The sequence below is a fragment of the Elaeis guineensis genome, chromosome 8 (genome assembly GCF_000442705.2).
Source record: "Elaeis guineensis isolate ETL-2024a chromosome 8, EG11, whole genome shotgun sequence".
NCBI classification, from domain to species: domain Eukaryota; kingdom Viridiplantae; phylum Streptophyta; class Magnoliopsida; order Arecales; family Arecaceae; genus Elaeis; species Elaeis guineensis.
Genome location: NC_026000.2, coordinates 12,324,250 through 12,444,318, shown reverse-complemented (window position 1 = coordinate 12,444,318; position 120,069 = coordinate 12,324,250). Strand labels below are relative to the sequence as shown.

Below are 120,069 nucleotides of genomic sequence, written 5' to 3'. Positions count from 1 at the left end.
ATCCAACTGTCTGGCCTCTGCGGATCGTCCACACGAAGCTCCCGTCTGATCAGCTCCTCACGAATGCTAGTTCGTGATTTCACTCTTTTGATGGCAGATGTTGATCGAACTCCTTCGATCGATGTGTGCCGACTTCTCGGATGCTCCGGATCATCTGCACAGTTACTTGAGAGGCTGATGGATCTCTCTCTGAAATTTGGTGGACTCACGACACTCGTGGCACACCAATCTCACTTCCCGAACCCTAGGTAGAAACCCTAGGGTACACACCAAAAACCCTGCGCCCAATTTTCTCTCTTTTCTTTCTTTTTCTCTCAGAAGGTTTTGGACCTTCACCTTACGCAGAAACCTTCCTCACGCCCCAAAGTTTCTCTCCTAATTTTTTTACACACGTCCCACCTTTCTCCTCTTTTTAAAACAACGTCAAACGTGTCTTATCCGCGTGAGAGGATAAAGACAAGAGGTTACACATTTGAATTCAAATCAAATTTGAATTCAAACGAAAACCAACTTATCCCTATCCTTTTGGGCATGAGAAGAGAAGGGGCGTGGCTCTTTGTGCGTGAAAAAGTTTCACGAGAAACCTTTTCTCGTGTAAGTAATGTGGCGCACAAAATGGATAAGGATGAAAGGGCAAGTGATAAGTTATCCATTCAAATTCAAACATGCTTTGAATTTGAATGGCTAACTAATTAATTTATCCATCCATATGATGCACAAATGAGGACGTGGGGAAGGGTTTTACGTGAGAAAAATTTCACGAGAAGTTTCTTCTCGTGAATTCAAATGGGTGCAAGGAAGTTGGGTGACGCAGGGAATTTAAAACAAGATGGTTTTATTCAAATTGAGCCAACCTAGTTTAAAATAGGTTGAGCACAATTAGACCAAATTAAACCCAACATAATTAGGCTTAATTAGGCTTAATAAAATCCTAATCAAATCAAGAATTAACTAAACCTAACCCCTGATCAAATCAGGGACTAAACCACCTTAGCGATTAGGTCAACATTTAACCTAATCGGGTCAATCCAAACTGAATCCAATTCAATTGGACTTGATCCAAAAATAATTACTCAATCAAATTGAATTAATTAGTGATTAAATTACTAATTAAACCTCTCATAAATGTTGAGTCCAAATCCGATGGGCAATCAGGCATCAGAGACCATCGATATGAAACCCTGATCAAAGAGTTCAAATTTCAAATTCAAAATTCGACCCCGGTACCCAAAATGTGTGGAACTCATGATTAGAGAATCCTAATTCTCAATCATAGAGTTCCAGATAGATAAGACTCATAATCAGCCATCAGATCAGAAATGAACCTCTAATGTGTGTGACCCCGCAGGTTCGAACCTAAGCCGGTAGCACAGGAACCAATTTCTGTACTAATCGAAGTGACCATCTAGCAATGGTACCCGACGACCGGATAGGTCGAATAATCGCAATCGCAACATTCAGAACCTATGTGAATATGGTTACCGTATAATTCATCCCTTTTGACCCCTGTGTTTAGGATGACTCAGGGTTAAACTGTCAACCCTGATGATATCATCCGAATCGTACTCAACTCAATTAGTCCTGTGACTCCTCACTAGGACTACCCTGGCCAAGATTTTGCTAAATTGAAACACGACTGTACACAGCTCTTAAACTGGAGTGGTCAATCCCATCTTGACACACGCACCGACAAGTCAAATACTTGACTACACCCAGCAACCTTCCGTCACTGAATTAGAAATTCAGGTAGTCCAGTGCCTAAGTGCAGTGAGTTGCTTGCAAGTCACCGTGGCGGTCTCAGGTCGGAGGAACATTTATACCCATATCCCATCGGAGCAAATCTTGACAGCAGAAATAGCTCCGGAGTTGGTCACGTTCAGTGCAGATGTACCATTATATCTCACCTGTATGTCATACCAGTGTCTCCACACTCTTTGATTATGAGGACAACCAACCCATATGGCACACAACGACCTATGCTCGATAAATATTGTCGTCCTTGGTAACAACGTATCATTTGGTCGCGAACATGTTTAAGGACTAAACGACAAATCCTCCTTTGTCGAGTCTAAATAGTCCTAAGGACTTCACCACAACACAGGAGTTCATTAGAAGATGAAACATTTGTGATGAAAAAATACCAAAATAATTTTTATTTATTTATAATTCATGTACTAATACAAAAAGAGCACAATCGTCAACAGGCTGACGATTGGCTTTGGGACACTATTCCCAACAAGAGCTTCATCAGTTGGTATTGTATTGCCCTCCTCATTTACTGGTGGTCTTAAATATTTTATGCAAAATTATCAAGATGCTATGGTAATTTATCGATAGACAGATTATCTTAATTTGTTTATCACATTTACTTGCAATCCTAAATGGTCTGAGATTAGTTATTTTTTAAAAAATATACCAGGCCAACAGCCTTCTAAACGTCTTGACATCATTTCACGGATCTTCAAAATAAAATTAGATGGACTTTTTCATGATCTAAAGCATGAAAAAATATTTGAAATTTTTTATTTTCCATCAATTTTTTATTATATATTTATATTATTATATTATTAATTTTCTAATTTTATAAGTATAATTTTATTTATGTTCTTTTATGTAGTTGTATATTCCATTGAGTTTCAAAAGAGGAGGCTTCTACATGCTCATATTCTTCTGTTCCTTCATGCTAATGATAAATGTCCTTCTGCTATGGATATAGATCATATCATCAATGCAAAAATTTTTGATAATAAGAATGATCCAATTACTTTTGAAGCTATCCAGCAGTTTATGATTCATGGCCCTTATAGGGTTGTCAATCTTTTTTCTTCTTGCATGATGAATAACAAATACACAAAATACTTCTCAAAAAAAATTAATAAAACAACTATGGTTGATAGTGATGATTTTCTAGTATATCAATGAAGGAATGATAATAGAGTAATCAAAAAAATAAAATATTACTTGATAATCGTTATGTCGTTCCTTATAATGTCAAGTTATTGATAAAGTATCAAGCTTGTATTAATGTTGAATGGTGTAATCGTTCTCGATCAATTAAATATCTATTCAAGTATATCAATAAAAGCTCAAATCGAGCAACTATAATCTTAGAAAAAATTGAGGATGATTCTAATATGAACAATGAGGATCATAGATCAGTTGTGGATGAGATTAAGCACTTTTTAGATTGTCGCTACATTTCAGCTTCAAAAGTATGTTGGAGAATATTTGATTTTGATATTAATTATCATGAGTCCGATATTGAAAGACTTAGTTTTTATCATTTTGATCAATAATCTATTATTTTTCATGACTCTGCTAATTTATTTAACATAATAAATCAGCTTCAAATTGAAGATACCATGTTCACAGAGTAGATGAAGATGAATCAAAAATATGAGGATGCACAAACATTAACTTATACCGAATTTTTAATACATTGGGTATAGCATAGTAATGTGAAGGAATGAAAATAAAGATTATCTGGAAGATGTATTAAAAGAATATATTATACATATCCTGTAAGTGGTGAGAGATTTTACCTACCAATGCTATTGAACATTAAGTAAAAGGGTCTACATGTTATGAGGATATTCATACCATAAATAGTATCACATATCCAAATTTTAAAGATGCATGTCATGCTCTTGGTTTGATAGATTCGGATAAGGAATGGAATAAATATTTGACGGAAGCTGGTTGTTGGGCAACAGGTCCACAAATGAAAGTTTTATTTGTTACAATACTTTTATATTATCAGGTATTGGATCCACTACAACTTTGAAAGAATAATTGAAAATTAGTTTCTGAGGATATTGTATATAAGCAGAGACAAATTTTTCAATTTGATCTATTGCAATTGTTAGAATCATTAATAAAAAATTATGCTTTTTATAAACTTGAACAGCTATTAATTAAAGGTGGTAGGCCTTTAAAAGACTTTCCCCAATTATCTTGGCCAGATATAAGTCTTCTTGATCAGAGACAAAATCACTTAATTCAAGAAGAATTATCTTATAATATTGAAGAAGTTATAGAAGAATATAAAAAATTATTTATTGATCTTAATACTGAATAGTTGGTTGTCTACAAAACTGTTATAGGAGCAATCTTGGCTAATAGTGGTGGTTTGTTTTTTATTTATAGATATGATGGCATCAGAAAAATTTATGTTTATAAAACTATTCTAGCTGCAGTTAGAACTGAAGAAAAAATTGCATTAGCTATTGCATCTTCGGGCATTACTGCTTTATTTCTACCTGATGGGAGAACTGCACATTTAAAATTTCGTATTCTGATAGTTATCAATGAAAATTCAGTTTGTGAGATTAAATCTGGTAGTCATATCGTAGAATTAATCATAAGTGCAAGAATTATTATCTGGGATGAAGCTTCAATGGCTCACAGATATTGTTTCGAAGCTGTGGATAGAAGTTTAAGAGATATTTTACGACACGTAGATCCTGAGAATATATATATATCTTTTAAAAGAAAGATAGTACTTCTTGATAGAGATTTTAGATAAATTTTATCTGTTGTTCTCAAAGGTCGAAGAGAAGATATTGTTCAAGCTTTCATTAATAGATCATATTCATGAAACCATTGTCATGTATTTAAATTACAAACTAATATGAGATTGATGAACGATGAAAATTTTATCACAAATGCTCAAGATATTTTTCAGTTCAATAATTAGATACTGAAAATTGACAATGATGATATTGATGATGGACATAAAGACTACATGATTGAATTTTCATCGGATTTTATCATCATACTACAGAATGATGCACATAATGATATAATACAGAGTATTTATTCTGATTAGATTCAAAATTATTTGATAGAAAGTATTTAAATGAGAGAGCTATTCTTACACTTATAAATGAAATTGTTGATGTACTAAATGAGAGAATACTTTCTTTAATATCTGCAGAAGAAGTTGTTGACTTAAGTACTAATTCAATATTTAAGACATCATCTAACAGTACAGAAGAAGATCTCTTTTTTCCTATCAAGATTCTTAATTCTCTAAATTTTTTTGGATTTTCAAATCATGAGTTAAAGTTAAAGATAGGGATACCAGTGATATTACTAAGAAATTTGAATCAAAATACTGATCTTTATAATGGTACTAGATTGGTAATTACAAGATTATTTTTTAAGATTATAGAAGCTGAATTTATCAACGGAAGCAACATTGGTGATCGTGTATTTATTTCGAGAGTGATCTTATCTCCAACTGAATCTAAATGGTCTTTCATATTGAAGCGAAGATAATTTTCTCTTTCTATGTGTTTTGCCATGACTATTAATAAAAGTCAAGGGCAATCACTAAAATAAATTGGAATATATTTACCAAAGCCTGTATTTACTCAAAGACAGCTATACATTGCACTATTTAGAGTAACTAACAAAGATGGTTTAAAGATATTGATAAATAACAATGAGCATTCCAATGATTATTGTTCAACAAAGAATATTATTTATAAAGAGATTTTTTCAAATTTATTTGCTCCTTTTAATATACAAGGTTTGTAATTACATGTTAATATTTCTATCTCGATTTTATAATTATTTTTATTATTCTATGGATATTAATATATATTTATTACAGATTTTTGATTAACTACAAGATGTAGTATAATTTATTAAGTGATTTAACAAGTGAGAGAGACAACTCGAAGATAAAAGTTAGAATTGACAGAATATGAGATTCAATTAACATAAAGAACAATGATCTTATAAGTTTGGATATGCTCATTATTGACGAAGAGATACCTTTCTTCTTATTTTTAAATATTTTTTATTCTTATATTTATTAATATTTTTCTTACAATGATTATTAATACTTTATTTTTTAAATTTGTTAGTTTGTTAGGTAACCATATGCATGCTATAATCAAGAAAAATATTGTACAAAAATTTCGTATGCTTATTGAAGAAAGTCATATATATTTGATTACTAATCTCAAAGTTATACACACTGATGGAATGTATCGTCCAATATAGAATGATAAAAAGATCTTTTTTTCTGCTGACCACGAAATTGAAAAAATATTGAAAGATGATAAATGTCTACTTCTGCACAAATTCTATTTCATAAATTATGATGAAATGATGAATCAAGTTGATAATCATATCTATCTTAGTGGTAAAAATAAAAATTACATATGTATCTTACTTAATCTTTTGATTATTTTATTAAACTAATGGATACTTTTTATGTCTATATTTTGCAGATGTTATTGAAAAATTGATTATTGTTAGATCTTTGGAGAATGTTCATGCTCAGAATTCTAATATTAAAAGAAAAAAATTAGAGCTATTGATGATTGAATATGGATGTTGCTTAATATGTACTATATAATTTATATAGAAATATATTATTTATCTTTTTAATTCAATCTGATGTTATTGTAATGGACTGAGGATAAAGATAATTTTTTGGAGTAATACTACTGACTACATAGATAAAGCTAAAATTTTATAGAATTCCACTCATCCAGTTCTAATTGTAACATCAATAATAGTTAAAATATTTCAAGATATTCGAAAAATATTTTTAATTTTTTTTAATATTAAAATTTTATTCTTAATGGGATATGTATATTATAGGTAAGCATTATCTTTCCTCTACCAGTACAACAAAAATTTATATCAACTTGAATATACCTAAAGTGGAAAGCTTTAATTATAAGTATTGTTTACTTATTCATTATCTTATTGTTAAATTATTTTATATATGATAAATTACTAACTAAATTTGATAATTTTTTCAATAAAAATTTATAATGTATAAATGATGTTCAAGAGATTATATTTCAAAACGAATCACAAACTTCTTCTACTGATCTATTGTCTATTAAAATGATGATAATTCAAGAGATAAAATTTATCGAGTGAGATTGTCATGGACAGGTGATTAAAATTATGTAATACTAAAATTTCATTCATATATCATATAAATTTTTTAAATTTTATATTTATATTTGAAGATATATAATTATAATTAAATATTAAACTATTTGATTCATAGGAGACTATCTTTAATTGTGAGGCTCTAATTAACGATATCGAAACAAGATATAGATGGTGCTATACGGCATGTCAAGTTTGTTAGAAAAAAGTAAGATGCATTGATATTGGATTCTGATGTGATCGATGTAATATGTAGCCTAAATATCCAATACCAAAGTTTGTTTCGTATTTAGTATTTAGAATTTACTGATAAAAGATAAATATGTACTTTAGATCATAAAAAAATTAAAAATTTATATATTAGATATTTTAATATCACATCTCTTTCTCATGTCCATTATAATTTTTTATTTATTAGTTATAATAAATTTTAATTTGATTCTATTCTTTTCTGTTCTTTAGATATCGATTACAATTTCATGTGGAGGATTATATTAGATTTGCATTATTTATCCTTTTTGATAAAATTGCTCAATAGTTAATAAGCAAATTAGCTAAAAAATTATGCATGGATAAGATATATGCAGTATATATTTTATATTTTATTTATCCAATAAATTACTTGACGATATCGAGTCATATATTTCTCTTCGTGCAGAAAGATGATGATTCTGTTGTTCCCTTAGAAATCAAAAAAATTATAGAAAAAAGTTACATCTTCCAAATTAAAGTTGATGAATACAATCTCAAATAAGGAAGAATAAGCTACACTGTTCTTAAAATAGTTTTGAATGATGCATGTAACGAATTAAAAGGTAAGAGAAATCGAGAAAAATTTATTGTGAGTGATGTATTTTTATTCTTTTACATATGGATGATTATATTTATATATTTTATTCTAATAATTGATAACTAAATCTCTTTTTGTAGATTGAAATAGATGAGGATGAAATTTTTATTATTAATATGACTATGAAGAAAAGAGATGTACGTGGAATGCAAATAGGTGATCATGCTTTGCTTGATGATAAAGATTTCAGAACAATTGATGCTAAAAATATTGATTCAAGAAATGATTTCTCAGTCAGCAAAAGATAAAAATGATTATATTATTTTTTATTATTATATTATTTAAATATTTTGAGTTTATATTTTTATTTAAAATATTTGATATCATCTATGATGTCTTTTATATTATATTAAAATTTTAATTTATAAAAATATTATTTAAAGAAATAAATATATATCGTGCATCGCACGGAGTTCTAAGCTAGTAATAGTAAAGAGGAAAGGATGAAGTGAGAAATAAAAATTTTAACTAAAAGGAAGAAAAAGTTCATTAAAATTCCACATCATCTATTTCATAAAACATCAGTTTTCAATATATGTCACATGATAACATACGTGATTATTTCTATCACAGCCGTTAGATGGAAGTAACAATCAGAAAAAAATTATAATATTTTAAAAATTTGATAATTTGATCAAAATAAATAAAAGTTCAAGGTAAACAAAAAAAATTCTTAAAAAATTTCAAAATTTTAAAATAATTAAGCCAAAAAAAATATCTCCGACTTAAAGAAACAAAGAGAAAAAAAATTATTTTAAGTATTTATTTTCGGATAGTCTATTTTTTTTTAAGCATAGGTGAGCGGTCACATCAATTTAGTATGAGAGCAGTCCAAAAAATTCATACATAAAATCTCACAAGATTTGCGGGCAGTCACCATCTGATCTTTACAGTTAGTTGTTGGAGTGCTCATCAATAAAAATCGTCATCCAATCTATAATTGTATTCATTTTTTGAAAAATATATCGGACTCGTACCGTAACAATTTGGCAAAAAAAGAATTAGATATTTCGGATAAACGGATGAATTTTAAGCTGTATAGTGTCTTTCTAAATTAAAAAAAATGATAGTAACAGAGTTATTCTCAAAAAAAAATATTTTCATATGAAATTACTGTCTGATAAAGATTGACATCCGTCCAAACTGCAAGAAGCTCCACCGGACGATAGTCTGTTATTTTTTCGAAAGGGCAAAAACTGAGATCGGAGCCATCAATAAAGACCGGTAAGCTATTAAAAGTTTAAGGTGATGTGGCTCCAACAAGGCTCGACGGCGGATTAATATCCGAAGAGAAAGAAGACGGTTTGGGTCTTCCCGTGGTTCTCTTTATTTTATTCCTATTTTTTATTTATAGTATACATTATTTGCCTCCTCGTAAATTAAGGAAATAATAAATAAATTTTAATTTAATTATTTATACCAAGAAAAATTATGTGTAGGCGGTTCTTTACATTATTCTACTCCTTGTAAATTAAGGAAATAATAAATAAAAATTTAATCTAATTATTATATCAAGAAAATTATATATAGGCGGTCCTTCGGCCTACTGCTCTCGTTTGACGGCAAGTTTGAGACTGGGAGAAGGGCCCCTTCTTCTCGAGGAAAGGTCTCCTTTCTTCCCTTCTGCCCTCTCTCTCGCTTATTCCTCCCTTCTTCATCGCTCTGGAGATCAGGTACGCCCTCCTGTTGCTTTTGATCGAGAAATCTGTCTTTTGATTTGATTTTGTCGTCTTCTGCGGGGTTTGGGGTTCGATTATGTGGGGATCTGTTGAATCTGGAAAAGTTCAACGGTGACGGGGCTGGATTTGATCTTTTTTGTTTTGAATCGGGTTCAGTGTTTGGTTTTTATGAATTTTCTCTCTTCGTTTAATGGTGGTGGAGTAATTTAGGGTCAAGAGATGGGATCTGAGCGAAAGATTGGAAGGAATTGGGGTGAGGGTTTAGAAAAGATGGCAGTTTGTGGGTTGAGATTGGTTTCTAATTGTTTTTTTGAAACTGTATGATGCGTGAGTTAGGATTTCTTGAAAGTTTTAAATTGGAAAGGGAGGTGCGACAAAGAGATGTCTTATTGATGTTTATGGTTAAAGTTTTTTTTTTTAATAATTTGATATATTTTGAAGGATTTTATTTATGATGTATGTTGGGGAATTTTTTGGCATGTTGTTGTCCGGAATCCGGATGCATTTTAAAGCAGACTATATTTGTTGAAGGAAATTTTCACGATGCGTGTTTGATGGATGATGACTGTTCCAATGGATAACTCATTGTCTCCCTCGTCAAGGGAGCTTGCAAAACGCCTTTATAAGAAGGTATGCTGCTGTTCCTGATTCACTCGTCTTTAGTTTATTCTTTATATGTTTAGATATTTGTATAACTTCTAAGGTTACTTTAGCGTTTGTAATGTCCAATTGTTGATCTTGATCCTGCCTTCTTATTTTATTTGTGATAAGATTTTTGTTCATGATGTTGCATGCATTTGACCACTTCCCAGTATCAAGTCGGTCATATTTTGGAATATTTGAAAGTTTAACAATATCAGCTGGCAGCTTTCTAAAAATAATTCTTAGTGTGTTGATAATGCGCTCACTGGATGAATAGTAAAGATAGATAGTTCATTTATTAGCAATAGTCTATGACCATCTATTTTCAATGGATAATATATATCAGGCATACTTGAGCATCATTGTGAAAAGCTGTACTTATTGCTTTCGTTTGCATCTTTCATTATGTTGTTGTATCCATTCTTATTTAAAGATTCACTATACATGTTTAGCCCCTCCGCTAGTAGAATCAAGGTTCATTGTGCCGTTACTAGGAGTCCGACCGGTTAGTTGGCTGCATGGTTTGGTACACCTCCTTGTTGGGTTCGTACTAACACAGCCAAGAGGGCAGGGAAGAGGGAGAACGGGAGAGAGGAAGAGGGAGAGGGAGGACTGTGGAGGCCACTAGAGGGCACGGAGGGTTGGGGGAGGGTCTTCGCCCCTCAGACGATTGAAATAGGCATCCATCAGGCCCTTATTTTTAAGTGAAGTCGAGCCCAATGGACCCCTCTTTCAATCGCCCAAATGGCTGGAACCTCCTCCGATCCTCCACGGCCTCTGGCAACTCTCCCTCCCTTTCCCTCTCTCTTCCCCCCCTTCTCTCTCTCCTTAGCCGATTTTTTATTTCAAATGCTAAAACCATCCCGATCTGCCTCTAGCATGGCTCGAAATGCCCTGAACTAGACGGTTTGGGACGGTTCCACTTTCCTTGAGTATAATCAATGTCAGGATAAATAATATTGGCCAACCACTTTCTTGATTTTTGACAACATTGTTCAAGCACTTTGCTACTGCTTGGTTAATGTGCTATTCGTAATATTTCCTTCATTATTTGACCAATATTTGTTAAGTCATTGTTGCTTACTACATTAGGGATTGCCTTCTATATGCAATAGAGGGGATGGGATTCGCTGTAGATCAAAATTTTCATGCAGCAAGACATTTTCTTAAAGAGCTCCTTTTTGCATAGGTTCGATTTAATTTCTTCAAACAGGTTAATGTGTTGGGAAACTCATTTGAAAATGGTTGAAGAAGAGAGCTAGAGGAATACAATAGATTATCGGTTTCTCCATTTTGGTTCTCCATCTGTGCCCCTTACCTATAAACATTATCTCTATATTTAGGACATATTAACCTCTTGTTTCGATGCCGAACTTCTTAACCATGAGTGGAGTGCTGAAGGCTCTTCTGATTGTATCAAGGTTTTGAGACAAAGATAGCCTAAATTCCACTCTTTGACACTATTGTTTGGTAAATTGTGTCAAGTGGCATAAAATGATATTTGGCTGATCTCACCTAATTCCATTCTGACACTATTGTTTAGTTAATTCCACTCTTTGCTAATATATGAAGCAAAGGCACCACCTAATTCGTTAATTTAGAAAGAAGGTTAAGGTAATCAAATAAAATGATATGTTGGTTGATATCATTAATCAAATAGGGAACTTTTCATCCAAGTATGTGTATTACAGTTGTGACGGAGTGACAGGCCAGCTTACAATGCTGTTGTATTGTGTGCTGCAAAAGGTCTCTTGCTGATGCTGTGTATAATGAGTGCTATTTTCCTATCAGCTACTGGATGTGTATTAGTATGACATATTTTAATTTTTTTGCTTCAGTCAGGTGGATGAGTTCAACAGTGAATTACATTTCGACCTCTTTTCTGTTGGTTTAGGTGGATATAGATCAATCAACTAATCATTGTCTTTTTAGCCTTTATTCCACTAATGAGATCTTTAATTTGATATTCTCAATTATTATTTTCTTTCCTTATTATTATTCCTGTGTTTCTCATGATATTTTCATTGATCGTATGCTTTTCATTCCTAATTCCTTTTTGAATTAGATCAAGCATATAAGTATGCAGTTCATTAACATAACATGCTTGATGGAGAATAACTATATATTCATAGACCATATGGCTACTAGTCTTAGATTTGTACACTATGAAGAAGAGAAAAGGAAAGAGATTAATAAATGTCCAAAGATAAGTTGATAGAATTTAAAAATAGAAAATGTTATATCTTTTTGGGATAAATTAATGAAGAAGGGAAATCAGAATCCAAGAATAGAATCAACTAAGATGTGGGACCGAATGGTCAATTGTACTAAGAGGATAGCTAAAGATGTTTTAGGAGAGTCAAAAGGGAAAGGCTGTACAAATAAAAAGGCTTGGTGGTGGATTAATGAGGTACAAGAGGCAATTAGAACAAAATGGATGTGCTTTGAACAAAGATATAAGGAGGCTACAAAAAAGCAAAAATACTAGTTGGGGTAAATATGTAGCATATGATAATTTGTATGGTAGAGATTTAAAAATAGCTGAGGCTAGAGAGAGGAAATCTAAAAACTTGATAAAATTAGATGTCTTAAAAATGAGGATAATAGTATTTGAAGGATGGGATAATTAAAGAAAGATGGCTATGCTATTTTGAGAAATTGTTAAATGAGGATTCTACCAAAGAAATCTTCTTTAAAGAAGTAAAATTATAGAGGAGTCAAGGTTCCACTCATCCTATTCATAAAAATAAACTAGAGATATCTTTGAAAAGAATTCAAAATGGTAAGGTTATGGCCTGATAAAATGTCCTATTGACATTTAGAGAAATCATGAGAGATAGTGGGTTAAATTGGCTTGCTTATTTCATGAAATATTAAAATCGAGAATATGCTAGATGTTGGGACAAGTATTATAGTGCCTGTCTATAAGAATGAAGGTGATGTACAAAATTGTTTTAATTATTGGTGAACTAAGTTTATGAGTCACTCTATGAAATTATAGGAAAGGGTAATTGAACAAAGATTAAACAATGATAATTACTTCAGATGACAAATTTGGATTTATGTATGAAAGATCAACAATGGAGGCTTATCATTTTACTTAGATAATTAATGGAAAATCATAGAAAAAAGAAAAAGTTCTACTCATAGTCTTAATTGACTTAGAAAATGCTTATGATAGGATGTTAAGAAAAGTAATTTGGTGGGCTTCAAGAAATAAGGGTCTACATAAATGGTATAATGAAATAGTTGAGAACATGTGTGATGGGATATTGACAAGTGTTAGAAGTTGCTGCAGCACAACAAGTGTATTTTCAGTTACTATGTGCTTGCATCAAAGATTAGTAAGCTCATATCCTTTTGCACTAATTATGGATGAACTTACTACTAATGTTCAGAAAGATGTATCATGGTGTATGTTATTTGCAGACAGTAAAGTATTAATTGATGAAAAAGGGAATAAGATCAAATATTGAATTGGACCTATGAAGGAAAATATTATACGACAAGAGCTTAAAGATTAGTAGAGTACCGTAAATTTGGTGAGAATGGAAATGAAGATCTGATATCAGTTAATATTGATGACCAAAAGATATCACTTCATTTTCATTACTTAAGATTTATTATACAAAATAATGGGGGATGGATGAAGATATATACAATAAATTAGAGCTAGTTGGATGAACTAGAGAGGTATATCCGGAATATTAGGTGATGGGCACATATCTTGGAAACTTAAAAGGAAAATTTTATAAAGCAACAGTAAGTCATGTCATGTCATATGACTTAGATTGCTGGGTAATAAAGAAATACATTAAAACAAGTTGGGCATAGCAGAAATAAGAATGCTATGATGGATGTGTTGTAAAACCAGAAAGGATAAAATAAGAAATGAATATATTAGAGAAGTTGTAGGATTTGCACAAACTAAGGACAAAAAGTGATGGAAAATTGATTGAGATGGTATGGATATGTACAATAGAGACTGAAGGAGATGCCAGTAAGGAGCGGTACTTTGGTTTGTGCTGAAGGTGGTAAGAAAAGAATGGGAAGATCTAAGGTGACATGGATGGATATTATAAGGAAGGGAGAAACCTATAATAACATCAGAGGTGATCTTAAATAGAAATACTTGGTGAAGGAGGATCCATTAAGCCAACCCCATATAGTTGGAAAGGCTAGATGGTCATGGTTATGGTTACGATGCACCCTACCCATGTTCCACCAGTGCCGTGCCAAATAACTATCTTGTTGTACTTATTATAGTAATCTAGTATGGTTGGCATCCTAGTGCATCACTTTCGTTGAACCATTTTGTTGATATTGCATAAATGCAACTCCAAGTATCTTACTAATTTGGCATCATTTGTATGGTCGCTTACGTGTATGTGGTGCATATTATATATCTGTGCTTAAATTAAGTTATCTTTGTGCATATTTTGTTACTTATTTGATAATTTTATTAGTTAATGGCTTCTCTTTTTTTTTGGTAGATTCAACATTTTTCTCATTCATTGAAAGTTTTTGCTGGATGGTTTTTATATTCCTCTTATTTGCTATGATGCTTGTAATATTTTTGATGCTCTTCTATGAATAATATGGTTACACAATGCCACAAATTTTATTTGCACTAGGCTTATGCATGGCTAAGGAGCATATTTGGTCCTCTTTTTTTGAACTTAATGTGTGGTGTATGATAATCTAAGTTTCTTATGTAGAATATTGAATTGGAGAATGGACTACGGAAATCAGCACAGTCAAAGGTTCCTTCAGACCCCAATATATGGCTCCAAATGCGTGAGAACTATGAGGCCATAATACTGGAAGATCATGATTTTTCTGAAAAGCATGAGGTAGAGTATGCTCTTTGGCAATTGCACTACAGGAGAATTGAGGAGTTCAGGACACACATCAATGCTGCAGCATCTGCTGGATCTAATGCTGGAAAGAGTCTTGCTCGGCCCGATCGAATTAAGAGAATCCGTTCTGTTTTTAAAACCTTCCTTTCAGAAGCAACTGGGTTTTATCATGACCTGATACTGAAAATCAGTTCAAAATATGGCCTGCCTTTCGGTTACTTCTCGGAGGGCCCTGAGAATCGTTATATTCCAATGAAAGATGAAAAGAAATCAGCTGAGATGAAAAAAGGACTGATGTCTTGTCACCGCTGTCTGATTTATTTGGGAGATCTTGCTCGTTACAAAGGACTGTATGGGGAGGGAGACTCTGTTAGTCGTGATTATGCAGCTGCTTTTAGTTATTATATGCAGGCAGCTTCTCTTTGTCCTTCAAGTGGCAATCCACATCATCAGGTTCGATTCTAATCACTTTGTTGATTTTAGATTTGACTGCAGTATTATTTTGTGTTGGATTAATATAAATGGTTACTGTGTTATGTATTTATGTGATTCTAGTTGTTCTAACTTTCCTAATATGCGGATGAATATCATATTTGCCAGCTTGCAATATTGGCATCATACTCAGGTGATGATTTGGTAGCAGTCTACCGGTACTTTCGGAGTTTGGCAGTGGATAATGCTTTTCCAACAGCAAGGGACAACTTAGTTATTGCATTTGAGAAGGTAGTGTATTATTTCTGCGCAACCAAGTTAAAGAAATGCTCTATATAACTGTGCTATCTGCAATGTCTTTCTGATTACGTATGCTTCTGTGAATCACTCTGCTTTGCATTCTTCAACTATCACAATTTCAAATCCTCTATTGTTTTGTGACTGTCAAATATAGTTTCAATACTGCAGTTATAGATCATTTAATGGACAAATTGTGCATGTGCTGACCTTGAGGCATAATTTTTGACATGTCATCTCACTGACATAATACTGGAAACTTGTTTTAGCAGGATATTCCATTTGCCTATTTTAATGATGATTGAGGTCTATATACATGTTAGGATGTATGATAGTCCTTTCGAGCAGTTTCATGGCTTTTCAAAGTAGAAATTTTGTGAAACAAAGGCTTTCTTCTTATATAAGTGAAAGATAAAAAACTGTTACTAGGAGAATCTTGGGAAACTAGCTTTTGGCCTTATGCTTATTTGGGGCACCAATGTTGTTTCTCAAGAATAATGTGCTTGGCTCTCAGTTAAGAGAAGATATATGGGTGCAAATGGATGAGGTAAACTTAAACGTATCCAGCTTATCATGAAACAAAACTGCCTAAGATTGGTTTTTTTGGATTGATTTGGAATTTCTAAACTACATCTTGATCTCCACCAAGCTGAATCTAAATCTAGAATAATTTGATTCAACTCCTGGAAACTGAAACCATTCATTACAAAAAGGGTGATGTTTCATTCTGTATCAAATATTGAGCAAGGAAGTGCTTCTCTGACGGGCACTGCTCTAGGCTTTTTTTCCTATCTGTCTGCAGGATTGAGAGGTACTTCCCTCCAAATTTTTTTATGGAAAGTATTCTAGAAATGCTGATGTTGCCCTAAAGTTTTCATTATATTGCCATGGTATTAATTATAATATTTGAGAGAAAGGGAGGGAAGACCTACCCAAGTTTAGTTACCCAAGGTCCAAATACTTCGGGATGCACCACCGAGGACCTGAACCAGAGGAGGTGAGGAATGTGATCTTGTGAGGATATAAATGTTTTCTTTTTGCTAGTGGTGTAGTATATAAATGCCATACTTTTATCTCTGCAGCTCCTTGGATGATATTGACAGGCAGCTCTTTTACAGAATTTGCTAGGATTGATTTATGAGTTGGACTTAATTTTCATGTTTAGTCTTTTGTAGTTGAGTCAACAACTTGGCCTTTGATGTGCATGAGGATTATTATCATTAGAAATGTCTGGTTTAGCGCATCTCCCACGAATCATTACAAGAGTGTCACATTGTAGGGCACCAATCCTGATGCTCAGTAACAGCCAAAAAGTTGCCAGTGTCGCTATTGAGAAAAAGAAAAGGAGAATTGCATCATCCAATTATCTACATACTTGCATGCCTGTGGTTGCACTCCATGTTTTTGCATATGACCATCAACTTGTATTTTTTAGTAGCTAATATAAATGGTTACTGTATCATGTATTTAAATGTCATCCAGCTTATCATGAGACAAACCTGCCTAAGATTGGTTTTTTTGGATTGATTTGGAATTTCTAAACTACATCTTGATCTCCACCAAGCTGAATCTAAATCTAGAATAATTTGATTCAACTCCTGGAAACTTAAACCATTCATTACAAAAAAGGTGATGTTTCATTCTATATCAAATATTGAGCAAGGAAGTGCTTCTCTGACAGGCACTTCTCTAGTTTTTTTTTTTTCCTATCTGTCTGCAGGATTGGGAGGTACTTCCCTGCAAAATTTTTTATGGAAAGTATTCTAGAAATGCTGATGTTGCCCTAAAGTTTTTTCATTATATTGCCACGGTATTAATTATAATATTTGAGAGAAAGGGAGGGAAGACCTACCCAAGTTTAGTTACCCAAGGTCCAAATACTTCGGGATGCACCACCGAGGACTCGAACCAGAGGAGATGAGGAATGTGATCTTGTGAGGATATAAATGTTTTCAATGAATAATGTTTTCTTTTTGCTAGTGGTGTAGTATATAAATGCCTTGCTTATATCTCGGCAGCTTCTTGGATGATATTGACAGGCAGTTCTTTTACAGAATTTGCTAGGATTGATTTATGTGTTGGACTTAATTTTCATGTTTAGTCTTTTGTAGTTGAGTCAACAACTTGGCCTTTGATGTGCATGAGGATTATTATCATTAGAAATGTTTGGTTTAGCACATCTTCCACGAATCATTACAAGAGTGTCACCTTGTAGGGCACCAATCCTGATGCTCAGTAACAGCCAAAAAGTTGCCAGCGTCGCTATTGAGAAAAAGAAAAGGAGAATTGCATCGTCCAATTTTCTACATACTTGCATGCCTGTGGTTGCTCTCCATGTTTTTGCATGTGACCATCAACTTGTATTTTTTAGTAGCTAATAGAAAACTGATAATCTGCTTCTACATGCTGTAAATGCAACACCTCTGTTCATCGGACAATGTTCTGTTGAAACTTTGTTTTACTTAAAATGTTTTACAGAATCGTCAAAGTTACTCTCAATTGCCTGGTGCCAAGATTCCTTCATCTAGGGCCTTGCCTCTACAATCAGCTGGCAGAGGTAGAGGAAGAGCTGATACAAGTCTTCTGGCAAAAGACACGAAAACAGAATCTGTTCCTACCGAAGAACGAGAGTTCAGTACATCTGAAATATTTAGAGCCTTTTCAACACGATTTGTTCGGCTTAATGGGATCCTTTTCACGCGGACAAGGTATTTTAGTTTAATCCCCTTCCAGCTCTCTTTTTTTGATTTTTCTTTAATAGTAATTTTTCTTGTATGTGTAATTTACCAGCTTGGAAACTTTTGGAGAAATATTCTCTTCAATGATTTGTAATCTGCATGATCTCCTTTCTTCTGGCCCTGAAGAAGAGCTTAGTTTTGGTCCGGATGCTGCTGCAAATGCTTTGGTCATTGTGAGGCTTATTGCTATTCTTATATTCACAGTTCATAATGTGAATAGGGACTCGGAAGGCCAATCATATGCAGAAATCTTGCAGCGTACTGTGCTGCTTCAAAACGCTTTTACAGCTGCCTTTGAGTTTGCTGGGTATATAGTGAAGAGATGCACACAGCTACATGATGCTCCATCGAGCTATCTGTTGCCAGCCATTTTGGTTTTCATCGAGTGGTTGGCAAGCCATCCAGATATTGCAGCAGGTTTTGATGTGGAGGAAAAACAAGCTAGTGCAAGATCATTCTTCTGGAATCAATGTGTATCTTTCATGAATAAACTTATTTTGACTGGACTTGTGTCAATTGATGGTGATGAAGATGAGACCTGCTTTTCTGATATGAGCAGGTATGATGAAGGAGAAACTGGTAACAGGCTTGCATTATGGGAAGATTTTGAGTTGAGGGGGTTTTTACCCCTAGTGCCAGCACAGCTCATTTTGGATTTTTCAAGGAAGCATGCACTTGGAAGTGACGGCAGCACCAAGGAAAAAAGAGCTCGTGTCCAAAGGATTCTTGCAGCAGGAAGGGCTCTTATGAATGTGGTTCAGGTCAATCATCAGAGAATATATTTTGATACATACCAGAAGAAATTTGTATTAAGTACAGAGCCTCCAGCATCCGAAAATGTTGTTCATGTTGATTACTCTAAAGCACCTGAATCAAATATTACCAAACAAGGAAGTCAAGTCAAGTGTACGATTGATCTTGGAGTTGAACAATTGAGCACAGTTAACCTTGGAGTGAGACAGCCAAAGGCACTGCCGTATGGGGAAGGAGGAGGAGGTGGAGAAGAAGAAGAAGAAGAAGAAATTGTCTTCAAGCCAATGGTTGCTGATAAGTATCCCGATGCAACCTCCTCAAGGTCAACAGCTCATGAACCTATACAGCAGCCTGTACAAATTTCTTCTGTTAATGATTGGAGTATGTATGTCTCAAAGTTTTCTGCCCCTCTTGATGTTCAAGTGTCTACTCTTCTCGATGCCAGTTCTCATATGCACCCAGTTGCATCTAATGTCTCCCAGCTACCTTTGCAATCTATCAATCTGGACACCTCAAAATGGCTTATGGGGCGAGAAGCATTTTTATCTGATAGACTGAAGAACTTCAACATTACCGAAGGTGGGTTTTTAGCTAAGCAGAAATTGCAAGAAGGCCCGAACAGTTTGCAGCCTACTGCATTTTCACCTCTTTTTTCTGCACCTCCTAATCTAAATACTCTCAATATGCTAGCTAGTCAGATGAAACCTGCAGAAGTCGCCATACCATCTAAACTCGACTCCATAGTACCTTCAGGAGCAACCTCTGATGGCCTTGCTATGAATCCTTCAGCAGCATTGCCAACAAAGAAAAATCCTGTGAGTCGGCCTGCTAGGCACTATGGACCCCCTCCAGGATTTAGCCATTTACCTTCTAAGCAACAGGAAGATGTCATTTCTAATTCAGTTATAAAGGATCAACACCTGCAGATTGATGACTATAGCTGGCTGGATGGTCATCAATCATCATCCATCAAAAGCATGGAGGTGGAGAATTCTGTTAATCATATGATGTCTACATTCCCAAATGTTAGTTCTGCCAATAGTGATGCCTTTGCCATTGCCACCAGCTTCCCATTTCCTGGGAAACAGATTTCTAGTATGCAGACTCCTGTGCTCAATGAAAAGAAATGGCAAGATTTCCAGCTCTTTGAACATTCAAAGTCATTCTCGGAAGAACAGCGTCAACAGGCAAATCCTCAGAACTCTCAGATGCCTCATCAGCATCAAGCACAATCTCTTTGGTCTGGCCGTTATTTCGTGTGAGACAAACATGTCAAGATGATTCCAGGTAATGATGCCTAATTTGATTCTTTTTCTTTAAATTTTTTTCTCTGCATTTTTAATCTTATAATGCATTGTTTCCATATTGCTGTAAGAAATCTGAGAAATTAAACTAATTTGAGTTCTAATTTGCATTAGTGGTTCCTCAGAATCTGCTACGATGAGTAGCCCACAGCCTGATGCCTATCGAGTTCGGCCCCCACCTTTGCAGCCCTTTCAATGTTGTTAAAATTTTCTGTTGGAGCATGGATTGTCTTGTGAGCATTGCAGGTGCTTACCCTCAAATTTGGTAAGTGTTGTTGCTTAAGCTTTTCCATTAGTGCCGCTTTTTTTAATGTATCAAATAAAAAAAAGGCTTGACGCAAGATGGTTTGTGGGCATCACTTCAGAAATAGAATTTTAGCAGCACTTATGCCAAAGTAGAATGTCTAGATACTGAGCTAGTTGTAGGCTTCCTGATTGATTGGTTCAGGTTCTACCCACTGAGAATTCTGAGTTCACTAATTGTAGTGACCTTTAAGAATATTCAAAAAATATAGATATAGTGACGTATACCTCTCTTTTTTAGCTTTTATCCAAATTCCTATTAATTTTTCTTTCCACTGACAGTAACTAATCTCTATACTAAAAGGTAATTATGCCTTACTGTAATTTATTTGGTCCGACTTTATGTATATTTGCTGACCTAAAATGGTGGTCTCAAAATTCTATTTGATTTTTCCAGTGCAGTTTTTGTCGTCTTCATTTTTGTATCCATCCTCCTAATATCTGGTCCTCCATCACAAGAGCGACAAGCATGTGTTAAAATATTTTGAATGCCTTTTCCTCTTTATTCTCTATCAACATGACTTCTGAACTTCATTGCTCATCATTAGTCAACTTATATTAAACCAATTTCTCATCTCTAAAATTTTAAACTAAACTGGGAGTATGGGATTATTGGGTTTGGGTTTGATTTTGTGGTCTAGTATTTTACTGAGTTGAGAAGATCTGGGTCTATGATTAATTGCTGAACTGGAACAATAACTTTAATTTTTTCAGCAAAAAATGGTAGCTTCGGTTAAGGTTGTGACTTTTTCTAGTTCTTTTAGGTCGAGATAGATCTTGGTATTCCTGATTTTGTTCTTCATCAGTGTGATTCAATCAGCATCCTATTAGTGTTCTCCTTTAATTTAGGGTTGGCAGTATGAGTGTGTGCGGCTTCAGAAACTATTCAAAATTTGACCTGACTCATTTGATGAGGTCAGAGTGTAGTGCAACCCAATAACCAGGTGGTTGAGTTTTGGTAAGGACTCAATCAGCCTAGTTAGAATTAATAACTTAAAATTTAAATGGTAGTGAATTTTCTATATTCAAAAAAAAATTATCCTTCTCTTGGGTATTCACCCTGACAACCCTCTTCTCCTCACAGATATTTAGTCTTAATAGTTTTTGTCTGATTAGATGTGATTTATGTTGCCCAGCAATAAAACAAATTAAGTAGTCTTTTTTTATTTCACAGGGTGTGCCGAGGCTGCTAGACTTCAAGGAGAAAAAGATTGACCAAGGATTGATGGTGGGAATCTTGAGAATTCCTCATTTGATTGCTTGATTACAGAGGTCTAATCATAGTTGAGATCTTTAATGGGGTTGGATTCTACTTGGCATGAACCTGAGTTGTTCGGTGGAGGGTGCCTTCCATCTTTTTTGCTTCTGCATATGATTCATCTCTTAACGGCCAGTCTTTAACTGTTGGAAGGATGCGTTCTACTTCATCAGTAGTGGAAGTGATCGATCACTAAAAAAGGGGTCAAACCAGAGTACTCATGGATTGAGGAGGCTGCTTGGTGATTATATATAAGTCAAAGATGATATTGATAGGTTGAGAATGCATAATGCTTGTGGCTTAAGGAGATATCTAGCCTTATTATTTCCGGTATTATATCTGTGGTTTGTCTTTGGTGCTTGGACTCTTGTGTGCAATGTTGGGACTTCCAAGTGCTTCTCCCTGCTGTTTTCTGTCAGTTATTATAATCGCTGAAGCCATACATATGGGTATTTATAGCTGTGACCAACAGCTTTCAATAATTGTTTAATGAATCTAAGGTTTCACCGGTTTACGCTTTGTTATTTGAAAGTGAATTAAGTTTCTTTGTGGGCGTGGTTCACGTGTTCTGTTTTTTTTCAGGTGTTGATTACTAGGTTTGACAGGTCTTTTTGATAGTCGATGGATTTTGCCATTGTTACTAGTTAATGCATTGTGTGTTGTTTTTGTTGGGTCCAATCAGCTGAAACTGCCTTCCTCTTGAATCCTGCAATGCTGGGAGCAATCATACTTGCAAGCCATTTGGTTGAGAAGGGCACCCATGTATGTTTTAAGCTTGTATTTACTCCTGTGTTGTAAGCCATCTGGGATGAGTGGTAGTAGCATATGGCATGTTAAAGTGTGAATGGTTTTGATGGGGGTTTGTGATCAACAACAACCTTGTGCTTTTTTCGGCTTGACCGGCGGCCGCAGAAACTATTGAAAGGCCTTCATGTAACCCTATACATGACTATTGTTTTACTCCCGTAATTCGTATGGGATATGCTGATCTTATTTTTCAGCTGGTTAGTTTTTTTGTCAAGAAAACTAGTGTGACTTATTGCTTATTATATTGTCTAGATCGGTGGCGGAATTTTATCTTAGGCATGGTATTGTTCTCAATATTTGGGGGAAGATGCGTCGCTCAACTTATTAAATTTATTTGTTTAAAAAGGTTGCAACTGAATTCTATGCTCCTCTTCGCCCTCTTTTTATGTGTGGCCAGGTCCGCACGCTACTAAAATAACCCCTTGAATTGTAATTATGTATGCCACTCAAACTCGTCGTCAGATCCTTTGAGTGGGAAGAAGGGACTTACGAATTTGTTTTAGAGCATAGCAGCCAAGAGAGGTTGCAAGGGAACCCTAAAATCTAAATTCTTCTTCGTTTTTCGTGAGGTGGATGGGCTATGCCCTACACGTTCACCCTCCAGGAACATCCGGTTGCTAAGCGGAGGTATGCGACCACTAAGGTGAACAGTTGTATATTGGAGAACCTTTCCTTGACCCTTGCTGGTGTACAACTAGGAATCTCTTGTGGTTAAAAATCCACACTGCACCAGCCACCATCTCAGTGGGTAATATTCTTTCCATGGATTCCTTGGTTATGTGTTGAAATAAATCTCCGACAAGCAATATTGCTTTCAACAGTTGCCGGCTGGAACAGAAGTTTCTCAGAAAGCTGATGAAAAATCCACTTGAAGAGAAGCGTCTCCGGAGACCAAATTGGCAAACTAATGCGAAGCGCATTTTAAGAAACATAAAATTTGCGTTCTCAAGAAGAGTAATCCTGTATATCCTTACCATCTTTTATTACTTGTTTATTGTCGCGTTTTACGTAACTAGAATTGCATTGACTATTCAATTAGACTCCATGATATCATGGACTTTCCTAAAAAAAAAATTCTTTCATTAAAACTAAATCAAATTTAATAGGGAGGACAAGGAAAATATTTTAAGCTCAACTAGATTTTCTTTAATTAGAACTAAATTATATTAGATTAGGAAGTTAAGGAAAGAGGTTTCAAACCACACGGGATTGGATAAGAGAGAGAAGAGAGTCAGAAGCGGGAGGATTAGGGAGAGGTCTGGGAGGAGAGGACAGAAGCTCGGGTGCCCTACTTGGTTCTTCTAAGAGATATAGATAATTAAACTAACAAATAATTAAACTAAATAGATAGCGGTTTCCAAACATAACAACAACTTTCATTAAAAATTGTTGCCCTACAAGCTTCAGCGTACAACTAGCACCCACCGTTGGTGGGTCAAGAAAGCCGGTAACAATAGCATAAAGAGGGGAATACGCAAAACAAAGACAACCTAGAGAAAAGATGAAGGGAATGTTACCCATTTTGAAATCTTCCACTAAAAACTTCTTTTTCTTTTCTCCGGACAAGATAAAACCGAAGATCCACAAATAAGGGTGAGCCCAGATCAGATATAAGCTGATCCTAATTTTTCTCCTCCAGAACAGTATATGCATACAAATATTAATGTAATATCTAGACTAGGATGATGAATAATGCAACCAGCAGCGATAGAAGTTCATTCATCGCTCATGCTTCTTATCCATGAATACCGTGTGACAAGGAACTTTGGCAAAACCTTTCTTCAAATAATTCAAGAACATATTTACATTTATAGCTTTACCATGCCATGCCAGAACGGAAACTGGTTAGGGCATACCCTCATGAAGCCTTCCAAGCTTTTTCCTAGTCTACTCAGCAAAATATAAAGTTACTTGTGGAATTTGTAGGCATGCATAATTACAGCAGACAAGCGGGCAACAAACTTCTATGCATTAACTAACCAACAGTCAGAATCACTATTTTTCTGTTACAACCACAAAAGCATAGCACCACTTTAATCTATACTAATATATACCTCTAAACAAAAGAGGAAAAACCTCTCAAAAGGGCAGAGGTGGGGTGAGGTGTGGCGCAGAAGAAACAAACAAAAGAAGCATAGAAGACAGATCAGAGTCTCAATCTACCATGTACTGCTCCAAAAAGCATCTTGGTTAGGAAGTTAGGTACTGACCTCCTATTTCCGTGCCTTCTTCTTCTGCGGTGCACTTGCTTGACCAGATTTTATTCTCTTGTTTGACGAGTTCACTGCCATGTCTGCTTGTTTCTTTGTTCTCCCTTTTGTTGGTTTCTGTGGCTTTTCCCCATTGTCATCAGCATCATTAATTTTCTTTTGCCGCTTCTTTGTACCTCCAGGAGCAGTCTCACTCTTCTTTGACTTCGGATCTTCTTTAGATTCCTCTTCCTCACTATCTGATTCTTCCTGGTCATGATTATTTTTATTAGACTTCGCCTTTCTTGGTTTACTTTGTGTGACCTTCTTGGATTGGTTCCCTTTCAGCTTCTGCAACTCAGGCACATAGGCTGAAGTCTGAGAAAACAGAGAATGGGAAGTCAGAGATGTGCATAAATCAATTAAGAGAAGAACCTTTGTCTTTCATAACTTACCCTGCCACCTACTGTGATGAAGTCAATTTTCTTCCCTGTCAAAAGGTAGAAACCAAGCTTACTACTTCGTTCAAGAAGCAAGCACTAGCAATTATATATACGTAGAGATACAGATAGATAGATAGATACATATAGAGAGAGAGAGAGAGCTTGGGGGGGGGGGGGGGGGAGAGGGATGAAGAGATGATGTGGAAGCAAAAGTAGTTTGCCTTGATTATCATATATTTTTTCCTCTCAACTGACATTTGATGACTGCACACACTTGTGCTATATGCATACACTGACCAATAGATTTATCCGTAAAAATCTCTCTTGCAGGTCTATAAACTTGGCGACTTGAATGCAATAGTTCATCCATCTCATTCTCAGGCCTCAGATGCAGCAATGGCTCTAGGGTCATAAGTGCTAGACCAATTAAAGATTAACTCTACTTAATAAACTGCTACATGGAACTTGAAAAAGACTATTACATAAAGTGATGAGACACAAAAGTCCTGATGACACCTTTTAAGAAGATTAAGGTATTTGGAATTATTGTAGATGTCTAAACACTAACCAATTCAGCTTCAACTTATAAAATCCAGATCTGGTGTCTCATTCCCATTCTCTCTTTGTTGTTTGCATGACCCTCGTACAGGCACAAGGCTTGAAGGTTCTTGTGGATTAGCATCTCTGAGTTCCTGAATCTCAAGTCCTCTGCATTTGACATTATTGAGTTATCAGACTTTCATGAGGCAGAACTTTCTCATGTTCAGTGGTTTTGGAGATATCCTTGGGCTACCAAAATGTATGAATTATATATTAGCATAATCTTTCACTTCTTATGCCCCCATCATCGCAAGAAGAATAAGATGCCATTCTATTCCTTTTGATTTAGCTCATTCTCAATCTTATCAACCTCTTATTTCCATGCAAGCCGTTCTACAGATGTTTTTTCTTCTTTTACTTTCATGTATCTTGTGGCTAGCTGAAAGGTGGATATCACATTTATAATCACATTTCTGTTCGCATCAAATTTGCTCAGTCAGAATCTTCAAGTCAAGTTTTGATCCCAGGTTGATAGAAATCTCTTATGGTATCTTGATGTTATTTCCATTCAAGAAACCTATCCTCAGTTAGCAAGCCATTAGATAAAAAATAATGGTGTTCTAAATGAAATTGCCATTAGATTTTCAAGACTGCATTCTTCCTTCTCAACTCCACAATATAATTGCTGTTTGTCAGGCTTAGCTTGTGAGAAAACTTATCTTTTCCTACTGCTATTGGTCGTCTCTGCACCTTTACTGTGTAATGTGCTTCATCCATTTACCTACCCGTGTAAACACAAAGCTAGCTCATAGGCCTGCCAAGGTTGTTTTCCTTGTTACAAATCTAGCACAAACTATGTCTTGTCATAACTTCCTTACTTCCCTACTTATAGGAGGCATTTGGTATGGAGTGATCCACCCAAGATCAGAGATGATGTGGATGGAGGTGATGAGATCATCATATTTGGTTGCACCATAATGGCCCTACATAGCAGTGATTCCAAATCACCCCCACTCCTTCAATCACTATTCAACACAGTGTGATGGGACATCCGTCCTTGAGGTTGGAAATTCAAGATCGCCCCCGAAGAGTAATCTTAGACTGAAATTAAAGAACAAAAATACCCCTCAATCTAATAAAAAAATCGGTATATCAATATATCTTTAATGTATTATATTAATATTATATATCTGATACTATATTATATTGATATTATATATTATATTTATGATATATATTACATTATAGTACATTATTAGTCATGTTATTATCATATTATGATTCAATGATAATTTTAAATTAAAGTAAAAATATCTTATTATACTTTATATTTACATAATAAAAGTATTTAATATATTACTACTGTTTGCCTTATTTTTCTAATCAAAATCAATATTCGTTAATAAATAATAGATTATAAGTATAAATAAAAATATTAATTCTATGATATATTTTTATAGGATTAATAATTTATAGGACATATATGTATATTTTAATAGAATATATTAATTATTAATATATTAATAAATATATTCATATTTTATTATAATATATTTTGTATGATTAATAAATATATTTTTATGGAATATATTATGGTAGTTTTAGTATTAAATGGTTAGTGATGTTGGATTTTCATAGAATATCAAACATATTATTTGTAGATACCTGGGGACTTTTAATCACTAGACTATGACCTATCAAATACAGTGATCTTAGATCACTGAGGATTAGATCACCATAAGATTTAGATTATTATTGATCTTTGATCACCATGGTAAATTCTATTTAGATCACCAAACGCTACTATGGTCTATTGATCAACTAACACATATGGCATATTGCCAGAACTGGAACTCTAGGTCCATGAGCTATCCTCAATTTAAAGGGTCTTCCAATGGTATTAATTGTATGCAATTGTATAATGTGCATATATATGATATACATAAATGTGCAAGTTTATTACATAAGAGGGATATAGTGTACCACATGCCTATATTTTAAACATGCCTATATTTCAAATATTCAACCATGATAGTGAAACATTACATCAATTCCAACAATAGTACCTTAACTTTAGAAAGTATATAGCTGCATTAATCTTGTTATAGTGTTTGAATATAACCAGATGACTCTTTACTCAAAAAAAAGGGATATAACCAGATGGTGCAAACAACAATGCATTTCTTTTAATCGCATATTAGGATGCCCATGTTATTCTTTGTGTGAAATTTGAATCTTCACATGTAAACAGATTCGCCTCTGCTAAATTGTTACTAGTACAAATGTTACCAAAAAAAATATAATTGTTAGTTTTCTGAGATTATTAAGAGAATGATATTCAATAAACATCACTCTATACAGCATACACCAATGCAAATCATAGGATTGAGTAGGTTCTCCTAAGAAGTGTGTCCAACAAAGAAGAAATTAAAACTTCCATTACATCAAGGAAACCTTGGATTTAATAATAAAAGATTCATGCTTATGCTAACATTGCCACCATGTCATTCATATAAATAATCATGGTACAACAGAACTTCACATCGTAACACAAAAGCTTGGGATTATTGAGGACCACCACAAATGGTTAGATACATCAAAACTATAACATACAATTGGAAATGGCAAAATCCATGATTTTGAGAAAACAAATATTCAAAGTAATAGCAGATATCACATGATCTGTGAAACCAGCCAGGATGAGTCAGGAAGCAAACCATCCACAAAGGCCTTCCCAGGTTTCTTTTCACGGGAATGAAATATCCAATTTTCAGGAAACTGATTACTATCAGCTCCAACTTCAAGTGCCTTTTCAATTACCTGTAAAATCATTTAAATAATGGGTCAAGGAATCATGCATCAGGAGTACCTTACCATTCACTTTTCCAAACTTCTTTCCCCACCGAAAATGAAACAACCATTCAATTGGAAAATGGCTGGAGTCAGCATCAACTTCAATCGCATATTGAATAACCTACAGATATTATCTTTGGTACTTGTTTCATAAATCATGGGTAGTTTCTTTTATAAAACAAATTTCCGCAATCGCAAGGGTGTACATGATTGTTTATACTCACCTCTTTGATGCATCTGTGCAATGATTCACAGCTCTCTCTTGACAGGCTTGAAGCAATTTGCAGGGGATGAATTCTTGCCTATAAATATGAGTAATACTAGAAGCTAGAAATCATACTTAGAATGGAAACCTTTAACGACTGATATATTTTAAATCATTTGATGAAAGATCTACAAACGCATAAACAATGAAGGATTACCATAATATATTGCATCAAAAAGCTGTGTACGGCAACTAGAACAATTTAATTAATGAGTTCTTCATAAGGATTGTTATACGCATGGAAGACCATGATCACCATAGAAGCAAAACATAAGCATCCTCAGAATAAGAATTGCACAAAAAGATGGAGAAAATCGTAGAAAATTTGTCAAAGGGAACCATAGGGAAAGTGCCGAGAACTATCTAGAGTGGTTTCCCATTGTTCCACCAAATAAGGCATCTCAACATGTAACTAAGCTTTCGATCTTATCAAACTATTCCTTTTCTGAAAAGATTTTTAATCAAGAAATAATCCCTATCATGATATAAATGTAGAATGCATCTAACATAGATGGATTTCTGGGTCAACTCTGACTTCCCCTTTTGGTTTCTAGGTCTAGCAGTTGGATTTAAAGAAGCGGCAGATGGAATCAGAGAAGGGAAATCAGAGTGGACAAACATGGGAGTGTAACCTAGTTCAGTGGTTCTGACACAATCTCAGGTTCGAGTGTTCACCTGGCACCGTACGTGCCAATCGGCACAGAGCAGCATGGGTCAGCACTCAAAACCTTGATAAAACCTATCATAAAGACTTGAGGCTACACCTATGGATGCAATATTTGTCATCAAGATTGGAAAACCCAGTAGATTAATCTATGTGACTAGGCTAATTCAACTTGAACCAACCACTTACTGGGTTAACCTGAGGAACCAGCATGCTTTTTGAACATGACTCAGCCAAGTCTTAAGAATGAGTGTGACAGGTTATCCTTGTTATGGCTTGAATACCTCTTGGCTAAGTTGTCAAACTTACAAGACAAGATTGAATTGCTCGACTACATGACCATAAACAACAACCTTACAGCCAAGAAATTAGCAAATGAGGCCAAGATCTTTTATCTCAAGCGGGCATTCATGAAGTTGCTTACTACCACATAGATAGGTCTCCAGCTTCACAGTAACTCTTGGACTCCCCATGAGTTTCAGTGATAGCAAAATGCAACTGATAATTGAAAGTAAAGAAGTGATAGGTAATGAAAATCAGTTTGATATGTCAGATAACAAAGAGGATATAATGGCATACTAACTCTAGAGCAGTAGAGCTATCAGCTGAGCACAACTCAGGCAGGTTATAGGCTATACGGGCAACTTAACTACCTGTCATTTTTTATAAACATTAATGAAAAGAGGAAATGCAATAGTTGGATGATCCACAGTCGGGATGAGCAGGAGAGCCAAAAGTTCGCAGAAAGGAAATCAAGCAGTAGAGGGAGAGGGAGGAGTATAAGGGCTTCAAAGACCATTGTTTAGGCAGTAAATTCTTCCTCAAGTCAACTTCTTCCTTTTTTTTTTTTTTTTGTTGACCTCATTCCTTTTTTATCTTAGTTTTCTTTTAATTGTATTGTGTTTGAAAATGATTACATGTTATGCGTGTACTAATACTAAAATATCTTTAACATTGGTGGATCTCACTTTTGCCATTAGAACTCAGTTTAGCTATTATTAGAACTAACCTCAAAGAACCTAGTACCTGAGAGCTTGCACCAAAAGGAAAGAAGAAGAAAAAAAAAAAAAAGACAGGCACAAAACAGAATATCTGATGATGCAAACAAAGGGATGGCATCGATAATGCTAAACAAAAACCTTCAAACTTAAAGCAATACCACACCATGTGGAAATGCAAGCGGACTGACCTGATAAAGCACCTCATCAGCTACCCAATTACCAATGCCTGAAATATAACTCTGCACAACAAAAGAAGGTCTGAAAATGGTATCCCAGGAAAGAAGTCAAAATCACATTGGAGGAGATAAAACAACTAGTGCTCTTTGCTAAGCCATCTATAGTTACAAGGGGGCGAAGATATGATAGGTCGAATGGTAAACCAAATAACAACAAGAGATGAGAAACTGAAAATTATCTCAAAAAAATTTGCATCCAAGTGGTCTAGCTGGACGGCTTTATATGTTTCTTGTACAGATATTTACAAGGTGGCTTGTGTCAAGAACTTAATACCCCACTGCAAAATCTTTGCAAACATATATTGACAAAATTATCAATAGAAAAATATCAAGAATATGAAACTTCATTTAACATGATGTTTATATACCTTTAAAGATTGATTAGACTTTGGGTGCCACATAAGCCACCACATCAGTTTGTTGTATATGCAACTCAGGTAAATGAATCAATTAGAGTAACTGCATTGAACTCCCTATGCTCAAAAAAAACACTTACTTTCAAGATCATAAGTTTGTAAGAGGTCAAATTTTAATGAAATGGTTATGCTAGAAGTTGAAGAGATTTTGATAACTTCAAGCAGCAAGAGGCCATGAATTAGGGTTCCACCAAATAAATTGCTTTGCCCATGTCAGCAGAGCCCTAGCCATTTTTCAGAATTTTCTCCTATGCTGGAAGCCAATGCCATGCCTGTCATTCTTTTATACACTTCTGTCATAGACCATCTATGAAGAAACAAAAACAAAATATCCATGTAACCGAAGAATGATTCAACAACTTTATAATTTTACACACACAACTACTCACCAACACAACCTGTGACATAACATGAACGTGGTATCAATATAGTATACATGCCATTTAACAAATTAGTGGCCTCCAATTTATCATATGTTGCTTCTGCTCATACGGCATTGTTCATATACTTCAGCATATGCTGACATAATGCAGTCAGCCATGCTGGACTCTTCCAATTACCGAACATATGATGGTTACCACAGTTAAAGAAAATGACAAGACACATGATTGCTGACTACAAGAAAGTTGCAGCATGTTTTTAATGACATGCAAGTTTTAAAAATATAATGTATGTATAAGATGCAAAACATACCTTGCTCGGAAGAAATAAGGAAACTAAATACCTATATTTTTTTGTTTACTATATTAATGATTAACTGAGTATTTGACACATTTACATTTTTAGCACATAATATAATTAAATAGCAAATCATAATATTATTGAATACCTGATAAACCCAAGGCAAGATTTGAGTCAGTATGGCTGGCCGCTCGTATCCATAACAGACAGTAAAGCATGTAACATGATAACTAGTATATGGCATTTCACTGCTGGTAAACATGTGTGAACACATGCAAAAGCAAAATAAAATAACTTCATGATCATATGCCAAATCTATGTTTATCAGTCTGATAGATACTGGTTTATTAAAAAATTAGACTTTCAAGCATTAATACTGTCACTAGGATTAAATTTACTATGAAAAATAAAGACAATGTTTGGAAAAGGTATATGTGATAGGCACATGACATCCTTGAATATCATTAATTTCATCCACTTATAAAGGTGAATGGCTTAAAAGCTAAACACATTAGTACCAACTACCAAACATCAAAATTATGGACGTTTTTTATGCATAACCTCACATAACATAGCTAGATGTTATTGCAGCTATTCATTATGCCAGGACAAAAGCACTAAAATGTGGAATACCTGCTACATCAAGGAAAAAAAGCTTAAGGGAAATTTAAAAAACAGCTTGTTAATTGGGAAAAAGAAAAATCATGTAAGAGCTATTCTGACATAAATTGTTCTCAACCTGATCAAGCAGCAGAGCCTTTATTGCAATCTTCTTTTTGCTGAGTGAGTCCATGAATTCATTGATTTGCATCGGCTCATTCAAGGCATCTGGACCTAGCTCGGATATTGGAGGCACAGATTCTGGCTGAACAAACATAGGTAGTAGGAAATGTGAGAAAATTCTCAACAACTGCAGAGTTACATATGAAATGAAGAATGTAGCAGATGGTTATACATCTTCAAGGAAGCGAACTTTGGCAAAGCGTCTCTTATCAGTGAAAGATAATTCTAGACCATCATCTAGCTGCATAAAACAGAAAAGGGAAATAGTATGACATTACTGTATGTAAACAAAAATATCAAATTTAGTCATGATTCCAGGAAGATGTGTAGGAAGTGAACATATCTGCCAAAACAACTAATAGATTGACTGCTTGAACTTGATACATGTACAAAAATTTCCAGAACCAAACATAGAGGAATTGTACAACAAGGGAAAGCATCAAACATGACAGAACTACATTCTTGCTGCATTGTTTTTTATACTGTCACTCTCTCATATTTCAATCCACACGAAAGTTATAACTCCAGATTATACAACAAGGTAGGGGAATTTCCATCAAGTTTAGCTACTGCGATGATAGACAAAATGGTGATTTTTACAACACAAGATTTAGTAAGACATTGTGAGAAAACACAAAACTGTATCCAAAAGCAAGCAAGTACTGCTTCCGAACAGCTGACTTTCTATCTATCAAACCTTTAAATAATCAGATCGCAAAATGTGTACTTTACTTTTCCAGAGTTCAAGGAAGCCCAAGATGGATAGTTGAAGACTCTATAAGCAAACCATTCAGCTAAATTTGAAAAATAAACTCATCCAACATAATTCCTGCAATGGCATACTTGGAATGATTGATTTTAGTCGAGAGACAACCAAAAGCAATGAAGAACAACCTTAAGAATCTACAGAGAATTAGGATCATTCTAACATCCAAAACACAAGGTGCCATCTTCAAGTTAAAGCAGGCCAAGATGGGTGCCCATGGCAACTACGAAGCTACCTTAAAAAATTTTTACAAAGATTATAAAAGGTGCAATTTCTTGTTTGTTAAAGCACAAGCATGTACCCTTACAACAAGAAGTTCACGACGGTTCCCCGTGCATACTTACTAGAACTTTTACCGCAACGAAAGACATTTGAAACACATACATGTTACAAAACAATCTTGACATACATAATTCCAGCCAATTGCAAATTGAAAACAATAACAGGGGCGGACATGGGAGGAAAAAAAAACATACTTCGATGAATACTTTGGAGTATTTGGAAGGCCACTCATCAGTCGAGCTCACTGCAGACCTGTAAACAACATCAACATAGTAATGAAATCCCAATATATCATCTTGTGAGATAATAGACACTAAAAGGAGCAAACAGACTACCTTTTGTACTTGGTCACCGCCACGCCCTTAATGTAGATGGCCCCGGTCATCCCTAAAACGTCAGGAGATGCAATCAGTACTTCATAAAGTCGAGAAAAAGGTGGGATCTTGATGGCTACTGACCGAACTGGAAGGTGGGGAAGGGTGGGGAGTCGAGGCGGAGCCAGAGGTTCTTGCCCTTGCGGAGGGCGGCGAGGATGGTCTTGCCGACGAGCGAAGATTCGAGGTCGGAGGGGGAGACGCCGTCGATGACCTTAGGGTCGGCGGCGGCGGAGCATCTGGTGATCTTTTTCCCCAAACAGTGCTCCTCTATCGCCCTCCGCGCCGCCTCCACCTCCGGGAGTTCCGGCATTCTCCCCTTTTCTTCTTTGACGTCTTCTTTCTTTCTCCCTCCTTTCCTCCTCTCTGGCCTCGTTTCCCTTTTCTTCGTGCGGGAACTTTTTGGGGAGACTTGGGTGAGACAGCGTCCAGAGCGAGAGTGGCCCGCGACAAAAGACCGGCCGGGTCGGGTCGGATCGGATCGGATCCGAGCTTTTTTATCTGGACCCGGATCCACCAGAGGAGTTGCTTCGCGTAAGCTAGTTTCTCCGCCTTAAAAAACATAAAAATATAAATAAAAAATAAAAACCAAAGAAAAGAAAAGATGGTGTTTCTAGACGCTGCATGCGGAACTAGCGTTTTATGGAGTTGCGATATTGACGTTATTCAAGGCCTTATTTGTAAAGCCAAGAAATTTTGGTTTCACTAAATGTTTCTATTTTAGAGATTAACGGATTGGATATAGATCGAAAAACAGCCCCTTACTAGTATCCATCCCATGCCTGCCTTAAGCGGGACAGGAAGGAAAGGGTAAAGCCTGCCTTAGGCGGGACAGGAAGGAAAGGGTAAAATGAGGGGGCAGGTTGGATAGTTCCAACAAATTTTAAAATATATTATTTATATTTAAATTAATTTTTTAATATAAAATCAATTTTTTTAAGTTCAAAATATATATATATATATATATATCAACTGAGTTTGGGATAGTTTTTATCATTATCCATTACTTATCTCGAAATTATTATAGATCGCATAAAACCCATTTCATTTGGGTCAAATTGGATCGGATACCCAACAAAGCAAAGTAAATTGCTATCCTTATTCCTCTTATTATAAGTATTTCAAACTTAAGATATGCATTCTATTTAGTTGTGATATTAGCAGTCATTAAGGTATCATATGTAGGAGAGAAAATGTTGATTTTTAACCAAATTTAGCATACCTGCTGAAAATAGTAAAAGTTAGAGATATATTTTTTTCATGTGCAAAAACTCCCACATGATAATAATGTATGCAAGTTTCTTCACAAAGCAATTTTTACTTTTGCTATAAACTCTATGATAATGAGCCAAACTACCATATTTGGATCCCACTTTGCACGTGTCCTCTCCCCGTTGCTCCATGTATGCTTGTCTACTTTAGTTTGTTGTAGTACCAAAAAAAAAAAAAAGCTTGATTTTATAGCTTGATTAACTCCACCAAAGTTTAAAGGTAAAATCAAAGGCAAGCACCGTTACATGATCATAATCCATGGATCTATGACGAGAGGTATAAATAAAATTGAAATTATCAAGCTAAATCATAATGGAAGCCAGCTTTTAATCATCATTTACTAAATTTATACAGCAATTTTAGCTCAAGTGCCTTCTAAGAGATCAAGATTTTCCATTGCTATTTTACAAGTTTCGTTATCATCTTTCTGACAACAATTGTTGGCTAAATATATTAGTTTGTGACATTATTTGTAGTTGGCAGTTGGGCTTTTATATTAAGGTATTATCAATGCTATGTTTGATCTATATCCCTACTGATTTTAACCTATAATTGCATTGCATGAGTTTCTATATCATAATTTTATTTGCTTGCAACCAACAACCATATCTCTAACTTCAGACAAATATACAAAACAAAATGCTAGAATGCGTGGAGACTCAATCTTTATTTATTTTGTTTGAAAATGCATATTTTCTTTCTCTTCAAGAAGAATGTCAATATTGAAAATACCTGCACTCGTTTGAAACTTATACATTCAAAGTTGATCAGCAAAACTAACTTAGATTGCAACTTGCGACCTTTGACACACGTTGTCAAGTGAATAATTAACAATATTTCTTATCAAACAAAAAAATCAATATCGTATAAGTAATCATGATTTAAGCTGATTGGCTATTGTGGGGCTATTCTCAAAGTTAAACTAATCTTGATCCATTGCATTACTAATGATCCAATTGCTTTTTTAGGATTACGACATGGTATATTTTAGTAGTTTGAATCATATCACTTTTCTCATCTTCCGATATATTTATATAAATAGTACAAAAACATTTTGGACAGACTAATTATTTGCGGCAAAGGCCTTTAAAAATATATAACTACTAACTTAGAACCCCATGCGATGCACGACATATATTTATTTTTTTAAATAATATTTTTATAAATTAAAATTTTAATATAATATAAAAAATATCATGAATAATACCAAATATTCTAAACAAAAATATAAATATTTAAAAAATATTTTATTTTATTTATTTTATATATATTTTAAATTTATGTCAATTTTGAGACATAAAAATGTTATATTTTCTAAGGTTATGTTTTCTAAGTCATCTGCCGTAATTTTCATCAAGGTACTCCCATCTTCAGCAGAAAAATAAGGCATGGAACAGGCCATGTAAGTGTGTGCTTGAAATTTTCTTACCCACATAGAATGCCTTCGTTGAGGAGCAATCACTATTAATAATTAATTTAGATATTAGAAGTTTGAAAATTCTTAAATATTATAAGGTGCGTCGAACTTTCCCAGCTAATTTTCTCTCTCTCTCTCTCATTCTCTTGGACCGACCCGGGCCATCGCCATGGCTTCCCTAAAGCCGCCACCATCCTCGTCGGTCAATAGCCACGACGTCGCCCCTCGTTCGCTCTCCCTCCACCATCCTCCATGAAGGCTCTGTTCCAGATACTGTAAGGGGAACGGCCGCCGCTCGAGGTCTTCTTGCCTGCTGTGGCAATCGCATCTGCGCCTTCGACCCATCCTCGGACCTCCTCCACAAATTCTCCCCTCTCACCAATGGCTTCTCCCCCCTCGCCGACGGCGTCCTCAACCTCTATAGCCGCTTCGTCCTCTCCGGTCCCAACCCCCCCAAAAGCTGTTGTTTTTGTGGAGGAAAATGAAGATAAATTACCAAAAAATTAATTTAAAAATTTTTTTTTTCTGTATAGAGTGAACTTAAAATCTCTTTTCGAAAACAAAAACTATTATTTAATTGAAAAAAAAATATAAATAAAGAGAGAGAGTACTGACCGAAGGTGATCTTGAGGTAGCTGAAGGTGCCGCCGGCGATAGACATGTTGACGGTGAACTCAGTGTAGCAGAACGCTGACAGGAAGGCATAGGGCCCAGCAATGGCAAAGGATACCACGACGGTGGGGCCAGCTTTGAGGCGAGTGGCCCGACTGGTGGCCACAAAAACCCCGACGCTGACCATTCCCCTGAGTCCAAGCCCCACGAGGTCTAGCCACTGCAACTCCCATGCCATATCCGGCCCTGACTGCGCCCACACCCGACTCATCTCTTCGTACGTCGTCGTCGCCGACCCCACACGCCGACTCAGCCACCAGGGTGTCTCTGCCGGCGCCCGCCCATATGCTCTCAGACTCGCAAATGACAACGCAGTTGGAACGGTGCTGGAGGTGGAGCCTGCTAACTTCTCCATCTCTCTCTCTCTCTCTCTCAAAGAGAAGCGGGTATTGCATGTGGTGCGAGAGAGAGTGGAGGGGCGTGGGTGTTATAAAGGTGAGGAGAGTGGGATGGAGATGACAGTGAGAGAAGATGAGAGGAAGGAAGGAAGAAGGAGGCAGTGAAACGGTTTATTTTTATCCTTATATTGCTGCCACATGACGGATGAAGGCTTCTCTGTTGAGAGATCTTTATTTATATATATATATATATTAAATATTTTTTTCAAATAGAACACTATAATTGACTTATTAAAGAAACCATTCTTTTGACTTAGTTTTTTTTTTCCAAAAAAATAAAGCTACGCCTCTGTCCCACTAAGATCCACTTGATTTTTAACAATGTATAAAAATTTTTCTATTCTTAAAATTATTATCTAAAATACATATTAATTTCATATAAATAAAAATTATTTTTAATAATTTAAAATATCTATTATTTCTCTCTATTTTTGATCAACTGTATTTGCTGCTTTTATATTTTAAATTATACTTTAAGTTTTCTTCTCCTGAAAGATGTATGAGGGGAAGCATTCAACTGTACATATATTTTTTATCAAACAAAAGTTATCAAATCAATTCAAAATAAATATATTAGTTAAATCAAAAAATAAAATATTAAAAAATTCAATAGAAATAACTGATATAATCATTCGTAAAATAGATTTTATGTAATTAACCACGTATATCATCGTTGAATCTGTAGTACTATTATGTTAGGATTTGATGCCTCGAGATTCGATCCATATTGAGCCCATAGCGAGGTCCGTAATGAAAAATGAAGTTCAACGAGATCAAGATCACCTCAAATAGAATTCGGACGGAGAAAATACATGTGAGAGAAGTCGGCACGAAGCTCGGAGCGATGGAGGACCGCCGGTAGCTGGCGACGGACCAGCAGCGGTGCGGCCCAGCCCAGGCCCAGGCACGCGAGCATGCGGGCACAGCCCAGGCCCATGTGCGGGTGTGGCCCAAGCCCAATGCATCCGTTGGGAGCCCCGATAGCTCGGTCCACCGTGAATCGGGCGGTACACAGGAAACCCTATGGACCGAGGGGGCATTTCCCCTTGATTTTTAACAATCTACTGTGGACTGCATAGCGTTTCACGTGCGATTCTCGTGGTCTATGCCTTGTTTCGTGGACCGTGTCACTATCTGACAGTTCTAGGATATTGCGGTCGAGATCCAACGATCCATGGGCTTTGTTTGGGCCTAATTAGGAGTCCTAATCATGATTTAACACGGTTTTAAGGCCATTAAAAAGCCTGATGTGAGAATTGGGGATGTGGTGGCCTGGTGTCGCACGGCTGTGGAAAATCTGAACCCACGGAGAGAGAGAGAGAGAGAGAGCATGCGACGCTGAGAGGAGAAGGAGCAGAAGGCTCCTAGACAGCGGACAACGATCACTTCAGGGGTTCGGAGGGTCTTCTTAGAGAGAACTTTTGTGAGGGAGAACTTTCTGTGAGAGAGAGATTGGGTGTACGAGGGTTGAGGGTGAGATCTCCTCTTATAATATTTTTTTTTCTCATAATGAAGTTTGCATGCCCCGTGGATGTGAGCCCTTTTTTGGCTAATCCACGTATTTTGATTGTTTCTATTTTATTTCTTCTTTCTTCCTGCTGCATTGCGCGGTATCGAAAAGATCCTGAGAGATGGTGTCCTGGTCAAACATCCATCCAACAAGTGGTATCAGAGCAAAGCAGTACAAGGATGTAGATTGCAGCGGTAGTGAGCAAGACTGAAAATGGAGAAGACACGATCAATCAAGATGGAGATCAACAAGTTTGATGAAAAGAGTAATTTCTTCTTGTGGCAGATAAGGGTGAAGGATGTGCTCATCCAGCAAGGGTTGATCGATGCTCTCTTATGCAAGGAGAAGCCGATCACCATGAAGGTGCAGGATTGGAGATGACTACAGATGCAGGTGGTGAGTACCATCCGCATGTATTTAGCAGATGAGGTGGTGATCCATTTGCTTAGCGAGACTTTTCCGACGGTGCTATGGTCGAAACTCGAGGAGTTATATATGGTGAAGTCTCTTACCAATACTCTTTTCCTCTGGAGGCAGTTTTATCAGCTGCGGATGGCTGAGGGACAGAGCGTACAGAAGCATCTAAGCCACTTCCAGAAGATCCTCACCGATCTCTTCAGCGTTGGCGAGAATGTTGAGGAGAAGATCAATGTACTGATTTTGCTAGCATCGCTTCCCCCTTCGTATGAGTCTTTGGTGACTGCTCTTCCAGTAAGGAAGAGCACCATCAAGATGGATGAGGTCACTGCGGCGATACTTCAGAATGAGGTTCTCAGGAGGAAGAATCCGATTTCGAGCTTAGGTGGCGGTAGCTCAGCTTTGGTAGTTTCTGAAGGAGTAGGAGGTGATAGACAGAGCGATAGGAGATCGGAATGAGGGCGGTCCAAGTCTAGGAGGGATTTAAGCAAAATCAGGTATTACCGATGTGATGAGTTGGGGCATCTAGCTAGAGATTGCTCTAAACTCAAAGATTGGACGATAGCTGCTATAGCAACGGTCAATAGCAATTCAGAGAGAGATGTCCTGGAGATATTTGATGAGATATCTACTTTTTTCCAGCAGTAAATTTTAGATTCTGCATATACGTATCATGTATGTTGTAAAGATTGACAGTTTGACTCTCTGGAGAATAGTGAGGGCACTATTTATTTGCCGGATGGATCATACTGTGCGATCAGAGACATCGAAATGATTCGTTGGAGGATATATGATGGTGCAGAAAAGAGATTGTGAGAGGTCCGATACATATCCGATTTCAGATAGAATCTTATCTCACTGAATAGACTGGATTCAAGAGGCTACAGGATGGTAGCTGATGGAGAAATCTTAAAGGTGCTACATGGTGATAGGATTATTCTGGAGGGGAAGAAGCAGAGGAGAGGACATTATTATCTGACGGGGATTCCAGTGCTAAGTGGAGCTTTAGGAGCTAGGAGGAGCCCAAAGTGAGGTGAAGCTCCAGTGGAGATGGATCGGACATGAGATAGGAGACTCGGAAGGATGAAAGGCGATATCGCAAGGTGATATTCCTATTGTCGCAGTATGATGCCTCAAGTAGGTCTCAGGTCAGGAGGAGCACAACATACGATGGAGATGGGATCGAGTGGTCTGGTTCGACTCCCATATTTGGCCATCCATGATCAGCAGGAGATTGTCCTAGGGCATGGGGGCAAGGAGATCTAGAAGCTCTTGAAGTTAGGAGGAGGCCGAATATCAAGTCAAGATGAAGATTGTTAGGATTTGACGTCTTAAGATTCGATCTATATTGAGCTCATAATGAAGTTCGCGATGAAAAACGAAATCCAACGAGATCAAGATCACCTCAAACGGAGTTCAGACGGAGAAGATACGAGCGAAAGAAGTTGGCATAAAATTCGATGCGGCGGAGGACCGTCGGTGGAGCGACGGCCGTGCTGCTGCGCGTGGTGGTGCGCCGCCCAGGCACGGCAGCTTGCGAGCTGGGTGCGACAGGGCACGGCCCATTCTCAGGCCCAGGTGTGCAAGCGCACGAGCGTGGCCTAGGCCCATGTGCGGGCACGACCCAGGCCCAGCACATCTGCTGGGAGCCCCGATAGTCCGGTCCACTGTGGACTGGGCGGTGCATAGGAGGCCCTGTGGATCGAGGGGGCGTTTCCCCTCGGTTTCTCGCGGTCCACCATGGATCATGCAGCGTTTCATGTGTGATTCTCACGGTCTACATACTTTTTCGTGGATCGGGTCGCTATCCGATGGTTCTGGGATGTTGCGGTCGAAATCCAACGGTCCATGGGCTTTGTTTTGGGCCTGATTAGAAGTCCTAATCACGATCTAACACGGTTTTAAGGCCTTTAAAAGGCCTGATGCGAGAATAGGGGATGTGGTGGCATGGTATCGCACGGCTATGGAAAACCCGAACCCACGGAGAGAGAGAGCACATGACGCTGAGAGGAGAAGGAGCAGGAGGCTCCTGGACAGCGGACAACGATTGCTTCAGGAGGTCTTTCTAGAGAGAGCTTTTGTGAGGAAAAACTTTCTGTGAGGGAGAGATTTGATGTACGGGGGTTGAGGGTGAAATCTTCTGTTATAATATTTTTTTTTCTCATAGTGAAGTTTGCATGCCCCGTGGAGACGAATCTTTTTTTGATTGATCCACGTATTTTGATTATTTCTATTTTATTTCTTCTTTCTTCCTGCTGTATCCCGCTGCATTGAAAAGGTCTTGAGAGATAGTGTCATGGCCAGATATCTACCCTACAAATTAATCTCTCTAAAATAATTTATAATTTTAAAAAAATATATAAATATTATCTTATTTTTCAGCAATACAATCAAAGTGAATGAAAACTACCATCTAATGAAAATAATCTAGATAACCATTTAATAACTATCAAATAAATTTTTTAAAAAATAATATAAATTATATTTAAAATTTTTAAATATAAAATATATTTTTTCATACAGCATCAAATTTTATTATTATAATTATAATATCAAATAATCTAACTGCAGTGCATATGAAGTCCTACAAATAAAATAGGGGAGCTGAGGTCGCATCTCTTAGTCGTCTATTTTCTTGTCAGCCTGGTAATTTTGATAAAAATAGAAAAAAAAAGGTAAGATAATTATCATTTATAATTTGTGAATTGGCATTTGTTGAGGGGGTTACGTGCGAAAATTCCAAAAAAATATCTCAAAAGGAAGACCGACTCGCCGCCAAGGGTTGTCCCGCTCCGCGCTCGCTATTTAGATTTAGATCCCGGCCAGGCTTCATTACCTTCGTCCTCTCGGTAATAAACAGCTCTGGCCTCTGGGTCTGCGCCTTCGTATGCCCTACTTCGCCTTCTCCCGATTTAAATCTCTGCGGCGGGTTAGCTCACTTCCCTCCCCTTTTGATAAGGGTTCCGAGAAGAAACCCTAGCTCTCTCCATGGACAGGCACCGAGGCGACCGCTTCGGCGACCGCCCTAGCGACCGCTTCGGAGACCGCCCCGGCGACCGCTTCGGGGACCGTCCCGGCGACCGCTTCGGCGACCGCCCCGGCGACCGCTTCGGCGACGGGGGAAGGCATCCAAGAATGCAGTCCCGGTGGTCTTCCGGCAGTCCCACCCACCAGCCCCCACGATATCCGAGAGGCGGTGGCGAGGGCTTCTCTGGGGGCGCCGGTGGCGGCGGGCGCTACCACCCCTACCGCGCTCCTCAGGACTACCCTCCCTCCGGAGGCGGGTTCCGTGGCGGAGGTCCTGCAGGCTTCGGGCATCCGTTGCCCATGGCTGGCGGCCCGAAGCGTGGGTTCTCGGCTCGCGGTGGTTCTCCAGGTAGTTCAAAGTCCCTGCTTTTCTTTCTATTTTTGGTTCTCCATACACTCCTTTTTTTTTTTTTTTTTTGCTTGCAGTCCTTTTTTTCGCATACATCAAGGATTATGGCGGACTTTATTGCTTAGGGTTCTTGGCTGCTTTTGCATCACAGGCTAATTTGATGTTAATAATTGATCCGGGTTTTCATTTTTGTTCTCGGCATTCAAATTAGTTTGGTATATTGCAACCCAGGAATTTCAATGGTCTTCCTGATCACGAAATCACGTTACTTCTCTGAAAACAGTAACTAACGTAGGAACGAAGTTTCACGTCTGTTTGACTGGTCCTCTCTTAGATACACAATGTGACGAGAATACCACTCCCAAAATATCCTTTAGACTTAAAAAGATGAATTAGCCAGAAGGCAAAGTCGCAAAGGTTTGATATAATGAACTGTATTCATCTTCAAGGCACAAATTCTAAACCAAGGAACCCTACATAAACAAAACCCAAGTTTATGAGATTTGTTCATAAATATAAATTATTAACTAGCTAGAAGTCTTCATTTAGATCAGTTAAGAATTTGGAAAATTTCAATATATATTGCTTCTCAGAAAAATCTAGATTTAATAACCAAAATTATTAAGATGAATATGATTCATGGTAGTCACTAATCCATTTTAAATAACTTATCATGAGTAAAGCATGCTACATTTTTAAGGTTATTACATCTTGGTCCCCCAAAGTATTGGTGAGCGATGTCATCATAAAGCATGTTTCATGTAGACTTTTCTTTGGTTGTAATATATTATGAAATGCAGGAACTTACCATTGAGTATTCTATCTGACTTGGTTCCAATTGAACAATTATTCTAATAGTTCTTGTTCTTTTATTTGTCTGCACCTTTTTGTTGACATACGTTGGCATTGAATTTTCTAGATCATGCTGATGGGAACAAATTTGCTAAACTTTTTATTGGATCTGTTCCAAGGACAGCAACTGAAGAAGATGTAAGTGATAATTGTATTTATCTACTTGCTGCTTTTTCCCCCTTTTTGGCACATGCATCCTTGAAACTTCTTTATAATCATTACTTGATCTGATTGTCCTCCATATATCATATCATCAGGCGCATATGGCTTTTTTTGGTCTAAGAACTACTGTTACATAAAATTTGAGAGTGGTATTATGTGTTATACTAGTATTATGCATGTGAAAGTGCTTTTTACTGCTATTATAGTGCAAATGGGTATATGATTTTTCAGCATGGAATGTTGTACCAGAATGAATCGCTCGGTGCACGCCATACCCGGTACGGTGCAACACTCAACATGCCATCTTGTACTGTACCGAACCATATACCGACATTGTAATAGGATGGTACCGGTATGGAGTTTGGTACCAAGATGTCAAACCTTGTTTTTAAGTAAACTCTTGCTTACTAATTACTAGTTTCTTGAAAATGCATAATAGACAGAGAGTTCAACAACAAAAAAGAATCACATATATCAATCTTTCCAGTTCCATGTGTGAATCACATGGGTCAATGACATCTGATCGTGAAATTGCCTAGCACTCAAGGAGAAATCGTAATTACTATTTATAGAAATGTAGTTTCCTTGATAATTTGCTTGGAAGTTGCAAATACACTAATCATATTTTTCGAGAATGATTATTATCGCATAACTCTAGAATAATGGGCTTCTTCAAAGCTCCATTTTTTTGGGTCTTGATCTCGAGATATTATTTAATATCGTCTACTTTAAAACTTCATAATGAATTAGTCCATTATATTCAAACTTGATGTCACATGTGATGAATTTATATGAAATGCATGCATGTGCTAAAAGTAACAGCAAAAGAAGGTAGTAGTTGGCATGCTGGTGAGATCTCTTTGGGTTGTTCTAGATACCTTGTATTGAATCTCTTGTTATTTTTTTCCTCTGGTTTTTGTGTTAGGGTTGGGGTTTTGTTGGGGCGGGGGGGAGTGGTTGGGGATTATAGGGGGAGGGCTACTTGTGTAGCGAAAATTGCCCACGGGTCTCATCTACTGATATTATAAAAAGGAAAGTGATAAACCAAACGATGAATATAAATTGTGCACACATGCAGCCAGAAATTACAAATACAGGCAGTCCACATCTCTCTTAAGGATATATAATTCAGGAACCCAACTAAAAGGATGTTTTGGTTTTAATAGGTATCCTTTCATGCAATTTACCTAACATATTATAAACAAATACTAGAATAATAGGGCTAACAAGAACAAATCTGGGAACTTTATATGAACTACTATAGAACTTTCTGAAGGAGGACTTCCTGTCAACGTTAAATTGCCAGAAGTAGTATTTTGTTTGTGGAATTTCAAATATGTTTAAAGGAAAGGTTCCAAAGGACAAGGGATGCATTTGAGGTACAAATATTGGAAGGGTGACAAGTAAACAGGTTTGTAAATAATAATGCATGAGTCAAAAAGTTTTTTGTGCAATCATTATGTGTACATCCCAAGGCTGTAAGAGTCATGGGAGTTGTTAAGGGTTCAAACCTTTAAATTTATTTCACCGAAACAAATAGAGATGATTACAAGAAGACTTAAAATTGAACTCCAATATGAAGAGAATGACTGAAAGGAGGTGTACATAAATAAGGGAAATGGAGAAAGAGGGGCAAGGTTTTCGATCATAGTAAATGAAGAAAGGTGGGAGTAAGAGGTAGAGGAACAAAAGAGAGAAACTATTAGAATGATGAAGATAGAAAGGGCTTGGCAAGTGCAGGAGATATATAGACTTCTTTCATTGTATAAATAATGAAGCCAACTCAATTTGATCAGGTTTAAGTCTTTGGTTGATTGTTGTCTGGAAGCCTTTCAAGAGGTGTGGAGTTGAATTTTGCAGGCATTGTAGGTCATTTTTGCAAAGGAAGTATATTACCATCGTTCAAGTATTAGGAGCATAAAGAAGTAGGGGGGTAGTATGCCCTTGTAAAGCAATTGGAAAAACTTGGCAAATCCAACAAATAGTTATAATGATATTTAAAAAAAAAACCCTATTGGTTGGAAATAAGAGCTAATTATGGCTGCAAGGGGCTTAATCAAAAGTTTATAGTTTAAGATGGTCAACTATATCTTATGAGCAATAGGGGCAAAAAAAGGATAACTCAGCCAAAAATGCCATAGGAGCTTAAATCAAGGAGATGATATAAGATTGAGCAAGGTTGGAAAAGGCATTACTAATTATCAAGAGGCTTCAAAGTCAATCTTGAGTGGACTCTCTGTTGGGTGGATTGGTTATAAACAACACCCCACCACCCCCCCCCTCACCCCAAAAAAAAAAAAAAACAAACAAAAAAAAAAGTAGCTTTCAGGTGAAAGCATTTGTTGTGGTCAATGAGGCCATGAGAAAATTTGGAAACCCCCCCTGCCCCCACCCCGACCCAAAAAAAAAAAGAAAGAAAAAGTGTGTGGTCAATATCTGCTAAAAACTTCATGATATTATAAAAAGATTCAAATGTTCCAATACTAATGATGTTTTTGTTATAGACGATAAATCTGAAATCTTGTGAAATTCATCTCTAATATCTGATGGTTATTGTGAAATTTGATGTACTAAGGGTGCTTTCAATGCCTAAGCTGCAAGATCCCGACTACATGTCTACAAGTGACATGGGTAATGGTTCAATAGGGTTGTTAGCATGTGACAATTGGAGCTGGAGTTACCCTAACATGTTTGGATTGCTTTTGATAAGTCTTAGAAGTAATAGAATGATTGTGTTGAACTTGTCTAGTCTTAGATACCTATAGCTTGAGGACAGGCTTTTTGTAATAAACGTTCTTCAATTGTAGAGAGTGATGCATGTGCACATAGACCATATAGGCAGTCTATAAGTTCATGAATCATGACAAAAAATGATAGATATATTAGTAGCAATATAACAAATATAACAGTTTAGAGAAAGCATATGATAGTCCCTAGAGAAGTTTTATGGTGGGTGCTAGTAAAGTTTTATGGTGGGTGTTAAGAAAAAAGGACTTTATATTAGATACATTAATGTGATGAAGGACATGTGTAATGGAGCGGTTACTAGTAGTAGAACTACTAATGATAATGGAAGTGAGTTTCCTATCATAATAGTTTTACAAAAAAAATATGCTCTAAGTCCTTATCTTTTTACTCTAGTTGTGGATGAGTATAGTTAATATTTCTTTATGCATGTTATTTGTAGATGATATAGTCTCAGTGGGTGACACTAAGATTGGAGTTATCTTAAGTTAGAATTATGGAGGAGTGCATTATAATCAAGTAGGACCAAGATGGAGTACATGGAATATAAGTTCAGTAAAATTAGAAATAGAGATAAGTATAGAGTGAAAATTGAGGATTATGAAGTTTCTAAGAGTGATCATTTTTGGTATGTAGAATTGATTACTCATATGGAGTATTATGTGATTGTAGCGTGCCTGCCAAGTTGAAGGAAAATTTTATGAGATAGTTATACGACTAGGTTTGCTTTATGGTACAGTGTCGGATAGTTAGAAAACACTATGTGCACAAAATGAGTGTAGTTGAAATGAGAATAGTGAGATGGATATATGGTAATACAAGAAAAGATAGAATGAAAAATGAAGTCGTTTGTAAAAGAAGTAGATGTGGCACCAATTGAGGATAAATTGCAAGAAGACTGAAATTACTTAGATGGTTTGAACATGTACAATGTTGATCGAAAATTCACCAGTATGAAGGAGTGATTTGATACATGTAGAAAGAGAGAAGGGTAGAGGTAGACTGAAATTAATATGGGATGAAGTAGTAAGGGAGGACTTGATATCATTATATCTTTTAAAAAGTGATCCTAAACAGAGTGGAATCGAGGAAAAGGATTTATATGGTTGATCCCAAATAGTTTGGGATTAAGGCTTAGTTGAGTTGAGTATTATCTATGCAAAATCGGTATTTTGCATAAGCTATGCACATGCCATTGAAAGGGGATGGAGAGGTGGGTATCTACTTTTTTTACTTTTTCTAAAAGAGCAAAAGAGGGTATGCTAGAGAGGTGGGGGATTGCATACTTCCAGAGATGCTTTTGAGTGCCCTCACATATTTGAAATATGGGCCTCGCAGATGGAAGCTACAGTCCTAAAATCCATCTTGGAATGCCAATTTCAGGAGTTTCCTTTATATATAGTAGATAATGGGCTAATATGCTGTTTCTAGCTACTATACTCATTTTACAATCTATAGGTATCTTGATATCACCTTATTGGTCTAGCATATATTAAATTTGAAGCAGTGATCTGAAGTTTACTTGTCCACTGATTCTTTTCATCTGTTATTTGCTAACAAACTATTCAAGTGCTTTATTGCATGTTAGAATGTGAATAAAATGTTATACTAAAGTCAATTATGTTGTCATTTAATGTTGCTTAGCACATGTTAAATTCGAGGCAGTGATATGTCGTTTAACCGTTCACTGATAGTTCAGGTGCTTCATTGCATGTTAAAATGCAAAATAGAATCTTGTTTTGAAGTCAATCTTGTTGTTATCTAATGTTGCTTTGCTGAAGAGGACTAGCTGAATTTGAGGAAGTATAACTTGAGGAGTTGTCAATTGTAAAACATTTTCACAACTAGGTTCTCATTCTTCTAATGAAAGACTGCACTAACTTGTCCTAAAGTGAGGACTTATAAGGTGGTAGTTGTTATGATATTTATAGTATAATATTTGTAGAAATGGTGTTGTATATTGTCTATGTTTTAGTCTTGATTTAGGACTCTTAAATGCTCGAATGACTTAATATTGCTGGTTCAAGAAATAAGCTGGAAATTGTAAAGAAAACTTGCCATGCTGGCAAGGTGTGTTTCATAGTGATAAAATTTTGGGTATAAAAGGACTTTATTAATGAGATACAAGAATGGAGGAAATGGTAGAGAGGTGGTTGGTGTAAATTATTGTAAGAAAGATGAGGGATTTGGCTGTGAAACTCACCATCAAGGAAGATGCTTGCTCATATAGCTCATGTTGATTTTGGCTTGGCAGAGTAAGATGCTATGCTGATTACTTATGTCATGGTAAGATATAGTGGAATAACCATTTCATTTCTTTCTTTTTGGGTACTTTGAATAGGCCATAGTGCCTTTAAGACATGTTTTGAACCAAGGGTTTAAATCTCGGTATTGGGCCTTGGTGTTTTCTTTTATATCAAAATATATGGTATGGCTCGTATGGACCAAAACAATCGGTAGCAACAAGAATAAGGACAAATAAAAAAATTGTCCCAGTTCATCCCAACTATCGTGGTTTGTTGCAAGTGTTGGGATTCAACCAAGATTGTTAGGATGCATGTGGACAGTTAGGATCAAGGAATTCCGTACTGGTCCGAACCGATCGGTACACCCTATACCGAGCTGGACCGACGAGGAATCGGGATGGTTCTGTCGGCGAAATCGGTATATCGGAGGAGGGAGAAGGAAAGAGAGGAAGAGAGAGGAAGGAGGAGAGGGAGAGAAAGCCCTAGCCGTCGGAGGTTGGCGGCGGCCCGCTGCGGCCGTCGGAGTGCTTTCGCGGTCCGATTATCGCCCGCTAGGGCTTTTACAAGAGAGAAAGAGCTCAGAGTGGGGGGAGCGACATATCGGAGGACACGTAGCCAGTGGAGGGGCCGCTGATGTTTGCCGAGTGGCCATTGTGGCCACTGGACGGCGGAAACCATGTGGACGGAGCCGCAGCTGTGGAATAGGGGCGACAACTCCTATTCATCGTGTTTTTTAAAAACGAAGATGAATAGTGAAGTCGGCAATCGATTTGTCAGCTTCACTTTTGAATTTTTTTTAAAAAAGGTCAAAATAGTGAAGCCGACAAATGGTTTGTCGGCTTTACTTAAATGAAGCCGGCGAATCGATTGCCGGCTTCATGTATTTTGGATTTTAAAAAAAAATAGCCATGAAACAAGGGCATCGCCTCTGTTTTACGCCCACGGCGCCACACATGCAGAGTGTGCCGTCTGGCGGCCAGTTGGAGGCTGTTCGACGGCGCCTTCGACGGTTTCTCCTCCCTCATTTTCTTTCTCTCCCCCTCTCTATTTCTCTCTCTATTTCTTTTTTCTTCGTTCCAATTTGCTTCCTTTGCCTGTGTCGGTTTGCACTGGTTTGGGCCAGTATGGAACCATACCGACCCATACTGCTAGCCGGCCGACATGGATTTCGATACTGAGTCTGCGAACCTTAGTTAAGATGTTTTGGTTTACGAGAGAACTAATCCCCGCACCCATTCCAGTCCCATTTTCCTATTGCAACGATATTGTCCCATTTAGGCAGCGCCTAAATCCTTGTTTTGAGTAGTCAATTAAGAACTTGGACTTGTTAAACTAATCTAACATATGAAGCAGTATTGAACACATGATGTTTTTCGATATAAAGATATAAATGTATACGCATTTTACTAATAGTACATTTGATTAAACAAGAAAAACAGATATAATAAGTTCAAAAAGATAGGGGATGTAAGACAGGAAAATTTTGAAGCTGATCCTTGAAATAATAAAGAGTGAGATACATTTTTATCCCCTTGCCCTTCATGCTGGTTTACTATTCCTATATTGTTATGAGCTCCCCTGATATCTATGGTATATGCTAATATCAGCCAATTGGCTGATATATTTTAATATGCTTTGGCTGGTATATAGCAAATTCAACTGTGGTCTCATATATACTAATATAGGATTGGCGTAAATACTAATATGATGTCGTTGGTATGTAGCAAATACTATGACCTAATGATTACTAATGTAAGGTTGGATGGATATTTACCCTTTTTATCGAGCCAACAACCTTGTGCCACTATCCATGTCATATGAGAGTGTGTTACAAATGGGCACAGAAATTTGTTAACCAATGCAATGCCAACAGATATTAGAGTTAACGATATTGTTAGTCTAATGGAATGATCTAGTTTGCTTCATGATCATATGGTACAAACCGGTATTTAAATCCTGGCTTTAAACCTAATAGGTCATTTTTCATACTATGGCTATGGTGTTGGACAAATGTTATGTATAATATTTATTAGCAAATGGAATCTTTATAGTCATCATGTTTTGCTATACCAGGCTGTACCACCTAGTACAGGGCATACAATATCATGCTGCAATGGTACCAAGGCTCGGTACGCCTCTTGTACTGAGTGTCAATACCGACGTATGTGCCATGCCACTACCCTTTATGTTGTGTACTGGTTGGGTACTGGTATGGAGTTTGGTACCTAGATTGCAAACCTTGACGATCATTGTCAAAGGGTCTTACAAGGTGAGATATAGAACGGAGGCTGTAATTTGGATTGCAAGAAGCTAATAGGATGGCCATGATATCGTTACTATGGGTTATAAATCTACGTTAAGAATTTTTCTGATCTCAGCTTGTTGGTTATGGCTTAGGTGGTACCTAGTTTCTGAAATTTCTTATTGTATTGATAACTAAAATCTCAAAGTAGTGGTTATCAAACCTCTTTTGGTGGAAATGGTGGCATCGAAGCTCCAGATTTTGGATTGCTTATCTATTCATTGTCAGTGGACAGAAGTGTTCCAGCATGAAATTGTGTTATCTGTTAATACGAATCTTGCATCCTTGAGATGCCTATTGAACATATTATTTGCTGCAGCTTGTCATACGATTCCTTTAGGCTTTAGCTATATTCTTGTTTTAGTTCTTTTTTTCATTTTCTTCAAAGTTATCTGTTATTTATGGTCTATAGGGACCCTAAGGCTGTTATTTTGCCGAATGTTCATCTGCATATCTAGTGTGCTTCCTGGTGTTACTGGCAAAAAGTGCCTTCCTGGTCAAATCTGCTTTCCATCTGTATCATTATAGATAAATGTTTCTTTCTATTAGTATAGAGTATAGAGTTTTTCATCTAAATAAGCTACTTATTTCTTCTTAGATTCGACCCTTATTTGAGGAACATGGAGAGGTTATTGAAGTGGCTTTGATCAAGGATAGAAAAACTGGACAGCAACAAGGTACGTTCAAATGCATTTTGTGATTTCTTTGTGATCTGTATCTGTCTGTTTTCCAGGTCTTCTGGGGGGTAACTGGAGCAATAAGGTCATGCCTCCTCTCAGTTAGGTTATGCAACAGTTGTGAGTGCTTTTTGGTTTTGGTTGGCAACGTTTCCATTTTGTCCTTTCTGTGCATCCAGAAGAAAGACAAGATCATGGAAACTATTAGAAGTTGGTTGTTTATAGCAGTTAAATATTGGGTTGTAAATAAATTCTGCTCTAGTACGACGCTGCAGCAGGGCATTTCGCCAGCCCTATCAAGCAAGTTATTTGCAGTTGATAGGTCCTTTTTTCTTTTGTAGCATTAATCTGCCGTGTTGTTCAGTCCTGTGCAAATGTTGTATTGCAAGCAATGGCATGGTGCACCTTTTTTTGTGTTTTGAGGATGCTGTCTACCACATTAAATACTGGAAAGCTTTTACATATTTTTTTTTTCATAATAGGGCTGGTTTCATGCCTTGAATGGCTTGGAATTTCATTATAGCAGATCAGGATGTTGGATAATTTGGGATGACCTTTGAACTCTGGTTGGTTTAAACATTTTATTAATTAATAACTATCATTGTGCTTCTTACCTTGTATTCTGGTTCCCTGTCAATCAGATGGCAAAAATTTCACTGTGTGGAAGTTTCAGCCATTCCCTTATTGCAAGTGAACATTTTCTTTTAAGTTTACCCACTGACAGTATGAAGCACAGAAATCATTACCATGAGTTTTGTCTAATAGAAAGCTCTCTTAATGTTTCTTACTTGAAATGACTTGTTTATGTCTTTGTGATCTGGTAATGGATAGTTGGTGTTCTGAGCATTTATCTATCATTTTTGGAGTGAACATGGGCATCTGGTTTGACGATCACATGATGTTTTCCTTTCTGGTTTGGATATGAATGGATGGTTGAGAACAATGATGTTGCCTTTGTGGATTAGAAATGTGTTGATGGTGTTTTTCATGTGCCTTTACTCTGCTGGGTTGGATCTGGATGGATTTTGTTTTATGCATGTGGACACTATGTTTTTGAGCCAAGATCTTGTGAAAAATAGTTGGCTATAGTTCGCGAGTACCAAGATTTTACCTTCTGATGAGAGCCTGTTCATTGAAATTTGATGTTGCGATCTATCTGAAATCATATTTCGTGTTAGTTATTACTGAAACAACTAGTTTATAGAGATTCTTAAGTGCTATATCTTCAAGTTGATGGTGCTGTTCTATATCTTCCAGTCATGAGCGTGACCTGACTGATGATCTGCTTTGGGACAGCATTTTGGTTTTATTATTTTATCTTGGATTGTTTCTTAAATATTCTTTCCTTCTGGGACGTGAAACTCCGACTCCAGATATTCTGATATATTGTTGACTTGTGATGGTGCACTGTTCCAGCATTTTTCACCTTATCCATCCTGCATGGGAATGCTGATTATCATATTTGTGAAAATTGTTCTGTAACTTTGAGCTACTACTGGAGGTATTGCAGCAGGTACCTTGAAAATTATCATGTGCTCCATGCATGAAAAAGCTTCAGGGGCGATCTATACCAGTGGCCTGTTAGTCATTTCTTGCTTGCAAGTTCCATCCAGTATTGCTCAATATGTAGATTTGTGCTCTCTCTCTCTCTCTCTCAACGAACATTTTCGGGGTCTAAGTTCTTAGGATATGAAGATTAGATTTGAGATGTCTTGTGTTAATTCTAGTTGTATCATATCAATTTTAACAGTACTATTTTTTGCAGCAACTCTTTTGATGCAATAATCTACAAATTTTATGGGGAGATTAATGTCTTATGATGGAACCATGATTTCTTTTGTGTAATGGCTGCACCTGTCACTGATTTCTGAAAAATAGTCCTGAAGCTTAGTGAGAGGACTGCTGTTTTGGAAAGTCAAAGTTTGATGTTTGATCTCCAGCCATTTCAAGTTACTATAAGTATCTTGATTTGTTAATTTACTTAACATACTGTTGTTCTCTTTTCTAACAACAATTATGTTGGTTGCCATTTCTTGGCTTTTCAGATGGTACCTCAAATGTCATCAGTTATACTTCATGTGCTGGTTATAACCATGCCTTTTTTATTTTTTCTCTCTCATTTTTGAATTTGAAGTTATGTGTTTCATGTATGTTTGTTTTAACATTTGCAGTCAAATCCCCCAATCTCTTATTTGCCACCCTGATAAATTAGAAGCACTTTCCAAGTGATGGCTTCTAACCAAATTGGACTATATTGATATATCACTGTAAGATTGGAGCTATGGTATACCTGTGGTGTACTTGATAACAAGAATGTCTAACATGCCAGAGAAAGATTTTTTTTCAACTTTCTTCTTGCTGAAATGTATTTATTATATTGATATGTTCATTTTTTCAGGATAAAATGAAAATAGGCACGGTAAAATCAAATTATGAATCACCGGGTGATATAACGATCTAATGTAGAATGCATTTTCCTCTTTTTATTATTGTTATAATAAGCTATTTAAAAGAGCTGGTCTATATTAACTTGCTACTATGTTCCATGTGATGGTACTTTGTCCTCCCAACTTTTGCTTCAGCCTTGACATTCCTTCCTTTTCTATTCCTGATGAAATAATTAGCATCCTCAAAGTTGAAGAAACTAAATTATTTTTTTCTACTTATTTGATGTGTATATCAACAGGTCCCTCTTCTAAAAGAGAAGGGAGGGCAAGTCTCTAAAAATTAGAACTTGATTAACAGTAGTGCCAATATGGCGGCCAGCATTCCCATGATTCTTTGCGATGGACATTTTTGCTGATTTTGTCTTGTTTTGAGGTTTCTCTTATTTGTTGGATGGCCTGGATCTGGATCCTTTGGTTTGGTATGCTGTGGAAAACTGTATTTACCATCATACTGAACTGTAGTGGTTGTTAATTTGATAAATTCAAAATGTAAGTTACAAGATAGTTGGAAAGTGTAGAACTTGGTAGCATTATGCTTCAATGCCTTTGTCATGGCTTTATGAATCTTCAAAGCAACAGGTGATTCAAGCTATTCCCACATATGAACAAATTGTGCATGGTTAGATTTTTCTGTGGTATTTGATGGTTTCATTTTTTGGATTGAATTTACTCAAGCACTTCCCTATGAGTAAATGCTCGAAGATAATAGATTTTCTGTGGTATTTGATAGTTTCATTTTTTGGTTGAATTTACTCAAGCGCCTGTCTATGAGTAAATGCTCAAATAAATCCTGCTTCTAAGGCATCATTAATTTTCTCTTTTAAGGTGATGCAGTTTGTTATGTTTCTGGTAGGTTGATCATCTCTCTTGATGACTCTGTAACATGTCTTGTCATCGAACCTTCTAGATTCGGAAATGTGGTCAAGGTTACCATGTTTGTCTTTTCTTTTCCATTTTTTTTTTTTTGTCCATTTTGTAAGGATGTGACTCTCTGAGGCTTTTCGGAAACCATGCTTATCTCGTGACTCTGCAAGGCTATTCGGAAGCCATGATCATCTGATTATATGACTAGCAGATGACTGGTTGTAATCAAAACATGATATTCTACATCTCATTGGTGTTGTCCCAGGGTTTGATTCTGTTGCAGCAAAATTTTGTTGGTTGTTTATATCAGTTAAATTTCTTGTGCTGTTGTATCTCATGTATAGATGGTTGACTTGTTATGGCTAGCGCTGGATTTTGTGTTGTGGGTGTTGTTTTTATCAGGTTTTAGATGATGAAAGACAATGCAATGCAAGTGGTTTAGGATTTTGTTATGTCTTGAGTACAGTTTACAGATGCTTAATTCTAATTTTCTTTGTGTGGAAACACTTGGTGGTTAGGTCTGTGCATATGGAAATACCATGGTCAGTGGAAGAGACCAATGGAGAAATCATGGTCTTCTCATGCGCCACAATACAAGTAACAAACCTGATCACCAAAATAAGTTGAGATTGATTTGCTAGGTTCACCATAGAGATTAGTCGTCATTCTTTTCCTCAAGTACTCCCGATTTTCTCTAGTTTATAATCACAGTTGCACTATTTCTATTCACACTTATATTGCTGTAGTGTTTGGTTCATGCAAGCTCTGAATCCTACCATAAAGGTTTAGCTCAGATAGGTCTCTTATCTATCTGCGTTCAAAGGATAATGGTACCGAGGTAATTCTATATGCATTCAGCTTTTTAGTAACTTGGATGCAGGCAAAATGACCCTAGTTTCCTAAAAAGGAATTGGATTTGTCTTACTATTGCCTCCTGGAAGTTGGCCAAAAAATATATGATGTCTGAGCCTCTGAGGAGTGCATTTTTTCTTGGAAATCACATGTAATGTTGAATGATCGATCCCTTTATCAACCATTTACCTATGAGTGTGGAATTTTGCTGGTGCATTTTTTGGCAGCAATTGATTATTGTGCTAGAAGGAATCTCTGAGTTCTGGAAATATTTCAATGAACAATATTTTATACAGGTTAATTCATCCTCTATAGGATTAATAATTTTTTTTTTCATTTATAGTTATTCTTGGCAAGATTTTAAATCCCGTGGGATGGGGTTGTCTCGGTTTGCTTATGGAACAGGATGTGCTGCCGTCCTGTCCCGTCTCGACACTGGAGACAGAGGATATTTCAAGGCATCCCGATTGGAATGCTGGGATGCTAGCGGGATAGTCCTATCCTGACACATGGGATAGTACCTCATTTCGATATCCCGAGGGACGTCTTGCTGAGACACAAATCCGTTCTCGAAATGCTTTAGCATTGATTGGTGTAAGTTTGTGAAGTTTTTTGTAAATAGACAGGAGATATTACGATGAAACTGATCAACAATGGTACGTGGTAAACAGTGGTGGATTCATTGCATGATACCTGGATGCTAGTAAAGAGATCTCTTGTCCTCAACATTGTTGTCTTTCTACTATGAGATCTGGATATAAAAGTTGAAATATTGTTGTTCGGAGAACTCAAGTTTTTTATAGCATCTCTTATGTCATGCTCTTCAGTAATGGCATACTGGAACCCTTGCCACAACTAATACCTTACATTGAAGTCACAAAATCATTGCAATGATTTCACCACGTTTCTATAAATTTGCAGGATATGCTATATTAATTTGTTGGTAGCACATACTTGTCTGCTTGTCTTTTTTCTCCCGCATTCAGAAGTATTGCACTAACTGTTATAAATTTTCATTGGTAATTTCTTCCAGATGTATGCACTAATATTCTGTTTAATTATTCTTTCTATGCCTGTATAGAATAGATTTTCAAATGCAGAATGCTCGTACCATCTATAGAAAAGAATTTTTAATAATCCAGTGTGATCAAGGAACAATTTTTTTTTTTTTTTTTAACTTTACAGGATGTTGTTTCATTAAATATGCAACTTCAGAGGAGGCTGATAGAGCTATCAGAGCTTTACATAATCAATATACTTTGCCTGGGGTGAGTGTATTGCTTTTCTATCTTCCATGTGTTTTTGCTGTACTTTTTTAGTTACGTTAGAATCTGGGCAGCTTACTTTTTGATTTCCCCAGGGATCTGGCCCTATACAAGTCAGATATGCTGATGGGGACCGCGAACGTCATGGTAATTATTTAAATACCACTTTTATTTTATCTGAGAACTTTTCAAGACTATAACTGTTTGCTACATGGAACATGAGAATGGTGGAAGATAATGGATAATGTTTTTAACTTTTCATACAACTGCTTTCAATGATTACATCAATTTATCCGTCAAAAGATCTGTTTGCAAATATATGTCATTCTTGTATATGCATGATGTTTTGCATCAAACGGCCATCTGCAGTAATATCCAAATTTAGCTTGCAACACCAAAAATTGCAATCATCAACAGTTTGAGATCCAAAATTTGCACGACCAAATAAATTTATAGTTTGTCTAAATTTGGCCATACACGATGAATGTACAGATCTAGATTGTTCTTGTGTTAGAATAAGTTTTCACAAATTTGATGGTGGTCATTGTGGAGCTATTGTTATTGCTGAATTTCTGGAACTTGGTTGAAATAACATAGCAAGACTAAATCTGTATATGTATGCATTACTGCATAAATCTATATTTTGTGTAATTTTGGCTCTTCTATCATCTGCATTTGCAAGTTTTGATGGTTGTCAGTCTAAATAAAGAATAGTTTTCTCTATTTGGTGGTGGTTATTTAAGGAGTAGTTCTTGTTTGATCACCAGCACTTGGTGAAATGAGAGTATACTTGCTCAACTTCGATTTTCATTCTGTTTTTCTGGTTTAAGCACCCCTGTTGATAGTCATCTTTGCATTCATGGCCGTAATACTTTTCATGCTGCATGAAAAGATGTGAATGCTCAAACATGGCTCTTTGACAGAATATTCTTCACCTCTTCTACTGAAGCTTACAAGCTCAATTGCACTTGGTGCCAGATTCCATATGGATAGTGCTTGTCAATTTTGGGATAGCAGTCCTTAATTAGTTGGTGACTGACAAGGTCCTGCAATTGTTATAGAAAGGGTAATTCACCATATTTACTTGATTTGTTGAAAATTTCTAATGCTAGGCAATTGACTGATCATCCTTTTTTTATCATATGACAGAAAGAAATGAGTGTTTTCACTTCCTTGATTTGATGAAAACCAATGGGTGTTCTTGTAGGATATTAATGATGTTCTTGTAGCTTATTTAGATATTGGATCTAAGAGGCTGATCCCTTCCGAATTGACATGGGGATTTTGCAAGGAGATTGTGGGAGGAGTTGTTTTCTAATATTAGATATTGGATGATTGGATAAATATGAAGAGGTTTCCACAGTGGGTATTGATTAGTGTGTAGTTTCTAGTGGCTTGTGCACAAATGTAGCCAATCTTGTGATGGTTTTTTGAGAGTGCACTATGAAATGGCAGTTTATTTGTTTCATGACCCTTTGGTGTGAATAGCTGCTCTAGATCGAGGCTTAAGCACATTTTATAACCAATGGAGATGGATTTCATCATTTAACAATAAAATGATCCTTGAAATGATTCAGGCAATGCTATTGCTTGTCAACATAAATATAATTTGCAATACTTGGGAGTTCAATGACCTGGCAGATTATCTTGCTAGTGATTGTTTTGGTAGACAAGTTCCTTTTGCAGTCCATATGCTTGGATATTTTCCCTTTCTAGTTGGAGATGGATCTATGTTGCAACTTGAGGGTAGAGTGGAAGGGTGGTGAGACCATTTATTTTGCTTGGTTAAGTGTCTAAATTCCTGCAGCCTACTTGTGGTGAAGCAGGTGGGAAACATAAATATATCCTGCTTCTAGACCTAAACAGACTACTAAATAGCACAATTGAGTTGATTTTTGTTAGTCCTTGTATTACTTTAGGTGGAAAACCCGAACTTTCTTTACGTTCTGATGGATCAGGTCAATACGGAATTTTATCAAGCTTCAAAGACCTAAAATGCATTGTAAGTAGCATTATTCAGTTGATTATTGTTACTCTGACAGGTAATAAACAATATATGATTAATGATTCAGACATATCAATGGTGATACGATCAAAATATTGCTTTGAGTTTCAAGAAGCCTTTAAACTCTTTTGATCTTGCAAAATTTTAAAGATTAACATGATTAATAAAGATCCTAGTTAAGCTTTTCTATTCTTTGGCCTTGAGACACTTTAAGGTCATCATGATTAAAAAGGATTGTAAATTACTTCACACATGCATCACTGGAAGTCTTTCCAAGGCTCAAGACATGATATTGTCATCCTCAAGGCAAGAAAATATGGATAGATAGTTCAACCCCTCTTCCTACAAATAAACAAGAGTTGGACAACATTGCCTTGTTCCTAAGATGAAGAGTGGTTACTCTAAACACAAAACTGGCTGCCGAAGTGCCCCCATGCGCAATCTAAGCTGCTAGGCTAACATATGTACGGTGAGATATCTAGTGGTGCTATAGGATCATAAAAAATATGTATGCAGTGATAATTCAAAAAATATGTTGCAGAGATATTTCATGATTGATTTGTGCTTGACCGAAGCAAGGTCTTTATACAAACCTTATATTACATGCCTATTACTTGCTTTTATATATATATATATATAAAATCTCTTTTTTGTTCATGTTGTTGGCCACTATATGCTAATATGAACCATCATTACTATTTATAATAGCTACACATTAATATACATTGGACTTGGGAATTTTTGGTTTACTTGCATTTTGACCCTTATATCTGCATATTTCTCAGGCGCTGTTGAACGCAAACTATTTGTGGCATCACTCAATAAACAAGCCGCAAGTGAGGAGATCGAGGAAGTAAGCATTCTTTATACTTTTCTTGAGGGAGACTAGGTTTGTGGCAGCACATATACATTGTGTATATGAGTATGCATTCTCCGTTCTTGATTTGGCTACCACAAAATTATGAAATGAAAACATCTTTCCTATATTCAAAGGAGAAATTCATGTGCTGCTGCTAGTGTTTTTACTCATATAAATACACAAATATACATACGTGCATGTGCATGCACATACAAATACACATATACATATAAATATATATATGCAACACACACACACACACACACGAATATAGATATGTGTATGTATGTACATATACTCATGGGTGTATGCTTCAATAAGTATGTCGAACATAAATACAGTAAGCAAAAAATTACTACGTGGAAAACCATTCTTTTACTTGTTTTTCTTAATTCTTGTGCTATCTTTTGATTCTATTTATCTAGCTGAACCATTCTTGAAGTCTGATAAATTTGTGGCAGATCTTTTCTCAATATGGTCGTGTTGAAGATGTCTACATTATGAAAGATGAATTAAAGCAGAGTCGTGGTATGTCCTTGTACACCTTGCATAAGCTTTTCTTGCACATATTTGTAACTATTGTGATACTTTTTCTGACATGTGTATTTTGTATAACTAATGAAGGATGTGGCTTTGTAAAATTCTCAACTAGAGATGATGCAGTAGCAGCTATGAATGCCCTTCATGGAAATTATGTGATGAGGGTAAATTTTCCTTTTTTTGAAACAGCGCTCAGTTTTCTCAACTTAGGGCCTTACTGATGATGTATATGTTCTCCGTCTGCATCAGGGATGCGATCAGCCATTAATTGTTCGTTTTGCCGATCCTAAGAGGCCCAGGCCTGCAGAACCAAGGTCCTTATATTTAGATTCCCTCCACCTCCCTATTGTTTTCTTTTAGTAATTATTTATAGTAGAAAGCCTGCTGATCCTTGGGGCCAGCTTTAGCAATCAAGCATATAAAGAAGCTGTTGTCATCTTTCTGAATTTTGTTTATCATTTCTCTCTGTTGTAGGGGTGGCCCTACTTTCGGGGGTCCTGGTTTCAGTCCTCGATCTGATGCAGCATTAATAATCAGGTACTTTTTAGGACTGATGCAACCATTCTTTTCAGGTGAAGATGTATGACAAGATTCCATGACCCTTAATTAGAGATGACATGGGCTAGTAACTTGTTTTATCTATAGAAATAAATTCAGTAATAGATGGAGAAGTGAGAAAAGTCTATGATCAAGGTTTTAAGTACCGGGTCATACGGGACCATTCAGGGTAACAGAGAACCAAACTGGTAGGTAATTGTACTTGGTACACCCCCTTTACCGGGTATAAGACCAGCATTACCATATGGACACTGATATTCCCACAGCAGTTGGGTGCCATTACAGATGCTAGTATCTGGCTATGGATAATTTTGATTTATCTGAATAAATGAGGTTTGATGCCGTACATGTCCCATTCTGCTTTTATACAGCTTCTTGTAATACTTCATAGAGCTTAAAAAGGCCATTGGTGTACACCAAAGTTCCTATCGGTGACTTTACAATGTAAATGCATCTACTTAAAGTCTTTTGTGCACAATGATGGCTCAAAGGATAGCTCAGAGGGAGGAATATCCCATTCATTTCAGGCCAACTCCTTGAAGGCGTCCACTCAGACAGCTATAGCAAACTACTAGTAGAAGAGGCTTTGTGTTGAGCAATACTAGATAATCCTGCTTTCTATGTCTATGTCACTGCTTGGTCCCCTAGTTTTCCTTTATTCCTCTTGGGATGAAAGTGCCATTTCTTTTTCTACTCGTTGGCTTTCCCTCATTTCTCATTTTATATTTTGCAACAGTGTTTTTATGAACAAGTTTTTCCTCTTATTTTGAATCTCATGCATGAGCTGATCATGCTGAATATTCAAAGCATCCTTTTCTTTTTCCTTCTGGTAGCTTCACAGTATTAAACTTCCAACTGATAGTACAAAAATAAAATGTTCGGTGAAACCCACATGGTTGCTTTATTGGAGTTCAGTTCTCACCGAAATTTTCCATGCTGGCTTGTCTCAGAAACCCCTTGAAGACCTAAAACATTATTGTAGATTGATTTTCACTGAATTGTTTCTTTTTGTCTGTTCACCTTTTTAGTTTGCTATGTTTGAACCAAATGTCTTCGTAGCAGGCCCACAGCCAATCTTGATGAACCTAGAGGTGGACGCATGCCACCCGATGCTTGGCATCCATTGAGTCCACGGTCACTGGGACCATCTTCTCACTTCAATGCACATGAATCTGGTAGTCAGTCAGCTGCCAAGGGTGGTGTCATGGCAACATCATCAGATGCAGTAAGCATCTCGTGAATCATCTTTTCTCCTTTTATATGTTACACTTGTGTCAGTAATCCTTTTTTTCCAATTTGTATTGGTTGATGCTAGCCGGGTACCTTGGGAGTAACTTGTGGTCCTACAAATGGAGATTTATCGAGTCTTTCAGCGACACCATCTTCTTCATTGCAACAGGTCCTGCAACCTTGTTTTGTTTTTGTTTTTCTGTTTCTGTGCCCATCCCATACATCTATAATGGGACAACAGATACAGGAAATCAATATTCTGGATTTCATTGTTGTATTGACGTTTTGTAGGGTTTCAACCCTTCAATGGCACAAGTTCGTCCTGTTGCTGGTCAGCAAATATCAGCATTGCAAAAGCCACTAATGCCCCCTCAAAACTTCTCATCTTCTCTCCAATTGCATCAAAACCAACAGACTCCTGCTTCCCAATCACAGTCTCAAAACTTGCAGGCACCAATGCAGCAGCTCGGGCTTCAAGTCCCTCAATCTGGTAGCCTAACCTCCTATGGCCAAAATCTACCATTGCAACAGTTACCTGGTTTGGCAGCACAGTTGTCCACATCACAGCCTGCAGTCCAACAAAATGCCTCTGCTGGTGCACTGCAGAATCCTTTAAGCCTGCAACAGCAATCCATGCCTGCTGTTGCTAATCAACAGCAGTTTCCTGCTTCGAACATTACCCAACAACTGCTTCAGCAGCCTATCCAACAATTGCCATCGCAACTGCCACAGATGCTGCTACAACAGCAGGCACAAGCCTTACAGTCAAGCTTTCAGTCTTCACAGCAGGCAATTTTCCAGCTGCAACAACAGCTGCAGCTAATGCACCAATCAAATCTGAATCAACAGCAAATTTCTCAGGCGGGTAAACAACAGGTAATGCATGTTCAGATTGATAGTGTTCAGTTAAATTCTGGATGACCAGAACTTCCAGCTTGTGTTTGATAGTTTTTTCTTTTTCTTCATGCACTACAATCGACATTGCTCTTGCTTTAACTAGCTCCTGTTTAACATTATACCTCTTTCAATCTGAAGAGCATCGTTCATTGGTGTCGCTATATTACATTGTACCACATATATGCACGTGCACATGCGCGCGCACACACAGACACACACAGAGTATATTGTATATTTTTGCTGCCTTATGTATAACTGGTTCATCATTTATGAAATGCATTCTGCAGTCTGCATGGACCGGACTGGCATCAACATCTAGCACTCCTGCTAGCACACCAGCTGCAGTTATGCCTTCAACTAGGTCTGCTACTACTCCGCTTCCGGTATCTACCACACCTGCAGTTCCTTTAACTTGCAACTGGACAGAGCACACTTCTCCTGAGGGATTTAAATACTACTACAATAGCATTACTCGTGAAAGTAAGGTGGGAGTCCTCTATAGCTTGGTTCCCTTTCGGTTTACAAAATTTATTCTGCAAGTCTCTAAATTTGATATTGACCATACGTTTACTGTTGTAGTGGGAGAAACCCGAAGAATTTTCATTATTTGAGCAGCAGCAACAGCAGCAGAAGTTGCTATTGTCGCAGCAGCAGCAACAGCAGAAACTTGTCCAGCAGCTTCAGTCCCCATCTTCTCATACCCAGTCACATACACAGATTCAGTCTAGCCAACAAGCTTCCCAAACGCAACAGGTGCAGCCACAAATGCAGATGAGGCAGCAGGCACAATTGCAGCTCCTTCACCCTTCTTTAGCGGTCAGTGACATTTTATCTGTATATTATATTTTCAGAAGTCAGCTCTTTTCATCACTATTTTTCTTTCTTTTATGCTTTCAGTACCAAGCTTCTGGTGTGGCTGGTCATCAAAATATGCAGGTAAATTCTGGATTATAAGAGAATCAAATTATCGCCTTAGACTTGCCATTAGTATGGAATTTTTTGAAGCTATTTTAAGTGGGTATTCATATAATAGATGAACAAGTGGTTCTGTCAGTTTATTGCTAGGAAATTATGGGTAAATGGCCTTTCATTGCAATTATATTGGCAATACTTTGTGCGAACCAGTGAGAAAAGATATAGTATGAGAGTAAATAAGTTGTGATTATCTCTTGATGCAATTTTCAGCACTTTGATTTTGTCTGTTTTATATGATTCTGGTATTATTGATGCCTATTAATTATGGAATATTCATTTCTAATTAATGGAACAATAACTTGTCAGTCTTGTCTATTAGGAATTAGAAGTCTAATGATGTTAATGGTTTTCTTTGTTAGAAGAATCTATGTATATGAATTTCCGATGATCAAAGTTGCTTGGATACTAGTAGTTGTGTTGGTGTTAGATTCTTGAAACTCTCAATATTTTAATTCCTGAGATGCTTATATATCTTATAATATGTTTGTTTGCATGTAATCTATGAAACATCTATCACAAATTAAGGCAAAATATAGAATTTCTACTTCAGTAATGGATTGAAACATATGTAATATTTATTTTGCATGACGTCTCATTAAAAGTCTTCGCAGGCTTGAGTCCCTTCCCCCCCCCAACCAAACCTCCCCCCAAAAAAAAGACTGCTTCTTCCAATAGAATGCTTGTCCCTTGCTTCCTTTAGAGATTAAGGTATTCGCCATACTGCCTGTGCTATGTCTAGTTTCAAGTGAGAACTTTTCACCTGTGTTCCTGAAGATTAAATCATACATGATGCCCATGTCGGGTTGGAATTAACATGGTGTACCTTTAAGCTTTTGCTAATGCTCCAAAATTGAAATGAGAACATTTTGTTTTGGTTTTGGCTAGAATTGAATCCAAAACTACAACGGACAGTTTATGCCCCTATCTTTTTTTCTATTTTTTGATTTCTCTAAATGCTAGAAAGTTTTTTTTTTTCAATATAAATATGGATTTTATCAGTTCTGAGAATATTTGAAAGCTTAAGTTTCTAAGAAATGTAACGGAAAAGTAATCTTTCTGAAATTGGTTTCTTTATCCTCGGGCTCAGAACATTGAGATAATTAAATCTTTGTGTTATTTTGACATCAAATAATGAAATGGTCTGTTTCAGTCATGAAACGTGATTCTTTTATGTTCATATATTTCTAAAAACTACAATGATTTTTTTGACCGTTCAAAAGAAAAAAAAAACAAGAATGATAGATCCGATGCTCTAAGCAATACAATGTATACTCTAAAGTGATGTCTAATTTATTTTTTTGTTTTTTTTTTTAAATTAACTTTATGCTTTTGATTTGGGTTGATTATTTGGCCAAAACTGTTGAAACTAGAAACAAATCATTGAAATTATCAAAGCTAGGACTCATCTTATTTTGATAGAAACCAAAATTTGGGGCATGATAAGCATGCTGTGCCAACAGTTAGCATGCATGATCAGGCAGAGATCACCAAGAACAGCTATGCTATGTCGTGTTGTTTATCCAGATCTTTGTGAACTTAGACAGTTTGGTTTCATGGATGTTAATTAGTTTGCATAAATCTAGCACAAATCATCCTAGATATGTGTGCTGATTGCTATTGACATGTTGATTGCTGTATTACTTATATTCAAGTAATGCACCATTCGACTAGCATTACATGACTATGCAGTTGGCATGTCCAACATGTGCAACATCTATTTAAATGGTCACAAGTGGCACATTTGACATGTGATTACACATTAACACAGGTAACTTCAGATTTCAGGATACAAACTATAGGAGAAACGAGTATATTTGTAGATATATGCGTTGAATGTGTTACCTGCATCCTACAAAACATGGAAACCTCATTTACTATTGACTACCATAATTTCTATTTACTGATTTGAGGTAAAGTAATTCTTTTGTGTTGTTTTTTCAGTTTCCATCTGTAGATTGAACTATAGGGGATTAGGATTTCACAATTAAAAGAAGCAAACTAAGTATACCGACTGCAATTTCAGTAGATGGAGATGATAATGAAGCTCTAATCAGAAAGATAAGAGGGTAATGTGGTCAGTATGAAAATATTCAGATTATTATGTGGTACATTTGAGAAAGGGAGACCGATCAATGAGTATATGAGATGATGTGGAGTAGCAGTACCAGTTTGGACAAAGTGATGAAGTGACTACCGTAGGCATTTCCAATTTGAGGAGGCCTTCTAGGAAGGGATATGCAGGTCATTGTCAGAGGGCCTGGAGAAAGAAGAGGAAGGCCTTAAGGTAATATTGGTATGTGAATGCCAGACATTCACTGGTGAATTCATTAGAAAGTTTGAAAAGCTTGGGCATGAGAGGCAGTCCTTATCAGGAATCATGAATGAAGATTATGGCTTCATATAGTTGAGACTTGGCATTATGACTATGTGGCTGTAGCAGTCATATCAGTTGTTTGATCTTGCTCCTAGTTCAATGTCTACAACCTTTGATTGGATGATTTATTTCCAAGATTTTCTTTTATAAAATAACTTTAAAATGTGGAGAGCAATATAACAAGCCTTCTTTGATACTTCAATGGTATTTTAAGACCTTCCATCTATTTTCCACTGCATGGCATTGAGTTAATTCCAACTTGCATTGGCATAATTAATCCAGATAATGTTTTGCAATTACTTCATGGAAAATGATGAGATCACAAAGTAAGAAGATCTCATACTTGGTGATGACATCAACCTTTGCATGTTTACAATGAAAGTTGATTGCATCGACATGCTACAAATAAAAGACCAATAACTTATGTGTGAATATAAGAGGGTGAGGCTTGGCACAATTATGCAATTGCTCTACTATAACCTGTGTCATGATTTTGAACTATGGAAATTGCCTCTTCGAACATGGGGGTAGGGCTGCATACATCTGGCCCTCCTTGGACTCCGTAATGGCGACTCATGCACGAGGAGCCCTTTTTCTATATGTGAATAGAAGTATAGAAAACAATACAAAGATCCAATGTATGCACATGTTCATATTTGTAAGTAATGATTGAATATAGGGAAAACATTTTTGTTTTTTATAAAGAAATGATTGAATGACCTCTTTGTAGAGCTTCTATATGTTCTTAAAGATAAGGTTTAATGATTATGGTATCCCTTTGACCAGCAAGTCCTACAAGGAGAGTAGTCTCTCTCTCTTCTCTCTCTCTCCTCTATCTACACACACATGCATAGATAATACAAACGGCTGTAAAGATAACTTTGCATCCTCTACCGAGTTCAGTGATGGGTGTTGCAAAATAAAAATCTAAAGGGAACCATGGGATGTGATTTACTAAGTTTAAAATACTATAAACAAAAAATCTTATGTTTTGGAAACCTCTTGTTGATGCATCAAGTCATCTCAAATAAATAATTTTACTAGCTGGATATAGTTTGTTGGTTTTCAGGCGGTAGAACATATTCAACAGTTCATATTTTTCATTACAACATCAGTTGCTTAATTTGACAGTGGGTGTACAGTTCTTTCTTGACACCCATCGTAGATGATAATTGTATACTAGTGTCTTATTCTGCATCTTTGGTGATCTGTGTCTTTAACTTCTAGTGATTGAACCTTTTGTCTTATCTGTTGTCTATGAGGAGCTCAGCTTTGTCCATTGTTTTGCAAATTTGTTTTGGGCTAACCTCTTGCTTCATTCTTTTTATCTTCCAGGAATTAAATTACTCACAATTACAGGCAGCTAGTGCTGTTATTGATCCTACCCGAGCACAACAGGCATTTCTTAAATTCTAGCCCTCCACTCATGTTGCCATTTCAACTTTGTGGCTATTGCCATGTTAATATCCTGCTTTGGCATTTGGTGCAGGGGATTCAAGCTGCACAGGAATGGGCCTGGAAAAACAAGACCACAGGTATGGAAAATGTTTGCCGTTGTTAAAAAAATCCCCTGTTCCTTTTGTTTTCACTGGTTAAACCTTCAACTAGAATTGAAAAGAAAAAGGAAAAACTGCATGATTTCAAAATCTTCTGCCTTTTCAATCACTAAATGCCCTTTGTGTCCGCTCTATCTAATTTGCCTTGAGCGTGTTGGTTTTAAATCAAATGCATCAATTGCATTCTTCTCCTCCATGCATAACTGGTTCTCAATTGGATGCTCCTATGTATAAATTTATAATATATGTAAACATATTGCAAATTTTTCTTTCTGAGACCGTGAATCCCCAAGCTCTCACTCAAAGGGAAGGATCTCATACCATCCAAGCAGATTCTTGGTGATTTAAAGTTTTACAAGTTATTTCCATGTTTTTCTTGCAAAATGTTTCTCCAACACTAGCCTGAAAGAGGAAAGAATCTATATTTCAAAAAAAAAAAAAAAAGTCCTGTTGAATAATTTACAGATCGTGCAAGCAATTTGACTTTCCAATTTTTTGTCTAATTTTGTTAAATCTTCATCTGTGTATTCATAAGCTTCTCAAGTTCTCATGCTTAATTTTGTGCCTTTCTCCCGTTTTTAATCTGCTGATTTAAATAGTTTGAATAAGGGTTGTTGTTGTGGTTTTGTTCGTTTGTTTTCCAGATTATCATTCACATTTGGCTTTATTTTCATGTCATGTATTGTTTTCCTTGCGGAGTCTTGATCATGTCGCTGTGGTCCTCTTCATTAAGCGATAGAGCAAGTATGTAATATGTGATTCCTACAGGGAACAAATTAATCATGCATAGACCTACTGGTCGATATGCTTCCCATGAGGATGTGCAACTATAAATGACATTCTTGTTATCCATGGCTCTGGTGGATTATTTGCTTCCTGATTTCTAGATTATTACAGTCAATATGTAGATCATCAAGCCTTGTGGCATATTCATCTGCAGACATGCTGTCATCGTACCTCTTGCTTGGGGCCTTCGTTTCCATTGTGTTTCTCTGTGCCTTGTTGGGTTCTGTTTTCTGCGAACAGTTGAGACATGTGAGCTGCACAATGAAAGACGGTTAGAGCCTGTAATGGTGCGAAGAAAGTGAAATGCCTGATTATAACACACAACTGCACATTCCATGTGACAACTAGATTCCATCCGCTAATTTACCTTATAGAATGTGGCATTTTGTTCATGATATTTGTTTTCAGCTTTATATGGTGGATACTTGACACCAGAACCTGCTCTCTTTTTCCTCTAGGTTCTTGATGATGCAAGTTGTCCAGTGAGCTGCACGGGGTGTGATAACAGAAATTCACTGGCATGGAGTGACAGAAATGGCAGTGGCCTCAACCTGTTTCATATTCTCATGATTGCTCAACTATGAAATGTATTATTATCAGGATTTAGTGGAAAAATGATAAATTAGTTTTTTATTTTCACTCAATCATGGCAATTCTGAATGCTTTCTATGCCGTTTTCTTGTAGAGATGTGTTAACGTGTTTTTCCTCGTAAATTTGCGTCAGGGAAACTTTCATTATTATAGTTGTGATCTGTGTTTAACTATGGTGGCTGGTCATTATTTAATAAATTTGTGCTTTATGGCGGGCAGTGGGGCGTGGCATTATGGGTTCGTTCAGAACAGAGGAGCTGGAGGCTAATCATCAGAAAATTGTGCGTTCTACCAATAATAGGCTTTCGGACAGTCTTAGCTTTAGGCCAAGAATATTGTAAGACCTTATGGCTTATTCTGTTATTTGGAATTTAGATGGGCCAAATTGCTACAGAAAGCTTCAGGAGTTCATGTTGCTTACGTTTACCCTCCCATCAAAATTAGTGCATGAAGGGGTGCTTATTCTGTTATTTGGAATTTAGAAGTGGTGCTTATTCTGTTATTTGGAATTTAGAAGCCAAATTGCCACAGAAAGCTTCCGGAGTTCATGTTGCTTGTGGTTACCCTCCCAACAAAATCACTGGTTGAAGGGCTGCTTATTCTGTTATTTGGAATTTAGAAGCCAAATTGCCACAGTGAGCTTCAGGAGTTTCATGTTGCTTACGGTTGCCCTCCCAACAATACTGCATGAAGGGCCGTTGGCCAGGCGCGGAGCCCTTCGTTGCTGTGTGATAGAGATTTGGTAAATTTTTTTCCATCATTTATTGGCTCAGAGCAACTTCTGCGGAAAATGATGGGCTAATGCTTTGGCAAGCTCATAATTCTGAAGTAAAATAGACGACTATAAAAGAAATCCTAAAGAGATTAGGATCTCAAGTTACCGATAAATCTTGAAAGTGGCTTAAAAATACTAATCACGACAGAGGTAGCAAAAGGCAGCAGCTAGAACATGATTAACAGCGAGAATAAATATTAGCTTTAAGAAACATTACCTAGTAAATAATCTGAGCATTTAATTTATTCAGGAACAATACCTATGAGCTTCTGGAAAATCAACAATAATCTGAGTGATATCTCAGTAAATTGTGGTAGGGTCCATTACTTCGTTATTGTTATTGTGCATTATGATTTGTGGCTACATACCTCTTTAGGTTGATGTATGTCGATGCCCCATTAATTTGCAAGGATACCGACTTGTATATATAAAATGCAAGTTCACAGACCTTGAGACGGTAAGTCTGAAGGCTTTATGAGAATTGCGTATTTTGTAGTCCAGCTCAAAAGAAAATCCAGAAACAAATTTATAACTTATAATAATTTAAAGAATGTCGCGAGAGCAGATTTTGCCAAAGGTAGGACTAACAATTGATTCAAGTATGGAACAGGTTAGTGTTCAACTTGGTTCTAGGCTCGGTCAAGCTCAAATAGTTTATAAATTGGTATAAAGTTGGGTCTTGGATCAAGCTCAAAATACATGTAAATTAGCTGAGCCTGATTTTGGGTTTTGGATAAGAATTGAGTTTCGAGTGAGACTTGAGTAGACCTAACTCAATTAAGTTTTGCCTTAATAAGATTTGAACTCCCAACTTCGGTCCAATCACCAAAATTCTTTACCCCCAAATTGTTCTGTGGGTCTCAAGACGGCCATAATGAAGGCAAAATCTGATCTTGGATCCTTGGCACGATCCCCCTGAATTGCTCTAAAATTCCTCTCTCTACCTTTCAGCATAGATTCAGTAACCTCTTTCAGATTATGTGACATGTTGAACAAACGTATGTGGAACATATACTTCTACAACATCATTACTCAATTAATAATCAATAATCCACATGTTCAAAATAGACGAGAGAATTTTCTGCAACCATACTTCCATGCTGCTGATGTTTGCTTCCGCTATTCTGAAGCCATCCACGTCTATGGGTGGCTGGCGGATTCACGCTCACCGGTTGCAGTCCCCTCGGCGCATCAGCTCCAAACAGTTGCTCACGTAATCCCCCTCCTCTACGGCAACAACCAGGAGCTTTTTGACGAACCTAAAGCTAAGCTGCATTCATGGTCATTGAAGTATTGCATTTGCCAATATCATAAAGTTGCTGATGACTTGATAGCCTAACAACCAAACTTTCAAAAAGCTTCATCAGTCATAACGCTGTTAAACTGGATATTTCAGGGACTAAATGAAATCATTTACTGTACAAGTAGGAGCAGTACAATTACAGTATCATTACAAAACAGGCTTGGAGAGAAGCTTTCTATTATAAACATGCTTGTATATAAATGGTATGGCTCGATAACGTCATCTACAATTTCTTAACAGGCCCACCAGAAGAGCGTTTGCTTTCTGCCACAGTTCCAACAAAATGCCATCAGGCTCTTGTATTTTGACCGGAGACGAAAGGAAATGCGCTCTTAACCCCTAGCTAAAAATGCATTTCAGGAAAAAAATGCAGAAGCATTCCTGGCATTTTGGCTACTTCTCGAGCCTGGTTGCAAACAGGAATTTAACACTTAAGATTTACCAAGGATCAACACGAAGCATGAGGTGGCACTCAAGGAAAATGTCTTCTGATCTTTACCATGAAGGCAGCTACAGCCTGGAAGCAAGATCATTAAAGGTAGCAATACATGAATCAGAAAGGTCATCTAAAGTGAAACGTGGGGGAATTATAGGACAGAAAGCAGCATAAAAAAAAAAGTCAAATTTCGTTTTTTGGGTAGCTTGAAAGAAATTCATGTCTATAATGGATACCTATGGTAGCATTGTATAAATTTCAAGAACAAAGAACCTGAGTTTGGGCAGTCACTGAATTTTATGGAATGCCAGCTCTAAAGATAAACTACTAACAGGTTGAGTAAAAAGAAACAATTCTGCAACTTACTGAATAAGATAAACTTCTTTGCCCGGTAATGTCACAGTAAAAGTGCTCCTACTATTCTTTCAGTAGTCCAAGCTGGCTCAGAGTTAACCGTATGCCATCGGTGCTGCAGCCCTCACACTGAACAACAGTAGGGCTGTCAAAGTCTACAACATCTCGTAGGGGATAGCTTCTAGCTGCATGAAGCTGGCTTGGAGCAAGGTTCAATGCACCTTTCAGTATAATGGTTTTGTGTACGCCTCCAAGTAATCCTTCATAATCTGTGTCACCACTCTCACCAACAAATACCACCATATTTGACAGCTCCGCACCCCACCGAACATATAAATACCTGAGAAAAAGGAAGTCTTGCAAATAAATTCAAAGGTACCTGGTAAAGTCAGTTGTGCCAGAGAGAAATGTATAGAGCAGAGAATATGGACAGAAAACTGACAAAAGCTATAAATAAGACAAAGCAAAGTCATCATCTGAATACTGATTAACAGAATCTATAGAACTGTTAAACTAAAGACCAACCACTTATTAGTAGTCCTATGCAGTCATGTGAAGGATGGATCTGTAAAGCAAAGCAAAGCACTACTAAAATTGCAATAAAGATGGAATTCAGGAGGTCCTTTTTCTTGTCCCAAGGCTCTCTTGCTCATAAATTTCTTGCATGCTACCCACTATAGCAACTATGTGCACAACCAGCAATAATGCACACAAAAATTCATCTGCATAAATGATGTTTTCTGTAGTATGTTAGTACCATCAAAAAGGCAACAAATTAACCAAGCTATTCATTAGCAGCTCAGGCCCAGCAGAGTAACAGGCTTGATCAATCTTGTTCCATTGGGAATCAAGTGAAGTTCAAAGATAATTGACAGCTTGACACATGAACAAGCTGAGCCTGGACCCTTTGGCTTGCAAAAATTAATGGAATATGTGGGCGGGCTCATTAACAAGCTCATTCAATTCACAAACAAGCCAAGGTTGAACAGCTGTCATCAAACTTAGCTCGAGCTCAAATGCCCCTTTCACACAATGGACCGAGACTGAGCAATAACTTGAACTTTGCCATCACGAATTAATGAATGCATCAGCATAATATAACAAAGAGTCTACATCATGAGAATCCACTCCATCCAAAAGTTCATTTAATGAGACAACAACACATAACATTCTTTAAAGTTTAAATAAAGAACAGTGTGTTTTCCAGGAAAACAAATAAAAATATTTCATTCAATAAAAAATTCACAAAAAGATACAAGAACGATACTGCTAAAATTTCATTGATACCTTAGTGCCTGGGATCTAGAAGCTAGAACAGGAATGACATGCAGCTTGGTACCATCATGACTATAAAGGACATGACACCGGAGCGCCTGGATTCTCATCAACTTCCTAAGCTCCTTTACAGGAGGAACCTGTGAAAAAGAAAAGACCCATGCCATATGCTTTTAATTATAACAATACAACTTAATACTGCTAGAAATGTATCACTTTTTTTTAAAAGAAAGAAAGGACTTCCGTATGCAAACAAGAGATTTACCAGTGCTGGGTTCTTCACATTAAAAGCATGACAGAAGGTAGATGAGCGTTGTTCATCTTCAATGACAATTTGTTCCTCACCTTCTCCCTTTTTCTCAACAACTGAAGCAGCCCAACGAACTAAAGTCTTTCTCAGCCCTTCTCCACCCCAGCGATACTCAATCTGTGAATGATAATCTTCGTCAATTGCAAAAGGAAGCTCAGAAGAGCTCAACATTTCATCAGAATTTGGTGATGGGTAATAAAGATCACTGCCACTATTGCATATAAAAGCATCAAAATCAGTAGCAGGGACGCCTCCAGAGATGAGAATAGAGTGTACTTCAGATATTGTCAGCGATGTTGACAATATGAACCCAAAGGAACCTGATGTCCTGTCCTTGCGTGCAGCCTCAAATATACTCTTAATAATCCCAGCAAGATCTGTATTGCTAACAGAATCCACAGCAATGACAAAAATATGTTTTCTCCTCCTCAATATTGGTACCTTACTAGAGTTTTCGCTGGACGCATCCTTTTGTGCAGCTTTTACGACACTCTTGGACAGTTTTGATACAATATGTTCCACTCTACTCTTTTCATTAACAGCACTCTCTTCAGTTTCCAAGATACTATCTAGTGTGCCACCATCTTCAGCCTTTTCACCATCTAACGAAAGTTTTAAGTTCAAAGATATATCTTGAATATCCCTCAAAGAATCATCTCGTGAGTCTGATTCTGAATCTTCAATACCATCTTCTTCACTCCTTTTCCATTGGGGATGTCTTGGCCTGCAGGTAGCTAACCGTGATAAGTAGGTCTTGCAATGCTCTGGCCAAGAAAATAGGTGAATATTTTTCAATCCATTCTGTCGACATCGTGCCCAAAGCTGTTTATCAGAAACAAGCTTATAAAGTGCATCAGCAATGGCTTGTGGATCATGGGGATCAACAAGGAGACCATTGTCGAGAACCTGAAGCAAAATTCAGTATAAATGCTCAGGGAAAAAACACTAAATGATACTTCATCAAACATAAAACAACAGATGCTAAAACTTTCTACTGGAGGGTAGAAAACACATGATGGACCAACCCGATGTATATCAACAGGACCTCCATTTTTTGTAGCCACAATAGGAAGACCATAAGCTGCAGCCTGCTCCAGCAAAGAATGTAGATATGCTGATAAGCAAAATTCATTTATACATACATATATACATGTATATGCATATGTATATCTATATATATATGTATATATGTATATATATGTATATGTGTGTGTGTGTGTGGAGCAGGAAAGAATGTAGATATGCTGATAAGCAAAATTCATTTATACATACATATATACATGTATATGCATATGTATATCTATATATATATATGTATATATATGTATATATGTGTGGGTGTGTGTGGAGCAGGAAAGAATGTAGATATGCTGATAAGCAAAATTCATTTATACATACATATATACATGTATATGCATATGTATATATGTATATATATATATATGTATATGTGCGTGTGTGTGTATATATGTATATGCATGCGTGTGTGCGTATACGTATACAAACACACACACACATATACGTGTGTGTGTGTGTGTGTGTGTGTGTGTTGATATATGTATATGTATATGTTAGAATAATAGAAGAAATCAAATTGTAACCTCTATCAAGGTGAGGCCAAATGGTTCGATGAAAGCAGGATTGATAAAAACGCCCTGCAGAAAACAAAATCTGTCAGGTTGATGAAACTATACTGTGTGCAGTGCAGATATTATTACAATTTATAATGAAAAGAGCAGATGCTCACCTAGAAAGGGTGGAACATATTATGAAAGTAGTTATTTTCTAAAAGACCTGCAGTAGTTCTGACACGTGAGTCAAATGTAACCAGGATGCTACCATTCTCAACCAGACACCGGGTGGTTCAAGGTAAGTATTAGGTTCTATCTAAGCCATCATGGAAACCTTAGAATGTTACTCATACTCAGCTCCAACCTAATTAAACACCATTACAATGAGATTGCAAGCATGCTAGTTTTTTGAACTACATGGGTTTACAAGCTTTCGCCATTTCATCATTTTCTTTCATATTGCATGATATCCCAAACATTGTTACCTTTTGAAACAACAATCTACAAATCTGTCACAGAGATACAACATGGTTTCAAATACTACCAGAATGAGCGGTACAAACAGTACTGCATCATTCCACCAAGTTTCAGGTACCAGTATACAGTGCGTCAATATGGGACACAGTCCTGTTCTGTGTGCCGGGCCCCCATACCAACTATTCCAGTAAAAACAGGTACGAGGTCCTGTACGATATTTGAAACCTTGATACAACATGTTTGCTTATTAATAGCAATACATCCACATACTGCATCATTTGCTTGACCATCAAGACATGCACCAAGACTCTTAACTTGATTAACGTAACAGTAAATCAGTTATCAACAAGGACTTCTAGAGCAGCTATAGGAAAAGGAGTACTTGCATTATCTAAAACTAAGTTACATATGGAAATATATTTCATAATTCCAAGAAGAGAACAAGAAAAATCAGGAGTGATTTTAGTCTATATCTTAACAAAAATTAACAAGCATAATATAAAAAGCAACACTGAATTCTTCTCACAAAAGAAAAAGGTCATACGTTGTACATACTTGGTCAATACTAGGGCAGTTTCACACTGCCTCACAAGTTTAAGCATGAAGTGCACGAGTCTTCAAAATTTAATAATATGTCTAGTTCCAGAACCTAGAAGTGCAATAATTTTTGTTCACCAGCCATTCTATATGGTACACACTTATCATATGTATTAGACTATTAGTTATATTTTTCTTGCAGATCCGGTATAGAAAATAATGTCATGTCAGTGGACCAGATGCTAGTGAAGGACAAATTTCTTATTTTCCCTGTACCCCCCCCCCCCCCCGTCTCCCCTACTCAATAGTACTGTCGCTTCCTCTCTTTGCCTTCTTATTTTCCTTGGATTCAATAAAAATGAAAATCAGAAACCTATACTAACATTAAAGACTTAATCAAATGGAATATTCTAGGCTTTCAATATCACCTCCACCATTCAAATGGAATAGGCTTTCAATAATCAATAACACCTCCTATGCTGTGGTGGCAACCCCACTGTATTTCTCAATAAATATAGATGCATGCAAAAACGTGCACACACACAAAAACACATACATAATTTGTACTACTTCCTATGCTTTGATCCACGACCATAAAAGATTAGGGGTGACACAGCCTGCATCAATCCATGCAGACTCCCCGCACCTGCCCTCCCTCTCTCTCTCTCTCTCTCTCACTCACACACAATGAGAAGCACACTTGTTCAAAGACCACCAAATTTTGATCATTGACTGACATTAAAGGCATACCTTTGTCTTTGCTGCCAAACGATAAATGTCAGGAACTTCGGATTGCTTGTGGTGCTTAGGATATGCCACTTGTCCATATAGATCATACTTGTCAATTAATTTGAGTACTGAGGTCAGCACAGCTGAATTTGTGCTTGACATTTCATCAATAGCCTCACGATTACCCATTATCAATGTCTGCAACATATGAGTTTACAAAAATATCAGAAAGCAACTAAAAGTCATTGGGAAATTATTTTCATCTTCTATGAACAAATGATCACAATAGATAAACTCTCAGAATGAGGGTAGTTATACAACGCTAGCTAAAATAAATAGCTATGCTACAAGCATTAGCTTCCACATACAAGGTTTGCGAGTTCCCTCAAAGGGCGGCATTCACCAAATGCTTTCACAAGTGTTGTGATGTTCTTTTTGGGGTCTGGTCGAGCAAGAGCAAGGATCATAGGTTTGCGAGGGTTGGTAAAGAACCGCATTATCTGCCAAAGTTAAATAACACCAAGCTGTGAATAGCAGAAAACACAAGCAAATCTGAGTAAATTGGATTTTTTCTGGGGTGGTCGAAGGGGGTTCTTAAATAAGTTACGAGATCAATATTTCTGTCATAGTTATAATAAAGAAAGAAGTTGCATTATAATAATTCCTTGAACAAGGAGTCTGAAGTAAATTTCTGGACCTCAGACCAAATAGGTGGATCCGGAGATGATGAATTATCCTCGCTTCCTTCAACTTCACCCTCCATATCACCATCATGTACAATAACATGATTGAACTCCATTCCAGGAGGAATTATCTGCAAAATAGAGCAAATAGATTATTTTCAGGAACCAAACAACAAATAACCTCCTATTTAACAGTCTAAAATACATAAGTGAAACCCCACAAATAGATACATTTAAAAACTTCTAAATGGGAGAGGAATTAAGAAATGTAATATACTTACAACCATACGAGGCATAAAACGGCCATAACAACTCACACCTCGCTTAATTCTAGCTCGCAGTTTTCGCTCAAGAATCACATCAAAACCGTCATACAATTGCCATTGCTGTTCTATCTCTTGTCTAGTGCTTGTAATAACAATCTCAGAGGCATCAAGAGCTAATTCCTCAGCCTCAATTCTACGCATTATTTTGTACATCATATTAATTTCTTCTCTTGTTTGTCGCCCTTGTTTCAGAAGTTGTTCTAACTTATCTCTCCCAAGAGAGTGACCCGTGAATAGCATAGGGACATTTAATGCCCCAGATAATAGAGCAGCAGAGTCACCCGCATCAGCATAATGTCCGTGAATAGCAACAGGCCATACTGGCCACCCACCACTGATTTGTTCTCCTAGAACTTTGGACATCTGCATAATGTGAACGAGTGCACCATCAACAAATTCTTGAATATGTGGCCAAAGAAGTTCTTTAGGGATATATTTATCTTTCGGCCCAAATGGAATGCGGACAATATAAGCACCACTGCTCTCTCCCATCTCATGCATAAAATCTTCGGAGTTTCTTAGAGTCAGCATCTCTGTTGGTTCTCCATAACTCCAATCAACATCTGGTGCAGATATCTGCCTGGTCAGCAAATCAACCCGATAAACTCCAGGCATCGAACCTAAAGCCCTTGCAAGTTCTACAACATACTTGACCTAACATAATACAAAAGAGATCAGGCCATCTCATTAGTTTAGAGCACCCTCTAAATTTCAAATACCACAGAAAAAGAAACAGTATCAACAGATTTTCCCATCTAAAATGGGAGAGATCATAAATCATTTTTATGTAATGGATCTCAGAAGGAAAATCATGATGGATTTCAAAGCTACCTGACCGCCGGTATCAGAATCACGACCAAGCTCCATATTTTCACCGCGTATCAGACCATGAATGCTGCATAAAGTGAAAAATATCTATCAGAAATAAGAATACATAATGAAGAATCCACAGCAAGCCACAAAGATATTAACTATTTTTCTTTCACATCCATCGCATATTTTCAGTTCTTTGACAATATTTACAATCTTGAGGCCATAAGATCAAACACGGATTACACATCTAATAATTATTGTAAGATGATGAAGAATGATGGTGTCATCATTATTATTATCAAAAAAAAAAAAAAAAAGGTTCTACTCCAATATTTTCTCAAAACTTTCAAGGTTTAAATGCTGGACCTATGATAAGATATGTAGAAAAAAGAGAGGAAGAGATTGTCATTTCTTCCGCTATTACCAAGTAATAACTTATTTCATGTCTATGCATATGCATAAGCATACAGACATTCAAGCATTTACCAATAGAATCAGCAAACCACCTAAAGAATTTAAGGATATCGTATCAAAACTAATTATAAAGTACTTAAAATTTGTATATCACACGTACTCCTCACTTTGGGGTGAGCCCTGGTGCAATGGTAACGTTGTTCCATTGTGACCTCGAGGTCATGAGTTTGAAAATACAGAAACAATGTCTCTGTATGCTAGGATAAAGCTACGTACATCTGAACATCTGACCATCCCCAAACCCTACAATGGCGAGAGCCTTGTGCACAGGCCCTCCTTTTTTACATGATCCTCACTTTCTATTAATTGTTGACCCCATCCCATCCGATATTAAGCTTAAAACCCTCTATACCCCACCCCCCCAACAAAAAAAAAAAAAAAAAAATATTAAATAGATAGTTCATGAAAATCTCCAAGTTACCATTTCCCTCATTGTTTAAATAAAGAAATTCTATTTTGAGAACTATTCAATCTAATCCTTCCACTTCCACAGTACCATCTTCTTCTCAAGCATTAATTTCTGACACCTGCTTCTAGCATCCATCAAATGGTAAGCAAAAAAGAGGGGTCAATAAAATAGGAAAAAAAGATTACATCGAAAATTAATTTGTGAAAAAAAAATGGCTCCAAAGTTTAAATAAACCAATATAACTTTATATTATTTTCTAATGTTATCTACATTGAAGAAATTTTGCCAGCTGCCACTTGAAGGTTATAATCCAAGTATACTAGAAAATGGTAAGTGTCAGAAACTAATCCATGTCATTTCCTGCCAATATAGTTTGGACATGCATCACACATCAAATGAACATGCAGATTACAAAATAGTAATAACATGGGTACACCCCTATAACAAAAACTTTTAACTGTTATAGTTTCTTTAAGTTGAGTTCCATGCCTTATCAATACTATGTAAAGTTTTTTTTCTTTAAGCTGATTAGCCCAAGCCTCCATGGCATCAACAGAACTGATCCTGGGAAATCTGCCTCTTGTGCTATCACCATGAGTGGAAAGATCACTGACTATATCTCCTTTTTCTCCTTCAGACAGGTCTTCAGACATATCAGCCGTTGCATCTCTGCGCCCTCTTTCACGTTCAAGACGGCGTTTAGACATACGGAGGGCCTCCTCTCCCTCTATCTGCATTAGGAGATCAATATGGAACACAAATAAGCAACAAATTTATAATTAACAAGCATTACTCCTCGGCATAGGAAACACAGATTCAAAAGTTTAAAATGATTTCATTTACTTAAGGTCCAGCACATTTATTACCACACAGTCATTAATATGGAAAAGCAACATGTTCCAAATATCTTCCTCTTGCAATGCTCAATACATAATACACAGCTGCAACATTGATTTATTAATATATTGCTGTCACATCCTGTGATATTTTTTCACAATTGGTGGAAGAAGCTGCAATAAGCATCCTTCATGGAAAGAAAACAGAGATATTTGAATTATCAATTAGAAAAATAGAAAAAACATACTATGATGAAATTCTTTGATGACCAGTCTGTTAGTTTCTTCTGGTTTAGCATTTAATCCTGACCTTCTCTGACAACAGACACCATAACATATCATGATAGCTCCTCTTGACTGGTTCATTTATGACAAGTGTAAAGACAAGTACACAAACTTGCATAGGCCCACTGCCAAAAGAAATTCAAGTACCCAACTATCAGAAATTTGAATACATCCCATGTCCCTATCAGACATATGTCCTGAATTTTGATGTATTAATTGAGCAAAGCTTTCTAACTTAATGACCACCAGATGACCTCTCATTGTCCTCTATGATATGCATTCCCCTAGTCACAAAAGTCATTGTAGGTTTCCTCATTTCATTGAATATCTCATTGCCTAAGCAACAGAACTAATAGTTTGCCATCTCAATGCTAGGCCCTATACCACTGCTAACCTATTACTATATCAGTCAAGGACCGATTCAGCATATCGTGAGTCGGTATGCCCCCCTTACCACTTATCAGTACCGAACTGGTATGGTACGGTACACTCCATAGTCTATACTATCCAGTTCAGTACGGTATGGCAAACCTCATTATTCTTCCTATCCTTCGTAGCCTAAAAAACTTCTGGTTATATCAAGTTTCTTTCTTATTCTTCTGTTGCACAAACGCTCCCTATAACCTCAAAAGAGTCCATAAAAGTTCAGGTAATAGTATGTATTACTACTATTAACTATAAATAAATATTTCTTATTTTTTCAGGGCATTGTTGAGTAAGCTAGTGATCCATTTTAATCTAATGTTTTTTTCACAATTTCCCATATATTGATTGGTATATCATCTGGCTGTAAAACAAGCTCCATGTCTTCCACGCTGCCCACCCTGCACCCCCCCCCCATCAAAAAAAAAAGAACCTAAAACTTTTTTCTTGGAATTTTCTAACTGAAAATTTCTGATAATTTTAGAAGAAAAAGATCTTGAAAATTAAAGCCGATCAACATGAGGCCCTTGTCATGCATGTAAGCATTGCAAAATAGACAGGAACTAGATGCAAAGAATAGTCAACTCAGACAAGGAACATGGGTCTCTATCCAGATATTTGAATCTTTTCACTACAAACAATATCGATATTTGCCTGCTATAGTAAAACTGCTCTGCAAGATTAGAAACACATTCACAACAGCACCTCATCTATTATATTAGTATATATTACTTAAAACATCAGCTTCCATGAATATACATCTTGGATACATCTTCCTAGATTTTCCAAGCAATCTTTAGGCCTTTTCCAGGCATGAATGCTATAAGTTTTCATTGATAATTTGTTGCTCCTTGACTATATATATGTGAGTCACATAAATCTTGTCAACTGGAGTCTGGCTTTTGTGTTCAGCATAGTCATATGCATCGGTAACATATTTTATGGTTTTCTCTAGCTCAAATTCATGACTAATGACTTTTCTTTTCAAGCTGAGTTCTTTTGATATCCCCAAAACTACATCAAAACTACGTCAAAGGGTAAAGCAATTTTACAAATCTACTCTAAGTCTTCAGCTGTAGATGTTAATATTCCCTTGTTTTCAATTTCTAAGCTCCTGATATTAAAAGATCTAAGTGCAAAACAGGGATTATCATCCATATATTTGAAATGGCAACATAGAACAAGTTGATACCCACCAATTAAGTATTCCCAAGTAATCAACTTGCAGCATGTCAAATAACTTTTTGAGACAGAATGTTTAGTGCCTCATGCAACTCCTTTTGAGTCCAAAGATATAATAACCGAGTTCAACATCTGATGTTCTGACACCATCATTTCTTGAAGATGTCACCAATGCTTGACTCAAATACCAGTACGCTTCATAGTGCACTCAACAATTTTGATTTTAGAAAAAGAGGAAGGGGGGGGGGGAGGCAAAAGGTAACCAAGGGATGGATAATAGTAAATAAATATTAGGACACAGCATTAATGGCAAGCTAGTGAGAACAAAACATCCGCATTTCCAAAGTAAAATATCATGTCATCTCTTGTGCTTTAGATATTATGTAAATCCCTACTCAATTTTAAGCCCTAAAACATAAAAGATCCTTTATCATTAAAATTTTCATGTTCTTATCATGGCAACCATTGTACAATATATGAATCTGGCCCACAATCATGACCTCTCATTAGATTCTGTCACTTGTTAATCAAATGTAAAAGTAAATTCTTCACTGTTCTAATCAAACTCTGATTCTAATCAAACATACACAAAAATTGTCATATTTCTCTATGTTTCACCTTATTATGATAAATAAATCAGAGACTACGATAAATCCAAAGAGCCATGATGACGTTCTGCAAGGTGCTCAATATGCACCGAGCAATGTTGATTCAAAGATCAGCCCAATCCATTTTTATCGCGGATGGTGACTGGAGATGATTAATATTGTCTCCGAAAAGTTCGAAGGCAAATGAACAAAAAGTATAAAACAAGAGGTTCGTACTACACGTTTCTCTTGAGATCAAGAAGATGCCACCAATGATCATCAAGAAGAAGGGACCTGCATGTTCTTTGGCTCTCATCAAGAGGTAACCATTGAGCAGCTCCATCCTAAAAATGTTGAGGGGTTCAGCTAATGAAAGAAATAGATATAAACTGTAGCTTGAAGAGACTCTTTAAATGTCCGAATTGAAACAAGGGGCAAAGATGATCTAAAAGAAATATACAAAACCCCATCTTAGTAAGCATGTAATGTGCACATTGACAGGTAACACAATGGTTTTTCATGTAATTTCATTACATTATTAAGTTATAATTTGGAGATTTTATGTTTTCAGGTTACTCTTGATACAGCAATGGCTTCGATAATGTTACCTCTCACTCTAACTAGTGACTCTTGTCAAATACTCAAATGATTCAGCATAATTAATGAATACAACACGTACTTAAATATTGAGCAACTTCAGAATAACGCCCATATATTCCACCAAAACAAAACTTAATGAAGCTATCAAGGACCATTAAAGCTTGTATGGTTATATATATAGAGAGTTTTTCAATTAAATAGGAAGGTGACTATCTCCATAGGTTCAATGGGATAAAAAAAGTGCAAATTAAAAACAACATGCAAAGGTCAAGCTGTCTCCATTTGGTGAGAATAATCTCAACATAATGAATACCTACAATCCTGTTTCAGATTGACAAAAAAAAAATCGAGGAATGTAGAACGCACAAACTCCATGTGTAGATGATTTGACAAATTAAAGATCTACCTGGATAGTATTATTTTTGAGATTTGCCTCGTACTCTTAGGAAGGTTGGCCAAAGAAACAGGTTCCTATAAGAGTCATGACTAAGATTACTTAATCCAATTGAAGAAAAGGTCAAAGACATGATAAAGGAATTTTTTCAACAAATTTTATTCTCATAAACTTTATTGAATTATTTTGAATGCCAATGTGATAGCTGAGCAACAAATACCTCATACTTTTCTAATGTCCAGCCATGTGCACTAACTTCTTCATTCTAAGGTTGAGATGCAATACATTGAATCAACATCATGATCCTGCATTAACAACATAGTGATAACCATCCAGCCTTTTCCCAACTATCTGGGGCCAGTTTATGGTTCAACATTAAAAACACAAAACCTACCTGTTGGTGCGGATTTTCGTCAAGCACCGGAGCGGCTGGAGTCAGTAGAGCGCCAGGCCATCGGGGATGAGACCTACAAGAAAAATTCCGACCGGATGTGGCTCCGACGGGGATTCTCTGACGCTTAAGTCAGAAATCCAGCCAACAGCTGGGAAAGGAGCGCGTTCAAGAGAAAAAAAGGTTGCATACCTTGCGGATCCCCTGTTTATCTCTTTTTATAAGGGAGACTGGAGCCATGGGGAGCATGGGTTGTCAGAGATTTTTTGTCTCCCATTAAATGTCCTCGAAAATCATGCCTGGCAATGTCATCTTATGGCATGTAGGGGGTCCCACCTATTGATGGCATGGACTGAGAACCAGGAGCTGAGAGTATGGAGGGCTTGCCTTACTCATGATCACTCCCATTTTTTAATAGGTGATGTGACAGGACTATAAGAGACCTTTTGGAGGCCGATGGCTAAAGTTGGGAGTGAAGGCCGACGCCAGACCGATGCCAGGATCAGAGGCCCAGGATCATAGGCCGAGGTGGGGTCAGACGTGTGCGGAGAGCGCGGGCATTCGTGGGCAGAAGCCGATCGCGCGGGCGCATCCTCACCTTTCTCTTCCTCTCTCGCCACCCTTTCTTTGTCCTCCATCTCTTTCTTTTTCTTTTTTGTCTTGTTGTGCTGCTCATGGGGAATGGGACAAGAGGGAGAGAGGCATTAATACCTCTCGTCAAATCCAAGTGACCCGAGGCGAATGTTGAAGTATATGCATGGTAGGTAGCGCGGTTCAGAAGTCCTCCATCCCACATCTTCGGCTAGTACAAAAATACCCCCAACACCAGCTCCCCACTCCTGAGTCCGAGTCATAACTAGATCGGGCAAAAAAAATATCTCAGATTTGCCGAAGACGTGTCAAAGTCATCCTTTTAACAGTGGCGATGTGTTTGTGGCTTCTAGTAAGGCGAAGAGTCACATCGTCCCAATGTTTGGCAGCTTTTTAGTTCATCGGGACCTTCATGGAGTCTGCTTGTTGAAAAAGCGAGGAGCCTTCTGTGCGACGGGGTTGGTCTTTGAGGCGCCCTTCTCGAAGCTACTTTCGTCCGGAGACAAGTTGCCGTCGAGAAATTCCATCAGGTCGGTCGGTTGGTCGTCATCGTGGCCTCTGCTTGGCTCGCTCGTGGACAAGGAGCGTCATTGGGCCATCATAGACCTGCACACGAAAAATGAAAGCATCCGCTGGATTGGCTCCTGTTTGTTAATCTGCCTCTAATCGACCTTTTTTGGTTGGTGTTCTTTAATCAATCCCTTTACTTTTGGCTTCTGAGGGCCTTGGCTCTGCTTGCTAAAGAGCAAGAGGCCTTGAGCCTTTGTCGGCGCTGCTCGTTAAATAGCGAGAGGCCTTTGGATTTGTCGGCACTCCTCGACCTTGGTTTGCTCTCTTGCTTGGCATTGTTTTTGTCCTTTGCTCAAATTTGACTTTGGTGTCCTGTGGTCCAACGAGAAGGAAAAAAGAGAATAGTGGATGGCAGCTCAAGAGCTTTTTACCATGAGTTTTGTTTGAAGGCCCGTGAGTTTTGCTCGACTCCTTGTCATTTGGCTTGGGCTTGGTCTGTGCCTTGGATCAGATCAGGCTTTCCTCACCTTTCCCTTCTTTGTTCTTCCTCCTGGCTTTTGTCTCTTTTTTTGTTTCTCCTTCTCATCATTCTCCTTTTTTTTGATCGGCCCCAACAGAGTTGGCCTTGCCACTGGGAATGCATGCATGGAAGCAAAAGAGGGGTCAGCTGGAAGGGTGCACGCGTGGAGGCATTGTCGCGACGTGCGGAGGCATCAACCGGGAGCGGCACATGCGAAAAAACAAGCGCAAAGGGGATCTCGATCGAAGGGGTCACCGCCAGAAGAAGGCAGGGCGCGTGGCGTCGGCTGAAGGGAGCTGGGCTCGTGTGGACGTCGTTGGCCAAAGAAGAGGCGCATGGTGATGTCCTCGGCACACGACAGGGGGGAGTCGAAGAGCTCCAGGCCGCCGATTAGGCCTCGAAGCAGGACAGATGGGCACGAATGTGGGCAGAGAGGGTCAACGTTGGAGATGCATAGGAGGCTCGTGGGACCGCCAATCCGATGCCGACGCCGCAGGACGGGAGTTCGGGTGGCGTCGGAGGAACTTGGCACCCGCGGGAGCGCGCGGGTGTGGCCACCGGTGCCCTCTTTCCCTGCCCCTGCCCCTTCCTCTTCTTTTCTTCTTTCTCGATAGCAGCTGGCATCGATGCCGATCGAGCGTGTGAGGAACGCGGGGGAGGCCCATGGCCTCCTCCTTTCCTTCCTCTTCTTCCTCGGTGTCGGCTAGCCTCGGCATCGGCCAAGCGCACGACAGGCGCAGGAGGGGGCCTGTGGCCTCCTCATCCTCCCTTTTCTTTTCTTCTTCCTCGGTGTCGGCTGGCCTCGGCATTGGCCAAGCGCACGACAGGCGCAGGAGGGGGGCCCATGGCCTCCTCTTCCTCCCCTTTCTTTCTTTCTTTTTTTTTTGTCATTTATGATGCCTGATGCGTCATCTTTGTAAAGACTTTTATTATCAATTGAAGAGCAAGTTCAAATTTATCTTGTCGCATATTTCTCTATTCACGCATGAAATTTGTATCTCTAGTTGATCAAAGATTATCCCGTATAAAGTCGATCAAAGGCTTTTTCAGTCGGACCGAACACAAACCATCTTTTATTTAAAGTCGATCAAAGGCTCATTTAATCGGACTGAACATAGACCGTCTTTTATTTAAAGCCGATCAAAGACGCCTTCAGTCGGGCCGAACACAAACCGTCTTTTATTTAAAGCCGATCAAAGATGCCTTCAGTCAGGTCGAACACAGACCGTCTTTTATTTAAAACCGATCAAAAGTGGTTAGATCTTCCTCTGAAATAATAAAGGAAAGGAAACGAAAAGAAGAGGCAACAGAAAGGGGAGAGGAAAAACCAAACCACCCCTTTTTGCAGATCCGAACGTCGCTTCTTTCTTTTTGTCTCGTTGTATCATCATAAAAGCTTTTTGCGATCCATTTGGAAATCCTCGAATTTTTCTTGGCTTTTTCATCACATGCCTTGGCTTGGTGTGCTCTCCACCTCGACTCGACCTTGAACTTTACCTCGATCTGATTCTGACCTCGGCTTAGATATTCAGAGGCCACTGTCCTGCAAGAAGAAAATAGGTGGAGGGTTTGAATTGGCGCGTCCACTCAAATAGGTGGAGGGTTCGAGCTCAAGGCTAGGTAAGAGGCTCTCAAACCCTCCACCTATTTTCTTCTTACAAGCGCATCCGCTCGCAGGCCACCTCGATGCGAGGGCGTGGTGTGTGCGCAGAGGGAGAGCTCATGGGCTTCCATTTCTTTTCTCTTTTCTCCCCTCTTCTTCTCTCTCTTCATTTATTTTTCTTTTGTCCCACTTCCCTCTCTTTTTTTTCCCTCCCATCTTTTCTGTCACAAATGACAGGATGGGACGCGGAGGGGGATGCCAGGCATAAGTGGCCCATGGCAATTCCCATAACACGCACGAATCAAGAATTAATGAAGGAATAATGTGAAACCCTTTCTCCGCACAAAGCGTGGGCGGCCGTGCATAGGCAACTTTGGCCGAGGCTGAGGCTAGATGCGCGGGGGGCTTTCCTTCTTCCCTTTCTTTGTTCTGCCACATTTTCTCTTTCCTTCATCTTTTTTTTTTCTTTTTTGGACCAGGTTGGCCTCGACGGACGAGAATCATGGAGCCACCAATCTGGCCTCAGCGCCGTTGGAAGAGTGCGTGGGCATGCGGAGCTGTTTACGAGGCCACCGATCTAGCCTCGGCACCAACAGGAGCGTGTGTGTGCATGGAGGGGGCATGAGGCCGTCGATCCGATCTCGACACTGACAGGGCATGCGCACGCATGGGAGGCCCGTAGAAAATGGGTGGAAGGAGCTGATCGGGGCCGTTGATGCCAGCCTCGAAACTGTCAGAGGTGCATGGGTGTGTAGGGGGCATGGAGCCGCTCGTGAAGACTGTCGATCTAACCTCGACGTCGCTGGAGAGGCGCGCGAGCATGTGGGAGGCATCATCCAGTAGAGGGGTGTGTGGAGGCAGAGTCCGCCGAAGCAAGGGTGCCGGAGAGCCCTGGGGTTTGCCGATCTGGGCGGACTCGGCTCACACGGGCGTGTGGGTAGCATGCAGAACGATTGACGGAGGAAAGCGGGGCATGCGGGACCGCCAACTTGGCCTCAACGCACAACGGAGGAGAGCGGGGATGTGCGCGGAGGCGACGGTGCTGCCGATCTTGGCTTTGGTGCGGCCCTAAGAGGCCCGATGCTGCTAATCTTGCCTCGACGTGCAACGGGGAAGCCTGGTACCATTGAATCTGGTTTCGACGCCAGGAGAGGCCGCGCGAGGGCGACGAAACCGGCTCCAACGTTGATGGAGGTGCGCGTGCACCCGAGGAAGGTCGGTGATCGCCAGTCTCTTTCCCTTCCTCCCCACTCCTTTTCTTCTCACTTTCTCTTTCTTTTTTTTTTGCTTTTTTTCAAACTTCCGTGTCGTTCATGGGCTTAGAGACTCCAAGCGCCTCCCGTTTCACAGGTGGGCACCTCTTTCTTGGGCTGGATTTGATCGCCGAACGGCGTGGACTGCCACAGTTGCTTCCGCACCCAGGTGGCAAGAGCACTGAACTGGTCCCGACTCTCCGTAGAAGCAGATAGAGATGATGGTGGAGATGTCTCCAGCAGCTAGTGCGGAGCATGACTTTCAACTAAAGCCTCCACTGAATGGTATATCTCAAACGGCATGCCTTTTTTCAAAAATGAACACAGGCCTTTCTTTTAGTGCCAATCTGTTGGTGCAGATTTTTGTCAAGCATCGGACGGCTAGAGTCGGTGGAGTGCACGACCGTCAGGGATGAGACCTGCAAGAAAAGTTTCGACCGAAATTGACTCCGATGGAGATCCTTCGACGCTCAAGTTAGAAATCCGACCAACAGACAGGAAAATGGAGCGTTCAAGAGAGAGAAAAGTTGCATACCTTGGGGGTCCCCTGTTTACCTCTTTTTATAAGATAGGTTAGAGCCGTGAGAGAGCATGGGTTGTCAGAGATTTTTTGTCTTCCATTAAATGTCTTCAAGAATCGCAATGTCACCTCATGGCATGTAGGGGATCTCAAGTATCGATGGCATAGGCTGAGAACAGAGTATGAGGGCTTGTCTTACTCATGATCACTTTCAATTTTTAGTGGGTGACGCGACAGGGCTATAAAGAGGCCTCTTGGGGGCTGATGGCTAAAGCTAGGAGTGGAGGCTGATGCCAAGATCAGAGGCCGAGGTGGGGTTAGATGCACGTGGAGAGCGCGGGCATTCGTGGGTGGAAGCCGGACGGGCGCATCCTCACCTTTCTCTTCCTCTCCCGCCACCCTTTCTCTGTCCTCCATCTCTTTCCTTTTTTTTTTTTTTGTCTTGTTATGCTGCTCATGGGGAATGGGATGAGAGGGGGAGAGGCATTAATGCTTCTCGTCAAATCCACGTTACCCAGGGCGAATGCTGAAGCATATGCATGGTGGGTAGCGCAGCTCAGAAGTCCATCCCACGTCTCGGCTACTACAAAAATACCCCCAACACCACAGATAACCACTTTTCATTTCATCGTCCGTACGCCAAATGAAATTGTGGCAGTACTTTCCACTTGATAGAGAGAAAGAGGATGAGAGAGAGGGAGAGAGAGCAGGTTATCATGGAACTAAAACAATCACACAGCCGCCAGTCTACACAGACAGTAAAATAACAGGACACAAATTTCACGCCTCTCACTCTTCCAAATACTCGCCCAAACATAGAAACATAGATGCTGCCTAACTAAATATTCTAGTAACCTCTATGACCCCCTCCCAGAACCAAATGGCATAAGCCATTCATTCAAACGCAAATATAACTCCACTACAGCACAAGAGCACAATTTTAACCATCCCCGACTCACACAATAACAATCAAGTGATTTAACTCATATGAAAATAAATAAACAAATCCAACATCACACACACACACACACACACACACACAATAAGTAAATAAATAAATAAATAAAAATAAAAACTTATCCAACAAAGAGATAAAAGAGAGAGAGCAAAATAGCATCGTTTTTGATCCAAGAAGAAAACAAAAAGAAAATAAAAGACCTGCTTCTTCTTTCGGGCAAGATTCCAAATCCTCCAGCACATATTCTCCAACCTCGTGTTTCTCTCCTGCGGACTCCTCATCGCCGCCGCCTACCCAGATGATACAAAAATAAAACCAAAAAAAATCGAGAATAACAGACGAAAAGGAGCGAAAAAAATTATCTCGCATCCAGAATCTAATAAAATTCAATCATTTAAAAAAAAAAAAAACCAACAGATTATTAAAACAAGAAGCAGTACCCGAACCCATGTCTTGTAGAGATCGGTCTCGTCGAAGCCAGTGATGACTTCCTCGACGAAGTAGCGAGTGGGGCTGAACCTGCCCCGCTCCCTCAGCAGCAGCGACGACTTCGAGGCGTCGATCACCGGCCCCGCGTCCAGAATCGCCTCTAGATAGCTATTGATCCAGTCGTTCCCCGCCATCACCGCCTTCGCCCACAAGGAGAAGGATGAAGAAGATGAAGAAGAACCCTTCTTTTTATTCTTTTACCACGGCTTCCGATATGAGAAAATATTTATAGTGGTGGGATGGTGTCCGAGGACAAGGAGGAGGGGATGCGAGACATTCGAGGTAGTCTCTCGAATGGCCGTCACACTCGACACTCTCTCAAGATTCGTGCCCCACTGCTTCTTTTAACCTTGGGAAATAATGAGGCCCCCTTCGCTCCCTGGCAAGGAAGGAGGGGCGAGCGCGTGGGGAGAAATATTCGGGGGATTATGCTCCCTTGGTCTCTGGAAGGTGCTCGAAGTTCCTCCGCTTCTTGAGGTGAATGACGGAAACACCCATCCTCCGCCACTTTGGCTGGTACACGGCACGAGGTCTCCGTCTGAGATTGTCAGATTCACCATTCGCCCGAATCCATCATTGGATCATCCACCGCACATATCGCGAAGCATTCCATCTTTTTTGAGGATGGAGGAGACTGTACGAGTCAATTGATGACCGCGTCACGTCTTTTAAAGCAGCTATCATGCATCTCAATGACGGCATCAAATGCCAAAATGTGGCAACGATGATAGTTTAATAAGATCAAAAATTTATGAATTACGAGGGCGGTGTGATATCTGCATAATATATTTTACGGCATTCATGAGTCATGACGTAGAAGTTACAAGGACTAGCTTGAGTGGACATTGCTTTTGCCCTTCCTTTTTCTTAGGTGCAACCAAAGGAGTTGTTTGTTAGGGTGGAGGATTGTATCCATTCGAAATTTACCTGTTCAAAGTAATGGCCATACAACGTGGCCATTAAAAATAAAAAACCAAATATATGGCATTATGCCCCCAGTAGAATTTCCTTCTTCGAATTAATGGCCATACGCCTTAGATTTTCTTAAAAAAAAAAACATGGCTTCACTAAACCCACGGATGCACACGTGTTACAATTTCATGTTTCTTGTAAATAGTTACAAGAGTAGGAGTACAATAGTCTAATAAAATACAAAATAAAAGTTTTTTTCCTACAAATTCGGTGGCTAGGGAGGTTTTTTTTTCCAAAAAACAAAATTCCTGTATCTGTTCCAGGATCTACATTGAAAGCAGCAACAAACCCACGCAGTCCATCTTCAAAGTGTACATGTACCTTGAGCTCCTATAATGGACCAAAATGACCGGACATAATCATCATCTTTCTAAGAACAGTGCAAGCCCAAAGGCATCAAGTCAAAAGGATACATCAGCTGAGTTGGTGAAACTTATGGATGTTTCATCATTTTTGACATTGAGAAAAGTTGTGGCGTCAACCCATGCAACCTGTAATCTTGAAGGAGGGTTCAACAATACAATTCGGTTAAATTGTTTGGACCGGTAAGATCAATGTGATGGATGATATTATGCTACTGGTACATAGAATATAGAAATCTTATCAGAACTCTTGCATTTTCCAAGCTATACGCTCGCCGTGAGGATGCCAAGATCTGTGAATAGATACACTCTTCCGAGATTTGTTCTACGTTGACTTCATTTCTAACCTTTTAATAACATTACACAAGGTTGCCCGACCAACGAAAATCCGTTTACAGTCTAGACCAAAAAGATAGCACACTTAGAATTAATAATTATACATACCTGCAGGCAGCGCCATCATGCTCTAAAATTGTAGTTCCTGTGGCACCGTGCCGGTGAGAAAGGATGACCCTGGCCCAAGACCATATTTTAATGTCTATTGGTGGGAGGGTCATCCTTTTTTCCCCTCTCCAAGCTAGCCGACGGATCGCTTTCCTCCAAAGCTGACTCCTAGAACTAGAATAAAGTTACAGGTGTTCTTTTGCGCAGTACTCTAATATATTAATATCTACCCGATGACAGATGGCAGCAGGATGCCAGGATGTCTCATTGTCTAAAATGCCTCGCAATCCAAGGCCGTACTTAAAAGGCTACCACGCAGCATGCACCACGTAGCATAAGAATGATGGATGATAAGCTTAATTATATAATATGTTATACTTACAATATTATAATGCGAATGAGGTGGGTGTTTGGTGCCACGTATCCCTTTTTTTATTTTTTTATTTTTTATTTTTTGGGGTGTTGGGGGGCGGTGGGGGAGGGAATACATCTTTGCATATCAGCTCTCCCAAAATAGCCTTTCCAGAGAAAGCAAACTACGAGATCGAAGTTGTGATCAATAGCATTACCCAAACAGCTAGGACCACAATGGATTAGTAATTATAAGTTTAAATAGTAAATTTTAGAAGCATAACAGTCTGAATGAGAAAAGAAATGATTAATGAAGCGAAAAATGTTATAGAAAGATGCCCTTCACAACGATATTAAAAGATCCAAACGTTGGTGTCAAGATCACTCAAGAGGACGATGTCAAGACCACTCAGAGAACGATATCAAGCCCATAGGCATCGAGCTTCTTTTTATTTATTTTTTTAATTACTTGCAAACAATTTACCATCTAATCCAATCATGAACTATATATTGCTATTTTCACCGAAAAAAAGCATTGTGATTGGATTTTGCCCAAATTGTCCCTCGACAAGTTGAAAGTAGCATGCCTTACTATCTCAAAGCATGTTTGGCTGCTGGTTATCAGCTGTTCAGTCAATGATTAGTGTTGCGGCCAATCTCTTCGTCGTCTGATCGTCGGAAACGAGCACCTACAAAAAGAAAATTCACACTGACCGGAGGCGGCTCCGACGGGGACCCTCCGACGGTCAAGTCAGAGAGGTGACTGTGCAATAGTGAAATGAAGACAGAGAGCTCAATCGAGAGAGAGGGAGAGAGAGGAAGAGGGAGCAAGCCTGTTGTTTCGAAGGGCCTCTTGCACTGTTGTCTTCCCCGATATATATATAGTGGAGCGTGGTATGGCGCTGTCATTAATGGCGCGGACAATTGAGAAATCGTCAACTCACTGTAGACTGTCAGAGTCGCCGTGAAAGTGTCACATCGCCGTGGGGCTGTCAAATCACTAGGGTTGACAATGCCCTAGGTGGGATAATGCCCTTGGGTGGCAGTGTCGCGTGTTGCTGTCGGGGCAGAAAGTCTCTGGCAGCTGTACGGCGATCGGAGGAGTCGACCGACCCTAGGCTGGTAGCCAGCTGTATGGTGTCGGATGGAGATCCAGGCCCCTCCGACGGTCAGTCGGACATGTCGCTAGAGTCGGCCATCAGACTTCCTGGTTCGGTCGGTTGGGAGAGTGAAAAAGGTCTGCCCGACCGACATATCCTCAGCCGGTAGAGGGCTGTTAATCGGTCGGTCGGCCGGTCCGTCGGTCGGTCGGTCGGTCGATCGGTCTTCCCCAACAGTTGCCCCCCTCCACTCCGGAGTCGGACGGTGTGCTGGCCGACGCCTCTGTTTGGACAGCAACGCCGGGCGAAAAGGAGTGGATTCACCGTATGCCAAATTCCGACCGTACTGCGAGTTGATACGATGTCAGGCGTCTCATGAATGCCGAGCGATTTGCTGGCGTTAGGTGCCCAGTCGGTGTCAGACGTCCCGTCCTGTCGGCATTAGGTGTTACGTCGGTGTCAGACGATCGAGTGCCGAACGATTTGGTGTCAGGCGATCGGGCGTCCGGCGCCTTTTGGGGAATGCAAACCGTCACCCAGCGTCGATTCTGGGAGCGTGGGGCGCTGTCAGGCATCCCATCGGGAACGCGAATCGCCGCAGGCGATTTAACTCGGAGCCGTGGCCCTTTCGCCACGTGTCGGAGGTGGTTGGGCCGGCATCTTCCGCATTAAATGAAGGCGGTGAGGCCATCTCGGGATGGGCGCGCCGATCCATCGGGCCGAAGGGAGGGCCCGGATGTCGCCACGTGTCGCCCATCTGGGGGATCTCGATCGGCGCGGGGTCATCTCGATCGTCGAACGGTCCTATATATATAGGACCGCCTGCGCTTGAGGTCCCACCCTGAACGATTTGCTGCAGAGACTCTGCCCAAGTGATTCCTCCATCGTCGCCAGCAGTCGTCTCCCCTCCCGCTCTCTAAAGGGTCCGTTTTGGGTTCGTGATCCTTTTCCTTAGCCGTGGTTTCCATTTAAATCTTCTCTTCTTTCTTCTTCTTCTTCTTCTTCTTCTTCGACCTCACCTTTCCCTCGGCTCTGGTGCGATGGCCGGAAATCCATCTCGGGGGGCTCGGTCGGGAAATCCGACCGATGACCCTCGGTCGACTCCGGAAGTTGAGGTTTCCTCGCTTTCGGAGCTGAATATTGATCGGCTTCGGGACCAGTATCGCATCCCGGAGCAGTTTCAACTTTCCGCCCCAGGGGTCGGCGGTCGGATTAACAACCCTCCGCCGGGCCAGTTGGCGCTGTACGTCGAAGATCTCCGCGCGGGTCTTCGGCTTTCGATTTCGGAGTTCGTACGAAATCTGCTGGATTATTACGGACTTTGTCCGGCGCAACTGGCGCCGAACTCTGTCCGACTAATAATCAGCTTCGCCTTGTTGTGTCAGCTTCTGCCGACCAACCCTCGCATCTCTCTCTTCCGGGCATTTTTTGTGCTCCGACCCCACCCTAAGGCCCGAGGGTGGTGGCTCTTCAACCCCCGGAAGGGTCTTTCCTTCATCACTGATCTTCCATCGTCCATCCACGGATAAAAGAACCAGTTTTTCTTCGTCTCATCTCCTTCTCCCTGGGGTGTGCCCCGAACCGAGGCAAACGAGAACAGTCGGGTGGAGGCGGACGACCGAGAGGACTTCCACCGACTCAGGGACATGTCGGTCCCGAAGTAGAGGGAGCTTGTTACCGAACAAGCCCTCTATGACGCTGGCCTGAGCTTGGTCCCCCGTCTAGGTATCGCCCGATCCATCGGTTATCTTTTCATTCGGCCTTCGTTCTGGTTCTTATATTAATATTGCTGTTGGTATCGCAGGGACACCTCCGAGGATGAGGCCGACCGATGCCGAAATCCGACAGTACGCGGCGAGGAAGAGGCCGGCATCGGGGGTCAGACCTTCACGTCCGCAGAAAAAACCTTCCACGGCGGCACCGACCGTCGAGGCGTCGGCGACCGACCAGTCGGAGCCGGTGATAGCGCTCGCGGCTCCGACGGTGCAACCGGAGGAGAGACCGGCGGAGGAAGCGACGGAAGCGACATCGGCGGCTTCGCCGGCGGGTGTGGCGTCGGACGACGTTCGGAAACCCGAACATCATCCGGCGGCATCTGCAGCCGCAATGGGGGGTGCCGCGTCAAACTCGAGCATCCCCTCCCTATCGGATCTGCTGGTCGAGGTGGCCGATCGGGGGAAAGCCCCGATGGACCCCGCGGATGACACGAGGTCGGGGAGTCGCACTGTGCCGCCCAGCGCTCAGTTCCCCGAAGGGGCGTCGGCGCTGGCTGACCACAACCTGGCCAGGAGGCTGTGCCAGGGGATCCTCCTCCCAGCCGATGTGGAGGCGCTGAGGTCTCGGCAAGTGACCGAGATGTTATCCTCGTTCTACCCGACCATGGTCGAGGTAAGTTCCGCTTCGCCTCCTCTTTCCTTAATGTTTTCATTATTTTGCTTTCCTGACGAAACGCTCACGTCGGTAGCTGATCTACACCATGTCCAAACTTGAAGCCGGATACCGGAGGTTCAGGAACGTCTGGGCGGCTTGAAAAGACAGGGCGGCGGCGGCCGAAGCCGACCGGGCAGTACTGGTCAACCACCTGAAGCAGTCGACCGACCAGGAGGCGAAGTTGGTGGATGAGGTCTCTCATCTCGGGTCCGAGCTAAAGTCGGCCCGAAAAGAAGCCAAACGCAAGGGTCGGACCGTGCACCGTCTGCGGCGCGAGCGTGACGGCGTCGCCGCCGAACTCGAGGGCGAACGCGAGCAGCTCTGAGTCAGCCTGGAGAAGCTCGCCAAGGCTGAGGAGGATCTGTCAATTGCCCAGGCCGACGCCGACATATCGAAGGCAGAGGCAGAGTCGGCAAAGGACTCTCTCGGCCGGGCGGAAGCAAGGTCGGCGAAGGAGTCGGCAAGTCGGGCGGTGGACGACTTCCGCGCCACCGACCAATACCGGGAGGAGTTACTGGAGTCCGGCTTCGTGTCGTACCGGGTGGGGTACGAGGATGGTCGGGACGCGGTCCAAGCCCTGTACCCGGAGCTGGACCTCAGCGGTATCATTCCGTCGGGAGCCAAGGACCAAGCCACGAAAGAGATGGCCGACCCGTCGTCGGGAGGCATCGCCGTGGCGGAAGAGGCCATCCAGGAACAAGTTGCCGAAGGAGAGACGGCCGTGACTCGTGACCCGATGCCGACTGCCAGTCCCTTGCCGACCGACGATCCTGCTTCGACCGTCGACCCAGCGCCGATCGCGGTGGACACGCCGGTCATCCCCGAGCTTCCATCGGTCGAGGAGATTGACTCGGATGGATGACCGCGGTCTCGTCGTCTTTTATCCTTTTTGTTTTTTCTTCTTAGAACACTTGTAACCGGGCTTCGGCCCGACTTTGTAAGCTTATTTTGATTTTTAATGAAGTCACAGTTATAGACTTAAACCTTTTTCCTTGTGTTGTAGAATGCATCCGAATACGTAAGTCGCCAACCCATATGGGTCGGTTAGGTCATTCGGCAACTCGTGCCGTCACGAAGGTGGGACATGTCCCGACTTTGGCTCGGCCTTTAACGGTCGAGGTCGTAAGTCGGGCATCCTTTCCCCGGCCGTGTGTCGGGCGCGTTCGTTGAGTCGGAAGCCGACCGACCGCCGGATAGAGGTTCGGTAGTCAGGTCTCTTCCGACGCGTTCAGTCGAATGTCGTCCGGCGCGTTTAGTCGGGGGAACGCCGATAAGTCGGATCCTGATACCCTTGTGTCGGGTATCTATACTGCGCCTCATGATATACGGTGGTAAGCCGAATATCTTTCGGCCGGCCATAGCTCAGTCGGTGAGTCATGAATGCGACTGAGGTCGCATTGTGTGATAGACGGTGGTAAGCCGAATACCCCTCGACCGACCGTAGCTCGGTCGGCAAGTTGCGACAGCGGTCGCATAGGCATTTTGCCTTTCTTTGGTCGGGGCCCCATCGGTAAGTTAGCCGATAGCTTGGCCCGAAAGTTTGACCGTAGAAGGAGTATCAACTCCCGTCAATATGGATATACCGATCCTCGTAAGAGTCTGATGTGTCGTCGAAGGTCGGAGGAGTGTGACTCCCGTCCATGTAGATACATCGGCCCTCGTAAGAGTCCGACGTGTCATCGACGATGGGGTCGTCGGTTTCACGTGGATACCAAGTCAGAATCGACACGTCGGGGCTCGACCTTGGTGAGCGTCGATCGTCAGTCGAAGAGTTAAAACTCCGAGATTTCAAACTGGATTTGTATTCCGAATGAACAAGTACAAAGTTCATTGGTGATACGACTTCAGGTTGTCGGCGTTCCATGTTCGGGGAATGGGTTTCCCTTCCAGAGTCTCCAGTCGGTAAGCCCTTGGCCCATAGGTGTCTGCTACCATGTAGGGCCCTTCCCAGTTCGGGGCCAGCTTTCCTTGGTCTAGGGGCTTCGAGACCTCTGCCCTTCTCAGGACCAAGTCACCAGGCCTGAAAAGCTTTGGTCTGACTTTGGCATTGTAATACCGGGCCACCTTCTGTCGGTATGAAGCCATGCGAAGTTGAGCCTCGTTTCGCAGTTCGGGGAGGAGGTCTAAGTCGGCCCTCCGACAATCGGAGTTGTCCGGCTCTTGATACCGCTCGACCCTTGTAGACGGCAGTCCAATCTCGAGCGGGATCATCGCTTCCGTCTCATAGGCCAAATCGAAAGGCGACTCCCCGGTCGGTACGCAGGGGGTCGTTCGGTAAGCCCACAGAACGGAGCCTAGCTCGTCGGCCCAGAGGCCTTTGGCTTCGTTTAGTCGGGTTTTGAGCCCGTGTAGTATGATCCGGTTGGTCACCTCGACTTCGCCATTGGACTGTGGGTGCCCGACTGAAGTCAGTCGGTGTGTGATGTGAAATCTTACGCAGAAATCTCTGAAATCTTGGTTGTCGAATTGCCGCCCAGTGTCGGTGATAATGGTATGCGGCAACCCGAACCTGAAGATGATGGATTTTTGGACAAAGTCTTCCATCTTTCGTTCGGTAATCTGCGCCAGGGGCTCGGCCTCCATCCACTTGGTGAAGTAGTCGATGGCGACAACTATGAACTTCCTTTGACCCGATGCTGAAGGGAAAGGACCGAGAATGTCGACCCCCCACTGGGCGAAGGGCCATGGAGCGATGATAGGAGCGATTTGGCTGGCCGGTCGGTGCTGCACGTTAGCGTACTTCTGACAAGGTTCGCACCTCCGGACCAACTCAGCCGCATCCTTCCTCATGGTGGGCCAGTAGTAACCCTGTCGCAGGACTTTGTAGGCTAGAGACTTGCCCCCCAAGTGATTCCCGCAGATCCCTTCATGTACTTCTCGGAGAACATAGTCTGCGTCGGTCGGTCCCAAGCACCTAAGCAAGGAAAGGGAGAACGACCTTTTGTAGAGTCGGTCATCCATGATCCATATTGGGAGGCCGACCATCGGAGCCGCCTGGCCTCTGCGGGGTCTTCGGGACCGATCCCGTCAGTCAGGAACCGAATAATCGGATCCATCCAGCTTGGTTCAGCTGCTAGTTGTAATACTTCTTCGACCCGGTCGATATTCGGCTGCTCGAGGTTCTCCACGAACGTCCGGCCCAAAGAATCGAAAGCCGAAGTCGCCAGTCTGGAGAGTGCGTCGGCCCGGGCGTTCTCCGACCTAGGGATGTGAAAAATTTTAAAATACTTGAGGCGCGCTACGAGGTCCTTCACTTTCTGGAGATATTTGACCATGGTCGGATCTCGCGCCTCGAATTCACCTTTGACCTGCCCCACGATCAGCTGAGAATCGGAGAATGCCCGAAGGCTGTCGACGCTCAGCTCCCTCGCCATCCTCAAGCCGACGAGGAGCGCTTCGTACTCGGCTTGGTTATTGGAGGCTTTGAAGTCGAATCGGAAGGCATACTCGGTGACTACCCCATTCGAGTTGGTGAGCAGGAACCCAGCCCTGCTCCCTTGAGCGTTTGAAGCTCCGTCGATGTGCAGCACCCAGGTGGAGATCGGGTCTGGCTCGGAGACCGCATCTCGTCCAAGGTCCGCAGCTCCCGACCCTTGATCGGTGGTCGGGCACTCGACGATGAAGTCGGCCAGGACCTGAGCCTTTAAGGCAAGCCGCGGTCGGTACTGTATGTCGAACTCGCTGAGCTTCATCGCCCACTTTGCCAGTCATCCCAATGTGTCCGGTCGACGCAATATCGCCCTCAGGGGCTGGTTGGTGAGAACCACTATGGCATGAGCCTGGAAGTATGGGCGGAGTCGTTGTGCGGAGACGGTCAAGACGAAAATCATCTTTTTCGTCTCCGAATATCGAGCTTCAGCACCGCGGAGCACCTTGCTGGTATAGTAGATAGGCTGATGGGTTCGGCTCTCGTTTTCTCGGACGAGCACCGAACTGACCGCCTCAGCGGAGGTGGCCAAATAGAGATACAAGGTCTCCCCGACCTGCGGCTTCACGAGCAGCGGCGGGGAAGCCAAGTACTTCTTCAGATCTTCGAAGGCCCGTTGGCACTCATCCGACCAAGAAAAACTCTTCGCCTGCCGCAAAGTTTTGAAAAATGGGAGGCACCTTTCAGCTGATCGAGAAATAAACCGGCTGAGAGTGACGATTTTCCCGTTTAGCTGCTGGACCTCCTTCTTGGTGTTCGGATGACGCATGTCGATGATCGCCTTTATCTTCTCAGGGTTGGCCTCAATCCCTCGCTGAGAAACGAGGAATCCGAGAAACTTTCCTGAGGTCACCCCAAAAGCGCACTTAGTCGAATTCAGCTTCATTCGATGTTGTCGTAGAGTGCGGAAGGTCTCTTCGAGATCCTGAATGTGACCCGAAATCTGCGCACTTTTCACCAGCATGTCATCCACGTATACCTCCATGTTGCGCCCGATCTGGTCTTTAAAGACCTTATTGACAAGTCGTTGGTAGGTGGCGCCGGCGTTCTTCAGCCCGAAGGGCATCACTCGATAACAGTAGAGGCCCTTGGGGGTCACAAAAGCAGTGTGCTCCTCGTCTTCGGGTGCCATCCGGATCTGGTTGTACCCGATAAAGGCATCCATGAAGCTAAGCAGTCGAAATTCGGACGTCGCATCCACCAGCTGGTCGATCTTTGGAAGTGGAAAGCTATCTTTTGGACAGGTCCGATTCAGGTCGGTATAATCGATGCAAATCTTCCACTTCCCGTTGGCTTTCTTGACCATGACAACATTGGCGAGCCAATCGGGATACGCGGCTTCTCTGATGAAGCCCGCCTCGAGCAGCTTGTCCACCTTTTCGTCGATGGCCCTCTGTCTTTCGGGAGCAAAGGACATTTTCTTCTGCCTCACCGGTCTTATCGTCGGGTCGATGTTGAGTCGGTGGGTTATTGTCTCTGGGGGGATGCCCGACATATCTGCTGCCGACCAAGCAAATATGTCGGCGTTGGCCGTAAGCAGCTCCGTCGACCGTCAACCGTCGCCGTTCTGGGTCGGGTAGTTGAGATCCGACCCATACCTTTCGGTCGGGGTCCTCCACAATCGGGATTGACACGAGTTGTTCGGCCGGCGAGCCCCGTTCTTCCTCCTCCCATTGGTCTAGCTTGTCGATCGTCAGGGAGCCCCTCAAGTCGTCGTTCTGAGCGGAGATCTGGAAGCATCGGCGAGCGAGCTGTTGGTCTCCGCGCATCTCTCCGACTCCGTTTCTAGTCGGAAACCGAACTAGGAGATGGTACGTCGAGACGATCGCCTTGAGGGCGTTAAGTCCGGGTCTTCCAAGTATGGCGTTGTAGGCCGAAGGTACTTGGACGACCGCAAAAGTCAAATGAACCGTGCTTTATCGTGGTTCGAAGCCGACCGTCACGGGCAGGGTAACTTCACCTTCCATTGAGACGGCATCCCCGGCAAAGCCTATCAAGGGCGTAGAGACCCTCTCGAGTCGGTCGGTAGACAGTCGCATCCGGGAGAAGGTCGAGTAAAACAAAATATTTGTCGAACTTCCATTATCTACAAAATTTTTTTTTACATCATAGTTTGCTATTGTTGCCGAAATAACAACAGCGTTGTCGTGGAGAGTTTGGATGCCCCGAACGTCTTCTTCTGTAAAAGTAATCACGTCGTCCGGGCGTAGCTTCTTCATGGGCTCCCCTTCAGCAGACGTCCTTGGGCCGAGTCGTTTGGAAATCATATTGATGACTCCGACCATCGGCTGATTGGTGGTCGCTTCCTCAGTCGGCGGGGGTCGTCGGTCGGCCACAGATCGAGTCGGCGGGTTCCTCCGAAATTTATCGAGATACCCTCGGCGGATGAGAGCTTCGATCTCATCCTTAAGCTGGATGCATTGCTCGGTATTGTGGCCGTGGCCCCGGTGGAATCGGCAGTACTTCCGCTGGTCGAGGCCTTTTGCCTTCAGAGGCAGAGGCCGTCGCAGGTACTCTTTCCCCTTGATCTCCATCAAAATCTGCACACGGGGAGCGGAGAGAGGAGTGTAAGAGTCATACCTGGGGCGCGTCGGCTTTGGAGTCCGCCGTCGGGGCGACTTTTGGTTTCGTCGCGGGGGCGAGACCCGACCATCAGTCGAGGGCCTGCTAGGTTCGGCTGGGTCCCGACCCTTCCTTCGCTTTTCCTTCAGACCCTTGAACTCGGTTGAGCGCCGGTCGGAGGATCCTTCATCCGCGCGCATATACTTGTACGCGCGCTCCAGCAATTCGGCATATGTACGGGGGAGGGTCTTGTCCAGGGAGTAGGTGAATCGGGACTCCCTCAGCCTCCGTTTCATGGCTGAGATAGCCATGTCTTCGTTGAGGTCCCGGACCTCAAGCGTGGCCGTATTGAATTGCACCACGAAGTGTCGGAGCGTCTCATTTTCTCCCTGCTTGAGAGAGAAAAGGCTGTCCGACGTGCGCGGCGGCTTCCGACTGGTGCTGAAGTGAGCCACGAAGGAGTGCTCGAGCTGCCCGAAGGAGTGGATACTTCCTGATCGAAGATCGGAGTACCAGGCCCTGGCAGCTTTGCGGAGTGTGGCGGGGAAGCTGATGCAAAAGAGAGCGTCGGTTGCCCCCTGAATCGTCATGAGAGCTTTATAGCTCTCCAGGTGGTCGATCGGGTCGGTGGAGCCGTTGTATGGCTCCACGTGTGGCATCTTGAACTGACTGGGGATCGGTTCATCGAGGATGAGTCGGGAAAGAGGTTGGGCAGTCTGGAAGTCGACGTCGTTCGAAGACTTCTGCCCGTCCACCTGCAACTATGCAAGCCGACGATCGATTTTCTCGAACCTGCGTTCGTAGTCGTCCGTCCGTCGGTGCTGGAAGACCCCAGGAGTGGAGTCTCCGGAGGATTCCGAGAGGGAGGCGGAGGGCGTTCGCGGTCGCTTCTCCTTCCTCGCCCATTCCAGCAGAGAGGGAGAGAGCTGCTGGGACTAGCGGGCATCGCGCCGTGGCCGCCCCTCCTCCGCTCCTTGAGAGCGCTGTGGCAAGCGCTCGCGCGGAGGCGACGGGGATCGATGCGGGCGTCGGCGGCTGCTCCTGGAGGGCATCGGATGGGCCGCCGGTTGTTGCTGGAGGCTTTTGACCGCGTCCGTCAGCACGATCATCTGCCGTACGATCGCCGCGATCTGTGCCTCCGTGGTCACCGCGGGGTGCGGAGAGCTGGGTTCCGCCGCGGAGGGTGGCGGAGAGGCCTCTTCCCGACGGGAAGAGCGCCTCGCCGACCCGGTGACTCTCGATCGTTGGGTTCTTGTCTTTGTCATCAGTATCTACTGCTTGAGAATGCCTGCCTCGCCGCCCCCTACCTGGCGCGCCAATCTGTTGCGGCCAATCCCCTCGTCGCCTGATCGCCGGAAACGAGCGCCTGCAAAAAGGAAGTCCACACTGACCGGAGGCGGCTCCGGTGGGGACTCTCCGACGGTCAAATTAGAGAGGTGACTGTGCAACAGTGAAATGAAGACAGAGAGCTCAATCGAGAGAGAGGGAGAGAGAGGGAGAGGGAGCAAGCCTGTTGTTTCGAAGTGCCTCTTGCACTGTTGCCTTCCCCAATATATATATAGTGGAGCGTGGTATGGCGCCGTCATTAATGGCGCGGACAATTGAGGAATTGTCAACTCACTGTAGACTGTCAGAGTCACCGTGAAAGTGTCATATCGCCGTGAGGCTGTCAAATCACTAGGGTTGACAATGTCCTAGGTGGGATAATGCCCTTGGGTGGCAGTGCCGCGTGTTGCTGTCGGGGCTGACAGTCTCTGGCAGCTGTACGGCGATCGGAGGAGTCGACCGACCCTAGGCCGGTAGCCAGCTGTATGGCGTCGGGTGGAGATCCAGGTCCCTCCGACGGTCAGTCGGACATGTCGCTAGAGTCGGCCATCAGACTTCCTGATTCGGTCGGTTGGGAGAGTGGAAAAGGTCTGCCCGACCGACATATCCTCAGCCGGTAGAGGACCGTTAATCGATCGGTCGGCCGGTCCGTCGGTCGGTCGGCCGATCCGTCGGTCGGTCTTTCCCAACAATTAGTACTCTTACTAGCCAAACAGAAATCCAAAAATGCCCAGATAATTTTAATCATTCAACATTCCAAAAAATCGACTACATTGGTTAACTTTATTTTATGTTTATGGAGAAAGGTAAAATAAAGTCAACCACTGGAACCATCTCCTTTTTTTTTTTTTCCTTTCTTATTTTATGTTTCGTTTATTCACAACTTATCGCACTAATCCAGAAAATATCAATCAAATAATACAACCTTAACCAGTTTTAGCTGATTTGAGGCCATCCACAATAGTTAAATCTATCTATTCTTGTTCAGCAATTTGCGTCTGCAATTCATTCTTTCATCACCTTATCCTCTAATTATCATATTTATCCTTTAATTATCAAACTTAAATCCCAATTTATTTCTCTATTATATCTCTACATGGTAGTTCATAGACTAATGATTTGGGCACGATTGTAATAGCAATAATGTATCATTCCATAAAGTAACTATTGTTGAATATTGTATTGTTATTTTGGGTATTACAAACAGATAAAATACTTGTAGTTTGGTAATTCTACAAGAGACTTCTTTAGTTATTGAATTAGTTGGGACGTAATTTCCAGTTTAGAATATAGAAAAGATCCATAAGCAGGAGATGTATCTATGAGAGTTCTCTTAGTTTGTTGTTTCCTTTTTCATAAATTTTATGCATGTTTCCATCCCTACCTCTCCTTCTCAACATGCAAAAAAAAAAAAAAAAAGAGTATATTATATTACAGTGGATCTTCTGCCACTTGCTTTCTACCATCATGGTGCATATCACATCGGTTTCCGTTGGTGCATGGTGCATCTCATTTCTTTTCCCCTTTTATATTATACCCACAGAAAAATGTAGTCCAAGGCACAATCAAGGAGCGTAAATATGATATGCATATTCTTAACAGTGAGGAGAACGGAGGAGAGGCATAGATAAAAGTAGAGCTGATCATGAGTTGGGCCAGCCGGGGCATGACAGCATCAAATTGTAAATAGGTCCAGCCCAGTCTGAAAGTTGCTTGAAAATGAATAGAGTTTAGGCCTGAGGTTCAACCTATGATCAGCTGCAGATGAAACCATATATCAGCTCCAGATGAAACCATACATCCAACTCTGTCGCATTCCTCACGACCTCTTCCATTCAGACGTTGAAACTAGGAAAATGATATCATTCAATAGTCGAAGCAAAAAGACACCAAAAGAATGGACCCATACCTATTTCTCCAGGCCTGCTCGGATGTACGGGTTCCGCGGAAGATCAAATTGGTTTATTTCCTACCCACAGGCACCTCATCCTTCTCCAAGCATCAGTTTGAAAAAGGCAACGCTTGGGGCACGCGGGGCCGACGTAGTCCACTTAGAGAGAGAGAGAGAGAGAGAGAGAGAGTTGATTTATCCAATCTAGGTGAGATGGGTGCTGAAATAGAAGCCACAAAGGAATAAGGCACACCGGTGGCCCCTTGAACCTTCGTTCTAAAATAAGGAATTTGATGCGCATTGGATGGTCGAGCTTTGTGCACAGGAAAGGATGTGCTTCAACAATCAACATAGGTTACCTATTCTACAATAATGCAATCCCTGTTAGATGAATTCAGGTTTCTTGCTTATGTTACTCTCCGTGAGATTCATCCTTTCACAGTGTGTACCCACCAAGCAAGTCAGTGTCTTCATGTAACTCTCATTGCATGGCTTCTATTGTTTGAGAAGATTATTGCAGAAGGATGGAGCTATATATAGTCATATATGTTTAGTGAGATGTTATGAGTATCTTCAGGACATCACTATCAAGGTTCTGTTTGGATGCACTAGAACATCACGAGTTTCTGTTATTTTTGTTTATTTATTTTCTTGAAATGCAAGGTATGAATATGTAAACCTGAGCATTCAGCTATAAAATGAAATTCATAAAATATCTGAAACCATGAAATCAAAATTTCATACTTTAACCAAAACGTTCCATGTTCAAGATCTTTCCTCTTTCTAATTACAAAACTTTGAATCAAAGGGAAAGGATAAATCATGATTCTGAATTTAAAACCAAAAAAATAAAAAAAAAAATCCTAGAAGAGATTAAATTTCCCATACATTACTTACTGATATTTTCTTAGTTCAAGTGAAAATTGTTTGCATATTTCAATATTTTAAGCAACATGGTAATTTGAATTGTTCGCTTAAATTATTGAAAGTGCTTAACTTGCATGCTTGCTTACATGAATGACAAGTCATGTCCAAGCGGAACCATTATTTGAGCTCAAGAATACTTTTAAAAGAATAGAAGACTTCCAAATATGCTTTTGGTTTCCACATTTTTGATTTAGATAATCACTTAATACATTTTACTTTCAGTTTCTGCCTGTTTCAGTCAAAGTTTCAATCTTAAGCAAACAAAATAGAAACGTAAGCACCTTGAAACTTGCTCGAACATCAAAATAGTTGACCTTCTTTTTTTTGTGTTGGGGGGGGGGGGGGGTGGTGAAGGAAATAGTTGACCTTGTTTGATAGGTTAACTGAGAACTGAAACAAACAAAAAAAAAAAAAAACAAAAAACAAAAAAACAAAAATGTTATAAATACCAAAAAAAAAAAAAGTAGGCTCATATTCCTGTTTCATCTGGAAGTTCCCACATTACAGCTCATGAAGGTTTGTTGTCTATGACCATACTTTTTTTCTTTTTTCTAAAAAAAAAAGGTGAAAGAAAGCAGTAATAAGAGGCAAGGTTGGAAGTTGACCATAGTGATTCAAGGTGTTCCGCAGTGCCTTACTCATGGTCGGATTGATGCTTCTCCTGAGTGAAGATATAATTCAACTATATATTTCAGAATGTTTCCGAACATAACAAAGCAATTGGCTGTATATTGTTCTATTGCTGGGTGCAGATATATCAACAAGATGTTATGCTTAGCCCAAAGCCAGTTAAATAATTAGCTTGCTCACAAAAGTAAACTACAGATAACTAGAAGTGTATTCTGGTTATCCTAAGGTAAATCTATATTTCAGACTGCATGGGTAAGAGGGCAGAGGCCAGATTCTGGAACTTCTGCCCAGATTTCTGATTTTCCTTTTTTTTTTGGTCTACTTCTACTCGATATACTTTTCCCACCAACTTTTCTAGTTCAATCTTCCCTAGATTGAAAATAAAAGGACAATCTTGAACTTGATATAAAAAGAAGAGGGACTCCGATTATTTCGAGCATGTTTCATCAGTACTGTGCAGCAGCATCAATATCATCTTGACCTATAAGGAAGACCTGAATGTCACCAGCTGGCTCGTGCATCCTACTGACACGGCAACCAAACTGAGTTGAACTAAATTTATGCAAAAAAAAGAAAAAAAGGAGTAAACATGGTAATAGTCTTACCGTAAAACATGGAATTATGGAACAAGGTGATTGATCGATGATTTGAGAATATAGTTACACAGTAACATTCCTTAATATATTTAAATGGGGACCACTTAAGAAACATAAATGAATTTGAAATTAATATAGAGGTCACGTCGAAAGAAAAATATATCTAAGCTCCAAAGCAGCAAAGAAAATGAAAAAAATAAATAGTTCATTGAATGTTGGGTAGCCACGATGAAGTTACGCCAGAATCAAGTGGAGATAGGAGACGAACAAGATTTTTTCAGTCCAGAAGGCAAGAAGAATCAGAATGCAAATTGCAAAGCTGATGGGGCATCTAACTACAAAGTTCTCACAACTTATGGAGTAATCATACAATTTAAGGTGGGGTCGAGTGCATTAATATAGCGAGAAAATAACTTTTTATACACTAACCAATATCACCTCCTATATGCTGCAATGTACTTGATGATGAATTGCCAGCACAGTGTCAACAGCAGCTTGTAAATAATCAGAGACAGGCTCCTTAACATAATGAATTTCCACCGTATGTCCTTTACTCTGTCATAATTGAAAGCAAATCATCTCAAATCCAGAATTGTGGCAAATGGTTATGGTAATAACTAAAACTTTTTAAGCTATTGGGTAGAAATTAATAGAAAGATACTGCCTTAATTTTAGTGTTGAAGCTCATAAAATTTTCATAACATAATTCAACAGAAAGTATTGCAGGCAGCTCACAAGGTGTGGGATCTTCTGCAGTTTGTCCTATATTCCTCCTTTTGAGGATGAAAAGCAATGTGAGAATTCAAGCAAATACGAAGAAAAGCACATGCTAAGGCTGCTGTCTTCCACAGTGATCTTACATTAATGCAATGTGAGAAATCCAAGTCTGGGAGTGTCCAATAGTGCAAGAGGCAAAGTAACATTAAGGTATGGATCACGGCTAGTTAAATAATATATGCAGATAAACGCTATGGTAGATCATACATCCGTAATTCCCTGAGCAGCAGTATTAACCACAGTCTATCCAACACAGATGCAGAACAATAGACAAGAAGAAAAGTGGATATGAGGATTAGACAAAGGTCCAAAAGCAGGAATTGGGAAACAGCCACCTCAAACATGCAGAAAACTCATGGAAGCATTATTACAGACCTTAAGGCAACTGCAAAGGACCTAGTCCGGCCTGATTCCTCAGCAGTTTCTCCGTCAAATGTTAACTAGTCGAGTGATTGTTCTACAATTTTCGCTATTTTTTCATTTCATTTCTTGCCTGTCTACCATTCAGCACAAACCATGTCAAATCCAGCCCCCAAATGTGTTTCCCAAGAACACAGACCACACAAGAAAATGTGTTTCAGGTAATTGTGACATATTAGGACCTAGTCTGTGGTTATTTTTGTTCGCATCATCACTTCTTGCAATCATACTCTTAAAAAAAAAAAAAGGGGACAAGTTTTTATATTTAGGATTTGATAAAAGTTCTAGTTTTAAGTTTTCAGGCACTAATTCATTAGAAGGAAAAAAAAACAGACTAGTTTGACACTTGTACCATCTCACAAGATTTAAGTCCAAGTACTAGCGCACAATTAATGTTTCTTTTCCTTTTTCCTAGCATATCTAGCAACATGGACTTGAGCCAAAGACCTTACAATTACATCATTGCCCCTGCAATCCATTCCATAGTCTATCGAACCATCCTGAACTGCCCACACCGTGGTGTACTGTGGTTCAATATATAAGTTCTGTACTGGTGTGAACCAAGTGGAACCGTTTCATATCGCACAGTTCCAGGAAGCATCATGGCTAAGAGTAAGAAAAAACTGTTGGAAGCACCTATCGATATAGGATACATACCATATCATTACCCAACCGGTAAAGTACTGATACAATCCGATACCAATTTTGCAAACCTTGATCCAACCAATTGAGAGAGATAAAATAGGCTCTTTTCTGAGGGTAATTCATTCTCCCTGTACATAGAGAAGGGATCGCAGTGAGGCAAACTAGTTATTAATAGGAAAATGCTTGGCAGTTATAGTATAGTAAATTTCCATTATTTAGTCCATCTTTAACCATATCTATTTAAACAGATTTAAAAAATGAATAACAATATCACAAGTAGGAATGCTGATAAGAATTAAATTAACTATCTAAATCAAAGAAACAGAGTGGGGAGGTGAGCAAGCGAGAGAGAGAGAGAGAGAGAGAGAGAGATTTTAATTCCAGTGAGCAAAACTCTACATCGTTCTTTCAGCAATGATATGCATGAATCATGATAGCAGCCATCCGGAACATTTATTCCATCACACTGACTAAAAATTTAGTGGTCACCATGTTCATTGCTCATTCCATCCAATCATCCCCACTCCTGACCTGTTATTCCCTTCACATTGATGTGCTATTAAGCATTCCCTGCACGTGAGACAGCGCATACAAGCACAAGGAAGTCCAATGACAAATGCAACGCACAGAGACAACAAAAAAATCCAAAAGAAAAAAAAAAGGGGGGAAAAAAAGTTATTATCTTGCTAGCATTACTCGTATATATGCATCAACACAAGCGTTAACACAAAGAGACACTGAAATATCATCACTATTGCATGAAAGATTTCCAGTAAAATCCAAGAACCCAATTCTTGAAGAGAGTAGAAGAAGCATTGATCATGAAAGGAAATAGACGTGCCCTACCCTATTGCCAAAAAGATCTCAAGAGAATTCCAAGAAACGAATTCTTTAACAGCACAGAAGAAGCATTGAACCTGAAAACAAATCAAAAAGCCCTGCTCTATTGGCAAAAAAATATTTTAAGAAAAATCCAAGAACCCGATTCTTGAAAACAGTCCCGAGGATTGAGACGCGAACCTTTGGAATGGGAGTGATCCTTCCACTTCCTGTCTCCCCATAGACGATAAACGTGCCGTAATTCTCCAGCGGATAAAGAACGCAGTTCCGATCCAAGAATCCTTCACGCGTTAGGGTTATGAGGGTTTTGGTAGAAAGGGGGAAGAAGTGAAGTCATAAGGAGGAGGAGAGAATGGATTGAGAGGAGCAAACGATAGAAGGATTAAAGAAGACGAAAGAAGAGTACCCGGAGGGCATGGCCGCCTTTCGCTCGCAAGCGGTTTTTTGGAGCGGGCAATGGATATATTTCGTGAGAACCGGTTTGCGTATTTATAGGCGTAAATCGGCCACCCAAGCGCCGACATACTGAGACCCGCTTCAAATGCCTGACCTGGTTTGAACCGGACAAGCCCGGGTTTTGAGGAGATGGTGCCGTGCATCCGTATATTATAAAATAAAATACAAAAATCTTCCGAATATTCACGTTTATTATCCTTACATCTAATAATTTATAAAATTTACAAGTTAGTTGGATTAACGGAGGTAATGAAACCATTTAGCTTATATAAAAAGTTAAAATTATTCTTGAATGGAGAGGGGAATTAATATACATGTTTTTCTTAAATCCTTAGATAGCTGTTATGTCACTTAATATTATTTTACTTATTTTTAAGTTTTAATAGTATAATATTTGGATCTCATTTTAGATTAAATATTTGATTAATTTTTTATTAATTTATGGATTAAAATGTTGGATAAAAATATACTTCAAGGGGATGAATATAGAAAGATTCTAATCTAGAGTGGGGTGTTGTAATTTATTCTATATTATATATCAACTTAATTATTAAAAAGATAATTCCAATAGCATTGGGGAAACAAAATTTATATGACTATGCCCTCTCTTAAGGAAAAGATTATAAGAGAGTACTTAAATTACTTCATAGTAAGTTCATTTTTTTAAGACTATCCTAATTAGATGTAATTTTTAATAAATAAAATTCAAACAAATAATTATGGTTAAACTATATTGCTTTTTGAAGATGCCAACTAGTTTTATTTTGGTCGGGATTTAAATCCTAACGATGGCTTTCTTATTATATTTCTCAAAAATATTATTGCTCAAATAACAATATGGTCAAAGCATTCAGATATACTTGAGACAAACCACAAACATAAAATTTCTTCATAAAAATAATAAAATTTATTTTTTTTAAATAATATTTTAATATATTTGTGGATCCATCTGATGTCATTTTGATCAAAAATTAATGTGGAGGCATTAATTATTCTACAAAATCCATGACACCATTGTTCTCCTAAGTTGCAAATAGCTGGCTTATGATTTTAGGATACAGTGGGTAGAAGATGATGTGGCATAAAAAATGAATTCCATATCAGATTATCATATTTAGTATGAAAAATAAAAGAGAGGTGGTAAAAAAATTGATGGACTCTATGTTTATTTTTTGAAAAGAGAAAATAAAATAAATATCATAGGAATTGGTATTTAATAAATTTTCAAGCAGTAGTAATTTATATTTGACAAAAATATTTCTGATAAAATATATATATAATTATTAAATTTATTTTGATTTTTTAAAATTAATTAAATAAAAATTTTTTATAAAAAATTTAGATGGACATGATATTATGTAAAGGATTATGTGATTATACTCATTATATGAAAATTAATTGAAAATAATAATATTATTTTAATATTAAAAATTTATTTTTTATCAAAAAAATATATTTATAAATTTTATCAAATTTTTTATAAATTATCTTCAAATAAATATAATTAAAAATTATTTTTTTAATAAATTATTTTTATGAATCATAGAATATTCTATAATTTGACGCATCCACTCAAACGGACCCTGATCCCGACTCCGAAGGTCTCCAGTTGTGAGTAGGCTGGCACGTAACGCAACGTCACATTGGAAGTCAAACAACGACCCCCCAGTAAAACCAATACAGGCTTGATTGCCGTAATTAGCGCCAATCGTCCAATCTCTTATCTGCACCGGTACAATGTGCTCTCTCGACTCCCCTCCTGGTGCTGACACGGACACACCTCTTGTCCACGTATTTTCGTAAAATTTGCCACCTGCCTGCATTCGTCCGGGTGAATAACCTGTTTGCCGTACCACCTTGGCACCGTTCACGTCGTGACAGCGAAGCTAGAATGGAAGTGCGAGTAACGGGGGGCCCTTCCACAGCAGCGGTCAAGTCTCTCTGCCGTTCCCAGCTGGGCTACGTCCCATGGTCCACGTTGGTCAGGCGATGTTAACGTCACACCCCCTGCTCTATTACCTCTACCAGGTCATCTCCACGCGTTCTTGGACCGGGGCCGCGTCTCCTTACTCCTTGGTCGGTCGTACCGGTCAGCCGCCGGTTTCCAGGTTCCATGATACCCAAGAGTGAAAGTGCCCTCTCTGTCCTTTTTGAGTCCTTCTAGGATGAGCCCTAAAAGCGTGTTACTCTCCAATCTTTTGATTTTTTCCTGATTTTTTTCGGTATTTGTGTATGGAGTTTATCTATCGTGCCAATTTTTGGATGGGGCGAGTTTAATTAGGTCTCAGAATTGGATTTTTGGGAGGTTTCTGTGCTGAAATTTGTCAAAATATGGGAAAAGGAGGGTCTTTTTATTGTAAGTAGTTTGATCCTGGCACTATCGCCCAAAGGCGTTAGTTTTGAAGGATTTGCAGAAAGATCTGAAGAGCAAATTGTTCACTTTTTTGTTTGTCTTTTCTTGGTTCTCGGTGAAGTGGGATTCTTCCAATCTTCTCATTCCAGGCCAAAGAATGAGAGCTTTTGGAGGTTTCTGCGTTCAAATTTCTGAATAGATGGCTCGTTTTATTCTGCCTCTGTTGATCCTGGTGCAACTGCCTTGGTCTTCGCTTTGTGGATCGCCGCCGACCCTTTCGGCGGTTTGTGGATTGGATCATGTTGCCTATTCGAAGTCATCGGATGGTTATTACCTTTCGATTAATCTGCAGAGGATGGTGGACCCTGTTTTCATATGTGAAGTACTGGAATCCTACTTCAAGAGTGGGTGCTTGTTGTGTGACTCCCGGGTGGAATCATGGAGAAGAATTGGTGAGGAGTACTGTAATCAGGACTTCACTGTACCAGTTGATGTGAACTGCAATCCTACTGCTGGTAAATTCTTGTCAAATGGATAATTGGTACATTGGTATCCTATGATTATTCTTACTGCTTTATAATGTATCTTATTTTGTTGGTCATATTCTGAATTGTCTATGTCAATAAAGTCCATGCCATTGGAAATGGATGAGAAGCCATAAAACCTGAGTATTTGGATTCAATATGTGATTTGGTTGGAAAAAGTTATAATTTTCTTGTGTTAGACTATATTGCCTAGGATATCTTTTTCTCTAGCTAATTGTGTAAATAATGTTTCTGTTCCTTTTCTTTTTTGTCAACTTCACCTAAATTTGTTGATCATCAAGATTGAGTCTTTTCATAAGGGTTTCTTATTACATTTTAATTTATTTTGGTTATCTTCTAGTCTTATAGAAACCAGTTGACCTGAGTATGTATGACGATTGCTTCTTCTGTTGTTGCATATTACAGTGGACTTACTTCGAAAGGCAGGGAGAAAAATTTTGCTGCAGTCATCAGCAAATGCTTCCAAGTTTGAGCAGTTGAGCAGCAAGAGTCAGTCACTGGAAAATGAGCTAGATCTGAAGTATTTTTCAGCTTCGGACAATTTTCCTCTGGCTGTACCAGGAATGTTCCTTCTTTGTTGTGCTTTTATGTGCCCATGCTTTCATGCAAAGAGAAGAGAAGCAATAGAAAATAATGTTCTAGACAGACATCTGAATTCAAGTAAGTCAAATAGGATTTTGCCATTTAACACCGTCGGCTTTCCTAACATATGTGGTCAAGTTCTTTTGTTGGAAAGTGCTTCTTTCTAGTAGCAAATCTGCTAAGCTTATGGTAGTTTTATCTTCTTGTTGGCGTGCATATTGTTCTCATTGCAACTTATCTGAAATTGGTAATTGAACTGATCCATAGTATATTCATTATTCATATGAGTTTTATCCATATATTTTGGAATGTTCCTTCTATATATAAAGAAAGGTATGAAAGGAAAAACAGAATATGTGCTTGCATGAGATGGAAATTAACTAATACCGGATCATATGCCTTATGTAGTGACCTTCCATCATAAAGCTAGTATGAGTTTGTTTTTATTATTTATTTGTTTTTTGAGAAGAATAAGGCCAGTATGAGTTATGATCCATCTTCTTACTCTTTCTAGTGAGAGAGAGAGAGAGAGAGAGAGAGAGAGAGAGATTCAACTTCGATTTTGATCTCTTTACCATTTATGTTTCTGCAGTCCACTATTGGGTTTTCTTGTGGGATTCTTCTAATTTTATGTTGCATACATAGCGCAATTCTCTTGGGCTATGCTATATATGAAAGTCCTCTTGAAGCTTGGAAAAGGAAAGCCCAAAATTCTGGTGAAATTTCTTGTTTATGTTATTCAAATATCTATTTCACACTGTAACTTTTGTTGATACAGTACAAAATTGGAAATCCTCTCAATTCCCGATTGGTGCATGGATCTTGGTTGAACCAAATTATCTTTTATTTTGCTATTATTTATATCATTCTATATATTGTCCACTATTTACGCCTGTAGTTTAACTTGATCTGCAAAGAGAGATTTATCCAGGGATAGGGTTTACGAATACTTGAATGTAGAACAAATGGTATCATGGCCTGAATGCAATTATGTGTGGAGGATCAATTATCCCAACAGCAATATCAGTGAGGGTGAAGGCAACATTGCCTTTGGTGAAAAGTATGACAGATTTTCTGCAACAGGTTCTCAACAAGTTATTTCAATGAAAATCTGAGAAAGTTAATTTTGTGGATTTGAATTTGTGAATAGTACATGAAGAACATATTCATTTGTATATTTTATAGCTTTCATCTTTATTTGCAGCATGACCTCTTTTACTTTCTCTAGCGTTTTCACCCTTGTTTAGCATTTCTGACCTTTTTGTGGGTTCCTTAAGTTAATATTTTTGTTGCATCAACCATGCTTTCTCTGCTTTGGCTCATAAAATCTATGCTTTATGGCTGATACTATGATTTTGTATCAAAAAATACAAAAACATGTATCTGGATTTTGCATTGACATGTATAGAAGACATCTTTCACTCCAAGTTTGCCCTACTAACAAGTCATCAAATGAAGTCATTCATGCTTTCTCTGGTATTTTGTTTTGTATTATACAAGGGCAAACTGAATATGTGGAGAAAGTTGACAATTTAAACAAATTCGAGTAAGTCCGTCCAACAATGATGTCTTCTTTATAGAATATGGTATTTTCGTGATATGTTATTCTCTTGTACATTTTTTTTACAGTTTGGTGGAATACCATAACCTCTATATTGCTGATAACTTTATTTACTGATCGGCATTAAGCCCTACAGCTTATGTTAATAGGATTGATCACTTGCAAACTCATTTAGAGTTGTATCCCAAATAATTTTGTTTGTAGCAGCGGATTCAATTTCATCTGTAGAAGTAAGCTCAGCCTCTGAAAAAATCCCAGCAACTCCACTCAGAGTACCTCCTAGCCCATCTCGATTCTCATTGTCTCCACAATTGACTAGAATTGGTTCTGTACATCTCAGCATCAATCAGATTATCAAAGCTACTCGGAACTTCTCTCCTTCATTAAAGTTAGGCGAAGGAGGATTTGGAGCTGTATACAAGGCTGTGCTGCCAGATGGTCAGGTTGTTGCTATTAAGCGAGCAAAGAAGGTAACTATTTAAGTGTTTTTACAGACTTAGCTGAACGACAGATGCTTAGAATTGCACATGTATTATATGCTTAACTGGCTTGTAGTTAAGGTCATACTATTAGCTGACTGTTCTTGCAGTTTGATTTATTTCCTTCACTTAGGCCTTGTCAATGACAAGCAGTCGTTGTCTTGCTCAATGACATGTCCAAAGAGATATTTGTCGTCGTATGGAATAGCAACTTTACCTCAAATGATTCATAAACATCAACATTTCTATGCAAAAGCTTTTGTAGTATGAAATATTTTTTCAAGCTATTGATTGAGTATCAATGTCCTGAATCCTGATGCTTAAAAATATTTTCTGTGTAAATATTAATGATTACTTAAGGTATTGTCACCATAATGTTTTGCTTTTCATGTTACCCAAATAGATTGAAAGGTTATTGCAGTAGGAAATTCATAATGCTTCTTCAACTATTCCCAATGACAGCATTATTTTTAAGTGGTAATGGAATTGGCCTTTGCCTTCCTAAGGTTCTGTGTTTAAGCTATCTAGTTCAATGTCAGTCGATCCAACTAATAACAATTACTATGGTCAGTAGCCCATGACTTGGCAATGTGATGACTCTAGGAAAGGAATTATCACTGGATTGCTGATTCTTGGAAAGGAGATAATAGACAATTTTTTGACCTTGAACTTAATGATGTTATGGTGAATTCAAGGTCTTATGGATCAAAAAAAGGATAACATGTAAAGCTTCATTTAATTTAGTCCAAGTGGCTAAAACTTGAAGAGAATCCCCCTTTAGCATTCATTAAATCTTGCCCAGAACATAATAAAGTAAAGCAGGAATGTTTTATCAAGGGCTACATAGGTTTATAGATGTTTGAGAAAAAAAAACATGGCAAAAGATAATGTTTACTTGGATAGAGTTTGCATGTATGTATGTATGTATATACACACTTGTCTATTCGTTGGAAGTTTGGATTATTTTGGGCATCACTTTCTGAGAAAAAAAGAAATGCATCTCACCAGTGTTCAAGAACACAAGGAAACTGATGAGATGGACTTGAAGTTTGTAAATTGTAACTAATACAGATGAGAGAGTAGAATGAACCCACTAGTCAGATGAGAATTTTGTGGATACCCAAAAAGTGGAGTCAGATGCATGGAGCTCCAAGCCTCCAGGGTAACAAAGCATTTAGGTTGTAGACACCCTGGCCCAAATGGACATACATTTCATCATGTCCACATAATATGCATTAACAAATATATGCATGGTCAAGAGAACTTGTGCTCACAGTTGCTCAAACCTGTATAACTTTTAAATCTACTGCCGAATACTGCTAAATAAACTGATTTGCAACAATATTTCTTCATCTCCTGTTGATCTATAGGTTTATTTAACAATATAACAACTGAATGTGTGATTAAACTTCTGTTTGTCCTTAAATATTATGTGGTTTGCTGTTGATGGTAGATTTTTGAGCAGGAAGAAATTCCAGCACTACGAGATGAATTTAGTAATGAGGTTGAACTGCTTGCGAAAATCGAGCATAGAAACTTAGTCAGGTTACTTGGTTACACTGACAAAGGAAATGAACGTATTATCATTACCGAATATGTTCCGAATGGTACTCTCAGGGAGCATCTGGATGGTAAGTTGCATATTCTGTTACATGCTTTATTGATTTCCTTCTATGGAGCCTAAATACATTTGTTTCATTTCGCAGGTCAGCATGGAAAGATTCTGGACTTCAACCAACGATTAGAAATAGCTATCGATGTTGCTCATGCCTTGACTTATCTCCATCTATATGCAGGTGGGGCTGAGAAAATTTCCCTTCACAGCTTTCATCTTGTCCAGCAAATAAATGTTTTATTTCATTACATACAGCCATCCTCAGATTTTTGCCACCTGTTGATTGCAAGCAGTTAAAACATGACTTCAATACCAATTTTATTCCTTTTGAAGTGTGATTACATACTGTCTTAGTGATTTAGGATCTGTGATGTGGAAATTCTTATATCTTGTTCAATGAATTTCATTTTTCGGATTTGATAGAAACAGTAGATGTCACATTTAAGTTTGCAGAAGATTTTTAAATTTTTTTAAAATTGTCAACAGAATTTAGATTTTTTTTTTGAGGACTGAAAAGTACCTAAACTTTGACCTTTCTCTGTCAAATTAGTACTCATATGCCAAAAGAGATGAAAGAATTTTAAATTTTCCGCTCCCTTAAGTTATAGATGATTAGCATAGAAAAGTTTTTCTGGCTATTTATAAAGCCCTAAGAAAATGCCACAACTTATTTCCTGAGAGAAAAACCGACCAAGAGGTTCATTAAAATCTATAACAAAGAACAACAATATGGGTGAAGGCATTATCCATCAAAGTTTGCTGATGTTCTATGTCTTATTTTTGCCAACTTCCAGGCCTAGGCAACTTGGGCAGGGAAGGGGCTTGTTGTGAAACCTAGAGGGCTAATTGGTGGCTATAAAGACCTGCTCTGTTGCATACATAAATAAAGCTTACATAATCAGGAATTAGACCTCAAAAGATTCCGTTAGATCTAGAAAGAATCTAGACAGAGATGGTAAAATATATTTGAATCAACAAAAACG

The 120,069-nt window shown here is 39.2% G+C and overlaps 6 protein-coding genes across 15 annotated transcripts in view; 3 read left to right on the top strand and 3 right to left on the bottom strand.

Moving 5' to 3' along the window:
* Positions 1–9,310: 9,310 nt before the first annotated feature.
* On the top strand, positions 9,311–22,115 carry LOC105050127 (nonsense-mediated mRNA decay factor SMG7). 2 transcript variants are annotated; one of them, XM_010930020.4, is made up of 8 exons: positions 9,311–9,444; positions 9,982–10,080; positions 14,811–15,404; positions 15,552–15,674; positions 18,159–18,388; positions 18,471–20,458; positions 20,590–20,740; positions 21,953–22,115. In XM_010930020.4, exons 2-6 carry the CDS (start codon positions 10,009–10,011, stop codon positions 20,431–20,433), a joined length of 2,982 nt encoding a protein of 993 aa, XP_010928322.1. In that variant the 5' UTR covers positions 9,311–9,444; positions 9,982–10,008; the 3' UTR covers positions 20,434–20,458; positions 20,590–20,740; positions 21,953–22,115. The 2 variants fall into 2 exon arrangements, with proteins under 2 accessions (XP_010928322.1, XP_010928323.1); XM_010930021.4 differs by having other exon boundaries at positions 9,321–9,444; positions 9,966–10,080.
* A 2,676-nt stretch (positions 22,116–24,791) lies between these two features.
* LOC105050126 (formamidopyrimidine-DNA glycosylase) lies at positions 24,792–34,756 on the bottom strand. 2 transcript variants are annotated; one of them, XM_010930018.4, is made up of 10 exons: positions 34,421–34,756; positions 34,298–34,349; positions 34,157–34,214; positions 33,087–33,155; positions 32,871–32,996; positions 30,987–31,037; positions 29,093–29,170; positions 28,733–28,835; positions 25,488–25,522; positions 24,792–25,410 (listed from the first exon to the last, which is right to left on the bottom strand). In XM_010930018.4, exons 1-10 carry the CDS (start codon positions 34,647–34,649, stop codon positions 25,057–25,059), a joined length of 1,155 nt encoding a protein of 384 aa, XP_010928320.1. In that variant the 5' UTR covers positions 34,650–34,756; the 3' UTR covers positions 24,792–25,056. The 2 variants fall into 2 exon arrangements, with proteins under 2 accessions (XP_010928320.1, XP_010928321.1); XM_010930019.4 differs by lacking the exon at positions 28,733–28,835 and adding an exon at positions 28,890–28,989 and having other exon boundaries at positions 24,913–25,410.
* An 8,052-nt stretch (positions 34,757–42,808) lies between these two features.
* LOC105050125 (flowering time control protein FCA) lies at positions 42,809–70,333 on the top strand. Of its 2 annotated transcripts, none has more exons than XM_073261506.1 (19): positions 42,809–43,398; positions 44,318–44,388; positions 52,304–52,382; positions 57,731–57,813; positions 57,906–57,957; positions 60,601–60,668; positions 61,136–61,202; positions 61,299–61,378; positions 61,464–61,528; positions 61,689–61,751; positions 62,835–62,997; positions 63,088–63,171; positions 63,294–63,878; positions 64,187–64,384; positions 64,479–64,715; positions 64,797–64,835; positions 68,584–68,646; positions 68,738–68,783; positions 69,745–69,968. In XM_073261506.1, the coding sequence occupies exons 1-19, from the start codon at positions 43,011–43,013 to the stop codon at positions 69,864–69,866; spliced, it is 2,553 nt and encodes an 850-aa protein (XP_073117607.1). In that variant the 5' UTR covers positions 42,809–43,010; the 3' UTR covers positions 69,867–69,968. The 2 variants fall into 2 exon arrangements, with proteins under 2 accessions (XP_073117607.1, XP_010928319.1); XM_010930017.4 differs by lacking the exon at positions 69,745–69,968 and adding an exon at positions 70,049–70,333 and having other exon boundaries at positions 42,810–43,398.
* A 1,578-nt stretch (positions 70,334–71,911) lies between these two features.
* On the bottom strand, positions 71,912–92,189 carry LOC105050124 (probable sucrose-phosphate synthase 1). 4 transcript variants are annotated; one of them, XM_073261651.1, is made up of 14 exons: positions 91,747–92,189; positions 91,507–91,596; positions 81,143–81,384; positions 79,789–79,852; positions 78,913–79,611; positions 78,646–78,762; positions 78,317–78,448; positions 77,970–78,146; positions 76,236–76,289; positions 75,660–75,722; positions 74,590–75,540; positions 74,337–74,464; positions 73,062–73,389; positions 71,912–72,303 (listed from the first exon to the last, which is right to left on the bottom strand). In XM_073261651.1, the coding sequence occupies exons 1-13, from the start codon at positions 91,927–91,929 to the stop codon at positions 73,113–73,115; spliced, it is 3,177 nt and encodes a 1,058-aa protein (XP_073117752.1). In that variant the 5' UTR covers positions 91,930–92,189; the 3' UTR covers positions 71,912–72,303; positions 73,062–73,112. The 4 variants fall into 4 exon arrangements, with proteins under 4 accessions (XP_073117752.1, XP_073117753.1, XP_010928318.1 ...); XM_073261652.1 differs by having other exon boundaries at positions 71,912–72,291; XM_010930016.4 differs by lacking the exon at positions 71,912–72,303 and adding an exon at positions 72,347–72,776 and having other exon boundaries at positions 91,747–92,188.
* A 10,320-nt stretch (positions 92,190–102,509) lies between these two features.
* Positions 102,510–111,949, bottom strand: LOC114914427 (uncharacterized). Its single transcript, XM_073261655.1, has 5 exons — positions 111,676–111,949; positions 110,668–110,783; positions 109,252–109,368; positions 106,679–108,248; positions 102,510–106,527 (listed from the first exon to the last, which is right to left on the bottom strand). Exon 5 carries the CDS (start codon positions 104,100–104,102, stop codon positions 102,798–102,800), a length of 1,305 nt encoding a protein of 434 aa, XP_073117756.1. The 5' UTR covers positions 104,103–106,527; positions 106,679–108,248; positions 109,252–109,368; positions 110,668–110,783; positions 111,676–111,949; the 3' UTR covers positions 102,510–102,797.
* Positions 111,950–114,060: 2,111 nt separating this feature from the next.
* The window catches only part of LOC105050122 (calmodulin-binding receptor-like cytoplasmic kinase 3), an 8,030-nt gene continuing 2,021 nt past the window's right edge, over positions 114,061–120,069 (top strand). Inside the window, exons 1-5 of one of the 4 annotated variants that reach the window (XM_010930012.4) lie at positions 114,061–114,819; positions 115,255–115,509; positions 117,197–117,462; positions 118,925–119,102; positions 119,178–119,267. In XM_010930012.4, coding sequence (XP_010928314.1) covers positions 114,504–114,819; positions 115,255–115,509; positions 117,197–117,462; positions 118,925–119,102; positions 119,178–119,267 — 1,105 coding nt within the window. In that variant the 5' untranslated portion in view covers positions 114,061–114,503. The remainder of the gene's footprint in view (positions 114,820–115,254; positions 115,510–117,196; positions 117,463–118,924; positions 119,103–119,177; positions 119,268–120,069) is intronic. The other 3 variants (XM_010930013.4, XM_010930014.4, XM_010930015.4) reach the window with 3 other exon arrangements.

Bases quoted from the DNA above. Each gene is read 5' to 3' on its own strand.
- LOC105050125 (XM_073261506.1), top strand. From the start codon at position 43,011: ATGGACAGGCACCGAGGCGACCGCTTCGGCGACCGCCCTAGCGACCGC. The intron at 44,389-52,303 runs GTAAGTGATAAT...ATTTCTTCTTAG, and splicing joins GGACAGCAACTGAAGAAGAT to ATTCGACCCTTATTTGAGGA. The intron at 63,879-64,186 runs GTAATGCATGTT...TGCATTCTGCAG, and splicing joins CTCAGGCGGGTAAACAACAG to TCTGCATGGACCGGACTGGC.
- LOC105050127 (XM_010930020.4), top strand. From the start codon at position 10,009: ATGATGACTGTTCCAATGGATAACTCATTGTCTCCCTCGTCAAGGGAG. The intron at 10,081-14,810 runs GTATGCTGCTGT...TTTCTTATGTAG, and splicing joins CAAAACGCCTTTATAAGAAG to AATATTGAATTGGAGAATGG. The intron at 15,405-15,551 runs GTTCGATTCTAA...CATATTTGCCAG, and splicing joins GTGGCAATCCACATCATCAG to CTTGCAATATTGGCATCATA.
- LOC105050124 (XM_073261651.1), bottom strand. From the start codon at position 91,929: ATGGCGGGGAACGACTGGATCAATAGCTATCTAGAGGCGATTCTGGAC. The intron at 79,612-79,788 runs GTAGCTTTGAAA...GTATTATGTTAG, and splicing joins ATTCTGATACCGGCGGTCAG to GTCAAGTATGTTGTAGAACT. The intron at 75,723-76,235 runs GTTACAATTTGA...TTGCTGGAGCAG, and splicing joins TTGGCCTCACCTTGATAGAG to GCTGCAGCTTATGGTCTTCC.
- LOC114914427 (XM_073261655.1), bottom strand. From the start codon at position 104,102: ATGCCACACGTGGAGCCATACAACGGCTCCACCGACCCGATCGACCAC.
- LOC105050126 (XM_010930018.4), bottom strand. From the start codon at position 34,649: ATGCCGGAACTCCCGGAGGTGGAGGCGGCGCGGAGGGCGATAGAGGAG. The intron at 34,350-34,420 runs GTCAGTAGCCAT...CTGACGTTTTAG, and splicing joins CTTCCCCACCTTCCAGTTCG to GGATGACCGGGGCCATCTAC. The intron at 31,038-32,870 runs GTTGAGAACAAT...TTTGTTGTGCAG, and splicing joins AGGCTCTGCTGCTTGATCAG to AGTTATATTTCAGGCATTGG.